Raw genomic sequence first — 144,179 nt, forward strand, 5'->3', positions numbered from 1 at the left:
GTAATTGATACTTAATAGGACTTTTAGATAAACTCTACAAACACCTTCATGATTCCTTTTTGAAAATTATTAAAAATATGCTCGATTAGATTACGAACATTTTCGCTTAACTATTATAACGGCGCCATTTAAAAGGCTATCTTTAGTTGTTAGATGGCGCCAAACGTACCACAATAAAATTACAAATATAATCTGACCAAACTTAACCTACGCTGGCTAACCTTGACCAGCGAGTGAAGGTTAAGTTTGCTTAGATTATATTTATAATTTTATTTTCTTATTTCAATTTAGCCTTGCGGTGGCGCCATCTAACTACAGATCGCCTTCCAACCATAGTGGCGCCGTAATAATACGCGAGCAGCATTTATTTTTATGAACATTCAGCAAATTCCCTATTAACCTTCTACCATATTACACTTAAATGCTTTTTTAAAATGTTTACCTATTTGATGCAATCAGTAGGGGATAGTAAGCAATATAATTTGATGGGGTAGGTTAATGTAAAATTGTAGTAATTTTTATATCATTATTTGGCTTATTAGTGTAGTATTAGTTTTTCCTTACTAATAAACTTAAGATGGTTAAACATAAGTATATGAATTTAATTTAACAAAATAAAAAGATTGAAAAGACATATATGAAAGTAAAAGAAAGGTGTAAATAATTTAGATTTTTTTTTTGCAGACTGCAATTCGGATGAATTTAATAAAGATCAGCAAAATTATGATAATTATGTAAGTACAAACTACAATATCTAACAAAATCAAATACTACAGAGTACAGAAATCCCTTGTTTTATGCAATTTAAATTATAGAACTGAATAAAAAGTCTTCAGGTAACCAAATTAAATAGAATTCTCAATCAAAGTTAAGTTATAATTATTTCCTTTTTTCTCTGAAGAAAGAATACTTATCAAGATGTATAATGTTCTAAACTGCTACTTTTAAATTTTGTTGTGAACCTTTGCTGATCTCTAACTTTTTTAGTTGTATAAATTTTGATTCAAGTAGAACTGTATTTGTTGCTTGGTTTTTTATGAATTACTTCCCATAAATATGTTTTATAACTTTTTGAGAGAAACAGAGTGAATTCAAAAAAAGTTAGATGCATAATGTTAAATAAATGAAAACATTTGTTTTCCATGAAATATTATAATATATATATGGACACACTGTTCTGGTACGCCATGTGGTTAAAAGACCTTTCTATTGTAACTGATTTTCTTTGCTGTCATCAGCATTATCTATTCATCCAACCTCCTTTTACAGTCTGTTCTCTTAAAGAGTATTGCTTTAACCACAAATGTTTTTCAGACATTTACATCTTCATAGCGTGCAAGTTTATACTTGATGAATTAGATAAAAAAAGCAATTTATCTAACAATATCATATGTAATGATATAAAAAGCACACTAATCAAATCAGCATCTGATTCTACTTATTTTGACAAAAGATTTAATCAAATTTGAAGTCTTGCAAGTTGTTTTATTTAATCATTAGATTAACATATAAAAAAAGAATGCTTTATGTATATTGAATTGCTATTTAGTGGAGTACATAAGTAGCTTACTTAACTTTTGGTTACCGACTGCTTTGGTCTCCTTTGACAAAAAAAGATTATGGTTTATTAAAAAAAAAGTTTTTCTGCCCATATAATATGGATTCTGCATAAAACGAGGGATACATGCTAAATTAATGTACTTTTTAAAAGTAATGTAAAATAAACTAAAGATATTTTTTTACAATTTATTTTTTTGTCGCATTGATTAGACTGAAAATAAAATTCCACTACTTTGTTTTTATTAGCAAATTGTGGGATCTGGATGTCAACAAAACAAGAATCCATAATAGATTTTAGTGTTTAATAGCTTCTGGATAGTCAGTGAAAAGTATAGTGACAAAAGATACAAATTTTTGATAGGTATTTTCAAAAGTGGCCATTTGAGACGTAATTTCTATTGTGTGCAGCAGTATATATTTTCAGAGCGAATAATTTTCATCAGGTTTCACTAGTCTGGTATTTTCCATGTAAGTGGCTTTGGTGGAAATAACAATCAATATTTTAGAAAATATATTTATCTCAAAATATTTTAGTATATTCTAAGCACTTGGAATTTATCCCTTTTTCAAAGATATTGTGCAATTTAAGGGGTGTAGTAGATGGCAATTTTGTGATAACTGCCTGAAGTGATAGGAAAATCCTTAATAGTAAATGTGTATATGATTATCCATACAGTAAATAGTATAGTATTTCAGATATAGCAAGCTTATTAAACTACAAAAACTCTTGGATAAATAGGTTGATATTAAACTCCATAGAAAAAGTTAACTGCACCTTCATTAGCTTAGGACAAAGAGAAACTGTGGCAAAATATTGATCAAAGCAACTTCACAAAGTACATAATTTATATTCATAAAAAAGTAGATGTGGATAACCAAGAATTAATATAATAGTAATTGTTTGAAATATATACATATGAAACATTAAGGTAAATATGCATGAAAAAAAATAATTTGCAAAAAAATTTGGTCTAATTTGCATAAAAATAGTTTACTGATCAATTTAATAAAAATATCATCACTAAATTGCATAAGGATGAAGAAACAAAGTACAAATTAATATATCCTATTCTAGTAACATGAAACCCTCAAGTAATCAGTACTGCCAACTCTTATACATATACTGTTACCATTGCTGTTATTTTGTTTAAATTTATTTTTATTTGTGAATATTATTTAATAATACTGAAAAGATAATTATCAGTAAGGAGACTCAGACTAATGTGCAAAAAAATGGAAGAGAAATGCTAGCACATGAATGTAGGAAAAATGTTATGAGTATTAGAAAAAATAAAGCTTTCTTAAAGAAAAGTATAAAAAGAATGTTCCCTACAAACAAAACTATACAAATTTAACAAAAATAATAAAGCGCAAGGCATTTTGTCATACAGAATTTCATATCTACATTGAAATGAATGCTCCGTAGAAAGCTCTAGGAAAGGAATGCTTGAAGATACTTCTAAGTTGTTAAACTGGGGATTTATTATAGGTGGATGGATAATAAATCCAAAAAAGGATTGAGTACATTTTTTTTACCAGTACTTCTCAATCTTCTGTTGTGATCATGGATAAAGTCCCATATCCATTTTAAATAAATTAATAAATGACGAACAAAATACTTTGCCAAAGAATGGATAATCTTCGCTATTAAGAAAAGGAATATAGAATGTACCTCTCTTTAAGAAAGGTAGTCTTTTTTTTTTGCTGGGTAAGAAAATGAAATTTGTAGTTATAAGATTAAACCCAATCCAGCTGTCATTGACAAAAATTAAGCAGTTTGACAGAGCATATGAAAGGGGCTACTGTCACAATTAATATGAAAAGTGATTTCAGTTATAACTACTAATGACTGAGACTAATGAAGATTCAAGAATTGGGGATATAGTTAGTAACAGCCAACAATAATTAACAATCCAATAATAAAGTAATCTTCCATAATAGTAGAGTATTCATTTATATCTTCACTATATTGTTTAAATGCTAAACAATAGTGGTGTACTTGGCAAATATGGTGAGTACCTCTTATACTTTACCTTATCAGAACACTATAAAAATTGTGTAATACAAGAAATAAACCACATAAAACTTGCAATGACTTTGTGTAATTTCATTTTAGAGTTACCATTTCCTAGGCGGCCAAGCCACTTAATTTGGAAGAAATTTGTTCTTACTTTTTTGCTACTTCAATTATGTATACATTTATAAGTACATGGCTTTTAGAAAATAAGATAAATTTAAACTGCTCGATCAGAGCAGCATCTCAAAAATTAATTAAAAAAGAAATTGTCCATATTAATTAAAAAACTGTAAAAAATTGATTTACCATTTGAACTGAAAAAATAGAATTATTGAATAAATAATTTTGATGGTTTTAACTGAAAAATGAGTAAATGTTTTAAATAAGTATGCAAAACACAAACTTAAATTAGTATTTAAAAATTAGTAGATTAATATTGTTTTTTTAAGAATTAGAAATTCTGAAATTTAAAACTAATATTGGGCTCTCTTAATTCATTTTTACTGACACCAGTAAAGGTGTGTGACTATATTAGACATTTAGGAATTCCAAGTGATGAAAATTTTAGCTGCATCATCAGTCTTCATTAAGCATTTGGTCATTATAATAATTCATGACTTTTTAAATGTTGCTTAAAGGGGGTAGGTTGAATAAGTTAGTATTAGCCAATAAGTTGTCTTGCCAAATCCTGTGTAACCTTGTAAGTTATCAGTATGAGACTTTTGTAGTTGATGTTTGAGGCACACTTGTTTTACCCATGGATTCCTCAGTGATATTTGGTATTGCTACAATATATCTTTGATTTGTAAATGATTAAGTATGATTAAAGGTTTCAATCAGCATACAGAACTGGGGCATTGTTTTAGGGGATATGGTTGAAATTGCTTCTTAAGACTTCTGAATGAATAAATTCAAATTATTGTTTTATTGTTGTGTAAACACTACTCCTACCACATACATTTCTTTCTTCCCCTCCCTTTTTGTTCAAAAGGGAACTTTTTGTTCAAAAGTTTTCTCTTGTTTAAAAATATTGGTACTCTTCAAATTGTACTATTTATACTGATAAATTATTGTACTCTTATTTATTGTACTATATACTGGTAACTATTGTTGGATGGACATTTGTCCCCAGTGTTCATGGTGGTAGATTAAAAGTTTTATTCTTACGGATTGGGAGTTTTATTTTGTACGACTGGTTATGTAAGTAATAATAAGTAAGGAATCTATTTCTTAATTATGAAATTTGATATAATTCCTTTTTTCTTTAAAAAAAGGGCAGAAGGATTTTTTATACCTTGGAATGGCTGAGTTTTAAAGCAGCTTTCATCATAGCCAATAAATCTTTCTTCATTTAATGGAATTTTCAAAAAAAAAAAATGGTTCTATATGTAGAATACATATAGTAAATTTAGAAAAAATTAATTTAACATGCTCATCTGCAAAGTTGAGGAAGAGGAAAATTCTAATTTTATTAAATTTAGAATATTTAAATTTGTATAAGTTTGTTTGTTTAATATATTTCTATTTATAATTAAAATTTATTTGTAGTTTTACTTTTATTGGATGTATCAAACAGGTGGTTTACTTCTAATAGTTTTATCTAACTGATTGGAGAATACCTTATAAATTTGTAAGATTAATAAAATTTTTGAATTAACCAAATATCATTGAAATATGTGAATGATTCTAGCTAATCTATTTCTAACATGGGATTTTTTTTTATATATTGTGATTGAAAATGAGTCCATTCTGATGAAATATAAATTTATGAAAGCTAGAAATTCAGTAATTGCTTAGTTTTATGAACTAAATATCAGATTTTCACTTTGAACAATCTCTAAAGAGATTAAGGTAAGCATGACCACCCTATGCCTGTAATGTTAATTTATATATCCCTGAAATTTTAAAACTGAATCTATATAGTTTTAAACAAAATCCCTACAAAATTTACTAAATTTGGAGGAATAAAATTTTTAAGTTCTATGAAAATTTTAAATGAAAAGATATATTCATGAATTGGGTACCAGACAAGTAAAATGGCTTTCTTTTGGTGTTAAAGGCTCCATCATTGAAGATTTAGCTTAGTGCTGCATCTAGACTCCGTAGCATTGAAATGACATTTTTTTCACTAATTTCAATTTTTAATTTTTGTAGAACTTTTAGTTGACCACAAAATCAATCATTAAAAATCATCACTGGATCATAAACCCCTATTTTAAAAGTATCTAACCTAAAAAAATAGTTTTGGAATTTTTGACCTGACTATATAATTTTAAAAGCTCATTCAGATTTTGTGGGCAGGGGTGTAAGTATTTCTTTAGCAATTCAGGTTTTGGCAGGTAACCAGAATTTTTTTGGCAGGCTTAATTTTTTCATAATAGCCATACTGAGTGGTGTTCATGCTTATATCTGAAGCAACTGCTTTGTTATACTTGCATCATGAGTTGGCATTGTTGGGATATAAGAAATGTGGTTCTGTCATGTCATCTTGTGGAAGTCATATTTCTCTCATTTTCTCAATGGTGTCACTCTACCTGACAGCTTCACCATAGTATGATTCAACCTATTTTGGGAAAGGTAAGCCTGTTCTTCTTACTGCCAATGGATTTTCAAATTGCCAGATGCTGCCCTTTCATGTATTTTATTTTAATCTGTGCAGCCTGAAGCCCATACGCTTCTGTATGTGCCATACATTCAAGTTTTTCTATGATTACATCATTCCCATAGGTGTTATCCTCTACCACTTTTTGGAAACCCTTACTGCCCTGTCTCCCAGACACTCTACATTAGTTTCTAATGTAGAGTATTCCTTCTAAAAACTTCAATGGCCTCAGACAACCACCATACCTTAACTTGTCCCTTTATAATTTCTGTTGCAGTTATGTTGTGCATTCTGAATTAACACATTCCTAACAATATTTGCTCAATACACAACATCCAGAATTTTATTAGTATCAAAACTAGTTACTCACAAATCCATTGATTGAAGTGTGACTTCTCTTCTGAATGACACTTAACAGCATCCCAATCAATGAAGTAAGGGTAAGTCCATAAAGGAACAAAATATCTTAACTAGGATTTGGCCCCTTGCCAATAGTTCTCATAGCACACAATGCAAGTTTGTATCACTACTGCTTTGTTTTTTCTGAAATCATAAATTCAACTGATTTATTATCAAAAAATATTAAAATTCTTTTGGCCAAATCAAGAAATTATCAGATTAAGTTACACAGTCATTTTTACAATACTTAACAACTAGCAATTGCTTTTTAAAAAACTTTCAATAAATTAATCAAATATGCAGGATCAATCAATCACTTGACACTCTAAATTCAGTTTTTTTTACCAACTACCAGGCCTACTTACATCTGGTGGTGGTTGATTGGGTTTAACAGAAAGATCTTTTTTTGAGGTACTACTGGTTTTCTCTAAATTTAACTGTTTTTTTTGTAAGCTTCACAGATCTGCATTTTGATTACAAACTTGCCACATAAATAACATAATTTTATATAATACTAATAATTTTTATATAATACAACACAATCTTTTCGGAATAGCAATGTAGAAGTAAATCAACAAACAGCAATAATGTCCTGTATTCTTTTCTAAGTTATACAAAACTGTAGTATAAAAAAATAAATATGGTACTAAATGTCTTGAGTTTGAAGCAATGGATTTTTCAGTTTATACACTTATAAAAAAATACCAATTTTTTATAAGCTATTATTTAACTTTCTTTAGTTATAATCAAATCTTGCAACTGCTATATCTTTTGATCTATGGTATGAAAATCAATGAAATTTGATACACGTATGTAACTTTGATGTGTAAAAATAAATATTTTCTTTTTTTCTTAATAAACAAACAAACTTGAACAAACATTAATACTCAGATATAAATATTATAAATATTATTTGGATGTAAAAAGTTTTTATTGTTCATTAAGACTAAAAAGTAAAAAATAGAAAATAATTCAAAAAATATATTTGATTACATACAAAAAATTATTTAAAAAACTTAACTAATATTAATATTAACATTAATAAAAAAGGAAACAAATTAGAAAAACCCTCTAAAAAAGTAAAAAATAAGAATTAAATCAATTTGAGAATTTTAAACAAAATATAATTTTAACAAATATAAAAATGCACAGAAAAGTAAAAGGTAAATTATAAATATCTAATAAATAACCAATAAATAAAAATAAATAAATGTAATAATTATTAAATTTTAAAATTAAAAGTAATGAAAATATTTAGTTAAATAAAAGCGTAACTTATAGTTTGTGCTATTAGTACCAATTGCATTGGTACCAATTGCATTGGTACATTTGTTAAATTGATTACCAACACTGATCTCTATATAACTGGATAGGGGACCCATATATTGAAATTTGAAGCATACACTAGCACTTCTAAATGAGTGGTAGAACTAATTAAAATGAAAACAGTTTTAAACCGATGCAGTAGAAGTGTGTTTGACTGTTCTTCTACAAAACCGGTGCTGTAGAACATTTATGTCTATATAACTGTATATCTGATCTCTATATAAATATTCTGCAACTGTCTTTTCTGCTTGTGATGTGTGAAAATGACTGTTCTTTTGGTTCTAACTTTAATAAAATAACATCCTACCATCACAATTAGTCGCATAAGCATACAATGGTTTTACTTAGTTTGCAGTATCTCATTCTGTGACATTGGAGTATGCATCAATATTGTATTTTATTAATTGCATTTACTAACACTAATTGTTGTATTTTACACCCTAAGTCCCCTATTCAGATACATGTAGATCAGTGATGTTTGTTTTGCATTTGGAGGTTATAATTTTGTTTGTTATATTTTATGTAGGTTTTGTTTTGTTTTACTGTAAAAATGCCTAGCTTTAGCAAGAGTTTTTAAAAAGAGTAAACTACAGGAAGAAGAACTGTGATAGCGACATAAAACATTGCAAATATTGCCAATGTAGAAGCGACTACATGTGCAAAGCAACAATCTAGTTCTTCAAAAAGTCCCACAGTTTAAGCACTCATATACAAATAACAAAATAGTAAACTAAGTGCATTATTACAGTATTCTATGAAAAAACTGTACATCAAAGCTTGAGTGTGTATGCACGTACAGAAGTGAATGGATGTCAACTACATAAATTTAAAAAAAATATTAAAGGCCAAAAACTTTCTTAAAATTTTCTCCTAGGTGGCAAGAATAGACAGATGGGGTAGTAGATCAGTTGCCAACTTACTATGGGTTAGCTATAAGAAGCAATGTAAATGCCATGAAGAAAGCTGTTTTCATAAACTGTTGAAGAAAAACTCATGGTTGGTGCCCTCCTGGTGCAAATATAAGAAAGCACTCGTATCTGTTGAATACAAGCATAAAAATAGTATTCCTGGAACAGTCATGGAAGTAATAAAGCCCATATTTAGAGACCTTGCAGATGATTTGTTCCATGTCAAAGAAAGTGTGAACAATGTATGTTACATGGACAAGAGATCCTAAAAACAATATGATGTAATAGCAACATTTCATGATTGTAACAATTAAATGTAGTGTTGTTGCAATGTGGCTTGATATGTGGAAATAGGATGCTATGAAATAACTGGATCTTAAGAGTGAAATTCAGAGATTGTTTCACAATTTGAAAAAGTGCCAGACAGCAAATAAGATTTCAGAGTGAGAACCACCATTATGATGAAGGAATGTACAGAAGTAATGACAATTTTTTTAAATTTAATATTTTCTCAAGAACTGGATAGATTTTAATTTTTTTTTAATTAACTCAGTTTAGCGAGTTACATGCTGAAATATTCTTCCTTAAATAGTGTTCCTTAAAAATACCAAAATTCAAAAATCCATAAATGGGAAAAAATGTTTCTAAATAAAATGCATTTTAGGTGTACAAGGTTTGGAAACTAGTGTAAAAGTTTCATCGTTTGATTCATTCATGAGAAAATGCACATTAGTTAATAGTAATTACATAGAGATTCTGGGTTCCCTCAACTCAACATAGTTACTATGTTCCTTCTAAACTGTTAATACCCTATTTGTATTAATCAATTTTAAATACCAACAGAACTTCAAAAAATTATCAATTTTTTTTCTATATTTTTACTTTACTATATTATCTTTACATAGTGTTACTCCACATAAATATCAAACATTTCTAATTCTTTGATTTATGTTTAAAAAAAGCAGACCTTTTTTGTGTGAAAGGTCATTTGTAATTGTTTTATTACCAAAATATGGATAGCGAAATTCCATAACTGATGAATATTCAATATTTATCTAAAATTAATTCCTTGCTATTCTTTGTCAAATTGTATAACCTTTATTTTATTAGTCTCTAACAATAAATCCATGCTATTCAAAATTTTTCCTAATCCATTTTGGTTTATGATCTTTCAGTTCCTGAATTGCTTCTTTTTATAAATGTTGAAAAACCAAGCTATTACATCCTTAATTCCCCAATCTATACTAAAGTCAATCATCTCATTTACAACCTGGTTGTTCAGCAGATAGTATACATCCTTTCTTTCCCTATATTTCAATTCCATTGTGCTTAACCCTAGAATAGTACCTATACACAACAATAGTGAATGGTACCTATACGTCTTATAGACGTACAGCCCTGAAAAGTGCCAAAAAATGGTATAATAAATATTTTAAATTCTGTAAATGTCAATAAATGTTAAATCTTCTTCTATTTGCATACTTACTACATATCATAGAATGAAAAACTGCTCTTAGAATTAAAATATTAAACAAAACTGCAAGTAAGAAAACATCATTATAGAAAATAAATTTGAATTCGATTCCCAGGAATTTTTTCAAGCAGGTAAAAATGTTTAAATGAAAGGATGAGGTATATAAAAAACACTTTAATGAGATTTAAACAAAAATTGGTCATAAATTTATTATTTTTTACAAACTTGGCAAATATTGAAACAATGTTCGCCACACACTGGCTTTCTGCAGTTGCAGCAGGTCATTTTACTCATTCTTTTCTTCTTATAAGAACAGTACGTACAATACTGCCTTTTTTCAGATTTTGATGCCGCTTTTATTTCAACAGGTGCATCCGTCACACCGAGACAATCTTTTATGATGCTTCGTAGGTTGTGAGGCATGTGTGACTGTTTCAGTCTCTCCATCATCCACGGAATTGACAGTTGATCGGCCAATTTCATGAGGAAGTGAAATCTTGACAAAGGCTTCTTGTCACCATTATTTTTCATAAAAAAATTGTGCAAATAAATAATGTAAGCATTATAGCTTGCTATATTTAGCAAAAAAAAAATACATCAAGAATAGTACCAACACGCCTGAGAGGCGTGGTAGGATTTGTTAGAAAAAATGCACTGACCTTGATGTGAACACTTCTGAGGTTTGAAGTACACTAATCCTCCAATGGAGAGTCAGGTGTAGTATATCTAGAAGGCAGGGGTATTATTCTCCTCCAAAACAAAATGGCGGCTGTTCAACTACTGAACTACATCTAATAGGCGTATACGTACCATTCTAGGGTTAAACTTAACTTCTGCACTACATTTTTTTTTGTTCCACACTACATTACCAAAAGTTTTTCCAGATCAAAAATCTTATTTTTGTCATGTTTTCTAAGATTAGTGGGGAGATTGATCGACGACCTCCTTCATATTCTACACTCATTTACTGCAAAGTAGTAATGCCCTTCATGTAGTTACATCTTTCACTTTTTATTCACCTGTAATTACCCTTTTATAAATGACAATTTATCTGATCCACTTACTTAGTAAAGTTAGTTGCCTTTCTTTTTAAATCTTAAGTGAATTTGTCCACTCTCCAACTCTATATATTAAGCTGCATGATCTCTGTTGGTTGTTCACAGACAATACGAATGATAGTATATCATCTATTCTTATTTCTTTATTTTTCTTTGTAAAACCATGATTTCAAAATAGAGGTATCTCCAACTTTGTCTTGTTTTCACTGAGGAAATTATGAAACATTTCAGATTTCTCCAACATTTTCTGTTTTCTCTACATTTCATCCTGTTTTTTAGTAATTATATTTTTCTCTATCTCTGCATCATCTAATCTTTTAATTCAAGCATCAAATTGTAAAGAATTCTGTGCAGTTTTTCATCTTTGAAAATTTTCATTCATTGAAATTCTTCAGTCAGTTCAAATTTGTTATATACAATTATCTACCTGACACCTTAATTGTGCTTCTGATTTTTCCTGTCTTATTTCCTTTTCTAAATTATTCATTTAATTAAATCCACTTTATTTTTCAGACCAAATACTATTTTCTTCTCTAATACATTTGGTGCTTGAATGGTTAACATCTTCTTATACCTAAATTGTAGTTAAAATCAACATAAATTACAGAAAAATTTTTTTCAGTCTGTCTTATTATGGTGTTCCAATTTTCCCGAATTAACTTTTTCTTGTTTGGATAATATCCTTATATTCTGCTGAAATGTTGACCAGTTAAATTATTGATGTAGGCTCTGGTTTTGAATTCTAATGTCTATTTTCACTTCTGTTGTATAGTTTCCTGAGTGTACAACCAAATTATTCATATTACTTTATTATTTAAAACCATTTATTGACAACTAATCATAGTAATAGTTGGTATGTCATTTTGCACCCTGGGAATGCACCCTGTCCCTACAAATACGTTCTGAATCAAGAGGGCAGAGAAATTTTTAATATTTTGTTGACGATATGCTTAACAAAAAGAAAAATAACTGTTTATACTCTGATCTCTGTTGTAAGCCATACTGACTTGTATTCAAGTCAGATATTCATTCCTTTTTTCTTGTAAAATAAGAATACAATGAATTGATATAGATACAATGTTAGGATTGTAGATAACTATTCCTAAAATCAAAAACCATTCAAAAACCTTTTGACTGATTACAGAAAGTATCTACTTTGAAATGTGATTTGTTACATTGGCCTCCTCCGTAGGTAACCTTTGATTATAATTTCTAATAATTGAAAGAAATTTGCCATCATTATATTGTTAGTGACATTGTCAGAACCACAACTGTTAAACCATTTTTTTTTTTTAAATAATTAGAATTGTTACATTTTATACACAGTACATTTTAGACAAGGGAAAATGCATTCTTGATATTTATAAGGAATGATAATAGTTTGTTTATTTAAAGGGTTAGGAGTTTGGGTATTTCTCTATAATATAGCTATATATTTATAAGCCATGCCATTACATAGTAGGGAAGATCGCCTCTTGACTTTGCTTTAAGAAAAGCTGCACTGAAATGTGCATTTACCTCTTGCTCCATATGCCAGAACCAAATTTAATCTCTAAATTATACCTATGTACAGCAATTATCTCTAAAATAATATATTAAGCCCTTTTTGAGACTATTGGATTGTGATCAGTCTGCAATATAATTTTCTACCACTAATTTATTTTTAACTTATTCCTAAGCAGTTTTTAAACATTCATCATCAATTTTCTCACTGTAGCAAAAGGTTTCAGATGTATACACAACTGGCATTCCCTCTTGAATTATATGCATAAGTTAGAAGTTTAAAAAGGTTGGTAGGCTAGAAAATTTAAAAAGGGAAATGGATAGGATAAATGTGGATGTAGTAGGAATTAGTGAGGTTCGGTGGGAAGAGGAAGGTGACTTTTGGTCAGGAATTTTAGAATAATTAACTCTGTTTCAAATAATGGACAGGCAGGAGTAGGTTTTATAATGAACAAGAAGATAGGTAAGAGAGTAGAGTATTTCAAAACTCAGTGATGCTAAAGTCAAAACAGAGATTGCTAAAGTCTATATGCCTACAAGCGCCCATGATGATGATGAGGTAGGTTGTGTATACTAAGAGATTGATGAAGCGATTAAAAACATAAAAGGAGATGAAAATTTAATAATAGTTGGAAATTGGAATGCAAGCATTCAAAGGAAGGAAATATAGTGGGTGAATACGGGCTGGGCAAAAGGAATGAAAGAGGGGACACAGACTTAGAGTTTTGCATGAAGTATAATTTAGTAATTGCCAACACCCAATTTAAAAATCATAATAGAAGAATATACACTTGGAAAAAGCCAAGCAATACTGCAAGGTATGAGATAGATTATATCATGGTGAAGCGAAGATTTAGAAATCAACTCGTTGACTGCAAAACTTACCCTGGAGCAGACATTGATAGTGACGATAATTTGGTGATAATGAAATGTAGATTGGAGTTTACAACCTGAAGAAATAGTGTTAGATGCATCGGTGGAAGTTAGAGAAGCTTGATAGCTTGAAAGCTATTCCAGGAGCCTTAGAAAGGCTCCTGGAATAGATGGAATACCTGTAGAATTATTGCGTAGTGCAGGTGAGGAAGTGATTGATAGATTATACAAACTGGTGTGTAATATTTATGAAAAAGGGGAAGTTCCGTCAGACTTCCAAAAAGTGTCATGATACCAAAGAAAGCAGGAGCAGATAAACGTGAAGAATCCAGAACTAGTCAAAAATCTTAACTAGAATTCTATACAGAAGAATTGAGAGGAGAGTGGAAGAAGTGTTAGAAGACCAATTTGGTTTCAGGAAAAGCATAGGGACAAGGGAAGCAATTTTAGGCCTCAGATTAATAGAAGGAAGATTAAAGAAAAACAAACCAACATACTTGGCGTTTATAGACCTAGAAAAGGAATTCGATAATGTAGACTGGAATAAAATGTTCAGCATTTTAAAAAAATTAGGGTTCAAATACAGATAATAATTTCAAAGAGTAATAATGAAGAACATAAGAAAGAAGCCGTAATAAGAGAGGGAGTCTGACAAGGATGTTTCCTATCCCCATTACTTTTTAATCTTTATATGGAACTGGCAGTTAATGATGTTAAAGAACAATTTTGATTCAGAGTAACAGTAGAAGGTGAAAAGATAAAGATGCTACGGTTTGCTGATGATATAGTAATTCTAGCAGAGAGTAAAAAGGATTTAGAAGAAAAAATGAATGGCATAGATGAAGTCCTACGCAAGAACTATCGCATGAAAATATACAAGAACAAAACAAATGTAATGAAATGTATTAGAAGTAACAAAGATGGACCACTGAATGTGAAAGTAGGAGAAAAGATTATGGAGGTAGAAGAATTTTGTTATTTGGAAAGTAGAATTACTAAAGATGGACGAAGCAGGAGCGATATAAAATGCTGAATAGCACAAGCAAAACAAGCCTTCAGTCAGAAACATAATTTGTTTACATCATAAATTAATTTAAATTTCAGGAAAAAATTTTTGAAAGTGAAGCTTGGACAATCGGAGTATCTGAGAAGAAAAGATTAGAAGCTTTTGAAATGTGGTGCTATAGGAGAATGTTAAAAATCAGATGGGTGGATAAAGTGACAAATGAAGAGGTATTGCGGCAAATAGATGAAGAATGAAGCATTTGGAAAAATATAGTTAAAGAAGAGACAGACTTATAGGCCACATACTAAGGCATCCTGGAATAGTCGCTTTAATATTGGAAGGACAGGTAGAAGGAAAAAACTGTGTAGGCAGGCCACGTTTGGAATATGTAAAACAAATTGTTAGGGATGTAGGATATATAGAGGGTATACTGAGATGAAACGACTAACACTAGATAAGGAATCTTGGAGAGCTGCATCAAACCAGTCAAATGACTGATGACAAAAAAAAAATATTTCTAGTATTTAAATTTTTCTATTGAAAAAGAAAATTGCTGTAGTTTTGATATAGCGGGAATCTGACATTTCAAATCTACTACTAAATGTAGTGGATGGAACTATTACTTTGAAGATTCTTCATCCTAACAATTTAGTGAGTGCCTTCTCTTTTACATGTACTAAGAAAAAGATATCTTTCAACATAAATATCTTTCAAAATATTTTGAGACTGGTTCTGGAAGTTATGCACTATAAATTGGTAGAGTATTGTAGATCCTCCTGGCTTAGTAGTATCAGTCTGAAGTTTGCACAATAACTCAGTCTACAGAGTTTCCATTTTACTTGGGTAAGATAACTTTATAAACTTACCTGCTACAAGAATTTATAAATTACCCTATTTGAGGTTTAATATGGATGGCCAAGAATACAAGATCTTCAAATATGCAAACTATGTTAAACTTACATAGTAAGTTTAAACATTTTGTTTAAACTTAATAAAATGTTTAAATTTTCAAAATTAGTAATATTAAACAACTCCAGGGTACTGGATTTGAATTTTCATGACATAATTACTTATTTTGCCTTTATACTTCTCTTATTTCCCTTCTTTGATTTCCATCTCTGCTTAGTTGTATTACAATTAAATTTTGTTGAATTTCATCACTGAAAGTTTTAATTTTTTTTTCCTTTTAAAAAATCTAGATTATAACATTAATAAGTGCCTGATCATTTTGAATTCCTCTGTGTTTATATATTTAATTTTAGCCAATCCGTAATTGGGACATGGTTTGCTGAGAATTGAAAAAGACAAAGCACAAAAAATCTTAAGTATACAGATAAAACTCTTAACAGTTAGGAAATAAGATGGCTGGAGGAGAGTTGTAGTAAAACAGAAAAAAGTAAAACGTGTAGTAATAGAAGAAAATATTTGTGAAAGGAAACAAAATGCATTGTATGGATGAGAATAAAAAAAAAAACTTCACAGGAGGAAAAAATAACTGATCATACAAACACTGTTTTGAGATAAAAATGATAAAATTAAAAAAATTATTTGCCCTTGGATGTTGAAAAATGTATACCTGAAGAAACCAGCTGTATAGCTAGGGCAATTAGAAATTATAACCTTTTAACAGCCTTGAAGAATTTTTCCCAAGATGTAAACATGTATTGTCCAAACTGTGAGTTTGGACAATAATCATGAGCACCCAGTTGTTAATAAGGCATGTGGCTGTTAGTAAAGGGCCTTTGTGCTGTTTTCTTATTACTTAGATTCGGTTAAATAAATGCCAAAGGTGCTTAAGTAGTCAAAGTTGAGTAAAGTGAGGTTGTAGAGTGACGGAGCCTCAATGTTGTCCTTCCGCAGCACCCATATGTAATTACGGATGATCTACCTGGCTTGCACAGCTAGAAAAATGTTTTGTGTATGGCATACCTGTATGTCTGCTATTCTGTGCTGGAAGTCGCTGAACTGCATAATGTTGAGGTCAGACTTGCCATTCGCGGACAGAACCTTACAGTTGTTAGCTCATATTTCCAATGCAGGGATCCCACTGAGAAAACCTAGCCAGATGGGATAAGGATTCTTCGTATTGTGGGCAATGGTTGAATCCTTATTTGTGCCAATGTTAATGCGAAGTCGCTTTTCTGGCACAGTGGGATCACGGATGATGGCGGTGTCCTAATTGCCAGTTTCATCGCGGAGGTCTTAATTTACAGACCAGTTGGCCACTTACGTCGGTACCATTAACCGACGTAATTGACTAATATTGGTAGGGACATCCCAGGCAGAGTTCTTGAACTAGTCTGTGGTCGAAGACTGTTCTAGCGACTATCCGTTCATACTTTTTGAAATAGCGGATGAGATGTGCGATGGCCATGAGGGACATTTTCCTGTTTGCTGGGGGCGCTTTCTGCATAGGAAGACGAACTGGCCAAATTTTTTCTAGAGACCTTGACGACCTGCCATTAGATGTGGCAGCGGCTGAAGCCGCCATTCCTAGAGGCACCGGCCGGGAATGTATGTCTCGGAATCTGACAGCAATGAAGCAGTCTGTGGACCCACCAGCAATGAAGCAGTCTGTGAACCCACACAGAAGAGCTGCGCCACGAGAGGGTGATCCCGATCGGCATGCGGCCCTAACTGCAGATTACCACAGAGCGAGGACTAGGTACTTTCATAGCATTAGGTCCTCCAAGCGTAATTCCTGTCGCTCCTTCGTTCAGGAGTAAGGAAATAAGACCCTTGGGGCGTTGTGTATAGAGCCCTTGAACATAAGCGCAGGAAATATGTCTTCCTGTCAGCTTTGTCAACACGCTAGGGTTTGGTAATTGATAAGGACCGTATCCTTAATTTAATGTCTGACCTAAATCAGATCAGATTGGACAGGTCTCCCCCAATCTGCATATCACACAGTTTCTTTCCGGGCATGGTGCCTTTCGGGTGAGTTTGGCTAGGTTTCGTTTGGTGGATTCGAGTCAATGCTCGGATTGTGGGACAGATGATACAGTGGATCACGTCCGTGATTCATCAGCCGACTGAGGCCTGGCTGATTGAAAGATGTAATCAGTTAGATGGTCTAAAGACGACCTCCAGTAAAGCGCCTAAGGGGTTGGTGTGTACGCATGGTATGGTAATTCAACCCCCAATCGGAATGATTGAGTCTTACGGATTCTATAAAGATCAGCGTCCTTTTCTGCTACATACTATAGATTTTCCTTGGAACCGAAAATTCTCATAAAGGATAACTCCCAGCTATGGGCCGTAACCTACCGAATGCGGAGACCAGCCATCCGAACCCGGATTCATCGGGAAGAAGCCAATCAGCCTTTAAGGAACATCGTTGTGGTTTTTCTCTGGGCTGAAAATCATCTTATGTTGGAGAGTCCGCAGTCTGTCTCACAAGCATAAGCACCTTGGAACTCTACCTCATTACGCGAATCCCCTGCAATCAGAACCAGAGCGTCGTCAGCATAAGCGACTACACGACAACCTTAAACGCAGCAGGGAATCGAAATTCCAAAATCCAAAGAAGGAGGACTCAGAACACTGCTCTGAGGGCATCCTTTTAGTTAAGGTCTTAACGAATCTCTGTGCTGCCATCACGCAGGGAAACTGATGGCTGAAATAACTTGAGCAATTCTAATTTATTTCGAGTACAGGGCAGAGGGCCACCATAAGTTGTTACATGTACCGAATATATCCAGAAAAATCCCTAATACATATTTACAAGACTAGAGGAAGCTATATCTATCACCTTTAGTATGGCATCCTCAGTGCTCTTGCCCGGCTGGAATCGATACTGGTTGTCCAGTAGCAAATTATCAGTGGCAAATCTAACATTATTACAAAAGTATAGGACCTTCTCAAAAACCTTGCCAATCACATGCAAAAGAGTGTTTGTGGACGGTAAGAAGAACGAAAAGTAGTATCTTTGTTGCCACATTTGAACAACACCGTCTCCACGCTTCCAACATGCCAGCGAAGAGCAACCTATTATATATTGTAGTTATTGGACCAAGGACTGCTGGAAGCGCTCGAACGTGGAAGCTCAACTGTGATACAATCATATCCGGGGGCCTTGTGCCGTGCCATAGTACAGATCACCTGGCGCACCTCTGCCTCAGTGATCTCAGAAGATTGCAAGTCGATCTCGAAATTCCCCACTTCCCGCCATAGTATCGTCTGGGAGCAAATCATTCAAGATATTAAGGACATGGTACTTATCAATTACTACACCCTCGCGGGTTGACAAAGCTGACAAGAGAACATCTTTCTTGCGCTTATGTTCAAGGTCTCTATACACAACTCCTCAAGGGTCTCTATTCCCTTGCTCCTGAATAAAGTACCGCCAGGAATGGAGGAACTAATGCTATGAAAATATCTAGCCTTCCTTCTGCGGTAATGAGCAGTTAGGGCCGCACGCCGACAGGATCACCCTCTCGTTGAGCAGCCTTTTGAATAAATTCACGAGATTCCGAGACAACCAACCAGATATACGTCACCGGCCAGTGCCTCTCGGTATGGTGGCTTCAGCCACCGCCACCACCGCAGAAGTGAAATTTTTTACCCGGACCTCTAATGGCAGGCCGTCAAGGCCTCTAGCAAAAATCTCCAGTTTGGACTGCAACAGAGAGAATTTTGGCCAGTTCACCTTCCTATACTGGAAGCGTCCCCGGTAAACAGGAAAGTGTCCCTCATAACCATTGTTCTCATCCACTTTTTCAAAAAGTATCAACCAATGGTCGCTAGAACAATCGTCGACCACAGACCAGTCAAGTATCCTGCCAGGGATGTACACCTACCAACGGTGATATCAATATTTGTATCTGAAAATGCCCTTCGTCCGTTAATCGTACAGACGTCAGTAGTCTGCAACAGACTCAAAATTGTACTGTACTATAAAACTGTAAATTAAGCCACCGTTATGATCCAGAAAAACGACTTCGCATTAACATATCGGTACCAATAAGGATTGGACCATTACCCACAATACGAAGGATCCCATCCCATCTCGCTAGATGTTCCCAGTGGGATCCCTGCATTGGAAATATGAGCTAACAGCTGTAAGGTTCTGTCCGCGAATGGCAAGTCTGACCACATTATGCGAGTCAGACTATCAGTTATCAAGCGACTTCCTGCGCAGAGTAGCAGACATACAGATTTTCCCTACCCAAAACATTTTTCCAGCTTTGAAAGCCTGGCAGATTGATTGAAAGCCTGCACATGATTCATGTGCAACCTCTTACAGTTAGCACAGGCCGGATCCTTGGACCTATGCCAATAATCATCACTCTTGTGGCCCTCCTCACCACAATGGGCACACATCAAGGTAAGCTTAACAAAATTTAGCCCTGTGACCATATCTGCAACACTTGATTCATCTTTGGACAACCACGTACTCTTTTTTTTCGGCAGGACCCTAAATCGATAAATAGTCTGCCTGCAGACGTAAATTTTTAAATGAGACCAGAACTTACCTCAAAGACTCCGTGATATTTCTAGATATCACGCCTACCAGTTTTAAAGACCAACCAGCAGTTCCGCCGGAAGGCGGCATTATCCAAATCAGTGTTCTGCTTCCTTAATGAGAGACAAGAAATCTTCATCGGTAAGGTTACGGTCATATCATATACCATAATACGAGGCCTATGCGTTCTCTTAGGGTATATTAATTAAATCGCTTAACCGCCGAGGAATATCTAATTGGCTGAATGGTCTATGTATCATTCGCTACCACAACTAATCCCTTGCCGATCTCTTTGATGTTCCTGTTTTTAAGACCTTTCGGGTCACCCCGAAGGGCAACCTGGAGGTATTTCTTGCTGGCTGGACTCAGTCAACCCCTCCGCTCTGCTGACAAACGCAAAGGTTTCTTGGATTGACTTGTTTCACGTCAGTCCCTAACCATCTCAGCATACCTACGCGACTGCATTGGGACCGGGGCCGGTTTATGGACTGCATTTACTTACCTTCTGAGGCAAGATTTTCAAAACCGTTGAGAGCCGTGAAAGCCGCTCGGAAGAATTCGAGTCGAGGCAATAATCACTTATTGGTAACTGTACTACTAGCTTCTTCTAGAGTTTCAAGTTTCTATCAAAACCCCAAGTATCATACTTGCGGTTTTTCTTCTAGAAACTCTAGAAGAAAAATAGAAAATCTAGTTCTGCCAAAACATCATGGGCCAATGGGGCAGAGCTGCCAGTCTTGCAAAAACTCATGCGTGGGTTCATACCCTCCCTTGTGGTCACCCCTATATCTACTTCTGAACCATCATTGTCAGAACCACTGTTCGCCGAGGTGGAAGGGAAAAGCTTCGGACTCCTCTGGCTAGCCTTCTTACCTACCTCCCTAACATCGGTCATGGTTGGAGATTCCCTGACTAGACAATATGCAAACAAAATGCTGATAAAGCCCACAAGCGTGAAGACTACCCACAGCGACCCACGGGCAGCTTGAGACCTTCTGTATTCTGTCACTCTTTGTACCATTTACTGCATCAAAAGCATGAAATCAAAGATCAACACACAGTTACAGATTACGGCCCCTGCTCTGAAAGAGCATGAGCAGGACTAAGGGTAAAGTCCTCTTTGCTCATAACAGGGAATTACGATCAGGAGTCGTTGCTACTATTTTCTCCCCTATGCTTTTATCCCTGATCGTTGCAAACACCAGATTACAATTCTCAGTTAGTTGTATCTTATCCAAGCCCTGCAATAGGCAATCAGCTATCTGAGGACAGTCTCCCCCAACAATAAGAACATATCACCCGTATACGAAAGCTTGTATTCTCCAATCTCTATAGCAGATATTTCTCTTTGCCGCACCAGAGCCAAGTGCATCCTGTTTAAGCTTCATCCTACTTCCAGGTAACACCTTACACATGTCGCAAAATGGCTGGTTCTGTCACATCTTGAATGCAGTATATATACACGAACAAACTACTCTAAAGTAGCTCGCTCAAATATTAGATTGGGCCACCGATTTGGCAAAACCTCTGCAATGTCCTCAAAGGTCCCTGTCTTGAAGATTCCCTGCAGGATTGTAAAGTCCGTTCTAGCAGTATGAGTGTATTTATCTATCATTTCCCTTTGTCCTGTAATTCTCCCAGGACCTCGGAGACATACTCCACTGGGTAAAAAACCCTATTAATACCTTCTGTAATTGTCCACTCAGTTGAGGGGGTAGCCTTATATAACTAATGCAGCGCTTAAAACCTCTTGTCATCATGGAATCACTCGGGAATTTTTTCCCTTACTTTCATTCACATCCATCAGTAGTACTAGTAGATAGCGTAGTCACCAGGGATCTTGCAAATTTTGTGGTCTTCCAAAATGCAGCCTCTATTAACATTCAGTCTGGACCCTCAGACATCCTAGCAAGATATTACTACTTGCGTAATGAGGGCCAAAATTCATTGACTTTTTGACTCCACTGGATAGATTTTGGGGGGTCCCTTGGTGGAGGGTTTGGGGAGGATGAAAAAAAACGAATAATTTTTTGGGGCTAAGAAAAATTAATTCCCCAAAAAATTAATTTTAGGGGAACTGTCACTATAATTAAAGTTGTTCGTAATACGCAATCATATATTTCATAATACACAATCCATATTCGTAAATAATCCATCTAATTTTGTTGTGTGCAAATTGTAAAATTCACCAAAAAACCCAGTCAGAAGTGAAAAAAAAAAAAAACAGCATCAACTCAGTTTATTTGTTCTTTTAATCTAAATTTTTTTAATTCTTTCCCCAGCACAAATAAAACTTAATTTTTCATAGTCAATTTAATTAGTAAACTAAATATACCGTAATTACAGTTAAATTGTGTAAATAATATACTTTGAACATGAAATTATATTTCATATTAAATAATATAATAAAACTTGAACAAAGCAGAAAACTTGTAATTACCTGGATCAATAACCATACACTGGAGGGTTCTCATACCTTGTTAAATCCAGATTGCTTAAACGTTTCAAGTTATTTGTAGTGAATGCTAGGTGATTGAGTTGACTGAGATTTTTTTTTTTAGCTTGAAGAAAACCTTCCCCATGAGATGTATCAGGACTATCAGGGTGATGAAAATTTTCAGCAGTTTCCTGTAAATAATGAACCTCAGTATTGTGGAAATGGTGAGCTTTTTATATTTAAAATTTTTCATATTTTTACTACTCCACATATTATATAGTTAACATTGTCAAGATGTTTGGAGATTTTTGTTAAAATTTATTAAGGATGTCAATATTGAAACAAGATTTTTGTTGTTTGACATATAAATACTTACACTGTTGCCCATTTAAGGGATGTAAAGTACACAAAATATTTTTCACAATTTTCTGAATGTTCAGAATTTGGTAGCATATAGCTGTTTGATTTTTGTTAAGACATAGATATGCCAATATCCTGGATGGCCAATTATAAAAAATTATAGAATTAAAAATTTGTTTTTGTTCTGTTGATTTAATCTGAAGTGCTAATGTAAAAGAATTGCATAGTAATTATTATGCAATATTGCTATTATGATTTGCTATTAAAATTGAAACAATTTTTTTATGATTATCCAAATTTACAGTATTATGCAAATTAATCTGAACACAGGAAACAAACTAGTTTCTTTTCAACTCAAAGGAAATGCAAATATAGTCACTTGTAAATGAAAAACTACTTCAACCAAGGATCTGTTACTACTGAGAAAGTACTTGATCCAAAATTATCTGAAAGAATTAGCAGCCAATGGAACACATTTTTACCAACTAGGTGCTGACTTGACTCCTTACAGCTGAACAGAAAGAAAGCTGGCCAGCTAGCTTTCTTTATAGCTTTTAAAATATAGCTTTTAACTTCAGCAATGTGCAAAAAAAGGAAGGATTGACCCAAATAAGATGATATTGGGCCATAGAAGACTGACAGAAAAAAATTTTGTTTTCAGTTAACATTTTTATGTTCAGGGTCAAAGGATTCTAAACATTAGAAAAGCATTATGTGCCCAGACATAAAATCCAGTTGAAAATCTTTGGGCAGCAGTCAAAAAAGGAACTCAGGATGAATTCTACTACAAAAATTGACCTCATTAAAGCAATAAAAATATAGTTTCTTGGAAGAAATAAAAAAAATGTTAGTACACTTGTTAAATTGATGCCAAATACATGAATTGATAATTGTGTACGTGAAGTAATTAAGAATAAAGGACATATTCACAAATTGATCAGATGTAATTTTTTTTTCTAAAGTTAACATTTTATTAAATGTGTGTTTGGATTAATATGCATGGAATACTGCATTACAAAACATTTTTAATTCGTATTACTTTCAATTTACTGACTTAAAGAAGTGACTAAAATGTACTGTTAAAAATCTTCGTATAAAAATATTTGCTGTTATTAAAAATTAGTTATATAAGCTTTTAAAATGCATGATTTTTATATGATGCTATGTTGTGTTGCTGTTCAGGAATACAATTTTTTATTATTTGGTACCAAATAATTTCTTTTTTGTGGTCAATATTCTTTCTCTTAAAATCTTCACGCTATGACAGTGGTTCCCACTGTCATATATATATATATATATATTCTATTAAAAGCAGTATATTCCCCACACCTAACAAGTACTCTTAGCTGATTTTTTAGGTGTAAAAAATTATGATGAATCATCAGTTTTTTCTGATCATATTAAAATTCATCACCATTTATTTTATTATACATACTTGTATAGATTTTATTACAATTTACTACCTACATTCAAGTAATCCTTTTCATAATGGCTGTAACAATGCTCTTGGGTAATTAGTGATCAGAATTTGTGTAAAAATTTGTGTTGATTGAATTTTGAAAATGTCATTATTCAGAGTTGGTAAGTGAAGTGATAATGTTAATTGCATTTGCTTATCCAATATGATTGTGATTAACACTGTTTTAACTTAAAGATAGGACTAAAAAGGAATGAATAAAAAGTGAGGTGTGGAGAGGTAATTGATGGAGCATCAATTACAACAGAGACAGCTGGAGCAGCTGTCTCTGGTCAGTTGCATCATGTTAGAGCAAGAAACTACATCAATAGTTGTGCAAAATATTAAGTTTCTCACAAATAAGGGTCAACAAATATCTGTAAAATATTGACTTGAGTGTGCAATTATTGACTTGAGTGTGAATGTATCATACATCCAAGATGGGCCAGGAAATTTAAACAAGTGCGTGAAACTGTGAAGGACAAACATGACAGATGTTTGATCAATCTGTGACCTCAATGAAGACAATTGGCATCTTAAAAAGTTGAAGTTGTTTTGGAACTGTATATCAGTAATTTTTAAACAAAGTACCTTGGGAACCTCTGTATGCTATGGATTCAAATACTATTGACCTGAAATCAAAAACAGGCCTCAAAAGAAACTTGCTGAAAGTTACTGAATCCATTACAAGTAAATAATTTGTATCATAGTTGCAAATCCATGAGACATTTAAACCAATATTGGTGAGTGACATGAGATAAGAGCTTTGCCCTGTAAATGTGGAAACATATCAGTCAGCTAGAAAAATCCTCTATCTCCGGGTACTACTGCAGAGGATGAATGAGGGAGGATATATTTGAACGTAAATGAACTACAGTCTTGCAGGTTGACACATTCCTCAGATGTGAGGTTAATTGAAACCCAACCACCAAAGAATAGTGGCATCCCACGATCTGGTATTCAAATCCATAAAAAGTAACTGCCTTTACTAGGATATGAACCTTAGAACTCTACTTCAAAATTAACAGATTTGCAATGACATGTTAACAATTAGACTAGCCTGTAGGCTACCATCTTTGGTACTGGTAACCTCACAGTGTGAATTCTGTGTTGACTGTGAGCTCTTGAACAAAGTTGAAGTTGCCTTCAGGAACAAAGGTTCAGTCAGCCAGTACAATGACAAAATACTTTACCTCAAACAGCCATTTGCATATGAAGATAAACTGGACAAAATTACTGGGAAACCTTAGAGCATCCTTAATACACTACAAATTTATCCTGTGATTTCTTTTTGTTGGGTATTTTAAGGAGCCATTGGCAGAACATAGATTCCATAGCATGAATGAAGTGACATGTCCTGAAACTTATTCTGTATTAGTCTGGTTTATACTGACTGACCTAGTTTAGTTACATGACCTAGTTAACATGTCGGTAACAAATAAAAAAATACAGCCATATTATTTTATAAGTAAAGCTTATAAAAATTGTTTTTTAAGTAAAGCTTAGAAATTAAAATTGTTAATAAAATTTGTAAATAGAATTGCAGTCCTAAGAAATCAATTTTCTTCCCTGGTTTGCTATAAATATTTGCTACAAGGGGCAGCTGAAATGTAATGCACACTAGAACATAGAGGAAAAAATGTACAAAGTAACTTGTGCTTCCATCTTTTAGATGATTCCTCTACATAGATTCCAAAACTCATTGACCTACACCCCTAACAATTGGTCACCAACTGCTATGGAGTCAAGAAAGCCTAAAAGAGCATTGATTGAATTTTTAATGATAGGAAAAGTAAAAACACTAGGGACATTGATTGTTGCTTAAAAGTTGTTTATGATGATGAAACTTTTGATCTGACTAATGTGAGTAGGCGGGCAAAATAGTACTTTGTGCATCAGAAGCCAGTAAAGCAAATAGAGGATGAATCTCTGGTCGACCAGTTTTGACAGGAAAAGCCCCAAAAGCAGGTGAAAATGTCTCCTCTTATTCATACTTGATAGTTCCCCTGTGATTTTTACTTATGCATTTAAAGAGAGTCAAGTGTTATTGACTTAGAAAGTGTGATGAACTGAGAACACAGTGATTACTTCAAGGAATGACAGCCAACAAGGATCAAGGAAAGATCAAGGCTCAAGGAAAGACAGCCAACATTCATCACTGATGGAATGAGAAGATTGGTTTACCACTGAGAGAAATATAGCTGTAATTGATTTCCAGATTTTGTAGTAAAGAGAAGTTTAATTTGACTCATAACATTTCACAATTATGAGTGACTGTTACATTTCAGCCACCCCGTGTAGCGTTTCATTGCCAGTGAATAGATTAACCCCAAGGACTTACTATCTATTAAGTGTTTATTAAATATAAAAATAAATTGTTTTTAAGATGGAGTATCTTTGGGAGGAAGAAATGTTCCACAGCAAATGTGTTATAATCAAAATATCAACCAACAAGGGAGGACTACTGTTACACAATATTCTGATTTTAATAATGCTGAGCATCAGCCTTCATCACCACCTCAAACGCCAAACAGTAATCCACCCTTAAATGTGGTTGTCAAGTTGCAGCGTTCAGGAACACCACCACCTGTAAGTATATAATCCCTACTACTATAATAATTACATGTTCATTATAAATGTTGTTCTGAGAATTATGCAGACAGCATTTCTTTTCAGGATGTAAAGAAAAGGATATTTCTGTTTATGAACTTGTTTTGCTGTGATGCAGTCAGCTTAAGCTGCATTTAAAAACTTCATTCATTTACTCAGCATTGCTAACAAAGTACGACTTTGTTTGCATCTGCCCTTGCTTTAGATGTTTAATTTTCTGAAACGCATTATATTTTTTTTGAAACACAAATTTTCATAATGCATTCTGTAGCTTGTTCTGCAATATTAAAATGAGTAGAAAACTTACCACTCTGAGGTAGCTTAAATTAAAATCTCTCTAAATTTAATGGAGAAGAAATTAAATTATTCAACATTCTGATTGATTCAAAGAATATTAAACTAACCACACTGACTTCAGTACAGCTCCACAAGCAGGGTCCAGTACATTTGTTTTCTTGTAGATATCTTGACCTGAACTCTCTTGTAGTATGGCAAACTTATTTTCAGGATGTAAATTTAATAATGTTCTTAAATATTTAAAACAATTCTAGGTTTAATTTAGGTGAGAATGAATTTACATGAATGCCATAATGACAAAATGCAAATGTCTAATATAATTACAAATACAAAAAATAAATATTTATTCTCTGCCAATCAATTAAAATTGTAGGGTGTCTGTAACTATAGTCTGTCAATGATTGTTTCTTTGGTAATAATGACTCATTATGACACCCATGTGAAAAAATTAACAAATTTAAGAAATTATTTTTTTCTGTTACTGTCATAGCACAAAGTCAACATTCTGTTGACATTCTATTGCCAATTACTATTGGCAATAAGTGGATGAGATGCAAGGGTATGTAGAAAATTATCCTACTGTCGTGTTGTGTGGTAATGGAATGCAGAGGGGGCTTGTATTGTTTTTAGTATAAAATTTTGTGTATCATTATCGTAGATAGCCATGAATAACATAGTTACAACTTCTGTACTACTGAATAACTTGTGAACTACTTATGAAGATTGCAAACACCAAATGAAAATTATAGGGACTTTAATCACAGTGTGGCAAATCCAAGCATAAGACTACAGTAGTTAATCTGTTAAAAATACTGTAGTATTGTTGCCATTATGAAGATAGAGATATATACTGATGTGTGTTTGTGGCTTGATCAGGTTATTGAGGAATTGACAATTTACAATGTTTATATATTTACGATTTACTGGTTTAAAAACAAAAAAAGACATTGATAATCAATTTCTCAAGCATGGTTACAACTAATATATTTAATAAACTATTAAATATCAAAAAGGTGGAATCCACCTTACCAGCAAATTGTTTCCTTAGACTTTTCAGTCCTTAAGACTGTCAGGAGAATAATATAAAATATTTATAAGTTAAGATTATTAAGCAGTTATGACTGTTATACAGATATACAGTGTTTAAACAATTTATCATCTATAAAAAATCTTTGGTCATTTATTATTATCAGCTTTTTATTATTATTGTAAATGTGATATTTTTTTTTAATTAGATGTATTATAATAATTCTAAGAATGTCTAAAATTTTCATAAATGTATTTGTATGTATGATGATTATCTAATATATATATATATATAGTAAAGTAGAATTTTGTGGTTTGTTTTTTATACTTAACCATGTGTTAAGTACAGAGAATTTACAATTGGTCATACAGAGATGTCACAATCTTCACAAGTCAAGCTGTATACTCCTTGTTTATAAAAATTAGAGCATTATTAAATGATAATATCTTATTATTATTATTATTCATATATTTAAATTATTTGTTGTATATGCAGGAATTAATTTTTTGACTAAATGGAATATATTCATTTTTTTATATTTTTTTGTTTTTATCTAGTGATAAAATTCACCCTTTCACAAACATTTTTTAAGTAAATTTTTGGACAATATGTAATGATATTTGTATCATTAAAAAACAATAAAAATTTATACAGTATATAAATGAATTGATAGGATACAATTGTGTTGTTTACAAACATACATTATAAATTTTATAATTCTATTTATAACATAAAATGTTACCTTTGGTTTAGTGATGAGTGAACCCTTATCGGCAATTATGGCAGAAATATACCTTCAATATAACTTAATGATATACTTTTAATTTTCAATATACCTTCACATATAATGAAAATAATCAAAAGTGATTCAGTTACAATATTAAATAATACACATAAAAATTTACAATGGAAATAGAAAATGACATTTGTAAGTATAAAAATTAACAATAAAATTACAAAATACATCATCTGTATTCATTTCATCTATGGTCCCAAAAGATGGCCGTTTTTAACGTACTCTTTTATATAGAGCCATAAATTACCTTAATGCCATACGTTACCGTAAACAAAGAAATAGAAATAATTAGATATTTACTAATGGTTATAATATTACTATAAATAAATACCGTGGAATAAATAATAAAATTAATAAATTTATATATCATATATTATAAGATATCATAATAATGGTGCTAATTTTGATAAACCAGGTCATGGTTTTTGAAGATATCGTAAATTTTCTATACGTGCAAAAGAACACATGGATGGTAGATTATAACGTTGCTAAATTTATATTGACCACTGTGTATGACCATTAAACTGTCATACACGCAATCCAAAAATACTTTTATGGAAAATTTTAGACATTAATTATAATTAACACATTAAATTTAGAAAAATATCACTTATAATCATAAAAAGCTAATTGAGGTCCCCCGTTAATTTCATTTTATTCCACCAGATAACACTTTACATTTCAATTCAGTATAGTGATTGAAAGTTAACTGATTTTGCTGGTAAGGTGGATTTTCACTTTTTTGACAATTTAAAAAAAAAAAAACAATGGACACTGGTAATAATTAATGAAAAATAAATATTAATCATAGTAAATCACAACCACAATAAGAATAATATCAGATAACAAAAAAAGCTCTCAGTAGTAATTAAAATGACAATAACGCCAATAGTAAACAATAAAAAAGTCGACAATCAAATGTCAATAATAAGAGATTAAATACAAAGAGAATTTAAAATAATCATCAGGATTTATGTACAGGTAACTGAAAAGCAGAATCCACAACGATTGAGATTGTCTTGTATTAACAAACAATAGTAAAATAATAAAGGCAAGTACAGTTTTCAGTGCAAATACCTTTGCTGGAACAAATAATACTTTATGAATGAAATTTTATTAAATTATCTCTTTCACTTGTCATATAATGGTTTGGAGGGTTATTGTTTTATATGGTTAGTTATTATTACCTTATTCGCGCCGACTTAGTTATCTTTGAAATTAGGTCTCTGACCTAATTTCACTCGAATCACGCAGACCTGATTTTTAACTGGTGTTCCCTGGAGTATTTACACTTAATTCATCTGCCGGACCGGACTCAACTTGAAGCATGAAGAACGGTCGACTGACCCCTCTCGTTCCCATGCATTCCTTAACCTGGTCAGATAACTCTTTCTCACGGAAGAAAATCTATTTGTGTGTCAGCGGGCAGTATTACAAAAGACTATTGTTAAACCGACCTATTAATTTTCAATTTCTCCCATTATATTTTCTACTACTTTCTTCTAAATTGGTAGGAATCAGTTACTCAGGTCCGCTATACCGGTCTTGTTTCAATATAAGTAAGAAAAGAGGAACAGAATAAGAAGTAATCTTGCTAGACAAGGAATTTTGGTGATTATCAAAGATATTCTGCACTGGAACATCACTGTGCTTGTACTTAATTGTTCTGTGTGTTGCTAGAAATTTAATACTTGCAATCAATTGTAATATTTTTATTTTTATTTTATCTAAGATGCAGGCTACTATTGCATGGAGTTCCACTTCCCAGTATGGTGAAAAGTGCAGTGATACACAGGTACAGTTAATTAATTTGTCATTCAATGGTATATAACTATACAGTCTTACAAAATACTGTATATTTGATTTGATTTCTTATAAAATCAAATAGAACCAAAATTTAAATTAAAATGTGCTGTAAGACGGCTAGAACAAACAATTTAAATTGTAAGGAAATTTGTTAACCAGCATTGGTCTGACTCAGAATAATTATTGCTCCAATTTTATACTAATGTGTTATTTGGATCAGTTTGACCTGATGTGATTTTTATATTACAGTTCTATCCACTGTGGATGAGATGGGTTGGGTGGGGACATGTGGTTGTAGGTGAACAGTAAAATGTTTGCTTGTATGCATGTATAAATGATTGATAAAAAATGAAAATGAATATATATATATATATATATATATATATATATATATATATATATATATATATATATATATATATATATATATATATATATATATATATTCATACTATGTCCCTTGAAATATTTTTATTATCTTTAAGTTTTGATGATACACATCATCAAAAGTGTACAGATAAATTACCTCCAGTCTGTGAAATCTGTTAGCAGCTCAAAATAATTTATATTATTCTGATGATTAACTATTATTTAGTCGGTTTTTATGGTGGTCGCCCTTTCAAATATTATATTCTCAGCAAAATTGCAAAGTATGTTACAAAGATATGGATTATGTTGATAGTAATACTTGCACGCCGAAGCTCCATGTCTCCATGTTTATACCAGAAAAATACAGGTGGCCAGCCAGAGAAGAATCAGGGAACAAGCGTTGACTAGTGACCTAAGCGTTGACTAGGAGTTGACTAGTAGTGACCTCAAGACTTGACCCATGATCCCTTTTACAGGGCCTTGAGGTCATGCCAAGCTTGGTCATGCCATTCCTGACATCACCTCCCAGAGGCTGGGGCTTTATTTTTTTTTTAAGCACCTGCCTCTAATCCAGGGTGTCCCCCTTACAGTGGTCCCCAGACCGGGTCTTGGTCTTTAGTTTTTTGCTCACCTCAGGACCCCAGAAGACCTTGTTCAATCATGAAAGTGAGACACTAGAGCATTCCCACCTGTTCTGAATAGGGCTGTCCTCCCTGCCCTAACGGTAACAACTTATTGCCCATCTACCATGTCTGCCAGCGTCTTTGTCAGATGATACTCCCTATTACCACTGACTATTGTCCTGTCGTTCCGCTCACCATGGAGCATTACATCCTACTGTCTTCCTTCCACCACTGGGCAATGGAAGACAGTATGTTATGTGGTGTCTCGCTCCCCACAATACTGACAGTTCTCAAACTACAGTCTCCTCCTGCTGCATAGGTAACTGTTAAAGCTACCATGCCCAGATAGAATCTACCAGTTAGGATTAGGAAGGTGTCACACCCGTGTCATCCTCCAGCCTATTCAGGAACTCCCTACACTTCCTGTACAGTCTTCTTTTTTCAGCCAGTTCCCTTCTGCATGATAGAATGTCATGATGCTCCCTTCTCCTGGCTCGCTGTAGCTGTCTCCTGGCCCTAATACTGCACAGTCTTGCCTCTGCCACCTCAGCAGTCTACCAATATACACTCGGCCTATGCAGACTTCTATGAGCCAGCCACTCTTCTGTTGACTTTGCTACTACATAAGTTTGTAAGTGTGCCTACCTTACTTGCCAGTGAGCTGTATTTTACATCAACATTGAGCTCCTGAATTTTCTTTACTGCTCTGTGTAAATCATCTGAAACTATCCTCTCGGGCCTTAGTTACTACCACAGTGTACACCTTATCCTGGATATCTTTTTCAATATCTAAGCCAGTCATAAACTGTAACAACTGTTTATTCATAAACTGTAAACAACACCCCATGGGTTTTTGTTTCCCTGCTCTTGTACAAAAGAGCGCCAGAAATCACGCTTAGAAGACCTAACCTTGTGAAAATACTTGGTCCTCTTCCAACAATAATCCACAATTAGAACTGCACGCCGATCAGGATCACCCTCGCATTGTGCGACTCTCCTGAGCCGGCCCACAGTCCAATTCATTGCGGTCAAATCACGAGTCCACCATCCAGCCACGTTCTCTCGACCCATGCCTCCGGGAATAGATTTTCAGCGGCTTCCAACTACCACAGAAGAAAAATTCTTTGCCAAATTATCTAACAAGCCCTCGTCCAGACGTCGAGCAAAAACTCGCAGCCTGGCCGCAAGAATGTTGATGATCGCTCTCGCAATCATCTACTACAGATAAGTTTAGAATCCTACCAGGGATATCCGTAAACAAACTGCACCAGCACACATTAACTACAAAAATGATGCTGCGCATTGAAACCTTCGATTAATTCGCCGCCATCATCTGTGATTACACTGTGCTAAAGAGACGATTTGGCATTCACATCAATTCCTATAAGAACAAGACGACCCGCTATTAATCTAACAATACTATCCCATCTTTCCAAATGCTGTGCAGTGGTATCCCTGTATTGAAAGTACGAACTAATGAAAACCAGGTCCAGACCATCCACGGCAATCTTGACAACGACGTGATGTGTGTGTCAGAGCCTGCCGTATGAAGATGCTATCTAAAGACTTCCTGCACAGTACAGCGGATTTTCTGTCACCAACGAAAAACTTCTTCCAACCTGTAAAACCTGGCAGATCACCCCTGACCACGTCCGGGTGTTGCAGAAAAACATTGAGGCTCTCTCTCAACAACTTCACCTAACTCAACTTGGACTGCATAGGCACCCTATTATTTAGGTGACCAAACCTAACCATCGGGGGAGTTGAAATAAATCTCAACTGCCGTTTTGTAACAACCACACTCTTGCTATTCACGGAATGCCAATTACTCTTACGCAACCTCTTACAATTGAAAAAGTCGAAGGTTCTCTTTACTGCGCACAATCGTCACGCTTGTGCCCTCTTCACAATGCGCACAGACCTACGCATACTTACAAAATGTGGCCCTATGGCCGTAGCGACAACATTTGAAACAACGCTGCACGTCAAGGTATTCCTTGACGCGATAAGATGCGAAATCCAGGAAAATTCTACTCTCAGACAACAATTTCTGGAGAGACTATCCCAACCCCGTAGGGGGAACACCTCCACCTTGTGACGTTACCGGTCACCACACCACCTCATCCGTTCCAAGCCCTGAGGAGCTTTACCGGAGGTCGTCTTTAGACCCTCTGATTACATCTCAATTATCGTCCAGGTCTCGGTAGGGATGCCACCAATCTAAATGCCTCGGCAGACATTTGCACCTGTAAAATACATATCAAATTTCGTCTTCACGTAGGCTTCAAACGGACGTCTTCACATCCAACGTAACATAACCGACCGAAACCGCGGTTGCGCAAACCCCACGCCTAGTTCAGATTAGACAGCACCGTTCGTGACTGTGAATGCCTCAGAAAACGAACGAGTTAAAAGTTAATCAGTGCTACACTCATACCAATGTGAATTATGTTTACAAAAATTGTTTGTTACACCCAAATAAGTTGACCAGTTTAGGTCACCAAACAAGGGGAACGCAACATTATTCCGGTCCGCGCAGGAGCCGGGGACAGACCCCGCATTACCACCCGGTCCCATCATGGTGTCTCGCATGTCATTACAAAGTTACGATCGGGACCGCCACCGGCGGAGGGAATCGTCTCTTTAGCACCATGCCCCCTGTCGCACGAGCTACCATAACCCGCCAGCGCAGCCACCCCCATCAGCGGGAGAGCCCCAAATCTAATCACAAACCATACCAATATAACCGTGGCACGATGCCAATGCGTCTACCTCCAACCAATCCAAGGCCGAAGCTGGAACCCTAGCCACCCGGTATCCTACTACGATCGAGTACCTCGATTAAACTCTCTCTGTAGACCTACACACCGCAAGAGCGTGAAGAAAACCAACCACTTTAGACCAATCCTCTCGGATCATTCTGGAAGAGACCAGCGCCTAAAGAAACCGGACCTGGACAGTCTGGTTTTTTATATCCCTAATATGCAGGCCCTTGCAGGACCTAGACCCTTGCTGGTTTTTATATCACTAATATGCAGGCCCTTGCGGCAGTCACAAAGCAGCCTGGAAGTCCTTTTTAGGTCAAAACTTTAGTTGATCCCTACGTCTTGTTGAACAAAACGTCCGGTTTTTGGGCTGGCTGGCCTCTTTGGCCGCGAACTACCACAGCATAGCCTGGGCTTTGCTGGAGCAGAAGCTGGAGCAGAAGCTGGTTTCTGAATGACTTTGACTTCCTTGATCTTGGAGTTCGAAGTCTCACAGCCCGCCACAGCGGAGAAGACCTCTTGAATTTTTAGCAAACGAGGAAGAATTGTCTTCCTCGCACCTGAGCTGACACTCCCGGATAAAACCAAGAAATCAATGAGGTAGTCCAGGACGCCCTGAACTGCCTTGGCCAGCGGGACAGAACTGCCAGGTCCGCTCAACCGCTTAAATTTCTATACGGTAGGGTTTGAGACTTACCTCGGGCAGGTGTCCCTGTATCCATTTCCGAAACCTCATCCTCCGACGAGGTCGTAGGAACGGGCTCCGGCTTTCTCTTCCGCACGAAGTTGCTGACTTAGCCGGAGATTCCCTAGCCCGTTCTGAAATCGAGACGCTCGCTGTATTCCTCCTACTTGAAAAGTAGGGCAAACCCACTCGCTTGACTATCCGCAGTTAGCTACGGGCAGCTGGGTATCTTCTGTATTCCCCTGTCACTCTTTGTACCACTTAGCCGCTACTGGATCGATTCAAAAACCAGATTATGGCCCTCGTTCTGAAAAGAACACAAGTAGGACTAAGGGAGTATTCCCTTGCTTGTTGCAGGGACTTAGACCAGGAGTCGTTGCTACCTTTCAGCCGCGATGAAGCGGATACGCGTCGATAAATCAGCACCTTGATACCTCCGCAAAAAGTGGAAATGACCAGTCTTAAGATCATTGAATGCTAACTGTGATAACAGCCTAGGTTCAAAATATGCCTGACATGCTGGAGCGTATTCACACAACCATAGAGCCTGAAAGTAGATGAAACTAGACAGCTTAGAGACCTCTGGAAGCATTCAAGGAGACCAAAGGTTGTAGGGAAAAGACACCCACGTTGTGACGTTACTGGTCGCCACACCATCCCCTCCGTTCAGAGTCCTGAGGGGCTTTACCGGAGGTCGTCTTTGGACCCTCTGATTACACCTCTTGTCATCAGGCAGACCTTGGTCGGGATGCCACTGATGTAAATGCCTCGACACACATTGCATCAGTAAAATACAAATCAAATTTTGCCTTCACGTAGGCCTCAAACGGACATCTTCACATAAGTCGTTGAACCAACCTGCTCACAGGATTTAGAGTGGTTTAAATGAACTGCAACTTTAGGTTATATAGCACAATAGTACATAACAAAAAACAAAACTGTCACACTTATTTGTTGGTAGTATAAGAAAAAATAAGAAAGAATCGCTAGTGCAAATGACAAACATTCACAGCTCATCTTTCTTTTTTGCTTAATAACAGTAGTGAATTATGTTCCATAAAACAGTATTGTTGCACATGGTACTTTTGCTACTAAAGGTGCTGTAGACACGCTTGACCAACTCGTTGCCATGTAACATTTGCAAAAACAAAACTAAATGGTGGCCAGTGATACTTTGCTTGACATATCTGCATAAAATTGTTCGTCAATCCAAACTGGAATAAAAATTCACTATTTGAAAGAGGATTTTATTTACAAGAATTGGGAAAAATCACTTTTACACCATTCATAAAATCAAAAAAAAATATGCTTGGAACATTGAAACATTTGCTCTACACATTATGAAAGTTAAACTTGTTAAATTTTGCATCTCCCAGGAACTTCTGATGAGGTTAGTGATAACTTGCTCACAGTGAAAGTTTTATCTCTCAAAAATGTCAATAAAATGCGCATTACATTGTTCTAAATGTAGCAAAAATTTATGCAAGTAACATGACTACAATGTGTAACTGTAAAGAAAAATATTTTTGTTAAGTTTGCATCATCTTTACGTACTAGAGTAATTTAAAGTGAAATTTTCATTACATTTAGTTTATTTTATTTTTTAAATTTAAATTCTTTAAGTAGGCAGTTCAAATAAATGTATCTGTATTGTTGATTTCATTATCCAATTTATTGATACTATGTTTCCATAAATATATTTTATTTTAACCAATATATTTTTAGGTATTAAAGTTTTTTACTGGTAAGCAAGAAGTGCAAATTAAACTATCAGTGATAGAACTAATCCATCTAATATCCTAAAACTTCTCTATGAACACAAACTATAAACACAAAAAATAACAATTAGATTCTTTTTGCATACTCAGTGTTATATATCGCATATACTCATACATAAAACATATCAAATCTGGTATGAATTATGTTGCATCATGTGCTGTAAACTGGAGTAAAATCATATGGATCATTTTTGGCCATACAAACTTGTGTATAATGTTAATGAACAAGATTTTAACTAATATTGACAAGTTTGTTAAAGCTACATTAATTGACACTATAAATGGAATTATACATTTTTTCATTGTATTATATTGTGTGATACTATCAGATGTTACAATCTTATTTTTCTAAAAAACCAACATACCAACATCAAAGCTGCAATCCACTACAGTAATTTTTCTCTTGTGATTTACAAATTTTGAAATAACATGTTCTGTTTATCAATAAATCATGAACATAGATTTAAGATTGGAAAATTCTTATGTATTACATGTGCATCTATGTTGATTGTAAAATTAATTTGTAAAAGTGAGTTTCTTAATACTACAAAACTGTTTTAAATCAATAGATTTGTATGAATTATTTGATGACAATGGATAAAATTACTAAAAGAATAAACTGTACATACAATTATTTTTAAGATGAATTTTTATGGTACTATTATACTAATATTTTAACTGGTAACTCTTCTCATTTAAAAACTTCTAAAACACGGTCTTGTTTTTCATACCATCCCATATTAACTCAAAATTTGTACATTAGTTTTTAAAACAACAAATCATTCACACTATACAGACAAAACTGTGAATGATTTGTTGTTTTAGTATCCAATTTTTCATTTTATTATATTTTTTAGGAATGGGGGAGGAGGGGTCAATGCACAGTCGATAAACTTTTATAAATTTATATCGGTGAACATCCACTGATCACCACCATTCATCTCTGTAACTACCATCTGACAAATCCTATCTTTAAAAAAACTTGATAGCCATTAAAACTAATTCCTTAAATATTATTTTCTATTTAAATATTTTTTTCTAATTATTTGTACACATTGTAAATTGTAAGAGAATGTTTACTTGGAATAATGTTGCAGGCTATTGACAACTGGAATGGAGAGCAGAAATTTTCTGTTGGATCACCATGCTGTAGTACACCTAACACTCCGGTAATGTCTGAATTTAGTGAATATTTTTGTTTTGTACTTGTCTTTGTTTGCATGTAATTCTTATATTCTAATGAGGTGTACAAAAATAAATTTTATGGTTATCATTGTTGAGATGTAGTGTTGATCAAACCTAAAAAGTACAGTGTTAGGGTACATGGCTTGACCTTTAGTCAAGATTCTAACAGGTACTTGTGAACAGAAAGCCTTCTGTGTTTTGAAGTTTACTAAATGTGAATCTGTAGTTAATGTGTGTTCAATTCAATGTGTGTTCTGTTGACAATCTGAATACTTGATATTTTCCTTTGGGATTTTATAAAGAATTTTATATATATATATATATATATATATATATGCCTCTGTCAGCTACTGATTTACACAAGTTGAGATACAAAATTGAAAAAGTTGTTACTTCAATGATTCCAGACATAGTTTAAAGTAACACTTAATGAAAGTTGCTATTATTAAATACTTGTAGAGGAAAACTGTAAATTACTTTCATTTTATTTGTGATTCATTATTTCAGTCAAAGTTAGAGGTATTAAAACAGCTTTAAAATCCCAATATTTTTGTGTACTCTTTATTGCAATAACATTAACATTGGATTATGCTGTAGTTTAGAAGGCCAGTTTAGAGGGCCAATCTGCTTTATATTAATGTGTACCACTTCTTTAAGTTGCTGTATTATTTATTCTATTTAAGCATAATTTTGGCGTTTTATGCATATATTTTTTTACCCATACATCCCAACCTTGTAGGGGGAGACACACCCACTTTGTGGCAATTCCAGTGGCCACACCACCCCGTCCTTTCCATCTTCACTCTTCTCCTACAGTATCACCCTCTGAACTAGCTGGCAGAGTCTATGGAAGCGTGAACCTCATGCCTAATCCAATTTTAATACAAAGGCTTATGACAGTAAATGCCTCAACCGTTAAGTAACAAATCAATACAATGCTTAACTCATACCTTTTCAAGATGTTATATGTAACAATGAAATTGACTACATCCAATCACCCACTATAAACATCACACCTGAAGACTGCCTTCAGCAAGACAGTGCCACACCTCATGGACAACTATGGCCTCAGTAGTGCAGTCCCCCTTGCTGACAAGAACTCCACCACTATATTTAAAAATTCACTGATTTTGAATGCCTACCCCCAGCTAATCAGATGTCTCTGTTGAAACCCCAGCAACATGGAATCCTACTGGTTTACTCACCTTCAGCCGATATATGTAATTCAATGAAACTGAGGAAACCAGCTCACTATTAACCATTCCCCACACACCTTCCAATTAACTTTGAGATCCAGAGAGTTCATTCTCTCAAGTTCTCTAACTACACTCTACATTCAGCCTCGTACTGGTGACAACCAACCCTGCAATCTGGGCATAGAACTGAATCTAATAAACAAAATCTAATCTCTTCTGAAAAGCTCCATGCTCTGAAAGGAATTGCTTAATATACAGATTAGGGATATCCACCTAACCACATGTAAATCAGACACAATTGGAAATATGCCATAGATGTATAACACCAACAGGGGAGTCATCTCATCTGGCCTGCCAAGATGTAAAACCCCCTGGTCTTCAATCTCCTGATATGTTCTGAAGTAAGAAGACCATTTTGTTTGGAAATACAACTTGCCTTTGTTCTATGGAAAGAATATGTATGTTAGGTTTCAAATGTTGTAACTGTGATGGCTGTAAGTGACTTAACATCACAAGTTACTCTCAAAAGTAATATAGTCATTCTTAAGAATACCAAGCCTTGATGGCTGTAAGTGACTTAACATCACAAGTTACTCTCAAAAGTAATATAGTCATTCTTAAGAATACCAAGCCTAACATGCAAAACGGCAGAGAAATTTAGTGTAGTAGTTTCCCTCTACTGGAAAATCACTCTTATATTCTTGTACAAAGGAAATGTAAGGCATTGTCAAACATTCCTATCAACAAATTACACCAATTTTCATTTTGCACATTAGGACACTTACTTTCTTGACCTTGCTTAACCCAAAGTAGATAACAAATGTACAGAATTCCATAACTTACCAACTTATTTGTGATATGTTTAACCACTCTGCACAGCTAAATCATACAGCTAACAAATTTTCATTAGTCATTACTATATACTGCACACATTGAACTTGATAGAAAAAACAGAAAGAGGTCACATACCCATCCTTGTAGACATGAAAATTGCCAAAACTTTCAAAATAAATATGATCATAAGAGACACCCTTATCTATAGTTTTTTTGTAGTGATTTCAAAATATCTCTTCACTGTAGAGACTAGCAGTATATTTTCTCAAGAGTACAAAGCAGGCACAGTGGAATAAAACTTGATTTAATCCCTTCTTAAAAACAGATCATACAACATCATATAACCAAAGAATTAAACAAATCTTTGTTTAACACAGACCACAACACATCTGAACAGAATGAAAAATACAGAGATTTGATAAAAACTAATAAATCAGAAATCACAATGTATACCAAAGTAACTTAGTCCATAATATATAGAGGACTATTACAATAAGAAGTTTCTGTAGTGAATAAATGCAATTGTGTGCAGAGACTATTGCACTCTGCAGTTGTCAAAATGCAGCCACAATATTAAGACATACATCCTTCATTGGTCACAATCTTATATCACATCCTTATTGGTCACCAATGCCACAAACTCTGTGGTATTCAAATCAGTCATCTTTTAAAGATAAACAATAAACAAATGATAAAAGATAAACAATTGAGTGGATCACATATTTAAAAAATTGCCAAACATCAAGAACAATGAATGGTCTGGCAAGGTTCTCACCAACCATCAGTTGAAAAAGTCAGTTGAAGAAATTGTTAAAATATACATGCCAACAAAGCTGACACAGATTTTATGAAAAAAATTATAACCGAAGATGAAGCTGAGTATACAGTTGTGATCCTGAAATGTATTCATCTCTATAGAAGACAAGCCTCAGTTTCTCCAGCTGAAGATGTCATGAAGCAGTGTGAAAGTCATTTTGACTGTATTCTACAATCATCAGGGCATAATTCATAATGAGTGATAGTTGAGCATACTAATAATTTCCTAATGATCACATGAGCATACTAGAGAGAAATGGTTATAATTATAATTCTCCAGCCTACAGATCACATTGAGATTTTATAGTAAAATACAGTACACCTCTTAACAACTTGTATTTTTATTGAAGATGCCAGAGGTTAAAAAATTTTCATCCTGTCTGAGGAGTTTCCTTGTCTGTTGACAGGTTGTTTTTCCAAAAATATTTGTAACAGCTATTTTTAAGTGATTTATAATCTTTAGGTTTGAAAATGTCAATTTTTGAATGGCCGTTTTTTTAGTACTAGAGAATGTTTATTAGTTATTGTTTGTAGTTATTATGTTTATTAGTTATTCTTTTTACAGAAATCAAGTGGATCTGAACAGAGTGATGTTCCAAGCAAACTTCAGTTTATGCAAAATGCAAGCAAGGAAAACAAAAATTTTTCAGTTATCCCTCCAGAATCAGCGATGCTAGCTCCTTCAAGATGTATGAAACACCATTAATTTGTTTGTATAATCTTAACACAAAAACATAATAATTTTAACTTATCGTGGGAATAAATATTTTAAAAGTACATGTTTGTAGTTGAAATTAGTGTGTATTCAATTTATTGAAGAAAAGAGGAAAATTAATTTACTATTCTTTGGTTTTTTAGCTTTTTATTTTAATCTTATACGAAGTAGAGCTATAATTTGAATCGCTTACTTTAAAATGCAGAGTCTGTTGTACAGAGAATGGTTTGATCAAAACTGTATTCAAGTTACCATAGTTCTAAATTTCTATAAATAAGTTAGCTTGGAATGTACTTTTCTAATAAATCTGGCAAATTAAGAAACAGGAGATTGTAAATTGCACTTAATGTTAGTTTTTCAATGCTGCAGTTAGAACAGTGTGCAAATAGTTAGATTGGTTTAATGAAATAGATAACTATTTTACTTTCTTTTTTTTTTTTTAACATATTAGTTACAATCCTTCATGTACGTTACTGCTAATAAAAAGTTGTTTCAAATATGTAGCTCATCAGTTCATCTATGAGGTTTCTTCTACATTTTTATCCATTAACAAAATATTAAACTAAACCTGTATATCTTTAATATACTCTAAATTTCTGGAAAAAACTCTTTAGTAAGGATTTACTTTTCTTAGATTTTAGTTTTAGATTTTCTTACTTTCATAATCAAAACCTAATTTTTTTACATGTTTGGTAACTAATTTATAATGATTCATTGTTGGTATTTCTCGGTTAAACTATTCACTTAACCTGCCGTACAATGTTAGATAAAAATTAGAACAAAATATCCTAAAAACTATATCTTTTTTCTAATTTGTTTTTCATATACTAGATTTGTCTGCATTAAAAAGCTCTGGTTTTTGTCAAAGTATTCCATACTTCATTCATCTTACACGTAACAACATAAATAAATTCTTAATATTCGCTTACCTTGGCATTAATATTCAATCATACATATCTTTTGTTTTAAAATTAATTTCAAATTAAATATTTCTGATTTAAAGAATTGATCCTTTAATATATATTAGACTCATTTTGACAAGTCATTCAAAATGTTTTTAGTTTTATTTTTCTTCTGCCTTGAGTAAAATCATTTCCTTCAGATTTTTTATTTTGTACTTAACTGTTTTTTTTATATTGACAAATATATTCATATAATTGACATTGGCAAATGTCAGTACCACTTTGTTTGTAGTTTTTTCTTTATAATTTTCATTACAGTAATCATTATCACTGGCTGTACCCATACATTCCCTATTATTAAATTTCTCTGCTTTGTGGTTTATGTAAATTAGAATTTTGTAACTGCATAGTATTTTTAAAAAAAATAGTATTTAACCCTTAGTTAAAGTGCAATTAGAATTCTTCTGACTGATTGTAACAGAATACTTCTGACAGGATGTCACCAGATCCCAATGATGCCACTGTCTGTACTGGCCCCAATTTCCTCTGCATAGATTGCAATATTTTGTCTGGAGAAAGATATGGAAGATTGTGGTGAAGTGAGTTTGTGTGATGAGTAAACATCAATGGAATTGATTGAAAAGATGGAATTCTCGGAGTGAACAAAGTCTTTCTTAGGAAAGATTATCTCTGTTCAAATTCTGATTCACTCATGATTATCTTTCAGAAATTGCAAAACTCATAAATACCAATTTTTTTATTAATATTGTACACTCCCAGTGATGTTGTGAATTTCTATTATAGTATTTTTCTATTAGTATTGCTAATACTAATAGCAATACTAGACATACTCAGGATGTGGATTGAGAGTATTCTACAAAAATAAATTTGAACTGAAGTGGTTCTTGTGTAAGGCTCTCTCCTAATCAAATAAAAAAATTGCAAAATTGGAACCCTATCCAGATTGATAGCTCGATCCTGCAGCCTTCTTATTCAAAATTCCTTTGGAGATCAGAATATTTTTACCCAGGATAGTAGCAGCTAATGCATGAATTTTTTTTGCATGCAACAGGTAAATTGTGCTGTAAGAAACTGTAAAAGAATCCTGCACATTTTTCACTTTATCACACAAACTCCTACAAATATGAATATCTATTTCTCACAATCTTTAGTTTATTTTATGGATATAACACTTACTCAAAAAAATGTCACCTTATTTGAATTGAAGGAAGAGAAAAGAATAAGGTAAACATTTCATTGAATTCATGGTTTTCACCCATGTATAAGTATAGCACAGGAAAAACGCTGGTTCTTTAATGTTCATTTTACAGTGTTTTTTATAGTATCTTAGCTAATCATGGGCATATCTTATACCTTCAACTGTTGAGAGACCACTTCATTTGTCAACCATAATTTATTTTGGTCTCCTTAACATTTTAAAAACATTTTTATTAAATACAAAATCTGAGCGGAAAATTTTGTAGGTGTGTATTTGTGTACACGTAAATTTATCCATTTGTATTACAAGGCACTTGAAATTGCAAGTGCCTTGTGTTTGTGTATATAATTATATAAAATACATGTATGCAAATTTTCAATCTTGTTTTTTAATTTTTATTAGTTGTTAACTGATGAATTATACCTACCTTGGTTTAATTCTTTGTTTGTGAAGCCTTTTTGTTTTGATAACTTGCTTTAAAAAATGTTAACTTTTGATCATTTTAATGAAAGAAAAATAATTAATACATTTCAATGAAGAAATTTTAATCAATGACTTTCTTCTAAAAAATTGCATTGAATTAATTCTTTTAATTGCATGTGTTAGTATCATGTTGATGGTAGAATTTGGGCAATAATGACACAATATGGTTTATTTCATAAAAAAATATGAACATCATAAGGGAAAAGGCAGATAGCCACTTTAGTATTTTATCAGATTATTCAAAGTTGCTTTGACTGTAGTGAACTTCAAAAAAAAAATTTGTTGGAAATTTGAACTCCAAAATTGACTTCTGACTAAGCAATGAAAATAACTAATTAGCATATACACAATGTCTTCTTGATCTGTAAGTTCCTATATGCTGCCTGTTTAATAGTGATAAAAAGAAACATCTGAATAAAAAAAAAGATGAGCACAGATGTTAAAACATAGAATGACAATGGCCTAGACCTGGCGTTGATATCTTCTCTTTAAAAAAGTGTTTTGGTGGTGGTGGTTTGTGGTGAAAGTGGCTTAATTTAGGTTATGGCTGGGTAAAGTAATTTAAATATTTGATACATGCGTAATAAATTCTTTACAAAGTCTGTAAGTCAATTTTGGAATTGTCATTGTATTTGTTTCTGTGGAATCCTGAAGGAGAAAAATGTAAATAGTTTTAATATAATCTTAATCTAATATGTTATCTAATTTGGGTACTTGTCAGCATGTTTGCAAGAGATGTTCATTAAACTGTTAGCAAATATTTTTTTTTAGCCAGCCATTTTATGTACACATCTGAACAGTCATTGTAATTACAGGTACCTAATCTTTTACATTACTTAGAATAATTCCAATTAATTCAAAATGACTGTACATGGAAAACTTGTTATATTGGATCTAAGTGAGAGAACCAAGCGTGACTGACAAATGTAGCTAATAAGGTGGCTGCTGAAGAATTGATTCATTTAATAACCAGAAAGGTTTTAAGCATAATCTTTTCCTATTCCTTTATAGCTTCAAGAGATTTTATGGATTAACACAAGCCTATATGACATTTTTATTAGTTTTATTTTGATATTCATTTTTCATTTACTGATACTGTTTTTCCTTAAGCATTCCCGACTGTGTGAAAATCCTGGTTCTTTTTACTCAACTTAAGCAAGTTAGAATTTCTTTTTTAATTTGATCTTGCAGTTCATATAGAATTATACAGTTAATATGCATTAGGATTTGCTTTCTCATTTGGAATGAAATATATTTTCTCAGATATTGTACTAGTAAATATGAATTGTTTGTAAGTATGACAATCATAATTCATATTTTCATTCAAAAGGTGAATCTTGCTGAGAAGTTTTGTTTACATGTGCATGTACTATTGATTTCTAATTAATTGAGCATATAATGATTTCAGAGATGTCATTTTCTGGAATGTAGAGATCTGTTGCAATGATAATATTATCAAAATAATTTTATCTGTTATTTCTGTTAATGCTTCAGAATTATATTTTTAACATCTAGAACATTAAACTTTTGCTGTATTTCAAGACTATTTATTGGTTAATATAATAAAAAATTGTTAGTCTAAAAATTGAAAATTTCACTTATTTCCTCATTTTCTACCAACAAATAAGTAAAAGCATATCATGGCCATAAAGTCATTAATTAAAATTTTTTTAAATACATTTATTTTATAAACGTTCTTTCTTGAATATTAATTATCTTGAAATTTTTAACAAATTTTTTTCTAAAGTAAAAGTTTTGCTTTTATAAAAAGCAAAAACTTTTCAAAATTTATCACAGGATCTGTAAATGTTTGATGCTTTTGATCCACATCTCTTTAGATAAAGTAATTATCTAACCATAAAATAACACTAAAAATCTTTTTACAATGAAGATATGTCTTTGACAATTTTGAATAAGTAATATGTATTTAGTATTTTACAATAAGCTTTTTGACATCAAATAATCTTAGATAGGACAGTTTGCTGGATGTTGTCATTAATTTGCATACATGTTCTGCTCAATATGTCTTATCGAAGTTCTATTTTGTTAAATTGTGTTTATAAATTCTTGTTTATAAATCTTGCTTCAACATACACAGTTATTCTCTTTTGAATAATTGAGGTTTCATTCACCATAACTTTTCTATACAGTTCTAGGTGTTCTTGAACTCCAGCTGGGTGAAAACTTTTATGTATTAGAAAAATTATTGTAACTCCACCTAAAAATGAGTATTTTAGCATTCTACATAAGCCTAACTCAAATGTAAATCATTCATATTTCATACCTTCAAAGGCCTCAACTAATTCAATGATTAAACTTTTTCAGAGTGGCAAAATTGCTTCATTTTTAGTTGTTAATCTTATACAAAACTATGGGTGTAGTCCATCTTTTCTCAAAACTAATTGAACCTCTTATGAAGCTAACAGCTTGTTAATAGCTGAAATATTTTAATAACTACAAATAAGCTCTCAGAGCAGTTTTCTTCTGAAGGGGTAGCCTTGTTGCTACTAGTAACACTTAAAACTGGTTACCACTGACAATAGTGGATATCATTACTCAGGTAGACTATGATTTTGAAGACAATTTCTATAATTTTTTTATTTATAGGCTTTACAATGTTAAATTTAAGTTCTCATTGTTTCATGGTGTTTTTAACTAAAAATACTGATTTCATTTAAAACACAATTAACTTGGGGTAAATGTATTACAAAAACATGAATAGATTTTTCAGAATGATGGTTCATAGCAAATATATATTTTTAATTTATCTTGAAACTGTAATAAAAATGAATTTTTTCTTTAATTGCAGTTCGAGGTGGTGGTGGAGGGAACACATGTTGCAGTGTTACTGCTAAAAAGACACCAGAATGTACTTCAGGCTGTCAACCTAGTACTGTAAGGGTTATTTTATTATTATGCTTCCTTCCAGTTCTTATTCATTACTTAATTTACCTCTGAGTAATTACTTCACCTATATTGAAATCAATCCAATTTTACTTTTGAATTACATACATTGATCTTATAGTTTAAATTATTAGCTGATTGCAAATGGTCATTATTTAGTTAGTGTGTTAATAATAGTTAATAAACCTGCAGTAATTAGCTAACAGATATCTAGTCCTTAGGCCTAGTGTTTTAACAAATGATGCAACCTGATGTGATGTGCTTGTTAAATACTAACCTCTCCACTATCATTTATGTAAATTGTTATCCTTATTAATTTGTATCTTACTAAAAAAAAGTGATACATTTCAAAATCTGTTAATAAAAGATATCAATGAAGCTGCAAATCCTACTTATTTGCAGTACATGTTAACCAGTACTACTGCCCCTTATCTCAAATGATTGTTGCATGATAATGTTAAAAAGAAAGTGTCATGTTTAGAGACAGTGTCATGTTTATATATATGTGTGTATATATATGTGTATATGTGTATATGTGTATATATATGTGTATGTGTATATATGTGTATATATATGTGTATGTGTATATGTGTGTATATATGTGTATATATATGTATATGTGTATATATTGTACTTTAACTTCATATTTAAAATTCAAGAAAGAATGATTTCAAATTGATATACTCCACTTATGCAAAACATCAGATATATTTGTTGCTATATAGGTTTTTATAAATATTTATTTTAACTATACTGCCTAAGTTATCCATTAATCATGCCATTTATCCATTTTAACTCAACAAGCCTAATTTTACTTGCATTTTTTTCATTGTTTATTATTAAAAAATTCTATAAAGATCAAAAATTTACTTTTACCTGGAAATAGGTTGATCACATTTTACCAACATTACTTTAGTCAACATAATGTTGACTAAATCAATGTCTAGTGGCAGCAGATTTGTCAGATTTAAAAACTGGAATGAGTATCTGGATTACCAATTAATAATTAGAAAAAGGATGAAAGTATTCTTTCAAATAAATGAAAAAGTGAAATTGCATCTGTTAAAGAACATGTAAATTTTAAAAAAAATTTAGAAAGATTATGACTTCAGACATTTCTAAGATGCAGAAGTAGGTTGTATGCTGGTATGCCTTCTTTAGAATTATAAAATTTAAACCTGTTTACTAAATCTCATCTGTTTAAGAATTTTTAAGTAGAATTTTAGTAACTAAATATAATAATGGAAAACAAGACTATACAATTTACTTAATTTTTTGAAGAGTATTATGCAGTTTTCAAGTTCTAAAACTGTTACTAATTTATTTATTAACTATGCCTGTCACATTACACCAAAAAAAATATAAAAGCATATAAAAAAAATAAAAGCATAAATTACAAAAAAAAGTAATTACAGTTCATATTTAAAATATAAACAAATTTAGTAAAGGAAATACTTGTACACATTGAAGATTAACAAATTGTTATACTGTTTTGTTAAATGTTTCTGTAAAAGGATTCAATTTCACAATTAATATTAAATTTGTTATTGAAATTGTTGTTCTTGAAGGAATAACACTACCTTTATTCTTAGAAACAGCTAACATTAAATAGTTATATAAATAATAATAGTTATAAACCTGATCTTAATGAATCCCCACAGGAAAAAATCTTGTAGGGGGAGCAAGGTCCCCATAATTGAACCTTCATGATCAATCCACCAACCTGCATAACCTTATAGGTGGTAGTGTGGTAGTGCCCAGTCTTGGTAGTAATTGTGTCCCGTTTTGTTCATTATTTAACTGAGGAGTTAGAAAATTTTGTGATGTCCAGATAAACAATACCACCATATATGGTTGCCTCCTAGAAGAACAGGCCATACAGTCTTTGTTTGCTTAGGGCACAAAAAACATTGACATTATGATTATGATCATGAGTGGTCCAAAGTTTAATGAGTCTTTTTGCTAACCCACCTTGCCACTGATGTGGAATGAAATGTAATGTTCACTTAACGCTAAAAATTACATTGTCTAAAAATGTATAGTTAACAACTGCAGCCAAACAACTTTTGTCATCAGTAATGTGTTGAACCTTGTTAGTTTGTCAAGTGCAATAGTTTACGCAATATGTCTAAACAGTTGTTAGTGGATGTGGAATATGACACTCACGGCACCCCTACCATACTCTCTATGAAATCATATTAAACTGCAGTTGCTGACTAGATATCATGAAACTAAAACACAGAGTAAGCACGTTACACACCAGTACATGTACAGATTAATATAATTAGTAAAAATCACTATCTCCGGAGGAGCATTATCACACTGTAATTGATACCAGTTTTGTGATGAGGCAGTTTCTCTACAAGATTTGCCCTGTAGTACCTGTCACTATTTGTACTTAACCTCATTCTGATGCTACACATCTTGCTTTTCATTTTGTGAGATTGTTTGCCAGTGACAGTTTCATCCACAAGGATTGTGATTTTTCTCCTATTATCCATACATAAATGGCTTACGACATGTCTGTTCTTACCATTCTATTCCAGTGAAGCTTGATTTTTTTTCATTTTATCAGCTCTGCCTTATATACTTACGACTTCAATTTGTTATCCCATTATTGTACAATAGTTGTTGATGAAAATCACTCCTGTGATGCAGTTGTGTGCCTCCTTGTATATTTACTTGAGTCTAGTGAGGGACATGCACTTACTATGTGGTGTAAATTTTCCATGAATTGCTTGCACACCAGCAATTATCTGAAGCCAGTTCAGCTTCTTTCTATTCAGCCATGTATAACACTTGTCCTTAGTTAGAAACTGTCTATGGAGTTCTTTCCCAGGCTGTGATTCTGGTATTTTTTCTGGGACTATTTTTGTACATTGATCCATACTGTGCATTTTTCAGATTCAGGGGCATATTAGCTTGATGCAGGTGAGAATATCTTCTGTTTTTTGTAAAAGAAATCTCTCACAACTTGCAAAGTTCATGTGATCTCCCATTTTCTGCAATAGGTAAAATTTCTAATGGAGCTCCTAGGATGGTGTACCCTGAATTGATGCAAATGGTCCTAAGCATAATATTATTCAATGCATCCATTTGAGATTTGATCCAGGCTAAAATTCCTAGATTATATATCACAGGCACAGAGTAAGTATTGAATGCTTTTGATCTTATTACAGGCATGGAGCTTGAATGTTTTTTACTCCAGACTCTCCTCTTAACTCTAAGACTCTTAGTTCTGGAACTTAGTTGTAATTTACTCCTTTAACTTGAATTGCTGTATTTCAGTAGAAATTACATGTTTTATGGAAACAAATGTAAAAAATTTAAACTCTGGTAAGACATTCACGCTATCTTACAAGAATTGTAAGATAGCAAGCATCACATAAATTTATCCTCTGGATAGATTGTAACCATCCAACTTAAAATAAGAGTAAAACTATTGCATTGCACTTTCCAGGTAGAGGTAATTGTTGATCATGTGAATAGAATTTCCATTAATGAAAAAGTTTATTGCCCACAAAGTGAAATTTCTCTGGGTGCTTCATTAGATAAGTTCTCATGAGATGATCGTTCAAAAGTGATCATAGTTCAAGTGATAAAGATTCAAAAATCAGCTGACATATCATTATTTGGGGCTAATAAATTTTAATAGTGAAGCAGTATATTAGATAAGTGTTGCATTATCCTTGTTTATATTTTTGAATGTCCAGGCAATAGAACTGTTTTCATAAAACATAATTCTTCAGTTAATAACTGTTTTATTATGCTACCATTGCCATATTTAATAAACTGCAAAATCATGTGAAAAATCTTCTCACCAATTTACCTAAAAAAAATTCATCTTTTGTAGAAATGTTAATGAATTTAAAATATCCATCCTATTGTACAAATGTTCAAAACAATTTTCATTATAGCAGCATTTCATTATATAAATGGTAAGAAAAAATCTATTAATCATGTAATTTAAAAATCTTTGAAATTAAACATCAACTAATGCCAGCCAAACATGAAATGACTAGTTGAATGTGCTAAATAAAATTTTCTTTTAATGTGTAGATTAATGCAGATAGTCAGTATATAGGGAGTTGTTGGGTCCAGTTTATGGCTAAATACCCCTTAGATTTTTGTTAATTAAATTTTTCATCAGATTAACAATGATAGCGCACAAATTCCTTGAAGTTGACATAAAAAATATCAAATATTTATATTTTTTTAATACATAATATTTAAATTAAAATCTAAACTACAGGGTTACATACTATTCTCTATTAGTTTCTACTATGAACGTATCTTTTAAACTTTTAACATATTTTACATTTTACATTTCCTTATATTACCAAATGAGCTAGTTGTGTTGTATTTAAAATACAGCACAGGTCTGTTCACCTAGTGAACAATAAGAAACCCCTCATCAGCCCAATGAGATGTGTGACATGACATGTTAATGAAGTGTAGTCTTGTACAGACGCAGGCCAACACATTCCTGAGATGTGTGTAAAACTCCAAAGGACACACTGATGTATGTATCTGATGTCTAGTATTTAAATCTATATAAAAGCAGCAAAAGTTTACTAGCTTTGACTTGGCAAATCTGTTAAAGAAGTGATTTTTGATCAGCCCATTGGCTGACAACATTCAGCCACAAATTTCTGTCTTGTGATCTTGAATTCTATTAACCTAGTTTAATTTTATCAAATTAATTTTTTCCTTAATTTTTTTTTATCTATTTTCCTAAGTTTTGTTACACCAATGTAATGTTATTCATTCAAGATATCAAATTCTTAAATCCATAGATATTTTAACACAAGTTTTCTATACTAGCTCAGTTTCTACCTCGTATCTTTCTGTAACAATGCTTAGTACCTAAACACAAAAATTCTATAACTTATATATATCATGTTAACGATAATTATAATATTTATTATCTTTTCCACAAAATGAAACCTTCTCTTCTCTAAAAATTTTATCTCCTCCCAAAATAAACAACACATTTGTGAGTTTTATCTTTATCTGCTGGTATGGTAATTCCACTCCCTAATTTCGGCTAATTTCTGAATTCCTTTCTTTTTTTGTGTAAAAATTGTGTAATTGCTTAGTCTGTATGAAAGTGAAAGGTTGTCTGTGGGAAAAGGCTGTCTGTGGGAAAAGGCTGTCTGTGGGGAAAGTAAGTCTGGGGTTTGAGTAAGTTAGTTCACTAAGGGAACTAGGACTAAATTTTGTTGTTGCAATCAAACTTTTTGGTGGCAAGTAGTGTTCATTGCCTCTAAATATGAGACATTCATGAAATTAGCTCATAAGCTTCCGCAAGCTTGGTTAGCTAGTTCAGAGGGATATGATATAACATTCATGATGTCCGGATGAGGCCTACAGTGAAGGCAAAAGCTGAGTTCAATAAATCACAGATGCAAATGTCTAGAGGCATTTACATCGGTGGCATCCCAATGAGACCAGGCTTATTACTATGAGATGTAAAAAGTCAGAGGGCGATTAAACGCCCATTAAAGCCCAACAAGGCTAGCAACGGGTGGGGGGCAACCAGAACGTCACTAGGCTGGTGTCTTCCCCTACGGGGTTGGGATGTCTGTGGAGAAAGTCTCTCTCTATCCTTGCTTCAATCCCTTCTGAATCATAGGTTGCTCTGTTGTAATTTTTACTATAGCTCTCTGTTTTTACTATAGTTTTATTATCACATTAAACAGTATGATCACATCATATGTCATAATATCCGATCCTGAATGTTGCATAATATATGAATGTCTATAATATGATTTTAAAATTCAAAGACTGTTTGATTTACAGTTCTATTCCTATTACTATGATTTGGTCAGAATTTTTTAATTTCATTTTTTTTCAAATTATGTGTCTACTAGATCGTTGCATTCCCATAACTGTCAGTGCTTTGTGTAATACACTTATCAGCAGCAAGAACATGATTTTCCATTACGCATGGCTCCATGATCCTGTGCAGCTCCATGTCTCAACAAATCTGCATGGCAAATCTGGTTTTTATATAGGGAGAATTAACTAATTAAATTTACTAATTTAACTAATTTGAAATTTTGAATAAAAAGTGCTAGCGAAGCAAAAATGTTTATTAACATGGAACAAAGAAAAACAGAAAAAGTGCTCAACCGGAATATAAGGATGATTAGGAAGAAAATCTAGACAATGCAGAATATGGTGCTGGGATGAATTAATCTGCACTAAATGATGTTATATCATTTAGACAGTTATGTCATGAACCACTTAAAAATAGGAAAATGAAATTTTTACAGTGTTTGTGTATGCAAGAGTGTTTTCATTTGTGTAGTAAAAGTATAAAAAACTTAGTTACTTAGCTAACTGTCCAAAATTTCCCTGCTGAATTTCTGTGTTTTGAGATAATTGGTCTTAAGGTAGATAAAATAACATTACTGAGATACAAGGTACTGGGTGCTCTTAAGAAATGTCATACCAGAAAAACTGCTGGGTTTTGGTTTTGCATATTTATCGTATAATTGAAAATGCAATAATTTTCCTTTAAAAATGTTATAATGTTATATAATTTTCTACCAGGCCGATAACCCACTACTGGGTTATCGACTGAAGTTGAGACTTCAAATCCTAATAAAGGCAGTTACGTTTATAGGGATTTGAATACTAGATTGTGGGTACATGTTCTTTGGTGGTGGTCAATCATGCACCTTAGGAATGGTCAAGAGACTGTACAAGGCTACACTTTATTTACATTCATACATATCATCCTCATTCATCCTCTGAAGTGTAATACCTTAATGGTGGTCTAGAGGCTAAACAGAAAAAGCAAAAAAGGCAGATAAAAAATTTGTTTCAGTTTATATATTATTGTTCCTAAAAATATTGTGCTTCACAATTTAATTTTTACATGGTTTACTTTTCTTTTTCAAATAACTTGGATAATTTTTCAGTATTTTTTTGGTTTGACTGCTAGAAGGTGAACTGAAGATTTCTGTTGCTTTTTGTTTCATTTTGACAATTTAAATTACTGGTTTATACATCCCCTTGTCATAATCCAACAACATCGTAATATATTTACATTAGTACACATCTTGTCTTGTCAACTGATTTGTTTGCAGCTCAATAATGTTAGTGAAGTTGGCAATCTTTTATAAATTGATTACCTGTTAAATTGCTGAAAATCATATTTAATATCTAATTGTTCAACTTTTATTTCTAGCCAACTTCTAATCAACTACCATGCCCAAGCCCATCTCAACAGACACAACAGCCAAGCCAACCTCAACCAATGCAGTTTTCAGGGCAACCTCAGTCGATGCAATTCTCAGGGCAGCCTCAACAGATGTCATTTTCAGGGCAGCCTCAACAGATGTCGTTTTCAGGGCAGCCTCAGCCGATGTCGTTTTCAGGGCAGCCTCAGCCGATGTCGTTTTCAGGGCAGCCTCAACAGGTACAATTTTCCGGGCAGCTTCCAACAATGCAAAGTCTAAGTCAGCCCCAACAAATGCCATGTCTAGGCCAGCTGCCACAAATGTCACCTGCAGCTTTCTCACAAGTTATGCAAACAATGCCTGGCCAATCAATGCCTGGCCAATCAATGCAAATGTCATTCCAACCACCTCAGACTCTTGGAAGTGGAAATTTTGCCAATTTTGGAGCTCTTACTCAACAGGTATGTAAATGCATTAGTACATTGTTATATAAGTGAAAGTGAACTTTTTCACTACTACTTGAATACATAATTTGTTTTTTTCCTGTTAACTACATTTCTTCCAGGATATGTTTAAAAACTTCCCAATAGTTACTGTAATTGTTCACATCTCAATTTCTGTGAAAGAATTAATTTAATTGGTATGGTAGAATTTTTTAAATAATTCACATACTTTCCCTTTAACACTGGTGGTGATATGTTAAATATCACCACCAATGTTGTTATAAGAGAATAGTGTGAACTATGGATTCTTTACTTTGATTCACCTTACAATGTATTTGAGAAAACATTATATGAAATAAGTCTTGAAATGTTTCCATATTTCATAGTCATAAATACTGTTTCTGGATCTTTTCTCTTTGCACCAGTTTGGCTTGCAGATGAGAAAAATAGTGCATTATTCAGAGTATATTATCAATGTACATTAACATATTTTGAACACATTCGCTGTGAATTTGTCTAGAAACCATTGAATTTTTAAGTTAACTGGGCAATGGAGTGTCAGTACTTTTGGAACTGTTACCATTTTTCTTGGTAGTGAAAATTCAAAGTGTTAGGTTTTAATTCTGCAAACCTCTTTGTAATGATTAATCACAAAAAGATATTCAGGTTACAGACATCAAAAGTGTTGAGGTGAAAGAAGCCACAATTGGAGTTCTCACAGCTATCAGATATGTCTTACAGCTTTCAAGAAGTGATATAACGTTTTGAAATACATACTACTTTTAAATTTGTAAAAAAATTTGTATGAAAAAATTTATATACTAATTTAAATAAATTGCATGCTTTTTAATTTTAGCTGAAATATTTATTTTCTTGAAACTATCAAAGTAATCACTCTGTATTTGCTTAATTAGATTAAAAAGCATGTACTCCTACTTCCTCTGTTTTATATATATAATTAATGTGGATTCAGCTATATTTGATGTTTTGGAACAGAAATTTATTTTAGGCCACAGAGAATTTTGTTAGAGAATATTCTTGTCATTCTATTAAATTTTCTTTAAAAGGACAATCACTATTTTCTTCATTGGTAGTAAATCATTGTTTACTGCCATACTTTGATGTGCAGGAAACATAGTAAGCATTAAGACCCTGTAATTCTGCAATTCTACAATTTTATTAAATAACTAAAGAATAGTAAACATCTAATAAAAAAACTGTGAGGATATGCACTTAAATCTTTAGGAATAGGAACTCATCACTGATTTCCCAGCACAGCTTGTACAGGAAAACTAATATTATTCTGATAACTAACCTAAAAAGGGTTGGAAAGGTGAATACTCTGACAGGGTATGAAAATGATTAATTTGTTTTCTGATTATTTCAAAATTTGTGTGTTGTATGAAGGGCCGTCAATAAAAACTAAAATTGACCCAACTAATGTTATGTCTACTCATGAGGCCCTACCAAAAAAAATACTGAACAAATATTTGTCAATTGCATACCTGTGGAGCCAGATCATGTATTTTAAAAATGAAACATGTTGGGTAAATCAGAACTCCTCCAAAAACCAATCTCTTTGATGTTCTTTGTTCCATGCAAAGAGAGACTACTTTGATAAAAAACTTCCTTATTGTGAAGTACCATCAAATATGTGTGGAAGAAATATTTTAATAAAAAATATCAACCTGGAGTGAATCATGATCCTAACAGTTATTACAACTACTCAAGTGTTTCTGACCTGAATCCTTTTGGTTGAGCTTCACCCAACATTTGGTTTGACCTGCAATGCCCAGGGGCTGTAGCAAGATAACAACCACAGGCATCAGATTCCTAGAAGAAACTCGCCTACGTGATTCTCCCAATGATTGTCATTGTTTTGTCAAGTTAAGGTACATCTACTCTCTTGTAAAAAAGACAGATTTTTCAGAGTATTTTAAATCTGGTGGAAAGTGAATGTGTTCATGGAACATAGATAAATCACTGTTTATCTGTACCACTGTTGATTCAAGAAAACATGTTGACTGTGTCTTAGCAATTCTCATTTACAATACAGGTTGCCCTCACATTCATGGACCAAGGGGGACCCTAGTGACCAAGGGACTAAGGAGTTGTTAAAACATTTCTGAATTGTCTGACATTTTCAATGAATATATGGTGTCAAGCTCAATGAAGAGGCAAGAAGACATTCAAATAAGGAGTGGGGACAGTATTAGGTAGTATAGAGTTCCTGATGTATACACTTCTCAGATATCATGGTGACTCTGCTGATTGAAGAAACAGTTCCCACTGAATTTGTGCTAGTAAGAAACAATGCTTTGCAACATCTCATAAGTGGAGTAATGTAGTGCAACTTTTTTTTTTTTAGATTGTAACTTGAGAATGAGTGCATGATTACTCATAAGAGGTTGAATCACTTTTGAACAGTCAAAAACTCATGGGTGAAATGTTAGTCCTGCTGGTTGGGTTCATAAAAAAATTTTGCTCTAAGGAATGCATAATGAGGTGAAAGCCTGTTTAAAAATTTGGTCTAAATAAATCTTGGGTCTAAATTAGCATTTTCAATAAAAATCAATATGCTAGTGTATATCTAGTGTGTATCTTAAAGGAGATACACTAACTGTTTGGCTGATTTATCTAATCTGCTTTTGCTCATTGGAAACAGGTTAGACAAGGACGAGGGGAAAATAAGTCCAGAGAATTTCTGCGTAGTGGTTAAAAATTGATGAATTTGAGTGTCTGTGTTTTCTGAATGAAATCTTGATTTAAGATGGGACTAATTACTAATTAGTAATTAAGTCCATGAATTACTAATTACTTTAACCACTACGCAGAAATTCTCTGGAATTATTTTCCCCTTCCCATTGGCAAACTTATGAAAAAACAGATCAGCTGAACCAGCCAAGCAATCTTTTCTAGAGGAGATAAGTTTGACAAGGACAAGGAGAAAATTAATTGTAACAGGTGCTACCAAACTGGTTGCAAATCAATTTGTAAAATGTTTATTCATTTTGTTGGTGTCGATTATTGTTGGTGTATATACCACTGCCAGTTATGGAATAATTTATAGTTAACTGGTCTTAGTTTTCGAGTAAAATATTATTATTAACCTTTGTTCAGAATCTACTTCTGAATGCACAATGAAGTTTGTTGATAGAAACAAATATTCTATTGTTTGTTGATTCTATGGGATAAATATTTAATTTCAGGATCCAAATGCTGGTACAGTAAGTGGGGTTAGTAGTGCTGCTGCAAGTGCGATTAGTGGAGGAGGTATGTCTATCCGTTTTGCAGATCAAGTAAATCAGGTAAGCTGTTTTCTCTTAATTTATGTTTATTCATAATAAATAATTATTCATAATTCTCTTAAATCTTATCTTCATAATTCTCTATTGCATAAATCTTATGCAATAACTGAATGTGCTGCATCTGCATAGCAAAAATAAAGAATAGAAAACTGCATGAAAAAATCTATTACAAAAAGCTTATTTTATACAGTATAGTTAAAAAAGTCAAACTACATTTAAAAATCACAAGTGTTCATAGTAAAATAAATAAGATAAGAATTAGGACTCTGCAAAAATTAGTGATGAATTTATTATTAATAATAAAATTGCCTTTTTACATCTTTTACTTATTATATTCTGGATAAATTAAAAAAATGAATTCAATTAAGATGAGGAGAGTATATAGAAAAAACATAGGTATGTACAGTGTATGATATTTTGGAATTGCTTTATTACAAAAAGTATAAATTTTCTAAGAGGAAGACAAGAAACTGAAAAAAAGTTATCTTTATAGTCATGTGGAATGAAGTAATATGTTATCTAATCTTCCACTATTTAGGAAGTAAAATTAATGGATTGATGAAAAAAGGTCTAAAAACTGACTGCCACTAGCAAAGAGAATGTGTGTATATAGGCAATTAAGTCTGTTAGTTTTATATAGATCATAAAAATATTCATCAAAAAGAACTAGAAGAATAGAGAATTGAATTTTGCTTGATTAAAATTAGAAAGGTTGATAAAATACAAATTGAAGTTGTTTTAAGAGTTGTCCAGAGTAAAAAGTTCTATCTTAGAAAGAAATGAGTTGGTTATATAAATCGCGACAGAAAAAATCCATTGTGTAGACATTCTTTTAAATAAGGTATTTTTATCAACTTAATGTATGGAGTGGGTGGAGGAAGGTTCCTTTAAGCAAGTTTGAACAGAACACAAAGATATGAGTTATTTTCCCTGTTTTCTCCCTACAAATTGCATAACCTGGACAAATGCTCTTGCTTCTGTGTCTTTCTATTTTATCTGGTTGGTTATTTGTTTAGTGGCGGTTAATAGATTTTATTTGTTTTAATTTATTTATGAACAGGATTTGGTATTTGTGTTCTGGTCATTAGATCAATGAAATATAATTAAATGGGGTTGATAGTGATTTATGTGCTTGGTACTTCTGGCGATTTTCCCTTCAGGCCATCCTCTGAAGTCCTTTCGGTGCTAGAGCCTTGTGGTCTAACAGGAATTTGGCTTCTGTGGGGACCCTAGTGTCTGGAGGAAGCTTCCAGATACATGTGTGTTCGGGAAGGAATTGAGGGATTGTGTGGCCAGTCATTGTGCTGGTCCACCTGAAACAGACATAAAAAAGAAGACATGTTATATAACACAAGAAAGCTATAACAGATCTTCTCAAGGACAATGTGACAAACCTCTGATGTTTCAACTTTCCAACATATTACATTTTTATAAAATAGATATTTTTTTTGAAGCGCGGTAAAATCGGTCTAATGTTCCAGATCTCTAGCGCGCAAAAAATTCTAATGTTGAAAAATATTAAGTTAGTATGGGTTTAAAATCAGATGTTTTAAATAAAAGTTGAAAGTTAACAATTTATTTTATTTTTGAATAATTAAGTGGTCTACTAGTAAGCAGGTAACGCTGATCGGGTAAGATATATATCCATTAGTAATAGTGAATATTAAATTAGGATGGGATCAACATAATACCCAGTCAGTGGATTTTGAATAAAAGTTGTATAGATATTTATTTTAATGAACTAAAGACTTCCACTAACTTGACTGTAGACAATAAAAAGGGTCTGCCCATAGAGCAGCGTCTTATCTATTTCCTGTTGAGATAACTTTTAATGACCTTTTTTTAAAGGCCCACAACCATTTCTGGGAGTTACCCGTTCTCTCACCCGATGTAGAGGCTCCTGGCCTGGTTTATCATACACAAACCTCTCGTCCTCCTTTCACTGTGGTTGATCTAACACGGCGTAAGGTCGTGTTACATCTTGCGGTGTAGGGTCATCTCAGCAGATCTCCGTGAGATGCCTGTGCTACGCCCACTTCCGACACTGTTTTTATGTCTGCGTCGTAACGAAGTGTGGCGTTTGACAAACCATGGCGCTCCGAATATCGTCCGCAGCGTCACGTTTTGGACGGCCTCCAGCTTTTTCTGGAATGTGGAGCACAACTAACCACCACATACCGAGTAGCACCACATACCGAGTAGGAGTATGCCAGGATTTGCAAGACGTAATCTTATGAGTCTTATATGAGTACCTTAGTGGCCAGCGGAATTGGGCTGCCTCGATTAAGCACTGGATATAAGGAAGCCCTGGCGGCCTTTGCCCTCTGGGTCACATATTTCGCATGTCTCAAAAGGGTTTTTTCTCTTGAGATTACCAGCTGTCTGGCCGGAGCGCGGCGCTTGCATATGATTAGCACGTCCACGGAATTTTCTCCGTCGATACTGATTCTCCACATATTAAGACACGGCTCCACTAAACCCAGCTGCCGTATGTGTCTCGACCGCGTAATCCATATTTCGGGATGTGTAGCAGTAATATGCAGTCTCATTTGCGCATAAAACGGTGTTGACGCCTTCCGACAACGGCATATCGTTTGCATATGCAGTCTACAGTATCGGCGAAAGGACTGCCTCCCGGAGAACCCCGGCGGTTATCGCCCAGGTAATGAAGGATCCCCAACGCGTACTACAGTCTACCCAGCAAGTAAGACCTTATTAGCTTGACATGGCGATCAGGGACCGTCGTGTGAACGAGTTTATATAGTAGGCCGTCATGCTAAACTTTGAGGGCTTTAGCCACATCCTGCGTGACACGAATTCCGTCAGCGTAAAACATGCTGTCCAGCGTTCAAGTGCCATACGGCACTTAGGTTTCCCTACCGTTCCTTGTGGTCAGTTTTTTAACTGACCCACGTCATAGCCTAGTGAGGGAGCTCCTCTCCCGCTTCTTCACAGGTGGCCCCAAAGGGTATACACCGGATCACGGCTTCCTCTTCTTAGGGAGCTGGTAAGTGTGGAAGACGATACCCTTCGAGTGCCGAAAACTCTGCACTTAGGTGCAGAGCCGAAAATTGCCTTGGGCGCTAATGCTTCGCCTTACTGAGAGCCTGGTGTTATTTGCGACCAGGCGTCTGCGGACTATAGCGAGATACGGCGGATATAGCGAGAGCCATATCCGCCGTATCGCCGTAAATAGAATTACTTTGTCATAAGCCTAAACGAAGTATGTACATACTTCGTTAAAGTAAAATAAAAGTAAACTGTGCTAAAACTAATCCAGTTAGATTGGAAAGTAAAACAAAAGATACAACGCTATTGTTGGCTAAATTTGGCGTCCTAATGGTATGTCGTGACGGCACTGGAACTGTTATTCATACACACACACGCGCACACACATGCGCGCATGCGCACACGCACACGCACATTCACACAACCCATAGGAGGAAGACCACCCCACCACCTTGACATTACTGGTCGCCACATCACCCCCTCTGTTCCAAGCCATGAAGGGCTTTAACCGGAGGTCGTCTTTAGACCCTCTTAACTGATTACATCTCACAGTAATCAGCCACGCCTTGGTCGGGATGCCACTGATATTAAATGCCTCAGCAGACATTTGCATCAGTAAAATACAAATCAAATTTCGCCTTCACGTAGGTCCGCTTCACATCCAACCTAACATGATTCCCTCAAATTGACCGAAACCGGGGAAGCACGAACCCTGCGCCTAGTAAAGATTTGATAACACCGTTTGTGTCTGTGAATGCTTCAGAGAACGAACGAGTTGAAAGTTAAATCAGTGCTACACTCATAACAATCAAAATTGTTTTACATAACATAGAAAATCAATCACCTAACAAGGGGAACGCCAACCTCATTCCAGTCCGCGCAGAAGCCGGGGGACAAATCCCGCACCCCTTCCCGGTCCCATCATGTCTCGCGTGGCATTGCCAAGCATAGCCAGAGCACTAGTAACTTCACAACCATTGCTAAACAGAAACTTTTATGCAAGTTCTAAAATTATTAGGATAGACGCAGCTTACCTATGACTTAGTTCAAAGTGCAGGCTGTATCTGCCTCCATGTCCAGTTGTTCATCTGCAACAGCATTATCAGGAGTGATCATTTCAAATGCTGACCGAACAGCGTAGCGGGATCCCTGGAGCTACTCATTGTTGGTGTATCTGGGTATCTACTTTTTTGGATCTATACTTCTACAAAACCCTCAGAGTGCATTATCAGGTGTGGTGAAGGTCAGGGCTTCTTGCTGGCACAGACTCCACAGTCTTGCTTTGATTCTTCTGCTCCATGTCTGATAACAGCAGATTCTAATGGTCTGTGTGGGACCACTGTGTTGCTGAAACATATTGTCAGAAATTCCTTTTCCGTTAATTCTGAAAGCAACCACTTGTCGATAATTTTCAGAACACAATTTTTATTAAATGCATCATTGAAAAAATAAGAACAAAGGAAAGATTCACCTAAGCCCAAATCTTAACTTGAGGAAGATGTTTGATTTCCTTTGTTTGAGAACTTTGATAAATGTCACACTCATCTGAGAACATGATGTTCTTTTTATAGATTGTTCTCGGAAAGCAATAACTGACATGCACAAATCAATCAAGGTCAGTGTTACTCCAACTTTTACCTGTCCCTACGTTAAACAAAACAATAAATACTTGGTAATTCCTAACCCTTTACTAAAGTAAGTGTCATTTTGAGATACGATAAACAAGTCTGGATTTATTTATACTGTTCACTATCATGATAGTGGAATCTTTAGTCTGGTAAATTCTTGACCAACTTATTTTTGAACCTATTGTTCATAAAAATAATCAATAAGCCACTTTAATTTTTGTAATTGCTTAAATTATGCTTAATAGGGTATTGATGTAACTCAAACTGGAGCATCCTCTGCAGCATCACTGAAAGAACAGGATCAAGCTAAATCTAAATCTCAAGAGTCACAATCTCCAGCTCCATCTACACCTCGCAAGCCTTCATCAAGATATGAGTTTACTTCTCCTGTAAGTATAAATTTTATCATACTATTAAAATTTTAAATAATTAATTTATATCCATGAACATATTTGCATCCTTAACCTTATAATACTATAATATTCAGAGTTAATTTAGTAATAGTTTTCTTTGATTGGTTACAGTATGAGTCGACATAACTGGTGAGTTAACATATGGGTATTGCCTTTTTTAAGAATATTCCAGCTAGCATTATTAATGTAATTGAAGATTAATTAGATGTAGTAATTTTTTTAAAAACATACTTGAAACTGATAATCTATTTGCTGTTCACAAAGCTGAATTTTCTGCATCTTTTTATTTATGAACATTTGAAGAGTACTTGGTGAAAAAAATTTTTTTTGTTTCAAAGGATACTTTGCGATCGAAATTACAAGAGTATATTACTAATAGGCCGTACCCTGGTCCAGGTTACACAGGAAAAATTAAACCATTCCGTGGACCACGTGAAGATGCAATGAGCTGTAAAACTTGTTATTCTCCTGCAGACCTGAAAATTTCACCAGCAGCGTGTCAGCCATGTAATAGACTGGAAATGACAGTATGTATGATTTTTATTAAAGAAATTTTTTTGTTTAAATGTAAAATATTAGCAATCTACAATATTATTAACTAATGTAGAATATATTAACTTGTAACTGCAAAATTTTTCAGGAAACAAATTTCTCTACCATTCCTCCTACTCATTCAAAACTTAGAATAGATTCAGTAAATTTTAATTTAATCGTAAACCTAAAACTACTTCTTGTGATTGTTAAAGGAAACTGAGTCTTCAATAAAATAAACATTTGTATACCACAAGTATACAACCAGTGATATTACTGGGATATCTGAAGAAATGTTGACACTGCAAACAGATGTCATAGGTAACAAGAAACCAACCAAACTGGGTTGGTCTAGTGGTGATGCGTCTTCCCAAATCAGCTGATTTGGAAGTTTAGAGTTCCAGCGTTCAAGTCCTAGTAAAGCCAGATATTTTTACATGGATTTGAATACTAGATCGTGGATACCGGTGTTCTTTGGTGTAACTTTTGACTTCCAAATCAGCTGATTTTTGGGAAGACGTGTTAACCACTAGACCAACCCGATGGGTTATGGGGATTGACCTGCACTGCATCTTCTGTGTCAAATTCTTGACATCCCACAAGCCTAGGTTTGGAGGGTCAAAGAAGGGAGTAAGGGTAGTTTGATAGTTGAATAAAGAAGCTCATACCAAGAGGTTGTTTGTCTGCGCTCTGCATTCTAGTGGGTTATTTTGACAGTTTTTTGTGGATTTTAAATAGGAAAAGTAGTGTAGTTTATTGAGATAACGTTTAATAAAAGTTTCATGTTTTTTGTATTACGGATTGTACCATAATTTCGATTTTTCTGTGTGCATTAGTTTTTCACATATAACCAGTGTGTAAGTTATGGAGGTTAGAGAAAAAATATTCTAAGTCGAATAGACAGGGAAATAAGTCGTGATGTCACTGCTAACAGCAGTAAAAACAAGGACTTGTTAAAAAGTTTTTCAACAATTTTCACTGAGGTAAGCAAAAATAATTTTTGCTTACCTTTTCTGCTATCTCTCTGCTCCTATCCTTCCGATGGTAAACCCCACCTGGATTTTTCCGTCGCAGGTCCTTCCCGACCCTGCGATTTTTTGGGATGACTTGTTTTAATTATTAAATTGTTATATTGTAGGCAGAAGACTTTGAGAGAGAAGCATTGTATTATGAAAAGTTGGCTAATGACAAATATGAAGCAGAAGAAAATGAAAAGGCTAGAGCAGAGGTAAGTAGATTCAAACCTACAGTAGCATTTTACAACATATGCAGTAGCATATTGCATAGTGTATTACATTTATTTCTCTTTAGAGGTTGGATGAAATGAATTTATTTTATTTTTATTTTGTATTAATTTTCTTTATTTTATTTCTCATAATTTATTTTTAACAAAAAATTGTTATTTTTGAAATGACTGCCTGGCTAATTTTCTTTTTTTTATTATATCTTATCATGCCAGATTTGCCAACCTCTGTTGTAGAATTGTAATATTTTTCTTTCATTCAGAGGTTTCTTGGGTATAATTCCTATTGGAGATTTGTTAGAATCTCAAAATTGACTTCAGAACCTGCATTAATGGTCTATCTAGCTAAGAACATATTTCTCAGTTCAAATTTGTAATACTCTCCCATTAGTACATACTAACTGGCCATCCTTCTAAACAACTGCAATCAAAATTTCTTGAAAGGTATTAAAATTTGTTGTATGTATTTATGTATGTCTTAGAAATTAAATTTTTAAATTGAATGCTAATGTTTTATACAATTATAATGTTGGAATGTAAGGAACTGCATTTTCATATAGATTGTATCTTAGCAAGTGTGACAGTTAATTTTTATTCTACTTTTTGGGAATTTTGCTAATGAAAGTTTGTGTGAAAACATAATTCAAAATAAATGGTAGTAAACTTAGTGATATTGTGGAAAGGGTACAGACAGAGAGGATGGTGCTGGGAATGGCGAGTGGTATATTGGTGAATATAATGCTGATGTTGGATTAAATTTTGAAGTATTAATTTTTGTTTGTGAAGAATTAAAAAGTGAGTGAAAAAATTGTGTTTGTACATTAAAGTGTTGTTTTTGTGTGTATTTGAGATTTTCATGTATGACTTTGTGATGCTGCTGTGTACCTGATCTACTGGGCAAGTTCTGTTTTATTTATATGGAGTAGCATATACTACCCATTCTGAAGTTATTTATCAACTGGTTTTTTTTTATTCATTAACTTATTGTTACTATATGCCACAATTTTCAGGCAAACATGGATTGAGTTAAGATTTGGTGTTTTTACATGTTCTATGTATCATGAACTTATTAAATTTGTAGACCCTAGATAAATTTGAATTGTTTTTATCAAACTATATGTATTTTTTACATGGTTTTGCAAGCTACATTTGCTATTTAGCTTGCGCTGCAGTGTTTTTAGGCAGTATTTTTGGTGTGGTTATTAATGATTTGGGTTTATTCTGTTTGTTAAAAAATTTGTGCAAGTGGGTTTGTGTTATCCACTGCAGCTAAAATACTTTATTCCTTCTAGTTAATCTTGGTAGGCTTTTAATGAAAGTAAAATGTCTATGAATGTTAACAATGTTGCATGGGACAACCAGAAGACTTGTGAATGTATCTGTAGTTATAAATTTATACTTCTCATTTGTGAAGGGATGTTTTTTCAGTGATTTAATTGCATGAAGAGCTATTTAAACATATTTAATATTCCCATTAAAGAGCAAAAGACTAGAAAAAACTGAGCAGCTCAGTATTATAAATACAGATATGAAAATAATTCTATGAAAAATTTAAATCTCACATACCCTCACAGCACAAAGTTAACGATTTGAAACAAAAGTGCTGTACTTAAAAGCACAATTACTTATTGGCTTGCTTCCAATGCCAGTTTAAGATACTTGAGAACTATAATTAACTATAATTAATAATATAGCTGATTATAAGTGCCAATTATTATATTAAGTTTTTTTTAATCAATGCTTAATAGCAGATTTTACCTAATATCATCTATGTATTTTCACATAAAAATACAAAAAACTAGTTGGAAGATAAAAAGTAATCATGTATTATCAAAATTCCAAAGAATTTCTCATGTTTGATAGCACTTTCTTAATTACATTTCTCTAAATTCAATTTTTATTTTTTTTATTTTATTTTATTTTTATTTTTACATGGGTTTCTTAACTCGGTGTGCATTTCTGAAATGGATATTTTTCATATGGAAACATTGAAGTTGAAGTTAGCACAAAATTTGTTTTTTGTTGGTTTTATTATTAATTTGGTACCAACTTTCAAAATAAAAATTAAAAATTTAAGTGGTTGTTGGGGATTGACCCTGAAACAAACATTCATAAAATGTTTGGTGGATGGATAATTTTACAATTTCTCTAAGTTGTAAAAGACTAACCGTAGTTATTAAAATACATTTTAAATATATATCCCTCATATTACATATGAGGGATATATTTATCATGTTTATCCTTCATATATGTATCCCATGTTATGAGGAATACAGATCTCATTACATGTGAAGGATATTAAGGTGGAGAATTAAAGGATACTCATTAAAGAATATTATTCAGGAGATTTGAGTTACAAAATTCATTACATCTCATTTATTCTTCAATAAAGTTCCTGTGGACTTAGTTTCCAATATTAGAAGTCTCTCCTGCTTGTTCTCCTAATCATATTGTAATCATACGTTATGAGGAAAGAACAATCAACCAGATCTTCTTTTACATCTTTCTTGGACATGTTCTCCATGCATAGGCAAGGGAGTTGCCCCATTGAAAGTATTTATTTTTTTCATTTGAAAAAAAAAAATTTGAACAAAAAGTAAAGGTTAAGAAATAGTTAGTTTTATGAATTATAATACTCATATAATGGGAACGATATAAGTTATTCTAGGATAATATTTTTCAAAAAAAAAAAAGCGACCAGACATTGTTAGTTTGATATATTAATCATTGTAAAATTCAAAATCCCTTTACTGTTTTTTATAGGTCGAGTGCTATAAAGGTAAAATGCCTCCAGATTTTACATCTGAAGAACAAATCCAATTCTTGAAGTGTTTGGGTGCTACTGAAAGAGCAGTAAATATGTTTAAAGAACTACAGTCACAAGAGGGTCAAAGTAAGTAAAGATTTAAGAAATTCAGTTCTATTGTATAATTAGTGTTATTGCAATAATATTGTTTGTGAGGAATGATATAAAAAGTTACAGCTGAAAAAAAATTAGGACTGTTTTGTATTAAAAATATGTGAAATTACTAGTATATAAAATAGAATATATTAAATTTTCAACATTAAAAAATTGTTTTATTATCCTTTAATTGCAGTAATATATAGTCTGTGAGCAATAATTAGCTTGAAATATTCTTCTAGGGATATTTTGTATTATTTGAAATAATTGGGTGAATTAGTTATGTAAACTTAAAATTGTTTTTTCTTTGCATTTATATTATGAAAATTCCAAGATTATAAAATACCCTGTGGTTTTTCAGTCCCCTTAAACCACACCACACTGAACTGGCAATAATTTTAAATTTGTTTAAATTGGCTGTTCATTATAATCAATACTGAAACCACTTCTATCATTCCTTTCATTACTAACCAACTAAATGTCATCAGTTTATCATCTTTATTATGCTAAAAGAAAACTCTTGTTTTTAGTCTTGTTTTTTTTCAATTTAGATGTTAGAAGTCTTCCAAAAACAAGATTTTTTTCTTGTTCCAAGATTTCTTCTACTATTAAAATGTACGGTACTTACACCATAAAAAAATTCATCAAAAATTGTTTAAATTATGTAAACAAAAAAAAGTGATCAGTTTTAAATGTATTTTCAAAAAGTGTAATTAACATTGTAATTACATAAATATGATTTGAAGGTAATTGTTAAAATAAACATTCTTATTTGTGAATTACATTATTGTCCACTTAATATCCTGTGGATGTTCTGTGAAGTATAATGTCATTTTGTAAATGATATCAAAAAAATAAACTTCTGCTTACAGTTCATTACATTCTGCTTCACAGTTCCTTAAATAACTCTCACAATACTCTCTCCTCTGTTAACAATGACATTCTGGGCAATTTACTAGTCCTGCAATTATAAGTTACTGGAAGCTCAATGATGTGATTTTTGAAATTGGTATAGCAATTTCCAAAAATAAGCTTATCCATTCCAAGCTTGCTTTTTCCTTTTTAAAAGACCAAATATTGCTTCACATCAGCAAGCCAACCCCACCAACTGTGAAAACAGTAATATGCACACATTCATTCTGTTCAGCACAGGAACTAAGTATAAGTATCAATGTTCTCTTTGGAGAGAAATTCTGACTAGTTCTTTAATGGTATTTGAATGCTTTAGATCCATCACAGCTTAAAGAAAGTCTGGGTTAATATTAAACATCAAATTAATGTAATGTGTAATGTAAATGATCCTATGAAAAATGTCCATTGTCGTCTGTTGACTTGATACTTATTAATCATCTGTATAATTGAGATTGAGGTGGTGTTAAAATATATATTCCTGCAACACTGAAGTAAACAACTGTCAAGTAAATGTAAACATTACTTCCTTAGCCTGTTCGATTGATGTTAAAATAAAAACCAAAATTCATACTATGCTAAACAGAATTATGAACATTATAATACTGCATAAGGATATTTAACAGTCTTGTTTATAAGTCTTAAAGTAACTGTTAGATTACATTAAAAATTGCCACAATTAATGAAAATAAATTTTAAAATGCATGACAAAGCAAAATAAATGACTTAGAATTCAAAATATAAATATTTCAGTTTTATTTTGTCAATGCCTTGAACAATTTTTTCATGATACTTTCATATCTTTAATATTTCTTTTCATATTACAAAATTTTTTTGTTGGGGGGCTAGGTTATCTTTACAAAACTATTCAGCCAAATATTTACAATGTCATTTGAAGTAAAAACAACTGAGCTAGAGTACAGACTGAATTTGTGAGTATATATTACTTTTTATTCCAGCTATTTAAGCTGAAATAAAAAGTAATATTAACCTGATGCAGTAACATTAGATGAGATTGAATGAATTGTAAAATGTATTCATAGAATAAAAGGGATATCCTGCTGTATATTATAAATCATTTTTATCACTTCAACCAAAGTAACCATGGGATGCATATTAAATGGATGTTTATTTACTAAATTTAAAGTCTGTGTACTCATTTGCATTGCATTCATAAACATGAAATTCTGTATTATATATTTTGAAATTATTGGGATGGATAGAACCAGTACGACAGAAAAATAAAGATTTTCTTTTATTCTGGAAAAATATATGAAACAATTATGAAATCACTTTGAGTTCAGTACTTTATTTACTTATGTTTGGCTTCGCCTCCCCTAACTGTGAACACAGCAATATGCACACAGTAGTAATATGATTAGGGTGTGTGATACTACACAGCTTATATTATCCAGTCACATTCACTATTACTGACAGCATTACAATGTTCTTTTTTCAGTTTCAGTATATTTTTTTGTAATATTTTGGTCAAGGTTTTTTTTACGTATAATGTTTAAGCCCTCATACATTTTTTTATTTGGTTTAAAATAAGGATAGGTTATTTACGCTGAAATCTTTATACATTCACAGTACCTAATTTAAAGTAAGTGTCCTTAAAAATAAGAATAAAAAATAAAAAATAATGATGCCCTGCACAAAAAGCAATCCTGAGATTAAACACATCTGGGGCTGGCAACAAGTACATCAGTACTTTTCACTTCAGCCTATGAGGCAATAATTTTGCTCAGTCAGGAAAACCAGCTCTGTAGCTAATGTGGTCGGAAGAAACTGAAAAGTCAACCAATTAAAGAAACCAATGTAAATCTCAAAATTGAGCAATAGCCCAGAGGAAGCCTGATCCAAAAGAATTTGTATTAAACTTTAGATCACCATACAGGGAATTAAGAAGGAAAAGAGTGAAGATATAAAGTGTTGGATAAGAAACAAACAATTGAACCACTGAAAGCAATGGAGCCTCTCTAAAAGAGAGAGGGGGTGTGAACATTTCAGCCACCCCACATAACCTTAATGGGAATTGCATCAAACTTACTCTTGATGCATGATGCATGCTTACTGCACCATTTATTTCTGCATTATCTGATACTGGCAGCACAATATCATTCATGATTACAGAGGATCTGAAGATTCCATCTTTGAAGCCACAGACAACCTGCAAACAGAAGTGGAGGCCATCAGGAGCATGAAGGAAGGAAACGAAAGAAAAGGAAGGAAGAAATGATGGTTTTAAAGGTAAACCAAGGCAACTGGTAATACAAATGTAGTCAGTTTTGCAGGTTTTTGACACATTTTCATTAAGATTAAGAATTGCAGATTATTACACACCTCTTTTGACAGATATATATTTCTTGCCAGACGGATCATTGAGAAATAATCTGTCTGGTAAGACTAGTCTTCTGACAAGGTAACTAGTTATTTTATTAGGGAGGGAAAGATTTTTTTTTTTTAAGTGGTAATGACCACTTTAGATGCTCAGTAAAACCCCATCCCCATCCCCCCAAAAAAATAATAAAAATAAAATTATGAAAATAAAAGAAATAATAAAATGGTTTTACTGATGCTATTGTACAAAAAATGAGGGCAAAACTGTCTTCTATCAATTCTTTTCTTGTAGAATATAATGTACTATGTATAAGTTACTACAAATTTCTCTTAGGATACAATCTTTTATAAATTTCTTTAGATGAAATTATAAATTTTTGTTAATACAATAAAAAAATCTAAACTATAAAAAAATTCTTGACTCTCCCTCGAAAGTAGGTAAACTTTGTCAATTAAATAAATTTTGCAAAAAGATTTGCAAACCTGTCATTGTGAATTGTCTTCTTAATGATAGGATTGTAGTAAAAATGTTACTTCAATAGAGAACAGGTTTAGAGAATTAGTGTTATATAAATGTTTTAGACTGAGAGAAATGTCTTTAGTAACATGGTTAATTAACATGTCTTTAATTAACATGGTTAATAGTAACATGGTTTTTAGGAAAAAGGAAATCTACTTTTAACATACACCACTCTTAAGAAAAAAAATACTGAAGATGTAATAAATTTTCTCTTTTTTATGTAAAATTATAAAATTACATTATTTTTTGTTTTTAATAGTGTTAATTATTTCAGGTAATTCTTTAATCTCAAGACATTGAAAAGTAAACTCTAGTAATCAGTACAATATACTTCAGAACTACAGTACTTCTTAGTGTATCATCCAGTATTGAGGTCCCAGTCCTAGTATTAAAATGAAAAGGGGTTTTGTTTTGATTGAGTACAGATAAATTACATTAAAAAATAAGTTTGTAAAATACACTTCTCTGAATCTGAGGGTAGCTTGTATTTTGAGGGAATTTTTATTTGGTCAAATACATTAACAGTTATTCAAAATTAAAAAAATTAAAACAATATAACATTTTTTTAAAATGTTAAACATCTAACTTGTATTGAAAATAATGTATACTGGATATAGAAATAAAAATTTTTTAAATGAAGCATTTATAATTATTAACTAAATTTCTTAAAATATATTTTTTGAATGATTTACTTTCATCTAAAATTATTTTAAATAATTTGTGATATCTCTAAATATAGCTTGCAAAGCTATTCCTTAGAAAGATGTAAGCAGAAAACAAGAGGGCCATACTTAATGCATTTGTTAATGTGATTGTGTTGCAAAGTAAATGCAAATATTACTGATAATAAGTTTTCAATGCAAGTAAAATGATTTTTATAAATTGTTACAGATTTGAGTGTTGAAAAATTAACAAATTACATTTACTGTAGTCCTTAGATAATTTAGTTAGCACTGTGTGTGATTACCTGTTAATATTTAATCATAAAGCAATGTTTGCAAATTTCTGTAGGAAAATTGTTGTAGGAAAAAATTGCTGTTTTCTAAACATTGACTGCAACATGTGACTTCATCTACAAAAGAAAAAAAATGTGGAACAAAAGTGTATGAAACTGGTAGAAAAAAGAACAATTTACTCAGAGGAGCATCTAACATGAGATATACAACCCATACATATTTATGGATATACATACATACTCGTGTGCGCGTAAACACATGTGTTTTCCTTCATTGATTCTACAACAAATGTTCAAAAGTAACAGTGACAGATTATAATACATCCTTGAATCATCTTCTCTATTCTTTACTTCCGGTACAGATATTAAAATTTATATTCATATTATTATTACTCACACTATTATTTTTTCTAGACTTAACAAATTCCATATATAGGTGGTTTTGTTATTCTTAACCCTGCCTCATCTGGGTTAATTCTTTTTAAGGTCTGAACCCAGAATGTTCTCCCATTTAAAAATTTTCCTTAAACTTTATGTAGTAGGTATCTAATACACTTCCATTACAGATTATATTATAATCCTAGCAAGTATTTTCAGCATATGAGATTCATTTCTACACAGCTCTACATGCTAATTTATAATTTATTCGGTTCTACTAATAAAAAAGACAATAGTTGTGAAGATATGATGTTATCTATACTACTTTATTTCTGTTTTTTGAGAACTTGCTGGTCAATTTTTCATATCTGAATATAATATCCTCTACTGTCACCCATGATTTAATTCCCCTATTCCAAAATCTTACCTGAAATGTTTTCCTTCTGTAAAATTGAAGATTCCTGCCACCAGTTCCTGCATAACATAGTAAACATGTTTTTTTAAAAATTAACTTTATCTTTTCTTTGTTTACACTTCCTATCAATTTTAGTTGATAGAACCATACAATTCCCACCATTATTCATATTTTCGTATTTTGTGTGCTAATTTATAAATTCTAATAATTCTCACAATTTGTAATAAGTTTTGTTTGCTGGTTTTCTAATATTTGTGCATGGTTTTTTTAATTGGTTTACAAAAAAATTAATGACCAATGAAAATTGTTTTCAGAAAAAATCAAAAGTATTAAATATTTTTAAAAAACTTAGTGACCCAATCTAATTTAATCATTCAGATTATATAGATTTATTCAGATTCAGATCTTTATAGTTCTGAATCTGACTGTTACAATGGTATAAACAATTCCAACAAACGTATATATATAAATAAAAATTGTAAATTTATTTTAAAAAGTTTACTGTTCCACCTTAAAACCATAAATTCAACTTGAAATTTATTAACTCTAATATGGTGTTATTAGGATGAGATTACTTTTAAAAATCAAATTAGTGAAACTACTCCAGGATAACTGAATGATAAATTACTTGGAGGATAGTTTTTTCTAAACAAATTATTTAGGTTCTCTTGGTAATTGTTTTAAAACTTTTCTTGATAATTTTTAAAAGGTTTGTTTTAAAATTTAAGCTGGATCAAAATGAGAATAGAATATGAAACTAGAAATTTAAATTTAAAAACATTCTAGTTTAATTAATTATTCATTATAAAAGTTTTCTTTTCTTTCAGTAAAAAGTTCAATATTGTAAATAAATACAAAAATATTGAAGATTGTAAAATTATTTTGTAAAACTTAACAGATAACAAAAGCATTTTTTTTTACAATTTTGTTTAGCAAATCTAAAAGAAGAAACATTTAAAAAAGTTTATTTTTCATTGATTTTAACAATTATTTAGAGGTTGAAATATACAATGCAGAAAATTTTCACTGAAATTTTGAGAGCTCTTAATTATGTTGTTCCTCAAATTTGACCCTTCATAATCTTGATTACAGGGGCTTCAGCTCAGACTCTAGTCATGCTGAGGATTCCTTGAACAACAGAACTTGTGCACATTTGATCTAGTCTGGCAAGGGAGGAACTGGCTGGACTGTATCCTGTAAAACAGCAACACATAAATTGTTTACAGCAGCAAAAGTCTCAATTTACAGTTGAGATATATTTTCCTGAAATACAAATTAAAAATTCAAATGTTGAAAGACAAATTGCATTCTTATCATGAAGTTTGATTTAACATAAAATCAAATAATGAAAATATAGTACAGGAATTGTAATAAAGACAGGATATATTTAAATTCTAAGCTAACTTTAGTATTATAAATTTCAAATAAGAGATGAGAACTAGGGGATGATGATTACAGTAATAGTAATGGATACTTTAGTTGCTGAACAAGAAATTGAAGAAAGCTAAAATAGTTGGGAAGTATGGATTCAGAATTTTGTAGAAAAGATATGAACTAATAACAAACGTACGAGTTGTAATCAAGAAGTACAAACTTATTTTTAATTGCAGTAACAAGTTGCAGTATGGGAGAGACCACCATTTTGTTACAGTTCAAAATCACTATTGGTTGATCAAAGAATCTGTAATTCAACTTGTAAACTGTAATTCTACTACTTTGTAATACCCAAGTAGAGAGACAATAAAGAAGATTAGAAGACTAAAATTAGATTGGTATTGCCATTCCCATAATGGCCAAATGTCTGTTGAAAGTGATAACACTCTGGTATACCTCCAACAGCAAAAATTGGGAAAAAATTCATAAAGTTTGACAGATTGTGATGAATGATCATCGAATAATAATGAAAACGAGCTTGAAGTGAAATTTCATGGCTCGATGCAGTCAATTTTAGCAGATCTTGATGCAGTGCTTAGCAGCAAAATTGTTTTTTTACAAACTTCAAGTTTTGCAAGACATTGTAAGGTGTTAGTGATTTTTATTTTATGAAATAAGCGGTGATGAGATGGTTATGACCCTCAGACAAAGGCACAGTCATCCCAATGGAAAAAAACAAGTTTTGTGCGGCAAAAGAAGCCAAGCAAACATGAAGCAAATGAGTCATGCTGTCTTTTTTTATTATCACCTTTTGATTATTAAAGCATGTTTGTAAGGTAAGAGATGCTGTTTGACGCAAGAGACCACAATTTTGGGAAAATGGGATTGAAAAATCCAACACAACATACTTCAGCCCCATGCATCACAATAGGAAAGAGTTTGCAGATTATGTAAAGAGTTTGCAAGAATATGTAAAAGTAGTAAGAAGAGGAAAAAACCAAATATGTCTTGAGAAGGAATGCAATTTACTCAGGTTCCACTCTGTTCAAAGATTTGAATTTCGTATAAAACTCTTAATGATTGGATATAATTTGCTTATAGACTTTTAATTTTATTTTAATCGCTATGCTGTTTAGATAAACAATTGATTGGGATTGATTAGGATATGTAAATAGAAACAAATTATTCTAATCACAAAGTTATGAATAGGTTTCCAATTGTAAAATTGGGAAATGATATTTCTTTTAGTATTATCAATTTTTTTAAATTTTTAATGTATGAATTTTCCCTGCTGAAAAGCAATTTAATTATATAATGCATTTTTAAGCATTATATAATAATAACGAAAAGAGTATTTGCTCCAATCTTTCATGTAAAGCACCTAAGGTGCTTAAAAGCATCTCATTCTAAGATTAATGAAGTTCACTGAATCGTCAATCCCTGTGGTGAACAAAGTGAAATGGTCACTGTAAGAGTGAAATATCTTATTTCAGTGGGTGTTAAAAGTGTTCATATTTGCAGTTCATATTTGTCTTATTGATGAAGTTAATACTTTATTCTTTACTTTTCCCAGTAACCTTGCAAAAGGATTTTCTTCTTCTTGAGTGAGTGTTTTTGTCATTTCTAAAAATCATTATCTTTACTTCACTTCACTAGGCTTGTGTTCAAATTTTTTATCCTAATAACTAAAGTGAGTTATCAAAGTATTATCCAAAGCAAGTTGATTATGAAAAGCAAATATCATTGATGAATAATAGTGATAAGGAATCTGTAACTGAGTGCCTTTGTGAATTCTTATTTAAACAGCAGAAACCTCATGCAGTGAAGCAATTAAAAATATTTTAATACATATTAAAATACTTTAATATTGTAAAATATTTTACAATGTAAAGTATTGTTATACTGGAAAAAATTAATATGTATTTTTAATGAGATAAAATCCTCATTGGTCTGAGTGATTGGTCAATCACTAAAAACCAGGAAAAAAATTAAAAAATCAATAATTTTTTTAATTAAAAATCATTCAGTATTCAATAAAAACTGAATTTTAACTGTAGTATTATAATATATTTTTAATTAAAAGAGAAAATTATCAGTTATAATTTCTAAAATTGATATCTACTGCAAACTTTTTTAACATGTTCAAAACTTATTCTTTTTTTGTTCATTTTCTACAGCTGCATTATTATAGATCTTTTTAATTGCTTTGATTTTATGATGGTTGGTAAAAAAATTTCTTAATATTTCCTAAAATGACTTGCCAAACAAAGAAAAAAATTATTAGTATTAATTTGCCTCAAAAAGTTATGGCCTTATCTTCAGCGACTGGTGCAGTTGTTCTCAACCTGGTATCAGCTGTTAGTGTGTAATTTATTTTAAATTATGCTTTTTAAACTGTTCTCTAAATTTAGGTATACTATTGTTAATGCATTGCTCAAGCTGTAAGCAAAATCATATAGCAGTGTCACATGACAATGCAAATGCAAATGACATTGCAGTGTCTTTGTATGCATTAATTGCATTCTTTTTTATTGATTTTTGTTCTCTTGGGTGTTAACCAAAAGATACATCAATGTAGAGTTACCTCTATAATTATATCTATCTATGTAGTGTCTTTTATGTCTAGAGTTATGTGAGAGTTATTGACCAAATCACAAAACCTTTTACACTGACAACAATTATAAATATTCTATACATAAATAAAAATGACCTACATTTTATGACCCATTTATTGTAAAAACTATTTTCTTGAAATTAGATGTAATGGAAAGTGCTAAAAATGTTATAAAAATTACTAAAAAAAATTAATATTAATGTGAAAGGCAATTATTGCATGGGTATTTAATCTGAAGAACTGATAATTATTCAGATTTATACATGTTTTAAAATATATAAATATATTCTGCTGACAGGATGAATTTTGTTTATTTCACTATTTAATAAAAGCTGAATTGTCAAAGTATTATTTTACACAGAACTGAACTGTAGCTTTCCAAATTGTTAATACATGTTGCTTTATTTTAATAATTCATTAATATGACACTAACATCCATGGAAGAGTGTAGCACATCTGCCTCTTCAACATTCTGGTGTTCAAATCGCAGTCAATCTCAGGATATGCATGTGCTCATTCTTGAGGTACAATTTTGTGTTATTACTCTTCTGCAGGGGCCATAGAAAAATTTGCCTTCATAAAATTTTTATCTGAAGCTTTGTAAATTGACTTCTGAGACTTCAGAATAATTTGTGAAGCTTTTTAAGAAGATATGTTTGGTCAACCACAAGGATTTGCGTCTATTATCTGGAGATAAAACAAGTCATTGCCAGTAGAAGAGCTCTAGTCATAGAGACCAAAGAAGGTGTGACAAATCAAATGTCAATAAAATGAATAATGGTTGTTGTTCTTCAGTCACCTGCTGGTGTTATAGTGAATTCTGACTTTATTGTGATTTATTAGGCTTGAGGAAAGAAGTATGGTGAAAAACAGGAGAATTTTACAGGAAAAACAAGAGAATTTTACAGGAAAAACAAGATTGGCTGTTACTCCATTACCATGCATCCATGCACATTTCCCTTAAAATGTAGTTCAAACAACATATGGTAATCATCTTGCATCCTTCATACTATCTGGATCTGGCATTCTGAAACTTTCCTTTATTTGCACAATGCAGTAGAAATAATAAAAAAAGTTGCAGGAAAACATGAAAGGAAATGAAATCTATGTACACTGTATGTATGCTCCTGAGTAAATGGAAGATGGGAATGGAGATAGACTTTATTGGGGATGGTGGGTATTTGTAAAAAAAAAGGTAAGCAAAATTAATTTTTTTGATTCTTATATTTACAACAGTATTAAATGATAATAATACTTGGTACTGGTAAATGAAAGTACAAGCATATTTTGTTAAAATATCATCTAAAAATATCAATGTTCTATGATTTTATTTAAGTCTCAATTGATAGTGGTTTTTGTCACTCGCTGGATAAAGTGAAAATATAGAAATGAAAAACATTTATCTATATACTACATTGAAAATATCTTATTACTAAAACCTTGGTAAACTTTTTTTTGTTCAATTATGTAATTAAAAATGAGTTTTTCTATTGCATATTTTTTGCATACATCCATAGTTATTATAAAATGTAAACCACAAGAAATCAGTTGTGCAGCTCACTGTTGCAATTCTGTGAGCCTTGCCTGACTGCTTTCTTGTATTCTCCACACTGTCATTTTGGAACTTTTGGAACTTATTTCAGGTTTATTTTCAGCATTTTTTTTTGGATTGAAATAGTCTCATTCTCTATACATGTAGGCATTTTATAGAAAATATGTTTCATTTTGCTGGCTTACTTTTCATGTAAACTCAAACTTTTTAATAGAAACAGCATCTTGTCAGTTAAGGTATTCTCCACAGGAAAAGTTTCAATTTACTAATGTACAGAAATAAATCTACAATTTACTACTCCACAGAATCAGATTTAGAGTTTACTAAAGGTCAGATACAGTGAAAGTGGGTCATCTTTCAGTTTTTCCATAAAAGTTTTCCCATTGTCAAAACAAAGTGCTCAAAGTAAGAATAGAACTGTTTTTAGTGTCTTGGTACATCGAAAAACTCCCTTCCAGTTCCATTTGTTGCAAATAGATTCAACAACTTCATAAGTTGATAAATACGCCAATAAAATATGGAAGGCCTAAAAGCGCTTAAATTTCCACTATCTGTGTTCAACAAAATTTAACAGACCATAGCAGTTTGACCATGAGTAATTAAATCAGTAACTTTTCATTTGTGTTCACGAATATCTTAAGTTTATCAGTGATAAGCCACTAAGCTTCATACTGCTGTAGAAGTTTATTATTCTTTGTATTAAAAGTACTAAACAAAAATGAATATGAAGTAATATAACTGATAAATTTTGATTATAAAATCTATACGTACAATAAATGATTACAAATTACAAAAAAACTGTATGGATCCAAACATATACCACTAATACAGAAATTAAAACAAAAATTGAAACTTCCAGTTACTAACTAACCTGATATTGGGGAAGGAATAGAAGATGACAATGCTGAAGTAGTTGGCTTGTTGAGAAAAATAACCATACCAGTTAGTGGTTAAGAATTCATCCATGAAACAGAAAATATTCAAATGATGTAAATAACTTTTATATTATTGTATTACAGGTGAACCGGATAATCCATGTCCTACATCTGCAAAACAACCTGAATGTGGTCCATGTAGTGGTACACCTGGAAAATCTTTGGTAATTTTAAACTCATTTTTCTTTTTTTATATTTACAATTGTTTTTCATTTAATCATAAAGAAATGTGTTGTTACTTTTAGGATAAATTAAATCAACAAAATCTCCCTTTTTAAATATTTACAAATATCACAAACAGGAAAAAATTTGTATAATTTTGTGATTTGTAATATTATTTACACTACTTGGAAGTGAGCATAATCTGTGTAGCAACTAGTGCTGTTATATCTTGAGGCTAGTGTTGAGCTTTATTACTGGTGGTCACTTTCACTTTGGATCTTCCACTAATCATTTGTTGGGTGAAGGTGATTGTTGGGTGGTTGAAAATTTGATAAAAAATATTGTCCAAAAAATAGTAATAATATACTTAAAAGAAAAAAAAAATGAAATTAAGTTTTACTTAAAAATAATTACAATTTTGAGGCAAATAATTTTAGTGAGTGATTATACACCTGATTATTGTACAATATTTCCACCTAAAGACTCCTAAAAACTAATTTATAGAAAGTGTGCACTATTTTGAACCTTAAGGGAAATGTTTCTTTTTGGCCTGTATGTTGAAAAAAAATTAAACTGAAATTAGTAATTTTCTGATAATCGCTGAACTTAAGATTAAATCCTTGCAATTTCTATTTAATCGTTTTTAATTGTGAGTACACTGTAACTACAGCAGTATTCTCATAACATGCTGATTTCTTCTGTATTTGAATTAAGATTAGGATCATTTTATTACTTTTAATATTAACAGTAATTTATAACTTGTAATTAATACATTAAGTGAAGTTAATAATAATCTGTAAAGCATAATGACCAGAGTTAAATATATAGAGGCACAATATAAGGGTAAATTAATTCATTTCCCATATTAAAATTGGGACAAAGAAAATAATTTTTTTATGGTGATGTAAAAGTGTGAAAACATACATATTTAATTTGTTCCCCTCTTGACTGTCACCCCCACAGACTGTCCTTTAAATTTGGATAGCTTGACATGATATTTTAAAAGATCTACATTAAAATTAAAAGATACATTTAAAAAGATCTACACCCCTAAAGGGTCTAAGAAAGACAAAAAACCCCATCCAAAAGAATGCCCCACTGTTTTGTAGTTGGCAACAGAACATACATGTTTAGCCTTCCCAGCACCACCAGTATTTTCATTGCAGAGCAGTTTGCCATTAATAAGACCTTTAATTGCCATTAATTCCAAAAGAATGAAATATAGTTTGACAGCTATGCAGCATTCCCCAGCATTATCTTAAAGAATCAATATGCTGGAAGTCAAAATCCCAATTCTTTTACTTCTGGATTGATTGTTATATTATAATAGATTGTTTGACTATAAAGTCAGTTATTTTTTATCAAGGCATGAACTCTGTTTATATTTGCTATATTAAATATGCTAATTCTTATTGAGTTGGTTATTGAACTTTCTAGATTTTGGAGGTGTCATTCCACCATAATGTTATTTCATCCTAATTTCCTTGTTCTTCTAAATACCTGATTCCATCTCCTATCATATCATTCATTATACATTATGTATTTTCAGTATACACTTTGATTTCACTATACAGTAAATTTCTAATATTCAAAAATACATTACAGATTCTACAATAAGACATTTCAATTAAGTTGTATATACACTATTGAGGTGTACTATTTATTCTACAATAGAATTTTTAACTTTTTAAACAACCATTATATATATTGCATTTAAATTGCTTTGAAACTGAAAACAAGTTCAGGGGCTTCCTTAAAATAAAATGTTGCTCATTCCTCGAATTGTGTAGTCCAACTAACAAACTTGTAAGATGACAAAAAGTATATGAATAAATAAAGTACATGGTATAAATTGTGATTTCTGTAACGACTGAAAGTTCAAAGTGTATAAAAGTGATTCCAATGAAATCCATTTTCAGTATGATATACCACTGAAAAGCATACATACATACAATGGCAGTAATTGGCCCTCGCTGAGAGATTTTTAACGATATATCATATTGAATAAAAATTTCAGTAGAATCATATTCTACTGAAATGCATTACCAAGAATCATGACTCACACAAAAATAGTTTGTGTGTGTGTGTGTGTGTGTGTGTGTGTGTGTTGCTAATAAAAATTAATAAAAAACTTGCTAGTGAAATAATGCAATTTTCTGCAATAAAAAGAAAATTTCTCATCCTTGTGATCAACCACTTCAGAAATGGCTCAATTTGTTTCATAAATTCCAGTATTTTGTTTATTCAGTAAATTTTGCCAATCAACATATGCTGATTCTCCTTGACTTTTACTTGAACACGTTAACGCAATCTCATGCGCAAAAGCCTCAATTTTTATACTACCTATTACGTGATGTGATATTTTTCTCTGGCAATCAGTTGTACAGACAACTAATCAGCCTTTTGAACATATATCAGCTGCAGCATATTCATCCTAGGTCTCCTTTAAGTAGCTCTTGATACCTCTGTGACCAAATAGATTTTCTGGATGCTGCATTTGTGACATTAACACTGTTCACTAGGTCATATTTACTCCATCAGATTTTATTTACTTCCAACAGCCCTTCCATGAATAATTGCATTTAACTCTGAGTAACATGCCTGATTGTCATAAACACTTCTGTCTCTCATTTTTGTAAGTTTCTGATATATCATTCCAATAAACCAGCAGTTACCTTATTTCTGCTTTCTCTTTCTGGTTGTTAGTCCCTTATATCTGCTTCCTCTTCTGCCTGAGGAATCTTCTGAACCTCCCCACTGAATATTGAAGTTAAGAAACAGAGGCATCCTTTTCCTTGTCTCATTCCCTGACTTATTATTTTGTCTCTTTCAACATATGCCAATTTTTCCTGACTAATTGAAAAAAAATAGTAATTTTAATTATTTATTTTGACAGTACCTGATAGTAAAGAAGTTTTCCTTTATAGTATAAAAGTTTTCAGGCACAAAAATGTGCTTTCTTATTTCTATTTCTGCACTGCGTAATTTTTGTTTGAAAAATTATTTAATGATATTTTTATTTTTTATATTTAAAAATATTTTTTAATTTAATTTTTTCTATTATTGTTTCAGTCATCACAGTCATCACTGGGAAAAACGCTGACAGGTTGGGTTTTTTAGTACCTTTTAATTAGTGTTTATGTTAGAATAAGAATAATTTTTTCTTTATTACTAGGAAGGGCCTTCATGCATGTAGCTTATACTCACTGTGGATCTAAGCTAAGTATGTGATTGGAAATTTGTGGCGTACAGGCTATAATTATAATATAGTCATAATGTATGGCAATATTAATAGCAACCTATTAAAATGTCTCTGTAATTTATATCAGCAATCGATCTAATTCCAATCCATTTTTCATACAGTGGCAAAAAAATTAATCCAGAGTATTTTCAACAAACTTTTATTTAAAAAAAGTTTTATTTAAAAATAGTTTTTGTGCTACAATTCACTTCCCCAAGTCTTCTTGTTAGTATGGCCCATAAAATTTTCCATAGAATTCAAGTAGGGAAGTTCTCTTGTCCATGAGACCACTTAAAATTTTTGGTTTTTGAAGAACTCTAGACTTGCTTTCTTTGACACGTGACAATGATAGAAGGTCCTAGTTGCAAAATGAGTTCTGGGTTCTTCTGCATAAGTGGGACTATTTTTCTTCGGCATACGTTAATGTTTTGGTCTGAACTCATCATCCCATCTACAAGCATAAGTGCTCCTGGCCCTTCATTTGTAAAACATCCCCAAAACATCTTTCTGGCTGGTGTGCAGGTGTGCTTGCATAGTCTTCTCATCTCCTAACTTAGAAAGAAATAAGACATTTGAAAAAATAACTTTTATCCATATCTCAATAGTCCATTCTTTATGTTCCTTTGTTGAAGTCTTTTTGTCTTCATAACTTGTCAGTAACTGCTTTTTTTTAGGTTTCCAAACAATCCTTCCCACTGCCAACAATCATCTACGGACTGTTGCAGAAACATTAGTCCCACTGCCTCTCAAGTTCCATCCTGTGTAGGCATGGTTATCATTTTCCATTAACATTTTCCTTTTCTCTTTGGAGAAACAGAACCTGTTTCCCTAAACCTTTTCACTGGTTTCATTTACAGTATCTAACCCCCACACTACTCACTGTCAATCTGCCTTTATTTGTGTATGTTGGGACAGAGCAACAATTTTTGATGGCTTTCATGAGGTATAATGTATAACAAACTTATAACAGAAACTCACAAGGACACCAAAAACTAATTGAAAATGAATTATAAAAGTACAAAAACCACTAATTTTGTATGTATATGAACAACCTGAAACACAAAACAGCAAGCAGTTTGCCACAAAATGAAATTTCCTACAACAGAATAAAATTAACTTTGTTCTGATTAATTTGTTTGCTACTGTAGTTTTAATTATATGAGCTTTCTCTTGGTCAAATAGATGAAATAGTGTTTACTTATAATCAAAGCACACTTGATATATTGCATTAATTTCAGCAGCATTTTATGAAAAGAGCTACTCTTTCTGTTGACTTATTGCATCCCTGTTATTTATGCAACAGTGTATACAACATTGTTCGTAAAGCACTGTTATGTTTAAAATTTTATATTTTTCTGAATGAAAGTAAATATAGGAGAATTTTTAAGCAATACTAAAATTACTAAAGTAAAAAAAATTCAGATTTTTCAATAAATTCAAAAATTTTTCTAACTTAATCATCTTTTCTGATACCACTATTATGTAATGAAAAAAAAAATGAAAATGCCATGCAATGAAGTGAATTATCTCTATGGAAATTGCTTTAGCTTATAAAATTCAATTTTTTTTTAAAATTTGGTAAATTTTGATGAATTCTGATGAAAATTGTGAAGTTTAATATAATGTGTGAGTATATAATTACACTGTAATGCTTCAGTATATTTTATATGGAATGAAAGTCATGTAAAAATCACATAATAGTAAAATTAAGAATATGGGTAGCATTCAAAATATTAAATATTTTGCAAAAAGCATGAAAATATAATAAATTTATTATAAAATTAAAATCATTCGCTTTAAAATTAAGATGCAAATTGTTTTTCAGAGGACCTTTTAGAACTAGCTGGGAATCTCTTTCTAAAAAGTAAAATTTTGTTCATGGGACATTTGTGCTGTGTAAAATTTGCCAGCACATCCCCTTTTGACCAAAACAAGCATTAACACAATATAATTAAAGTAATCTTAGGGATGTAAGGAAATGAACAATAAACAATGCCACTGGTAAACTCCACTCCAGAAGTTTTTATAATTAGCTTCAAAAGCCCTTTGAAAAACACTTTATTGTTCTAAAAACACAAGTGAATTGTTCAAAATTTGTAAATTTCTTTTTGAAAAACTAATGTGTTAGTTTATGTGACTGGTTATGTGTGTTATTTTGTTACTGATTATGTGTACATAATCAGGCAAACATTTATTATGTACAAACAAAATTCAGCCTTCAGTTATGACAGCTGTTTCAAATTACATGTTTGTATCATCCATTTTGTCTGCTGTGACATCATCCATCAATCATGTGTGTTTAGCCAGTTGCTCTGTTAAGTGTCATCTAGCATCTTTTTATTCCTTCAGTTTCAAAATGTCATTCCTGATGATGCATTTTTAGACAATACCTGGAAAATATAGTGACTTACAGAATTTTACTGCTTATTACAGTTCTTTCAGAGACATCTGCTTGAAAAGACATCTGTCTTTCTTTTCTCAAAAGACAGTTAACTGGTGTCATTACATTAGCGCTGCCACCCTTGTTTCCCCCTCTACATTTTATCTTCTATTATAGTGAAATCCAAAAAAGTTTTAAATTTTAAATCATTTTGATTCTTCTTAGAATCATCTTCTAATAATGTTTTAAACACATAAATATATTAAAAATATATATCACACACATACATATGCTTGTGTATATATATATATATATATATATATATATATATATATTAATATTAGGATTTGTTTTGAACAGATTCGCAATCAGTACAGCAACCATGCAATCAGGCTAGTATGAACATGTCACCAAAAGAAGAATTTCTAGAGAAATTGAACAGTGTTCAAGGAACACCACTTCCTGACCCTAACTTCAGGAAACAAGTTTTATCCCGTCAAGTAATGCCTCCATCTCAGCGCCGTTGGTCTGGTGGGGGATTGTGTGGAACTCAGAATAGTAGTAATGTGATAACACCAATCAAAGAAGAGAGTGAAATTGCATCAGTTAAAACAACTTGTTCAGGAAAAAATGATATTTCTGAACTACTTCGGCAGTGTCGAGAGGAATTATCAGCATTTAAAAAAGGAGGTACACCTACCTCGTCATGTTTAGGGATCCAAAATTCCCTACAACAGAAAATAGTAGAAGAGGATGCCCATTTATTTCAAATGATGGCCGACTCTCAGCAGGAGTGTCATGCAAAGCCATGCCAGCAGCAACAGCAAGTGCCTCTCCAGATACCAAGATTAATGAGTCCAGCTGAACTGTCAGTAGACACTGTCCCGGTAAGTTGTATTAATTCTTCAATAACTAGTTATTTAACGTGTTTTCTAAATACTTATCTTATCTTATCAATCTTTTCACTGTAAATTTTTCATGTCATTTCTGGCACAAAAGCAATACTCACTATTATAGTTATAATATTTGTAAACGTTGTACCTCATCTCTCTGCCCCTTACTATTCTGATTACTGAATCAAGTGTCAATAATAAACTTTCATTAAAATCATAAAAATTCCTATTTCTAATTAAAAATATATATCCTCCGTTCTTAGGAGGAAGGGAAAATTTGGCATAAATTTTTATTTGCCATAAGTGTTTTAAAAACACAAACACTTGGGTTTACTTTTTAAGGGTTTATTTTTGGTTAATGACAATATGAATATTGTGGCTAGTGACAGATACAAATTTTATATTTCTAAATATTGCAGTTCTGAGAGAGGAAATAATTTCCATTTTTTGAAATTTAGTTTTACTACAGCTGACAGAACAATAAAATTTTCTTAAAAATATTTTATATTCCTAAATAATATTTTTAAAAAATTACTACATAACTCACCTGCAGCATAGCATTTTGTTATATATTTATATATATATATAAGCAGATTTAGTCGCTTGTTTGTTTTTAGCTAATTTTTAGAGAAATACTCTACTTTAATAGAAGTATATTTAAAAAACAGCAGTTTTTACAGTAATATAGTGATTTGATGAGGATATTAGGAGGTTGACAATTTAGAATGTTTTAAATTTATTGATTTAAAATGTTCATTACAACCAGACAAATTAACAACGCCGATACAATAACAATAAGTGACAATTTATGAATTCAATATTAATATATTAATTACAACCACAATAATAATCAGGATAATAGTAAACAACAATAATGTTACATGTTAATGTAATGACAAACAAATCTATTTATACATAACAAAATACATGCCACAATACATAACTAATCAGAACAGTAAACATAATGTAAAAACAGAGCATAATACATAGTTCATGTAATCAACAAAGAATAAGAATCATATTACACAACAAATAATGATAAATATAAATAGTAAATAATAAATACAGATTACACAAGTTTAAAAATTAATAATCATTAGGAATTTATTCCCAGTAGATAATAGAAAACTAGAATTCAAGACCATTAACAAAAGAAACCACTAGCTGTAACCCTTTTTAACCACTAGTCTTATATTAACTAACAATCGTATAAAGTTCACTTGGGAATACTTTTGCTGTCTACCCTAACAGTTTATGAATGAAATTTATTGCATTATTTCTTTCACTTTTACTGTAACTTGCCGATAGTGTTTCTTGTTTACTGGAATTGCTCATGGCATCATCTTAATCGACGCCATGAGTATACAGTTCAATACTCTTTATCGAACTGTACACTCTCCACGCTGGACTAATGTCTCGCAGGCTCACACTTGTGTCTCCTCGCTAGACCAATGTCGTAACGTCTCTTAGACAGGTTCTAATAGTACTGATTCTTAGCTGGTCTTACTGGGTTATTTATACTGCTAGCATCTTTACTTGCTGGACCCGAACCCAAGTGAAAGCGTGCGAGAACAGTTGACTGAGGCTTCTGTTACCATGAATTCCAAACCTCTGGTCTCTTCTCACTGTACGACAGGTGTTCAGTGTGTGACAGCGTTCAGTATAACAAGACAATTGTAAAACGGACCTATTCTTTACAACAAAAATGGTTCTCCTTTTTGTCCCTTTCTGGATTGCTCCAATTATTATTCTTTCTATTACTTTCGTAATTGGTAGTACTTGTCTTATCTTATATTACTTTTCAAGCTTGTAAAATAATTGCTTGTAAAATAAGATTTTCTTCTCCATTGCTTTTCCAGTTCACTTCTATTCCTAAATTTGGGTCCTGTAGTTTCTATTAATGTAATGTATCTCTTTGTCTGTTTCCACCTCAACTTTAGTGGATGTGACCCATCTTATAGCTTAGCCTCTTCATTCTATTCAAGCATTATTTTTATGTACAAAGGTATGTGAATGTATTGGATTCAATATTGCTTATAAATGTTCTAAAGATTGTTTTCTTCAAATTTTCAAAATTTTTATAGTTAAGACACGTAAAAATTATTCCATTACTTGTAGTAGTGCCTACCAAGCACAAACTTTGTACCCACCACGCGCCGACTTTGTTGTACCCACCACGCACACTTTGTTGTACCCACCACGCACACTTTGTTGTACCCACCACACACACTTTGTTGTACCCACCACGCACAGACTTTACGGAAGCTGAGCTCATAATAAATGATTTGATGGGCAGAAATCATGACTGATGTTCAAAGAAGAAGCTACCTCATCAGTGGTAACTCGCTTATCCGCTAGAATAATCTCTCGAGCTTGCTGACTGGCATTCTGCTCCCTCTTCATGCGTCACACTCGTCCAGTCATTTTTAAATTTATAAATAAATAAATCTATTGTGATAATCTAGAATCTAGAATTTTCAGCTCTTTTATACCCTCCTACCGGAGAAATCAAACGCTGCTTGTTGTTTCTCTTTGGATCAAACTGCTAGCGGAGCGGTCATGTTTACACAGTAATAGCCGGAAAGCAAATGACGCGATCTTGATCAAAGTTTGTAAGACTGCAAAATAATAAGTACACACGTGTTGAAGGCAGTATAACAACCTTATAGCAGAAGTTAGATCATTTTTGAATCGTCCTTGTATAACAATATATTCCCTGTTATTTCTAACAGGGAATGAAATTTTACAAAAAAATTTACGTAAATTTACAAAACCAGTTTACGTAAAATATGCTAATAAAGGGTGGAGCAAAGGAAACTAATGTTTTTCATTACTGAATAACTTCGGTTTTCTGAACAAATCGTAATTAGGTTTGGAAAAGGTCAGTAAAATGTCGTCCTTCTTGTCAGACGCAAATTCGGAGCCTATTCTCAAAGCTCTGGCACGGCTTTCTCCAACATTTCATTCGACACAGCTTCGATTTCTTGAACAGAACTTTTTGGTCTTCGATTATGTGTGGCTTGTTCAAGTACACTATTCAAGGTAGTCTCACAAGTCACAAATCGATGAAAAGGAAGAACATCGCAAAATCGTGAAATGACATGTCCAAGGAACATTTGTCGATCAACGTAAATCGATGCTCTCGCTGTGAGAGCTGTGGCACCATCCTGTTGGAACCACATTTCTCATGTTCACCCGATGCCTTTCTAGTTCTGGACGCAGGAAGTTGAACATGTCGATGTAAATGCATTGATGTCACTGTAACTGCCGTGTTCCCTCTTCTTCAAAAAAGTAAAGACCAATAATCCCTGTCTTTGAAACACCGCACCACACTGTTACTTTTGATCTGTGGAGAGGTTTTTGCTGTAGTTCGACGCCAAGTACAAAGAGTTCAGACAGTTAATCTTCCGTAAGAATGGTGTTCATTACTCCACAAAATCCCTTTCACTTAGCTGCTGGACGATCATTATTTTGTGTGGGTGAAATTTTAGATCACGTAAGATGCGAGAAGCGAACGACGTACATACCCAGTGCTTACAGCCTGTCGTCTAGCGGATTGTTTCGGACTAGCAATAACTGCCCTTCTCACTCTGTCCACGTTTTCTGCCGATCAGACTGAAAGGGGAAGGAGAGAGGTGGTTTATACGCCTAATCCCATGTATACAATGTATACGATGTTTTGATCTGGAAGTGCACCTTGATGTTAGACATCAAAATTTTGACGGTTAGGGCATCGAACCGTGGCCACAGCATCATTTGTTCCTAAAAAAAACTGCTCGAAAGTAAACGCACAATCTTTTACACTCCATAGCGATTGAAACTGCGTAATCTTTGCTGTCGGCAAGAAGTTGCCGAAGGTTAATACTCCTCTTACCACCGAGTACTAGCGATTTAAAAATCATGCGTTTCCTCTGTTTTTTTACCCGTATATCAAACATTTGTTGTTAGCTGTATGTAAAGTTTTTAGCTGTCACTAATGTTGTTGGTCATGTGTGAATAAATATAAAAGTATTAAACCTGTATATTGCAAATTGTATTCTACTGCACCATGTGGATTTAACAGAATTCTATTGATACGAGGGTAAGTCAAATATTATCCGCATTGCAATAAATAGGAAACTTACATGTACATCATTTTTCATTATAATTATTCCCCTTGCATTTCAACGCACTTGGTCCATCGTTGCACAAGCACCTTGATGCCCTCTTAAAAGAAGGTTTTAGGTTGAGCTGCGAGCTAGGAATGCACCGCTTCTTTCACTATTTCGTCCGAGGTGAATCGACGGTCTCTTAATGCCTGTTGAGTGGACCAAACAAGTGGTAGTCAGGGCAAATCAGGACTATACGGAAGATGAGCCAGTACTTCAAATTTGAGAAGTTGTTGGAGAGGATTTTAAAAATTAGTATTTTTTGAAATATAATTACATTATAATTTATTTGTTTATTTATTTTTCAGTTTTTTGTTGAAAAATAAAAAAAATAAAATCAGTGTAGATATAATGCAAATTAAAGTAAATGTAATTAATTAAGTTAATATAATTAATTAAAGTAAATGTAAACTCTTTGGCAATTATTACATATTGCACCCAGTACTCAACTGATTTTATTTTTATCTAGTTACCTTGAATTTCAATGACTTCTACATTTGAAATTACTAAACATAAAAAAGTATTACTTTTTTCTTCTAAAAGACCTGTTACCTATGACACTGTCATAGGTAACAGTAGCATTAAAGTCCTGTTACAAGTAGCTCCATTAAAAGATGTTTCTTACTACTTGCCTCTAAAAGGTTCTTTGAAAGAATTCACAATATTTTTAGAGTTCACATTTTTGTATAGTGTTAATAAGTTGTTTGTGCTGTTTTACATACTAAGGAATATTTTAGAAGATCAGTTCACAGTAAAATTCAGTGACCTGAGTTAAGGTAAGAAAAATTAAGGTAAGTTTTTCAATCTCTTAGTGCTACTTTCTGTAAGTATATCTCCCTCCCTGCAAATCTTTTGACAAATCACACTCTGTAGATTAGGTGTGACTTCATTTTTTCACTAAGTTATAGTACTTTTATTTTATATCCTATTTTCTATTTGGTTTTTATTTTTAACTAAGTGATTTTTTATTTTTTATTATTTAGCATAAAACATATCATAATTTAGCATAAAATGTTTGAATCGTCAGGAGACCACTAGATGTGATAAAAAAAGGTTGATTCTGTAGAAAATGGACTGTAATAATGTATAGTTATCTACTTTAATAGACAGAAGAAAGGAGTCTTGTAGGAATATAACAATCTTTAGAAAATCATTTTCCACACTGGAGGAAGGCGAACATATATTTCTTAACTGATATTGTTTTGAGTATAAACAAAAATGAATAAATGAATAATGTTTGCCACTTGAAAGTATTACATTAAACATGTAATGCCTAATACAGATTGATGCATATTTTGTGGTATATTCTGTTTATGGTAAGGAGATTCTGAATCTAATAAATAGATAATTAATCTAAGCTGTAAGATGAGTAGCTGGACAGTTTAAAGAACCATGTGAAGTTTTATATCATGAAGAGGAGAAAAATAACAGATTCAGGAAATTCTGAGCAAAGATTTTTTTTTTAGGCTTGTTTCAAAAGAAAAAGAATTTCAATGTGTGATTCCTGCACATCATAACTCAGGAAGGGAGCAGTGGTATTTGGTAAATAAATATGTGAAATATCCAATTTCTTTTATGTCGGCATCAAAAAAAGACACTTTGGCTCAGTAATAAATTTTTGATATAAATTATCCATCCTTAGTCAATGTTTGATAGTACTAGAAAAAGTTTCATAGAAAATTAAAAAAGGCATGTTTTAAAAATGTTTGATTATAAATTTAATTATAATAAATTTGGAGCTTGAATGTTCCAGATACTTAAAATTTAGAATATTTATAGCTCAATATGAGGAGTGCATTAAGAGTTACACGAAAGCCTGGAAAAAATTCTGGAGAGAGATAGTAATAAAGAGGTATATTGCTAATATTTCATGGATTAAAAACTTCTGCAACCAAACCTTATTTTGCACTACTTCTTTGAAAGCATTTCCTGGTTAATATCTTCACCATTTATGTTTAATAATCTCTATCTGAGAAAATGGTTGTAATATTATGAGGGTATGTCATATCCAGGTAAAATAGTTAAGATAAAAATTGTTATTCATGTCACCAAAATTTTCAATTAACATAATTGAATTTGACATTCAAAATGCTTAATAGAACAAATCTCTTTTCTTGTTTCAGAAGTTCAGTTATTTGTCAACTTCACCATTTATTACTCAAAAATCAAAGATCCAATCTATTCAACCTCAGCTAAGTGCAGAAAGACATGCCAGTAACAGAAAGAATAGCAAAGTTGGTAACAGAAAGAGTGGCAATAGCAAAGTCGGTAACAGAAAGAGTGGCAATAACAAAGTCAGTAAGAGTGGCAGTCGTAGTAAAGACAGAAACAGAAAGAGTGGCAATAGAAAAATTCAAAGCTACAGTAATATGAAGGTATCATTTTTTCTAATCTTATTCTAAAGAAGCTAAAAATTGCAGCTTAAAAAGATTAGAAGAGGTCTTGAATGAAGATATTCTTTTCAGAGGGCCAAATTCTTGCATTTGTTAAAAATTATTTTTAAATGCTGGGAAATAACATGTTTTTTTAAGTAATTTTTTTTAACTTTTGCAGCTGTACTTTTATTTTCTTGTGATTTCTAGGCAAGAAGTCAGCTTTAGCTGTAAATACTTGTGCTGTACTTGTAAATACTAATGAGTTTGAAGAAGGTACATTAAATTTTCTTTCCAATCTGGGAAAGTAATATCTCAGCTTGTTAATATCTTCAGGCCATAAAGAGAAGAATAATGTTAATGAAATTAAGCTACTTCTGACTTGGCTCATTTTTAATACATTGCTTCAGGATTTAATACTTTGAGAAGTGTAACCACAGGTGATTGGTAAAGTTCTTCTGCATCTGATTAAGCATATGTGGAACTACTGTTCTTGAATGAATTGATATAATCAATGGAAATTATTCTTGAATAAAATCTCAAACTTGGCAAGTGTGCATTTCTATGACATAATAAATCTATAAAAGATTGTTATCTGTGCATAGCTGAACCATCTTTTCTTGGATATTAACTATTTATGTCTTCTCAAAAGCATCTCAGAAGTACTTTAACCAAGGAATGGAGTTATTGTTATTATGCCATATAGAAGAGATGTTAAACCTTGCTGCCATGTGCAATATTTTATTAAAAAAGAACCAATTTCATAAATTAGAAAAACTGGTATCTGCTACTTTCATAATAAAATATAAAGGAGTGAAACTGATGATAATCATACTGGAATGTTTATGAACATATTTCATAAATATTAACATTTTAATATTATAACATATTAACTTATCTATTGCAAAAGATAATTTCTGTTTCCATAAGACTATTAATTGCTTGGAAAGAAATGTATTATGAATTTTTTTTGAAATTAAATGAATTTTTGTTAAAAACCAAAAACTCCTTCCACCACTACATCGAATGTTGTTATATCTACTGTAATTGAAAATTTTCTAAATTTTTTCCTTAGAAGTGTCAGAATGTGTACTTTATTCTACGAACTGTGTATCAGCCAACAACTCAATGTTCTTTTGTTATTAATTTTAAATAAATTTTTATCAAAATCTATTGCATAGTTAACATTATTCTATAACAGTTTTTTCTAATTTTTTATTCAGGTTTTATCATTTCTTGGACATTCTTCTTGGCTTTTCATTTCAGAAATTTAGTTTTGTATTTATTTTTCACATTTTACCCAAAGATTCTGAAATTGATTAAAGCTCTTTTTTGTGAATAATTTTTATAAAATTTGTTTTCATAAAAAAATGCAATGTTTACACTTTACAGATAATTAAAGATAAAATTATTTTAATCTTTTTTTGAAAATTTTAATCAAAATTGCTAAACCTATTTATGCATAGGCTATGTTTATCATCATTTCTTAATTATCAGATAAAAACAATATTTAATCTAAATCACTGATTCATTACACTACACTACATTTATTACATCACTGATTTACTACCTAATAGGACAACAACAATCATTGTACTTATTTATGCAGATATTAATTTATGCACTATACATTCAAGCATTGCATGTATAGCATTATACATAATTACACTAAATAAAATGTACAGTTCTTTGTTTAATATTTAGAATTATTTTTACGTTTCTTATTTAAAACTTTTTGAAAGTTTATTCAGCTTTTTTATGTTCACAATATGGTTTCCAATCATCTTTATTCATTTCCTTCATTTTTTTCTGCTAATAATTTTAAATGTCACACCATCTCAACCAGATTAAAATCAGGATGGTAAGGTGGAAATCGCAGAATCTTGATGCTTGTTTTTTTTAATTATTACTTTATGGCTTTTCTATTTTTTCTTTTATGGCTGTGGTATGGCTCATTATCATTAATCACTGATTGGGGGTAAGATCAGAAATTAATTTTTCAGATGCCAACATCATGAAATAGTTGATGCTGTCTATAATATCATTGCATTTTGAACTAGTTTTTAAAGCTAACTTTGCATTTGGAACATGCGTTATGATTCACCAATCACTTTATTAATCTGCACTTTTACCCCTGCTCTACTGTCATCCGACCATGATTTTTTTGTTGAATGGGATGTTAAAAATATAAGATTCAATCAAACCATGGAAGAATTTTATTCTATCCTCTTCCACTGGATGTCTTATTTTTCAATAATAATTTCCTAATATTATTAATTTTACATCACTTAAAAGCTCTTTCAGGTGCTAGTGTATAGTTTTTGTAATTTCACATAATTTACTTAATGTATGTAATTGAAAGCAACTCATTCAACACACCAAATCTACTTTCAAAATCAGTTAAGAGAATTAGACAGCCTTGATCAAGGCACTATAAGAAGAACAGTTTCACGTAAAACACAATGAACTGCTGTGAAACTGTTACAACACCTTGATCAAGACTCACTGATTAAGTAGTTTTAGGTGTGCTGAATGACTGATTTCGATTAAGAAGATCCTGCTGTTCTTCAGATTTTTTGAACTGTGATGTTGAAATCCCACAAGCCTGCAGCATTCTTTAATTCATAATAAATGTTTGTCATCTAATTTTCCTAAATTTATAGCTTCTCTCCATAAATCATACTGGTGTCATTTTATTAGTCACTTGGGAGTGTAATATATACAAAAGAAATTTTCTCAAATTAAATATTAATTTTGATAAAAATGTTTGCTATTTATGAAAATAGTTACTCTGTATTTCAGAATACTCTGGTTTCTGAATGAGCCTAATTTTATGAGAAAAGTTATATAATGCCTTACCAGCAATTATCTGCCTTGTACAAGCAAGTAGGAGTTACATTCATCAAGATACTATACATACTTGTACTCTGTAGTATGTGCAGCAGTTAAATATGGAAGAGTATATCAGTGAGGCAAAAACTTCTTCATATAAAGTATTGAAGAATGAAATATTTTTCCACAATTCGTGGAAACTTACGTCTAATACTGATTCATTGTTCTGCTTCCTGAAACCAGTGACAAGCTTGGTTTAAGCTTTGTGATTGTGGTTTTCAAATGCATTGACTTTTAATATTATAAGATCTAGTTTCAAGTAATGGTTAATTTGGAGTTGAAATTTCAAAGTAATTTGAAATTTAAAGTAATTTCAGCATGTGAAAAAAGAAAATTTGCCACAACTTTCGTTTTGCTTTAGTGTGAAAACCTCTAGGATAATCTTGCAAAACCTTCACATAAATATTGCAAAAATCTTTATCAATGTATGTTTCAAAAGTTATTTGGACTCTGCATCTGCAGTCTTTTTTTGTAGAAAATTAGCAGATCATTCTATACATTCTTTCCACATTTTCTTGACCTTGTAACCTTAGAAATTTTGTTCTTTGTATTTTACATATGCTATTTCATATGTGCCTTGGTATTTATGTCATCATATTTTAACAAACGAAACTGATATTTCTTCAAACTTATTAATTTCAACTCCATTTAAGTATCAGAAACTTTGTCATTGTTTACTACTGGCAACAATGGGCATACATATAACATGAAGGTAAATCTTACCAGTCAGTTTCTTAGAGCGGAAAAAATACTCATAATTGGTCAATCACACTTGCACTTAATTTCTGCACAAAAAATCCACGTTTGAAAAAACATTTGTAGGATTATTTTGTAAATAATCCAAGTTTTTCTTTTATATTTTGAGTATTGTGATTATTTGGGTGTTCAAAGAGAACTATTTATCAGTTCTAAATATTATCAGTTTTAAATATTTTGCTGTTTTGTTTTAGCAAAGCGAAGCCCCTGATGGTGAGTATGATCCTGAAGAAGAGGAGCCTTGTGAGAGTGAAACAGATGATGAAGAATTAATTAGAAGATACCCAGCATTTGGACCACCAAAACAAGAAGTTATACGAAGTTTAAAAGATACTTTTCGGTTATATAAAGCTCACCTTGCTAATCTGAGAAGACGTTATTTTGGTGATGTTGTTAAATCTGTGAGTAAATTTTCTATAATTTAATGAAAATTTTTTTACATAGTATATACTCTATTGTTAACATTATTATATCTCATACTTTGTGATATTTGATCACAAAAATTGAGATACATTAGAAAAACAAAAAAAAATTATAAATTTATAATTTTATAAATATTATATGTAATAGCTTATGTTTTTGAGAAAAATGTTTTTGATATTTAAAAAAAAAATTGAAAATTTAGGAAGAAAAGAAGTTATTTTATATTAAATTCAGTTAATTTTTAAAAAGTATCTCTAGTGTTCAGGGTTGGCAATGAGTATCCTAGCAGTTAGATGATATTATGTGAAGTAAATTTGCAATATGGTACAGGATGACTAGTGTATTCTTTGAATCTGATATTTATATTCTTAGTACCTAATCTGGGATTTGACAGGATATCCCTAGTACATTCTCAGACCACAACATTTGTTCTCCACAGGCCATCCATTCAACATCATAGTGACATTGCTATGAAGTATGTATAGGTTACAGTTGTATAACGTTCCTGAGCAGTACTTGTAAAAATAGTGTATGTGAAAAATCTGTATACTGTTTGGTATTTTATTTTTAAACTGCTGATTGTAGAATATTTTAATACTGATCAAGAACGTTAACATACTGAATATTTAAATAAATGTAGAACTAGAAAATACACATTGTTTGTGGCAGTAGTTTTTGATGCAGTCCTATGTTCAATAACCATCCCATGTTCCCAAACAAAAAATAGTCCAATTTCATTAGTCAGCACTTCAATAACTGTCTACCAGATAACTTAAGACTGTGAACTGTGACTTATTTAAAATTACTTTTCTGGTAATATCAAGCTTGAATTGTCTATTTTCACAGAAGATGCAGTTTCACCGCCAAATTATTCATTATTTCTGGTAGTAATCCAAGAAATTAAAAAGCTTTGTACTTGCAGTAGGTTCAATATACTACCACAACATTTCTTTATCCACACTACAGTTGGGTATGAATAATATGGGCCATACATTTTAAAATAAATAGCTAACCATAAATTTTTCAGCTCATTTTAGGGGGTAAATAAAAAATGAAGAAAGTAATGTTGCACAAGTTGACTTTTTCAAACATAAGTGTAATTATTACAATACTGCATGATCTTGAATGAACATGCTAGTGCAATGTAGTGACAGGGGATCAGTTGAGCAATGGCTACTGTGCAGGAGAAAGCAATGTGGGTGTACTATGGCTTCATGAAAGTGGGTCTGTTGATACTAATCATAGAGGTTTTTGTTTAGTATGGCAGTGATCCTTTTAACAAAGGCTCTATTAAATATTGGAATTGTAGTATACAAAAAAGATGCTGGCAGCCCTCCTGGGGACATTACAAAAGAGATTTTTTACAGAACCCTGGGTAAATCAATGTGTGAATTTAGAACTGGAAATACTGCAATCAACAATTGTGAAGTTTTCCACAAAGGCGCCTAAAAATTCTGCATACAAAATTCAGTAGGTGAATGCCACAAACAGCAAAACTGCCAGGTTATATAATAAATCTTGCAGTTATAATTTTGTCATGACATTCTTGATAAAAGTAAATGTATTAAATTATTAGAAAAGTAATCTTCTCTGATGACCAGAGAACTATCATCATTTACTTCCAACAAGATGTAAACCTTGTGTGGTGGTGTACCATGTTAGGGGGCCTACTTACATGATATTTCCTCAACATTGGATTGGCTGTGATTAATTCCTTAGCCACCTTGATCCCCTGATGATAAAGCACTTGATTTCTGTCTTGGGGGGGGTGTGTCACAACAAAAGGTCCTAATTAATGTACTACTAACATTTGTATTTATTTTTGGTCCTACGCTGATTTGTTGAAGTGAGTTTTTTAAAAATTAAATTTAAAGATTTCATTGAGAATAAATTTTGCATTGTTATGATGTACTGCTTAACAGTTAATTTCATTTCAAATTTCTAGCATAGAGTTGAAGAACATTTTCAATCAAGTAATACACATATTTCATGAAGCACATCTGATATTTGCTAATGAATTTCATCCAGTTTCATACTTTGAAAATTAATTGTGATTAGGGTTTTATGAGAGTTGATTGCCTACAGATTTTTTAGATGTGATGAATTAGTGGAAGAGCACCTTGTATTGTTAATTCAGAATCTTTATTACTGTATTCCATTTATACTGGCTTTCTTTCAGATTTTCACTATGTTAAAAATGACATACTGAAAATTTACATCCTTATTTTCTGTAGTCTTTTAATATTATTCTATTTGATTGTTAGTAAAATTACCTATTTATTTTCCTAATTAATAGATGGATACTGTTGAAGATATCACACCAGATATTGCTGCTGCTATGGTGTATTCTCAAGAAGAAGGAAAAGACTTAAAAGGTGCACCTCTGACAATGTATGAATATCTGTATCCAGAAAGTCCAAGTCAACCTCTAGTGTCTATTGCTGATGTGACATCTAATCTTCCAACAGGATATGATGTAAGGATTTATGATGAATAAATTTTTTAAATAAATTTTAAATTGTATTTATTGTAAAGTAAGTCGTTAAGTTTCTTATTTCTGTTAATAAGAAACAGAATTCTAATAATAATCTAATAATTATCATATAATTATTAGAGATTCTAATAATCTCTAACGATTACAAATTCTGCTGCAATTGGTTTTGATACAACCATAATAATTGTAGACTACTTGAAATAAAACACCATTTGCTCATGATTGTGGCACAGATATTCATAAGTATATAAAGCATCTCATGGCTGACTTGCTAAGGAATTTGTGCGTTTTCCTTTGCTATGACTCAGATGTTACTGTTAACAGGTAGGCAACTGCTTTTTTATTAATGCTTATTACAGGCAGACCTCTTTTTGTGCCTATGGGAACTTTCCAAGGCTTGAACTTATTCATGTATTGGAAATAAATCCAGTACTATATCCACTACTCACTCATAATATATACTTTTAATTATGATCCCTAAATCAATAATTATTTATTACAGTGTTCTTCAGTTCATTCTAATTGCTATTGTTCAGAATATTCTTCAAAATACTTTTACTATTGCTTGTAATATGTTATTATAAATATTTGTACATGCTTCTTCTCTTACTTATCAAATAAGCAAAATAATTTCATGTATTTAGCTTAGTATTTGCTATTTTATGCATGGAATAAACTAAATAAATGTTAGTTGATTTCCCAGTGCTAATTGTTGGATATCGAATGAATTTTTTAGTATCAGCTAGAAACAGAACCACTGATACCAAGATTCCATTATATTACTACTCTTATCTACATTATACTGTAATTTTACTTTGTTTTTTTTTTTTTTTGATAGGATATTGTAGTACCATTGGTACCCCCAATGTTTCTACACGCAGCAGATTTTCCAGGTTTGGAAGATCCATCAATGTTGGATTCTCCTAGGGTTATCCAGATTGGTCCCAGTCCAAACTTGGCTGAGGAGCCTGGAAGTAAGTTCAAGTTGTATTTTAATGGAATTAGTGATTTAGCCATAATGGTAGATTGTTTTCGTCCCCATTTATACATGACAGTTAATGTAACTAATTAATAATTTTAATAATGTCATTAGCTTTTCTATTTCATAATTTTAGAGAATCATTACGAATTTTGTCAGCCACTTACTTGATATGAACAGCTTTATTGATATTTCCATGACTTATTTCTACAAAAAACATTTAAGTTGAAGGAAACAAATAAAAATGCTGTGTGGTGATGCTCAATTTCTAACCAGCTTTTTGTAACTGTACTAGAGTTGTAAGTACTGATGAGTGTTATAAAAAATAAATTAAAGCACTTTGCAAAAGGGAAACTAATTATTATTGTATGATGGAGCCAGTTGAAGTGTTTCTTAGTTTGCCTAAGAATCTACTGTTCTTCCACTTCAAATAAAAAAAAATCAGTAATATTCCCAGAAAATATGAATAATCAATGCTCAGAATTTGTTTGATTTTCATATTTTCATAAGTTTTGAAGTTGTAATAGATGAAAGTCAAACATTTTATTATGATTGCCACCTTCTCATTTATATTGATCTCACAGCCAATTCCATTCACTTTTTTCTTCAGACAGTAATCGAGGAACCAATTAGACAAGCATTTATTTGTGCTGTCAACATATTTTCTATTGTGACATTAAAATTTGAGAAAATGTATTATGATAATCTACTTAGTGAATAAAATCTTGTCATAGTTTCTTTGGTTGCACCCAAGGCTACCCAAAAAAATTTTATCACATAACCCTATCATTTTCCTTCATTGAACAATAATGCTCCATTCTGAAACCTAAATTTATTGTACAATTACTGCTGTGCACCTGCCTTTTCCCCATAAATTTTTATTAACAAAAATGGCAAACAACATACTAAACCTGAAGATTTTTATCATAGAATAAGAAAATAAACAATACGATTTAACAATAGAATTTAATATTGTTCAAAAAATATAAAAATCTCAAATTACTTCTGGCTACTCAAGTTCTTTGTTGAATCTATCACTTTCTTAGTTAATTTTGCTCACAACGGCCAAATCAGTGCACAAAGAAACTAGATCACCTTTCTTCTTAGTTATATTTGTGGAGGTGACTGCTGATGCTGGTACAACACTAACATCAGCTGCTGGTTATTGAGGGCATCTAGTTTTTCTTTCATTTTAATTTCACAGAATTCTTTATCAATGCATTTATAAAATATTGATTGTGGATGCAATTTATTAAATTTAAATACCTTTATTTAATTCCAGTTAAACTTTTCTCCACTGGTGTTTACAGAATATTTACCCATCGATGTGCATAATTTTTTTAAATCATAAACTTATCCAATCTGGGCCTCAACAACTGAATATGGCTTGTTCTTTTTCTTCACTAGTGTGATGAATGGAACCCATTGAGTTAGAACATATTGAATGTATCCAGCTGTCAGATATTTTTGGAAAATTGTTTTTAATCTATAACTCATTAACCGCATATAAGTACACAGACGTACACATTTATTTTTATTTTGTCCACAGCATTATCAGAATAAAATGTAGCTGTTTCTTTTTCCAGACACTGTTCTTTCAAATAAATGAATACAAAACTATTCATCCATTTCATTCTCTTGTAGCTTGTTTATTAGTGATATTATACACTGTAAAATTGAAGTATTAAGCTTGCTTTTGAAATAGAATGCCAAAGCTTTTCATAAAGGTGTAGCAATAGTCTTGTGTGGATTTTTTGTGATTATTTATTTTTCAATTCTTGACCCCGTTCCTTTTAATGACTTTTGTACTCTTCATATATCAGGATTATTCAGATACAGTTTTTAAATTTCTGGCATAAATTACATTGATCTCTTTTTGGTTTAAGTAGACTAATGTTGTATTCAAAATGTTTGCAAAATAGTCTCTTTGGTGTAAGGATTTTTCTTTGTGTAATCTCTATAATGAAGCCAAATTAAGGTTTCCATCAATGTATTCAAAGAAGTTCTTCACTTAAATAATGAGATTCAGTTCTTTGAATAAACTCAATTTGTTGGTGAATACCATTTTTATTTTGTTTCTGATTGATTTTTGATGCCAGTGTTTACCTAGAGTACCAACAAAAACCTGTTTGCATTCTCCAATTTGATATCCATTAACAACAAAGACACATAATTTTCTTGATCTATAACTTCCTTTTTTTGTATTCATATTTTGTTATAATTTCACTCATATTATTTACAATAAAATCCCTCTTCCTGGTAAAATCCTTTAAATTGTAAAAATTTTTAAATCTTTTTGTCATAATTAATCCTTTTATGATAATAAATTCTTTTATGAGATGTCTTCGTAAGGTCGTGAGACATTTTGATCCTTTGATCAGCTAAATTATTTCAATAATCTAAACACTATATTTTGGTGAATAGTGTCATCAGGTTTCAGTGATGCATTGAATTTTTTCAGTTTGACTAGTAGAATCAATATCAAATTTATTTACAGTCTGGATCTTTATCACACAGCATCACATGTGATAAGATAAAGTAATAGTCATTAATGACTATTAAGTAGTATACACTTCAGGACTACTGCTGTGTCATTAACATTGTTACTTCAGAATTACATGTCATATTGTCATGAGCAACAGGTAAAACTTGTGTTGCTGGTTCAGTGTGTGGAAAAGGAATACTAGATTCAGTAACAAATACAATAATATTCTTTTTCTCTTAACAAAAATAACAAACTGTATTGAAAGGTATACATTATGAGAATACATTATGTAACAACTTCTAAGGGTTTTCCCTAACTACAATAACTCAAAAAATAGAAGCATGTAAAGAATTATTAATTGGATTGTAAATCTTTAAATAGTTTAATTCTGCACATACATCATCTCAAGTATGAAGAGATCTTCATACTTCTATCTTAACCTTCATCTAGCATGAAGGTTAAGATACAAATGCGATTAAAAAATTAATCTTGCAATGCTCCCATTGTTAGCATCATGCAAAAATTCTGAAGTGTAAAATAAGATAAGAAAAACTACATTAAAAGGTATTTTTTGAAAAACAATTTTGATTATATAATTTTAGACTTTTAAAGCTGAAAACTACCTATTTTACAAGGAAAGTCTACACCTAAAACCTAAATTATTTCAATTATCAATTAAAATTTGCTGGGCATCTAACAGCAATTATAGTTAACAATTTAATAACTACAGTACTTATTAGGTTCATAACTGAAATATATTAACAAAAATTTATTGGTTGTCAACAAATTCATAAAACTAGAAGCAATAAAGTTACTTAACTTTGACCCTCTTGAGAAATATTTCTTAAGATATATTCTATCTAAGAATATATATATATATATATATTACATTAATCTAGATAATAAAATATCTAAGAAATATTTATTAGATAGATGCAACTGTTGTTTCTAAGAAACAAAATGCACCAGCATCTGCTAAAAAGCATAACCTCACTTATTTAATCAAAATTATAACGGAAGTGTTATGCAAAACTATCCTATTTGGAGTTGTGTTAGTTAAGAACTTGTTGCTGCCATATGCTTTGTTGAATGTAATACTATTACTACTTAAAAGGAATAATATTGCACTAACAATTCAATACTAAATTTACATAAATTACTGTTTTTATTGCATTTTGAGTTAAGTCACTCTTGCAAAAGTTAAAAACAAACAATTGCCTTAGATGTATCAAAATATTGGAATTTTTAAGTTGATATTCTTGCATTGATGGATGTGCACTTGTCTTTTGCCTATAAACTTTTATAGAGCAAAGGTTTCTGGTTATTACTTATATGAATACAATAAATAAATTTAATTTCACCATGAAAGCTATCCTAACACTTCTTCCTAAATGCATAAAAAGCCAAAAGTAACAAATTACACCACCTCAAATCACTCAACCTTGTTTGTTAATTTCTATATACCCACTGATACAGACAGTTGCGTATATCTTAATATTTTGTGATTAGTGTGGAACTATACTAATGGACTAACTAATTATTTCAGTAACTGAGACAAAGGCACCGACAGATATTGCAGAACTTGTAACAGGCTTAGCTGAATCTGGATCACCTGCATACGATTTAGATGAAGATGAAGAAGAAGAACCTGAAGATGTATTTAATGTTCACCTTCAACAGACAATGCCACCTCATTACAGTCGGATGCAAATGAGAGGATCAGCTGCGCCAAACTGGTTTCCTGGTAATATTTTTTCAGTCTGTATTAAAACTGAAATAGTCCTTGGGAGAATAATGAACTTTCTTCCCTACTTCCATTCCTACCATTAATTGGATATTATAAACCTACAGAAATACACATTGAAACCATAATGATATCTGATGGCAATTAGGTAAAATCGTATGCTCTTCTCTGACCGGCAATGATTTTCTGTTATATCACAATTTGTTCTTCTCTGAAATAAATGTACAAAGAAAAAAAATATTTGTAATAAACTCCTTCCAGTTTACAATTTCTTTTCCTGAAACAATCTCTATACTTCTTTTTTTACTAATCTTGTTGTAACCTTGCTCCTTCTGTAAATTTCATTCCTTCACTGTTTTCTTTTATATCAATATCCTCTTCGTCGATTTTTCTTTATAAAAGGCATATTGCCTTTCCTTGTACCACATTTACTATATAAACCACACAAAAGATAATAGTGTGTGTGTGTGTGTGTGTGTGTGTGTGTGTGTGTGTGTGTGTGTGTGTGTGTGTGTGTGTGTGTGTGTGTGTGTGTGTGTGTGTGTGTGTGTGTGTGTGTGTGTGTGTGTGTGTGTGTGTGTGTGTGTGTGTGTGTGTGTGTGTGTGTTTATATACTATTTCACCATTTTAAATCATAATCATAATTCCAATATCATTAGTGTCAGGAAGTATATAATAGCTCCAATTTTTATATGTATTTGTTTGATAATGTAGACATTCTTTCAGAACATGCAGTTTATTCAGTATTAATAGCAGTAGGTGAATGACTCCACATTAAGCATTCTTTGAGTATATTATGGACTGTGATCATTTGCTTACTGCAGAAAAGAGATTTTTTTGCATTCTTGTGAGACAGGAAAGAAAATAACTCAACACTAGTGGTTCTTGAAAGAAAATAACTACACTTATGGTTCTCATTACCATAATTATACTAGTCTGAGCAAATTTTTACATTACACTGATATTACAGTATTGCTGAAAGATACTTTCATCAAATGTACTAATGATCCATAATGAACTAAATTTAGTTAACTATCAGAATTGAAGCAAGGTAGTTCCCACAGACAAATTTATAATAATTACAAAAAATTTTAATTTTTTTCAGTAGCTCAAAAAATTGACTTTTGAAAACTTTGTTGTCAAGTATTATAAAAGAAGTTATAGTCTTGAGAATTTTGATAGCTTCAATATTAAGAATTAATGAATGAGAAATATGCTCAACCAAAAAAAAAAACTTCTAATACTTTAACAGCATTATTGCCTTAACTGGGAAATAAAAAAAATAAACTATAAAAATTAACTGAGCAAAATTTATGATTTTAAAAGACAGTATCTGTTTGTTATAGCCATTTTTAATATGTTGTTAATATATTTAATATATACCTATATTAATTAAGCTCACTCTGAGGAACTAACCAATCTATCAGCTTTCTGTTCACACTGAGATTATATATGTTTAATTATATATAAAAGAAAAGTAGATTAATTTTAAGATTAACATACAAGGTGTGAGATAAACGTAATGAGATTGGAAACACTGTGAGTGATCTGCCAACGCTGTGTCTACTCGTCTATGCTAGACCGGTTTGTTATTCCCTTCTACAGTATGAGTTTCAACTCCATTCAGTCAACACATTATTTTTGGCAGTGCCATCAGTGAAGTTGTGTTTTTGTTGTGATGCTCCAAAAATGGAGCATCTGAATTTAGAGCAACATTGAATTTAGTGCAATCAAGTTTTGTGTTAAACTTGGGGAATCCGTGAGTGTGATCTTTGAATAGTTGAAACAGGCCTATGTGGAACATTGCTTATCAAGAGCAATTCTTCAGTCGTGTAATCACAGGTGATGAATCCTGGATATTTGGGTACAATCCTGAAACAAAGTGGCAAAGTGAAGAGTGGCACACTCTATAATCTCCTCGACCGAAAAAATGTCAAATGAGCAAATCACACCACATAGACCACACAGATTTGCTTTTTTGACAGTAATCATGCAGAAAGAATTTGTTCCTCCAGCACAAACTGTCAACCAAGTGTTTTACAAAGGTGTCCTTCAAAGGCTCAGGAAAAGTGATTCGCATGAGACCAGACATTGCAGACAAGTGGATGCTTAGTGGTGGATGCTTCATTATGACAATGCCCTGTGTCACACGGCCATTTCCATCAAAAAATTTGTTACCTCAAAACGCATTTCTACGGTTCCTCAAACCCCCCCCCCCTATTCACCTGATTTGAGTCCTTGTGACGTTTTCCTTTTCCTGAAATTGAAAAATGTCTTAAAAGGATGTCATTTTACAACTCTGGGGAACATTCAAAAGACTGATCGACCAGTTAAAAGCCTTACCAGTTAAAGCCTTCCAGCGCTGCTACCAGGAGTGGGAATGATTCTGCCATGTATAGCTCCCCAAGGGAACTACTTTGAAGGGGATAATATTATTTGAAAAAAATAAAAACTTTGGTAAGTAAAAAGTCAGTCCCATTACTTTTCTCTCACACCTTGTAGATTCATGTATGTATTATATATTGGAATTCTAGTTCGAAAAAGTAAGCTGCTGCTATTTAGCAACCTTCATGGTAAAAGTATTCACGTCTACACAGTCCTTTAAATCCTATTCAGACTGCATTTTTCACATATAAAAATTTCTCTTCCACTTCCTTCAGTAGTTGGGCTAGATGTACATCTGGGGAAAAAACCAGACAATAGTTTATTTATACAATTTACGTGTTTAGTATTTTTAGTTAATTCCATTTCTACGTTTACTGATATTTGAACCAGTCAAGGTTTTTAAAATTAGAAGAATAATTGATAATTCAATATTTTTTCTAAAACAAACAGTTGCTTTACTTGTTGTTTTAGGTTACTACTTAGCATTTCAAAGCAGACCTGGTGTCCTTTGTCATCGAACTCATGGTACAGTGTTAGAACAAATATGGCAAGATGTACAACCAGATGCTGTTAGACCAGGTGGTGGTGCAGTTATTATTGGGGAATGAAGATTGTTAATGGTGATTAAATTATTTGCACTATTAGCACTAAATTTTAAGGATAATATCAGAAATTCATTGTATAGTGTTAACAAGTTATTTAAGGAGTCAAGAATTATATATCAACAAATTAACAACAATTAACTATATATTTTTTTTACAATAAAATCATTAGATATTCCAGATTTATGGTACCATTAGAGTGTGAGTAAGGGATACAGTTCATAGTTTAAGGTATAAAAATTTCCATTGATATTTTTCAACCATTTGACTGTGTTAGTTATGATTTATTACACAATATATTTCAACCAAAACTACTTAACTGAATGAAGCTTTCAAAGGTCCTGGAACATACAGGTGGGGTGGGGGGGGGACACAAGTTGGCATTCTTAACTGAAAAATGATAAACCATCAGGAGAACAGTAAACAGTAGATTCTGAAGTCTATAGCTGGAAACTAAAAAATAAATTTCTAAGGGTTTCACTCAGTCTGTAAACCAGAAATTTACAAAGTATCTTTAAAAAAAGACTAAGCATTTATCTCAATATGAATATATCTGCCTTCCAGAGCTTTTAGAAAGATTGATTGTTAGTTATTTCTTTTTTATATTTTGAGTGCAAGCTTTAGTATTCAAAGCAAAATATTTAAAAAAACCTGGAAAAATTTTAAAAATTCTTCCACCTGAATATTTAAAAAAAAAGTTGTGCTTCCTAGTTCAGAATTAATATTTTCATTTAATCTAATCACTTCATTTTTTTAATTTTTAAAAGGTTTTGTTGAAGTAATTCCCCACAGACTTTCTGCAGCTGGTAAGATGACTACTTGTTCGAGTAAAAGTTCTTCATGAAGTGTATAAAGAATAATGAAATTGCTTTCAAAAATTATTTTACAAAATATATTTCTTCCTCAAAATATATCTTCTCTCAAAGAAATGTTACCCTACAACTTTCTCATGTCAAATCAAAAATTGCCAATTTATTTTCTGGCTTTCATTTTTTTCAACTTCCTTTAGAACTCTTATACCTTAATATGCTGATAATAATTTTTTTTTAAGTTTTAAGTGGCACCTGTAAATTTTTGTCTAGAATTTCATTTCTTATAATCTGATAATGACCATCAACTCTTTAAAATGATATATAAATTTGTCATGAAATTTTTTAATTTTGAATTATCAATATCAATAGATATAATGTTAATTATAAAATATTGATAGCAGTACAGTAATTCAATTAGTATTAGTAAACTCCATTTACCTTATATTAATTTAATCTTTTATTTACCTCGACCTTAGTGGTAAATTATATATTCGTATTTTCCAAAATTTATAAATTTTAATTTATTTATATTCTCACAACACATTATTTAAATATTACAAGCACAAAATACAAAAATTAAATATAATATAAACTGAAAAATAAAATCTAAATTTAACAATGGTTAAATTTAGATTAGACTTCTAATTAGAACTAGCTATTGAAGCAGTGGATTAATTTAAATAAATTTTAATAATGCTGTTATCTTTTTTTTATTTTGCAGTTTTTATTTATCAGTTGTCCAATCTATATATTTATGTTCTGTCTGTTTTAAGAATAATTGTGTCTGTATAAAAAGTACAATATATTTTGAAGGTAAGTTTCATAATATGAATTCATTTAAATTGCTTTAAATTTCATATTTTATTTAATATTATGATAAAATATCTTGTGCATTTAATTAATATTAATGTGCATTTAATATTAATCAATTCAGTAATGTATTGAAGAAAATTGTGGAAACTTTTTCCATGAATAATGAATGATATATGTATTAAAATATCATGAATAATAAATTATACAAAATATATATCTTAATTTTTTGTAAAAAAAAAAATCAATCTCTCTGATGAGATGAGTGGTTTGTTATTTTCAGTTAATATTTGTCTGTAGCTGACAATTAAATTACTGCTTTTCATCATTGTTTGAATTACAACCAACATTAACATTGTCTTTATTTTGGGGAATTGCTATTAATTCTTTGCTGGTAACTTTATTCTAGAACTTTAATCTGCAATGCAAAATAAAATTGTTTAAAAATGTGATTATTTTGCCTGTTGGCAGGTCCTTCACTACCTTCACTACCCTTTGTCATTCATTAACTCCAGCCTCTTGTTCCTCTTCTTTTTTCACTTTCAAGGGCCTTCAAGAACTGTGTATTCTTTTTTTCTTCTAATATGCCCGTTCAGCTTCCTTTCCTAATTCTGATAGTCACCAACATCTGATAGTCACCAGTCTGATAGGTTCTATTTTCATTTATTCTTTCTTAATACTTCATTATTTACTTGTTCTGTCTACCCATTTTATCATCATCCTCCATATCTACACCTCAAAAGCCTTGATCTTAATATTTTTCCCCAGCATCACATATTTCACTTCTATACAAAACTACAAACATAGCATTTTACTACCAGTTTATTCCTCAGGTTCAGGTCCATGCTGCTGCAGAGTAAGTTTTTATTTAAAAAAAATGCTTCCATTGTCATTTCAATACCTTAATTCCAATGATTTTATCATTCCAGGTAATGTCTGAGTGTCCTTAGCTACAATCTGCTGATCATTATGAAATCTGACAAAATTTATAAATCTTAGCTTATTTATTTTAACCTATGCTTATTCCTTTTTGGCTATCCAGTATTTCTTTCAGCACCTCAAAACACGTGTTTGTGATTAGCAATAGCCTTGCCTCACTCCTCTACCAAATTCTGACCAATTTGTGTGAGATTCTCATTTATTTTCACAGCTGATTTTTGCTTCATTTATTATAATTCTCTGATCAGTTTACTATTCTTCCAATCAGCTCTTTTCTTTCAGAATCTCAAATAACTTTTCTCTTTACTTTTTACTGTACTCAACATTTTTCCAATCATTCAAATCAGACCTGTAGCTTCTTGTTCTTTTCCTTTTCTAAATAAAAATTATTCTTCCCTGGCACTCTTCTCCATTTTTGTGATTAATCTCATGACTGTTAGCATTATTTTTGCAAAATGTGGTAATCCTTTATCTCCTTAACCCTTCTATTGGAGTTCTATTGGAACTTCTATTGCAAGTTCTACTTCTGCTGCTAACCTGTTCATATCTAATAGTGTAATTCATTGTCTTTTTCACCATTCTTACAAACTTTTACTCTTATGCTGTCTAGCAGCTGCTCTATATACCATTTCTTCACCTTCATTGTAGTTCAATTCTTTTTAATCATATTTTCATTTCCATTATTAACAGAAAATTATCACTTCCTATGTCAGATCCTGGTGCCTTTATAACAGTACTTGTATTTTCAGCCAAAAAATCATCTGTTGGTCTTGTCAAAAAATATCTTTGTTTTGTTCATTACATAAAAATGTATTTGTAATGAACAAAATCTTCTTTGGCAATACTCAACCAGCCTGTCTTTCAAAACAATCCAAACTTTGTTTACAATCCAAACTGGCTCATTGTCATTTCCATCTCTACCTTCTAATTTCTAATCAATGTTAATTGTTCATACTTTAATATCTTCATCCTTAAAATACTCTGATGTTAGCTCGTACACCTGAATTATTCTTTTGGCAGCATTCCAATCCTTAAAAGCTCATATCTTATCATCCAGATAAGATAGCTTCACCACTTGTAAACTCTTTCCTTTATATCCCTTTCCTCTACTATATTTTCATACACTATAAAATTAATTTATTATATGCAACCATAGTTGCACTTCAGTCTTTTGTTACAGGAATAAGTAACCATAGATTGATTCAACTGACAATTCTGACAAAAGTATGAGTAATATTTGTTATAACTTTAAAAATTGAAAATGAGACAGAAGTCTTATTTCAAAAATACTGAATATATATTAGCGTGTAATATTTCTAGCATTTTTGGTTGTAAAAGTCAAATGAGACTACTAGGTAAATGAATTTAGAGACCATTTTATTTTATTTTATGTGTGATTTATATCAATTTTATTTTTAATGGATATAGTAGTATTGAGCGAGTAATTTATGCATTTTCTACTGTTCCATCTAAAGTGGAAGATGCTACTCATGGAAATTGTTAACTAAATTTGAATAAACCCTTATTTTTCTTTGTTTTGTTTTAGGATCAGTAGCAGCAACTTTCTCAAATGAAAATTGTCATTTTTGCAAAATATTTGTTTATTATGTATTGTTCATTATATTAAGTTTTGGTCATTGAGTATCTAAAAAAAAAACCTGCATACATATTGTAGTATCTATAGAGCTTTAGGTAATACTAATGTTAAACAGTAATAGGATCTGTATGTAAAAAAATTCTGATAAAAAAATTGTTTGGTCCAGTACATCTTGGAAAATAAATGTTTTTTTATATATACATTTATGTCAGTTTATTTTTTATTTATATCAAACAACAAGGTGCGACAATAAAGTAATGAGACTGATTTTTCTTTGCAAGATGTGGCAACCCTGCAGGTTGTATAGGCACACCATCTTTGACCTTGGTCTATAAGCTAATTCTAGTCGAAGCGGCACTTTGATGCAACTGCTCAGTCGTGAGTTGTGCTGTTTATAAGTGAACGCGTGTTTGTGTCTCTCTCGTCGCAGAAATGAAACCGCAAAATATTGCGCAACGGTATGCCACTTCTTGCGCAATGGTATGCCACTTCTTTTTGCGTGGTATGCCACTTCTTTTTGCGTTAAATTGGGTGAAAACGCGACGAGCTCTTGAAATAACCTCATAAGTTGTCATAAGTTTTTCGGTGGCATACAATTTTTAGTGAAGGCAGAACGAATGTTGAAGATGAAGACCGCAATGGACGACCATCAACCTCACGGAAAAGATGTCAACTTGACCAGGGTGCGTGAAATAGTACGATCTGATCGAAGATTATCCGTGAAAATTATTGCAGAAAAACTCTACACCAATCGAGAAATTCGTCTAATATTAACTAAAAGATCTTTGTATGAGAGAGAAATAAACAGTGAGAAATACGGAAAAATGTAACAAATCAAAACAGATTTGTTGAGCAGTGTTATATCACTGATATTTGGTTATTTTTTTCAATACGATCCACGCCATAGTTCGCAATGGTGCTCACCCAGACCAAAAAAAGTGAAATGCATGTTTGTGTGCTTCGATTCCAAGGGAATAAAGAGTGGGCGTCTTCTGAACAAACAGTTCGTGTCTGTGCCAATTGGAATCTGCATCACGATAATGCGTCTTCCCCCCACACACCCTTCCCACACTACTGTCAGTACAGAAATTTTTAATCTCAAAACAAATTTCAGTCCTACCACAGCCACCTTATTCACCAGATATCGCTCCGTGCAACTTTTTGCTATTTCCAAGAGTCACAAAATGTTCAAAAAGCTGTGACGAGGGTCTTGGAGGATATTACAGAAGAGGGGAACTACTTTGTTGCACCTCGTATATATAATTTGTCAATTGTATTATAAATAATAAATCAGAACATCAAAATTTCTATACAATAATGTTTTCAATTTTTTTTCATTATTGTACAAAAACATTTTAGTGGTAAAAAAAAAAAAAAAAAATTTACTGGTAGTCCTTCACTCACTTGCCTGGTTAGCAGTTTATCAAAACATTTTGGTCATGGGGTTCTTACTGTGTGATATTGCATTTTGCATTTCAAAAAGCAATTATGAATGTGTGACATGTTGTGCTCCAAAAGAATGAGAATCTGTTCACTACACTTAATCAAAGTGGAAGCTCAAACATAAATAACTACTGGTTTATCAGAATGTCTATCTGTCCATCTTCTTTGAGTCCTTTCACTATTGCACACCTTTAAAAAAAGTTTTTAGTCAGCCTAACTTAAATCCTGGACTGTTGTAGAACTGCTGCTACCTAGATGTCAGGCATCATTTCATACACTAGAAATTTCATACAATAGAAATTTCCACCAGACTAATAATGATCATAGCTGTTGATGCCTGCTCTTTCATAATAAAATAATGAAACAGCAGTTTGAGCATTGTTTCCCATACATAAATTAAAAGCTGGTAGATAAATGTATATGTGCCTATAACAGTTTCCAGGGTTTGTCATTGCCCAGGATGCTGCCCTGGTGGTGGAGAGCAATGAGATAATGGGGTGCTTTGCCAAGTGTCAACACTCATTGGGTAGTGGCCAAGAGAAGCAGAAGTAGGCAGGTGGATGGACAAGATCCCTCATCCCAGAAATCAAGGCCTGGATAGGGAGGAAGTTTCTGAGTGGCCACAGTTGCTTAGGATGCAGCTACATAGAGCATATATGTATAAGGGCAATTTTTTAACAGGCCCTGGAGTGTCACGACATGATAGAGTAGAGCTCATTTTTAATTAAAATTTTTTTACAATTACAATTCTTTTGTAACACAATAAGATATCTGTAGTACTTACTTGTCTAGCCATCTTGCCAGGTTTTCTGTTGGATTCCACTCTGGGACCCCTATTGTGGAATATAGTATTGTGTTGTTTCTGCGTGTACTCTAGTGTCAGTGATTGTCAAGCGATATTCATGTGAGATTTGTGGGTGGATTCAAGGGTATGATGTACTGCAGTAATAGGCCCTCTTGAAGCTGGCAATATTTTATATAAAAATTTTATGTATATATAAAATTTTTCTATATTTACCTTGAAATATGAAATGAAATTTCATATTTCAACAATTGCCACTTTGATTCTTAATTAAATTTTGTAATATCTGAGAATTTCCGTTAAAATATTGTCTAAATCCTGAATTCAAATTCAGCTTCATATTTTACAAACTTTACAAACTGTAAATGAAACAAATATCTTAGGAATTACAGTGGATTGTAGACGTTAATTATTTCTAAATTAAATGTAGCATTTCTTAAATGCTAACAGTTAATGAATAATTAATTAAAAATATAAATGTTAACGAATTTTAAAAATAAATTGCATTCAAAATGCAATATTGAAAATTATTTGAGCACTTGTCACCAGCTAGCAAAACTCCAATTACGAACATTCGGGCAGAGGCTTCAATGTCGAATATGCATTGGCGGTCGCAGCATTTGGCGAACACGTGATTCTGCTCCAAATTGATCACTACTTTGGTTAAAAAGCCCACGTACTATTAACTTCCCGTTGTCTATACCTTGGAAATTACATTGTTCCATTTAGCCATTTAAGTGCCTTTTTTATATGACCATTGACGCAAATAGAATTCTCCACCTATCGGTCTAAATCGGATCGGAAACTTCTGGGTATGGTTTTTGAAATTCGCATTTGTGTGTGTTAGGTGTGCGGATAACAAACATTGCTCTTTAATATAGCATAATTACAAATTGTGTAATTAAAGAACGTTCGGTTAACAATTTTGAATTGTCAAAATCTTTTAAATTTATTTAAACAATTGTATCTTTATAGTCTACCTCCCGGTAACGTAAAGATTATAACGCGGGTTCTTAATCGCATCAGCTGTTGAGCTGAGCTATATTGGTTTTAATAAACATACATACATATGTCCTGCAATACATTACTCCTTTTTATGCAGTTTTGTAAAAAGGAAATTATTTTCAGGCAAATATTGTTGACAAAATGGTTAGATTACAGATACTATTTTATAACACTGAATCCAACTGGAAATAACTGAATCTATTGAACTGTATAACCTTAAAGATGTAATGAAATTTAATACTGTGAAAGTAATTTAAATGCTTTTATGGGTAAATTATTTTTCAAAAATTAACTATGAATATACAGTTCATTTCTTTTTTTTAAATACCCAATTTTCTGTAACAGTATCACTAAATATACTACAAATAATCAATTGCCAGTGTACTAAACTAATTTTTTTTTGTTACTTTTATTAAAATAACATTAAAAAGGAATATTTTAATGAATTTATAAATACCCCTTGATATTATAGTTCTCACTAGTTATTTAAATAGTTCTCCTTCAATTTAGTTTCTTGTTTTTATTTAAAATAAGCTTTTAACTGTTCCTAGTTTTACTGAAGATATTTTTATTTTTCCTTGTGAAGTTTTTGTTTTAGATTTTTATTTATTGTATATTTAAAATTTTTTTACAATTTCTGTCTTAGGATTATATCTTAATTGGCAAAGTAGCTTATCTATGTTTTGTTACCTCAAAAAGATTAACTCTGAAGAAAAAATTAAAATATGTGCCAAAAGACCCAATAGAAATGTTTTTCAAATATCAGAGTGGTGCTGTGTTTAAAAAAAAATTGTTTGAAATTTTCTTAGTTATATATATGTCAAAAATATAAAAACTTAACCGTGAAATTTTCTTCCCTTCTCATTTACACTCCTTACAGTAGTTTAAGATATTTTGTTTTTTGTTGATTATCTTTTTTTAGGCAAATTCTCATGTAATATTGATTTAATATAATTCTGCACTAATATTTCAATCTCAACACATACATATAATAAATAAATTAAGACACACACACACACATTAAGACATTGTCATTTACACTTATCACAATTTCTATATCTGCCTTTCTCTGCTGTATACTCTGTAAACTTATTTTCTACTTCTAAGTATTTCCTTGCACTTCTCCCAGCATTTTTTTTCTTTACTGTTCATAGGTTGCTATTACATAGCAACAAATTATTTTGGTTTAAGAATAACCAGTCATTGTGTATTTTGCTATGCAATGTCTGCATTATTGTTAAATGAGACTCTTTGTTGTCTATTGAACTGATGAACAGCACAAATATTAAGACAATATGAGCTCAGTCTTGGAGTGACTGTCACATACTTTTTTTTTTGAGGTAATGACTTCCCCATCTCTGCCAAGATAGTGCTCAACTTTTTTACATCATAATTGTACACTTACGTCTCACCATCTGTTATGATATTTAAATCAAAGTTTATATTTCACTTCTACCTATCAAAATCTCACTTCTCACTATCAAAAATTTGTTAACGAGCAACAGTGTGCAATGTCTTTTGTACTTTGGTTAGCAGTTGTGGCACAAATTTTGCCATACATGTTCAGTTTTTAGGTAAACAACAGAATTTAAAAAATTTCCACTTCTGACATTAACAGAGAGGTGGCAGATAATTTTTCCAAATAGTAGCAAATATGTTTTCAATCATTATTGTTAACACTTTGCAATAAAAAACAGTCACATGCGTATATGAATACGTGACTCTTATTAATTTACTGATGCATTAATAATTTAAACTAATCATTAAAAAATATCTTAGCATGACCATTTATCTTACCATACCACATACATTAAGTTAATTTTTTACTGTACCTGTATCATGTGACCAACAAAATGAAATGATTTGTATAAGACCACTTGTCATAATTTTTACCACTGGTCTATTACAAAGTTGACTGCTAAATTTCCAATCATATTTTACATATACTTAAATACAATGAAATAACCATTCAAAATTATATAACTTAATAAAATAACTCTATACGTCCAATCTGGCTAATCAGTTTAAAATTATCATTTTAAACAAATCTATAAGACAATCACAAGTATAATTACAATCAAAAACTTTACATAAATACTTCTGAATTTATGAATATTTATATTCTGTTTAAAATGAAATGAAAAACTAAGACAAAAATAATGTTCTTGGATGACATGGTGAAATGAGCATTATTGCAGAGGTCTAACTTACAGCTGTGACAGAAGGCAAAATCAAATAATGAATCACACAAAGATCTAAACTGATCAGGTGCAGAACATCCTCTATTTAATCGTCCATGTGAATAGGTTTTTGTTTTATAACAAACCCAGTCATGTCTGCAAGTTATTATATCATGTAGCTCAGAAGTTTGTTGTTTAAAAGGATCTAAACAGGCTTGAGTTGTTTCAGATGAACAACTATAACAACGGAGACAATTTGATGGTAACATTTTTTCTAACAATAAAATAATAAAGAGCCATATTTTCATTGTACACAATAATTAAATGTAATTTTCATAAATTACTTTGCATGAAAAAAAAAGAAACTGATAAAAACTGTTCATTCTGTATAAATACTAATTTAACAAATCACTTTTTAAATAATGCAATATATTGTCACTAAATGAAACACCCGAGGTAACCTTTCTTTTATAAAAAGAACATATCTACTTCCTTAAATATTAAATATCACATTACTGACCATAACAAAAAATCACTTTCACAGAAAATCTAAAAAAAATAATAATTGTAATAAAAAATGTGTAATAAAAATATTTTTGAAACTGATTTCTAAAATCTATTTCAGTAATTTATAAAATAAAAGTTGCTTTCTTTTTTTAGCAAAAAAATTAAGCCAACAGAATTACTCTGCCTATTCAATTAATTTGACTTTAGGTTATTTTTAACATAAGGTTGTGCTACTTATATTATTCAGTTAACAGCTGCTAAAATATTTTCCAGTCTAGATAAAAAAAAAAAGAAAGTTAATGTAGGAAGTGAAATGGGTTTTTTGTTCTATTCTTTTTTTATTAATATGTAAAGTAAATATACCTTCTTATGCATTTAAGAAAAAGTTATATTTTCAGAAATGTGTTTTTACTTTTATTATCTGTCCCTGTAAAACAAGATGTCCTGACTGACTGATAATCAATGCCCTGCAAAAACTACTGAATTGATAATTTGAAAACTACTAATAAATTGATGAAAATTTGTATACCTGTTTTTCTTAAAGAGTAAATACACAATAGGAAAGGATTTTTCAAAATTATGAGTTTAAATGGTTAAAATGAGGCAACATTAAATTTTATTTATTTATTTTTTTTTTTAATTCTTTGTAACAAGTGTAGATAACAACTTGATTTTTGGTATGTGTAATCTGAATTTGAATATTTAAAACCTGTTTCAAATTTTTCAAAATTTGACCTTGAAAGGGGAAAGAAAGGTAAAAAATTCTTATCAATGATTGTAAATTTTCCCTATTTCTCGCTGTAATAAATGAGACATTCATAACATTTTATCTTGCAAATACTATTCAAATAACTATCTAAAAACCATTTCCAGGTGTTTTTGGAATTTTGAAGGGGTAACAAATGTAAGTTTTTTTTTTACATTTTTGCCATTTTATGCTATCACTGCTGAATCAATCTTCAATTTAATATTTGGTAACATATTTTTAAGTAATATTAGTTGGTGGTAATTTCAAGACAATCTCTTTTTCACGTTGATATCTTACGTAGAAGTTGAATAATTAAGAAAAATAAAAATTATTCTTATATTTTTCCATAGGCAAATAAAACCTACAACCCATCGTAATAGAGGATTATGGGCCATCTGATTTATCACAGTATTTTTTTTTTTTTTTTTTTTCCTACTCTCCCCGACCGGATATCCAATTAAGTATACTCAGTCGGGGAGAGTGTCCTTTTACTCTCAAAGGAGGCGTCCCCCACCCGCCGGCTATACGTCCGGCACGGCAGGTTGGCCTCCCCGGTCTCGGATCTTTTGTTTTACATTGCCTGCCTCTAATCCCCCGCTTTAGAGCCAAGGTCCGGCTATGCCGTCCCCCAGCGCCTCAGCAGGAAACCGGGACTCGGTCTTTACGCCTTTGGCCTCTAATCGACAGCGCCGACCCCACAAAGAGCCTAGGCTCCCGCAGGGACGACCCCGCCGACCGGGACTTGGTCTTTTATTTTAACCCAAACTCAAACTCCCCTGGAGTTCACCCCCTTCTCAGGTACCCGCACACCAAGGCGTACAGGCCCTCCATGGAGTGACTGTCCGCCCTACCCTACTGTTTATACTCCCATTCTTCTGTCTTCATCCTCTTTGGCCCGCAGGACCTCCCCGGCGAACCTGCGGAACCATTCCCAGTTCTCATTGTTGTACCCCAACCAGTTTATGAGATTTTCTGGTGTAAGACCATTAATTACTATTTGACCTCTGTTAACGGCCCATCTTGGACATATGAACAACGTATGTTTGGCATCGTCGTTCTCTGGACAATAGATGCACTGCGGGGTGGCTCTCTTCCCGATCCTATACAGATACTGACCGAAAGAGCCGTGCCCCGACAGTAATTGTTTCATGTAAAAATTGACATCTCCGAGTCTATTGTTATTCCAGGTTTTAATATTAGGGATTAGGCGTCTGGTCCATTCTCCCACTCTGGACCCTGCCCACTCTTCTTGCCATTCTTGTTCTATAATCCCTTCCATCTCTTCTTTCGACATACCGCTGTGTCTGAGGGTTCTGGCTTTTATCTGAAGGTCTATGGGTAGGACCCCGGTCAGTACGCACAGCGCGTAATACGATACCGTACAGTAACTAGCAGCTACACGCAGCAATGCCAGTCTATGGACACTTCTCAACTTTTGTCCAGAAGTACCCCCAAGTATTTTGTTTCTTTTACTTCATCAATTCTCTGTCCTCTGATATTTAGATTCACACTTCTTAATGGTCTTCTACCCGAGAGGACCAGGCAACAGGATTTATTAGGAGCTATTTGTAATTTGTTATCCTCCATCCATTCATCTATTGTTCTAAGCGCTTGGTTTGCCTTGTTCTCCAGTTCATTAATATCTCTGTCTTCTACTAATATTGCGATATCATCCGCGTATCCTACTATCGATACCCCTTCGGGGTAGTTCAGCCTGAAGATTTTATCATAGAAAACATTCCATAAGGTTGGGCCAAGGACAGATCCCTGCAGCACTCCTCCGAATACCTGAAATATATCACAGTATTTATATTTAGATAAGCAAACAATATAAGCTGTCTAGGTAGGGAATGGGAATCTGCTTAGTACTACATACTAGATTTAGATAATGCACCTCTCCACATGTTCTTTAAAAATATAATAATCATGCCCACAAGGATCAAGTTGTCAAACATAATTACTCATACTCATGTTAAATTCCATACCAATTATCCAAACCCTTTAGCACACATGATTTTTCAATATTGTCTGTATTTCTAAATGTTTTCAATAATATTCAATATTGCCACTTCAGTTAGTACCTCTAAGTTGATAGCACATTTCTCAATCAGTTTGTTAAGTGTGAGTGTTAATTTTAATACTACATATACAAAAGCATTTCATATTTTTACTTTTTCATGCGTACACATTTATGCATGTACTTTAATCTGTATTATTTACATAACTTCATATGCCTGCCTATTCACACGCATACATACATATACATTGTACAAATATATTGACATATCGATGGTCGCAAACTATACTATCTAGGAACTTGTCCTGATGAGTTGCAGCATGGATCAAGTTATCATATTATTTTTGGCCTTTCCTATACATAATTCATTTGAGAAAAAACATCAGAGTTCATTTGATAGGTGACATTTTTGGTGCTCAAATATGCTTATATTATTAAGATATAGTGGGAGTTCAAGTTCTTTAGATAGCAGGAGATGGACAGAATCCTGAATCTGCTGGAAAGATCTCGATTCCTGATAGTTTACGAGGTGTGTGAGAAAATTAATGAGATTGGTAACACTGCGAGCAATCTGGCAAAGCTGTGTCTACCGGTCTGTGCTAGACCGGTTTGTTCATCCTTTCCACATGCTCAGTATGAGTTTCAACTTCGTTCAGCCAACAAATTATTTTGACAGCGCCATCAGTGAAGTTGTGTTTCTGTTGTGTTATGAAAATGGAGCATCGGAATTTAGAGCAACATTGTGCAATCAAGTTTTATGTTAAACCTGGGGAATCCGCAAGTGTGACCTTTGAAAAGTTGAAACAGGCCTATGCAGAACATTGCTTATCAAGAGCACAAGTTTTCCGCTAGCACAAATCATTTTTGGAAGGTCGAGAACACGTTGAAGATCAACCTTGCTCAGGGAGACATTCAACTTCAAAATCTGACAAAAATGTTGAGCATTTGAGGGTTCTTGTGAGATCAGACTGTCGTTTAACAATAAGGATGATGAATAAACAGTTAAATTTAAACACTTTCACCGTACATCAAATTTTAACAGACGATTTAGACATGCAAAAGGTTTGTGCGAAATTGGTGCTGAAAAACCTCACAACGGAACAGAAGGACAATTGAAGAAACGTGTGGGTTGATCTTCTTGAGAGGATTGACAATGACGAAGAATTCTTCAATCGTGTGATCACAGGTAATGAACCCTGGATATTTGAGTACAACCCTGAAACAAAGCGGCAAAGTGAAGAGTGGTACACTCCGTCATCTCCTCGACTGAAACAATGTCAAATGAGCAAATCAAAGATCAAAACCATGCTGATTTCCTTTTTTTGACAGTAGAGGTATCATGCATAAATTGGTGTGATCCAATTTGACATACTATTTACCATTAATAAGCATCACATGTGCTACCTGTTTTGAAACTAAAACAGGTAGCACATGGACAAATTATAAGTTAAATTCATTAACAAGATTGTTCAATACATAGATTCTTCCATGAAAAGTTTTTAAACTTAATCAGCTTTACATTGTTCAAAATGAACAATGTTCAAGATGAATTCTTAACTATATACATGTATGTATTTAGTTCAGAAGTAGATGTTTGAGTAGATAGAAATTTTTTATTTGGATTACTTACTATTAAGTAATGAGAATACAGTCAAAAATAAGGTTATGTACTTTTTAATATGTGACAAAAAAGTTATCAAAATACATATTTTGATAACCTGCCAATTTTTATAAGGCCTATTTAACTGTTGAACCCTTTTGTCTTGTTCAGGAATTTATTCACTCCCGACTTAGCAGACTGATGAAAAGGTTCATTTGCAAACTACAATTTGCGCAACATTTAATGTCACATTGTACTTACAATGTGACATTAAATGTTTCATCACATACTTTGTGATGAAACTTTGTGTTTACTAGCACCCATTCTATTTGGTTTTATTACCATAATATTGACTTAAAAAAAATAGCATTTTCCACACTTTCATCAAATTCTTTGAAAATTCTTTTTTTATGCCTAATATTAATCCTTTCAGAGCAATTCAAGTGATCCTTTTCACTAAACAAGCTTCCTTCAACACACTTGTTAGAAATTAATTTTCCTTTCAAGACACATATCTTTACCACTTTCTAGTGCTTTGGCAGCAAATTTTTCAAAGATTTTTTTCATTGTTATTTTCTATAAAAATTTTTGTTTGTTTTTCAGAAACTGAAATGTATTACTATCATGAATATTAATATTTATACTACTAACTTCTATAACATGCAAATCACCTATTACTTGAGTTGAGGCAGGATCTGTGTAAATGAACTTTACTTTCCATCAAAGTCTTATTCATTTATCACATTAGAAACTTTTTTATTTACAATAGACTCATCCACAGAATTAGAATCTTCATCACTGCTGTTGCATTCATTGTAAATTAGGTTCACACTCATCATAAAATGACTAAAATTGTGATCTATCTGAAAAGGAAATCAATTAAAGAATTAATATATTGTCAGCACCTACTGTCACACAAAATATAATGACTTGTCAAGTTGAGCGAGTCCTCATTTTGTTTTATTTGGTTTTTGCCACAACAAAAACCACATTTGTCAGTGCTTCTATTTTGGCCTGTGCTCTCATGCTTTGGTGCAGTAAATAAAATTTAAATTTATTAATTATTACATGTAAAATTGTTTCTGTTTTGTTCTGGTTAATACTCACTTAAATCATGAAATAATGAGGATTTAATTTCATGATAAAAATGTAAAAACTTTTCAAGTAAAATCAAACACCTTTAATGTAGAGGTAAGAATCCTGCAAATGTTACCAATAAACCGACTGATTATCGTTTATTTTGAATATTAGATCATTTTGTATGACTATTCCATCACAATTCTGTTAAATGATCTGATTTTTTATTTTAAAATATGAGATTTCACTTTAAGAGAATTTAAAGCCCAAAGCATAATGTGTGTGTGTACGCGCACGCGTGCGTATATGCACATCCACACACAAATTTTCATATATATTTTCTTATATATATATATATATATATATATATATAAAGAAAAATTGTCATTTATTACAATTTGGTTTTTGAATTTAATTGATGTTAAAGCAGATAATTAAATTGTCAATACTTAGTGAATTATTATTATTACAAATGGTTGTCAAGAGGATTCATGCAGAAGCATGAATAATTCATCACACACACACACACACACACACACACACACACACACACACACACACACACACACACACCACCACCACCACCACCACCACCACCATCACACACACACATATATATCTATATATAATATATATATATATATTATATATATATATATATATATATATGTGTGTGTGTGTGTATGTGTGTGTAATAACATAAATATATATATAACGTACATATAATACATTTATTACATATGATACAGGAGATTGCTCAAATACCAAAAGCAGTGGGTAGGCATCATTCGGTGTATTGGTGGACCGAAAATATTGCTCAATTTAGGAGAAACCTACAGCGGTTGCAACGCATAAAGCAGCGGTTGAGAGTGGCTGTTGGTGAAGAATATGAAGAGGGTGTCAGGAGTTATATCAATGCGAGACGCATTCTGAACTACGAGATTAAAAAGTCAAAAGAGATGAAATGGCGAGAGTTACGTGGTGAACTTGACGCAGATCCGTGGGGACGAGCCTATCGGATTGCAATGAAGCGGTTTGGCAGTCGATTACCCGTCCTCACGGAAGAGTCTGCTTCTAGACAGATATCTAAACTCTTCAATAGGGAGGAGAGTGGTTTAACCGAAATTGTAGGATGTGATCGTAAGAGATTCATGCAGGAGGTAGTAGTCAAAGCGATTCATCTGCTACGTGATCGCAAGAGCCACAGACCTGATGGGCTGCGGTCTTAAAAGGTCTAGCAAGTAAAGTGTCCAGGGAGCTGACATACAATGCTAATTTCGGTCTTGAGACCAAAAGATTTCCCAAGAAGTGTTGGAAGGATTGAAAGTTGGTTTTCTTCCAAAATCTGCTGAATACTTGTTTAATGTTTATTATAGACCACTACGTTTAATTAACAACATGGTAAAGGCCGTGGAAAGGATGCTAGCATCTAGTACGACTGAGGAGGTTAATGCGGGCGCGGCATTCATGCAAGTCAGTATGGCTTCTGGAAAGGACGTTCCACGGTGCAGGCTATTCAGAAAGTGGTTAGCTGGGCTGTTACGGAAAGAAGGGGCACTTCGAGGACCAGGAAAATACCCGCGATCAATATGCTGAATGTACGCAGTGCGTTCGGGTCTGTTATCTGGAATTCAATGATAGCGCTTGCGAGGAAGGGAATTAGTCCCCATCTAAGAAAACAAATAGAAGAGTACTTGACTGAGGGGTGGATTGAGGCCGACACATTGGGAGGTAAATTAAGATTCCAAGTCTTTGGCGGGGTGCCTCAGGGGTCAGTCCTGAGCCCCTTATGGTTATTGGTATACAGTGGGGTTCTTAACCTTCCCATGCCGAAAGATACTCAATTAGTGGCGTATGCCAACGATCTCAGAGTCCTGGTGAATGGCAGGACGGAAGGAGATATAAAGGAACGTGGCAATTTGGCATTAACTAGTATTAGTAACTGGATGGTTAATCAAGGGATTAACCATCCCTTTTTCTGTGGAGCTTGGTCCACAGAAATGTATGTTCACCACCCTAACGGGGAGAAGACGTATTGGCAGAATAGACCTGAGACTGGGTGACCAATCGTTGCAATTCAGTGAAAGCATTAAATATTTGGGTTTCAGGAATGATAAATCCTGTAAGTTTACGCAACACATTCTTGACTCTTATGTGAGATCTGAGAAGACTTTCAAGTCATTGAATATGCTGCTTTCTACTCAATCTGTTCCGAGAGCTTTCAAGAGAAGATTAATAGTGTCTACAGTTATGTCTTCTGTTCTGTATGCTGCACCGGTTTGGGGCGCCGCCGTAGATGTTAAAAGAAATTTAACTCGTCTTCAAAGTTTACATCGCCGTACGTTGTTGGCCGTGATATGTGGATATCACACCGTTTTATATTACGCAGCCTGTTTGCTAGCTTCAGCCCCACCAATTGAGCTGCAAGTGAAAGAACGAATGAAGAGATATGAAGATATGGGAAAAAGAGATGCGATGGCGCTACGAGAAATTCCTGGAAAATGAAATGGACGACAGGTGTAGGTTCTAATTAGATCAGGTGGCTAATTACAGACATAGATCTTTGGCTAAATAGGGGTCATGGCGAAATAAATTTCTTCATGACACAAATGTTATCAGGTCATGGAACTTTCGAGTATTATTTGCATAGGTTCGGCAGACGTAGTTCCCCCTGCTGTATGTATTGTAGTAGTGTGGATACTGTGGAATATACAATCTTCGAGTGTGAGGAATTGGCGCATTTTACTTGGGAAGAATGGCCTGGATGGCTTTCAGCCAGAGAATTTAATACGTTTTATTTTGACATCAGATGAAAATTGTAGACTTTTAATTCGTTTGCCGCTAGATGGGGAGACCCTCTTACAGTTGAAAGACACTCTCTTGTACTGAGCTTTACTTGATTGTATGTCCAGCCCAGGGGAGTAAGGAATAAAGAAAAAAAAAACTACGTATAACAGAGTATCACATAATAGAGCCTATGTGAACTGCGAGATGCAGGCTTTTAAGAAGTAAAATCAAATTTTAATTAGGCAAACAAACAATTTTTTATTTTATGATATGAAGTATTATGCTCAAAAACAATTTAAAATAATGCTCAGAAGTAATGAAAATTAATACTTAACAATTAAAATGGAATGAAACTGTTGATTTAAGCATACAACCTTATAGTAAAGAGTTGATCAATAAATATGATAATGGTAGTACAAAAACAAGAAACCAGTGAAAATTCAAAAAGAAATATGTAAAGATAAATCTTGAATATAAACATATCAATGTACACAATGGCAGACAATAAAAAATTAAATGACATATACAGATCAATTAATATATCATTTACATTTTGACAGTTGAAATAAATATCATAACTGATATTAAAATAAAAAAATAAAAATTATAATACTAAAATATTAAAATAAAATAAAAAATTATAAAATCACTGTTGATGTATAAAAATTATGAATTCTGATAGGTATATCACCTATTATATTATATTCCTTTCACTGAAAAAAAAAACAAACTTTAAATGGTTTATGAGCAAAATCCTGTTTTCCAATTTAATTTAATAACCATTCAGCACTGCTCTTTATTTATATTTATCTTCTTATATAATAGTAAAGATGTTTATAATTTGTTATTGTGTATGTAGTTACACTGCTAGTAATATATATATTTATTTTATAATTATAGTAAAGAGTAAAAAACATAATATATACAATTTTTATAATGACCTTTAAAGCCAATGAAAGTCAAGGGCATTCATTTGTTTTAATGGAGTTAATTTTGAAAAAAAATAACATTATTATGCAATGATATACACAATTTAAAAATTTCTATTAAAGTATTGTATATAATGTCTAATTTTGCAATACAGTTGAGTAAAATTTCTGGTTGTTGGTTATTAATTAATTAATATCTATAGAAAATTCAACTTGTGAACATACATGATTCATTTTCAAGTTATATTTATATTTAAAATTGTTAATTAAATTTAAATAAAACAAAAATTTAAGGTAAGAATATTTTTTGTTAAAGGTGAATTCATTGATTTGAATAATTTATGGATTAGCTCAAACCTAATCATTTATATACTAGGTACACTATAATACTGAAATAAAAACATCATTATATCATTAGAATAGATAATCTGAAGAGAATTGTACGTTAGTTGTATCTTAGTTGTTAGTTGTTGTTGTTAGTTGTATCTTAGTTGCTTATTCAGGTAAACCAATATACTCGTATTACTTACAAAAAATTCTTCTATTCCTGTTAGCTATGTACTGTTTTTTTGTGATTTAACCTGTCTATGGATCTCATTTAATTAGAGGCCTTGTAATAAAATTTAATGCACTGTAATATGATACAGTTCATGCACTTTTGACCATCTGTTTCGCCCTTTGTATATGACAAACTTGTTAATTCAGATGTTAATTATATGGTTTTAGATTCAAAAATAACTTTTAAGATGTTTGGTTTTAAAACTAAATGTATTTGTACAGCTGTAATGTATGCATTTTTTTAATTTATAGAAAAATTAAATCTATGTGATAATGCAATCTAAACTTCAGTTTGTTAGTTTGCCTATTATCAAGGGGTTAACATAGAAGACAATACCAACTTATTGCAGCAGTTACTGGAAATTGGTTGTGTAATTGAAACAAATTAGAATACTGTGGAAGCATCACTTAATAAAGTATATGAATTCACAGATTGCTGACTAGCCTGTAGCTAAAGATCAGATTTGAGTTATATGTGCTGAATTAATATATAATACATGTCGAAAGTAATTTCAGAAGTTGTACTGGAGCACTATGAGATGAGAAATATACCATTAAAATATTATTGTAATTATAATCATCATTAATTTATTGATGATCATTGTCAGTGTTATTATTTTTCTAATATATCATTGTAATTTTTATTGTATTGACAGTTAACATAATAAACAATTGAACAAGGTTTTTTCGGCCATCATCATGATGGAAAAAATAAAATTCAATAAAACGCCAAGCAATGATAAATAAATATTATATTATTGATGTAAATATATTTTGAACCTTTATTTTGTTTTAAGAAAACATCATTTCTAAGTTTTACTTTAATATTACCAAGTATTCTTATTTCTCTCAAGTGCTGAATGCTACAAAAGATTTGAGATGAAAATCATTTTCCATCCCAGAGATTAAGTAAATCTTATTTTAAATATCTTTTTGTAAAGGCCATCATCAATTTTTGAAAATCTTAAGCGTATAAAATAACTTACACAAAAAAAAAAAAATTAAGTACCAAGAAAAGAAAAAAAATCTGTGCTCAGAAGAAATGTTCCTGGCTTGTTACATTTTTTATAACTTTGATTTTTATATAATTAAAAAGTAAAATAAAGCAGCTTACTAATAAAAAAATTTGTACAGACCAGCCAATTATATTTTGAAATGAATTGGTTTCACTTTATCCAATATACATAAGTTATTGATCGGTCTTTCAGTAAACACCAATCAAGAACACACTTAAATTCTTTAGAAACACCCTCACCCACCTTCTTAGTTGTACAAATATGGAATTTTAATATAAACATTTCAGTTCACACACTCCTCTGTTTAATATTAGGACTATTTTTTTTTCTTTTTCTTATTTTTTTAGTTAATAATTTAACTGCATCTCATTACACTTAAAAATATAATACAGACCATATTAAATCATATAAGATATAGAAAATCTGCATATTAAAAAGAAGATAGAGAATTATTTGGAATTTGACTGATTATATTTTTGCAAAGGAATAAAATGAAAGGAATAATAATAATAATATTATTATATTATATTATAATATATAATAATAATAATATATTATTATTATTTTTAGTAGTAATTATTTTTTATTACTATTATAGAAAACTGAAAATGTGGCTTAAGTGTGGTCACATAAAAAAAAAAAATTGCTGGATTAAAGAACATAATTTTCTTTATTATGACATTTTAATTCAGTGTAATTAAATATTATTAAATTGGGTGTAAATGCTAATCTGTAAAATTTTATAACTATACCTGCCCACCAGTTATTTTCTTATGATCAATCTTGTCTTATGATTGTCATTTTAAGTATTAAAAAAACTAACCGTATTTATTTGTAAAAATTGTTTAATTTCTTAAAAAAAAATAATAAATGAGACAAATTCAAACCTTACTATGGAAATTAGACAAATATTAATAAGATACAATGATTTTTTATGTGTTAGAGTGCCACAGAGATTGCTACTGCTGTGCAGGAGGTAGACAGTCTGAGGCCTACCTGCATCAGTATATTTTCATGTTAATCTCGATATGGTTTTCCAGCCACCATTATGTTGGGTAATAATTATAAACATCCTGATATGGCAAACCAGAAAATAAGAGGCTTCTAAAAAAATAAAAGATTAGCTTTTTTTAATAATAATTTGAAAGTGGACTAACTTTAAATATATTTGTTTATGTAATATTAGTTAGCAAATAAATTTAAATAAATTATAACTAGTGTTTAAAAACCAGTATTTATATTTGATATCTAAATTAAAAAAATAATATCAAAGATTTAAAAATAAAAATTTCAATTCATAATTTGAAATATTCTGAAACATTTCAAAATATTATTTTCTTTTAAATTTCATTATACTGAAACATTTCTATCTTTCAGGTTTTAACGGGAATTATCATGAATTGTCTTTTCATAGAATTACTCCTCCTCAATGGACCGGCTATGGTTTGATTTTTATGATCTCTTGCAACTACAAGCAATAAAAAACCTATCTTACCTGACATATTTTACAAACTAATAGAAAAAGTACAGCTCTTTCAAGGTGTTATGGCCTATCTTATGGATCTTCATTCCAGTTTACTTAATATAATTGAAAATTTAAACTCACGAATCAAAACACAAACTGTCAACTCCTGCGATAGCTAATCATCAAGTTGCTTCAAAAATGCATTTATTCAACTTTTTAGCAAACCAACATTTTCCATTCAGTAATTAAGGTGTAGTAAAACTCAATTCTTCAAACCTTATATGAGATTATTTCATATAACTATGAAATAAACAATGGCATTATTGTTTATTGCTTATCTTCTATCTACTGATGCTAGATGTCTTCATTAAGAAGAAATAATAAAAAATGCAAGAATTGCAAGTGTAAAGGATTTGAAAAATTTAGTAATTTCATTTACATTATCCCTTAAAATTTATCTATTATCTTATTATTTTATCTATTTATCTTAATATTTAATAATTATTAAATATTTATTATTTATTTTTTTGTATGCTTAAAATCATTTCATAGTTTTTTAGTGTTAAATCAGTGGTTTTTCTGTTATTACAGATTTAAACAATTTTATGTTTTAACTCGTTTAATAGAATTGTTAATTCTAGAACATTTTTATTTGAAGAATAGTAGATTATTCTTGGGGAACGTTTTGCAGGAAAACAGGATTCAAGATTCATATTAAATGACCTTGAGATCAAAATGCAGTTTCTGTTTTGTTTGTTTAATTGTGTAGTAAAGTCTTTTTTTTTATATATACATTTTCTAACATTAGCTCTTATATTTTTTAATTAAAGTATAAACTAATATATGTAATCATTTTTTTATTATACTGATAAAATCAATTTTAAATCTATTTTCGTATATTTGTTTTACTATTTGTTGTAAATAACAGTTAAATAAATTCCAAGCATGTTATAATAATTAAATTGATTTCATATTATGAGTTTTAAATGTATTCATGTAATGAGTGTTTCTAAGAAGTTTAATAAACTGAAATTAAACTTACAAGTTGTGTTAACAATAGCAACAATTACTTTTTGCAGTTGTATTTATTACATTAATGTGTATGCAAATAAATTTTAAAGAATACTTGAAATAAATTCGAAAGAAATAACTAAAATAAATTGTAATATATATTATATGTTACATTAGTTTTTTTTGTGAGCAAATTACCAGAAAGGTTAATTATCCCCCAAAATACCTCACACAGCTAAATTCCTTACTACTGATAAATTGAAAAGAGATTGGTTTATTTTGAAAGAAATTCATAAAATCTACAAACAAAAACAGAGTTAGGAATTAACGATGTACAGAAATACAGAAAGAAATACAAAAAAGTTGCTTGAGATACAACAAATACAACTTGTATTTGTTGTATTTACAACAAATACAAGTTTGTTGTAAATACAGCTCACAGATTCACTGAATTCGTATTTGATTGAAGGTGGGTTTAGAAATTCATCACTCATAAAAATAAGCTACTAAAAAAAGCCGGTTATAAAGAAAATTAAGAATGAAAAAAAAAATATTTTAAATTAGTAAGAAATAATACAAAATTCTAGAATTGGAAGTGTAAAGGATTTGAAAAATTTACTAATTTCGTTCACATTATCCCATAAAATATTGCTAGTTTTAGGTGCTTAAAAATATTTCGTAGTTTTATGGAGTTAAAACATTTTTCTTCTAATGTGTTTTAACCAGTTTTATAAAAGTTAAAAATTCAGCTCTACTATATTTTCCATCGTATGTCAAAGCGTTTCCGGGAAGCAACATCGGAAAATTGCTATGTATTTGCTGCTGTTTGTTGCCTTGACTTTGAATCGAGAGCAGATTTGAACAATAGTCTCCTTCACGTACCCGTGAACAAGATGATTACTTTCATCAATTAGTATTTGTCACTAAGTGAGTGTCGTGTGCAAATTTTGCTTTATTGTCTTATTTTAAATTAAAACAAACAATAACTTAGTTTTAAACAATTACTCGAATATCGTATTAAAATTATGATGTTATTTTAACGTCAAGGGAATATTATTCTGATTGTAATATTACAAAATAATTATTGTACAATTTGTATATATTTATATATATGTATATACTAGCCTTCTTTCGCAGGTTCGTTCGCACTACATAGATACTTATGTTTCCCGTCGCGGTCAGGCAAGACAAGTGTGCCCTTCACCTCTATCCAGGCGGCTCTCCCTCCTGGACCACTCTGTGTTCATTAAACTCATGCTTGTGAGGATAATAATGATAAATGAGAATTAAAGCCTATTTAAAAAAAAACTATTAAAAAATCACTGAATTGTAATATTTTTAGAGGAACAGTTTGGTCTACAGGACTCAGTAATTAATTTTTAATTAATTACAGGACTCAATAATTGGTTTTTAGTCCATAACGGCGAATGTAAAACCAATTTTTGTTTTTATCCCTTAAAATATTAGAATTCAAAAACCCAAAAACGGTGTTTAGATATGTCTGAAAAGTATTTCCAAGCCTAAATCTAGTAATATTTCGTTTACTGCAGTTGGAAGTAGGGAAAATTTGCATTCATTATTCAACATTTTTTCCTTTCTTCATCCCTTTCAAAGCCGAATTTCAAAAAATCTATAAACTGCGTTTTAGATATTCACATGAAGATTACACACCAAAAATAAAATTGATATGCTTATTTGTTGCTGGGAAGTTAAAAACTTGTAAATTACATTGTTACTTCATTTTAACCCTTTAAACTCGGAATTTCGAAAAATCTTTTCTTAGTGTGCACTTGCACCGTGAGAAGAACGTGTATAACAACTTTCATCAATTTATCTTAAGCATTTGTGCTGAGAGTTGATTATAAATCACTCATGACATGTTTTTTTTTATAAATAAATATGCATATTAATTACGTATATTTATTTTAACGAAGCATGGTCTTTAAGACTGAAATCTGTTATGTTACATATAATTTAAACATCTGTTTGAATTAGCTGAAATACCCTCCTTTGCCTAGTTGGGATTCTGAAACCACTATAAATATAGTTTATTGTGACTAGACTTATTCCGAACGTATTCTTGCCAACTCACTAAATGAAAAACGTAAAGCGATAAAAAATCAATAGTAAATCACTTACAAATAATACCCACTGGATTCTATTAGAATCAGATAATTTTTTTTTGTCTTCAGTCATTTGATTGGTTTGATGCAGCTCTCCAAGATTCCCTATCTAGTACTAGTCGTTGCATTTCAGTATACCTTCTACATCCTACATCCCTAACAATTTGTTTTACATATTCCAAACGTGGCCTACCTACACAACTTTTTCCTTCTACCTGTCCTTCCAATATAAAAGCGACTATTCCAGGATGCCTTAGTATGTGGCCTATAAGTCTGTCTCTTCCTTTAACTATATTTTTCCAAATGCTTCTTTCTTCATCTATTTGCCGCAATACCTCTTCATTTGTCATTTTATCCACCCATCTGATTTTTAACATTCTCCTATAGCACCGCATTTCAAAAGCTTCTAATCTTTTCTTCTCAGATACTCCGATCGTTCAAGCTTCACTTCCATATAAAGCGACACTCCAAACATATACTTTCAAAAATTTTTTCCTGACATTTAAATGAATTTTTGATGTAAACAAATTATATTTCTGACTGAAGGCTCGTTTCGCTTGTGCTATTCGGCAATTTCGCTCCTGCTTCGTCCATCTTTAGTAATTCTACTTCCTAAATAACAAAATTCTTCTACCTCCATAATCTTTTCTCCTCCTATTTTCACATTCAGTGGTCCATCTTTGTTATTTCTACTACATTTCATTACTTTTGTTTTGTTCTTGTTTATTTTCATGCGATAGTTCTTGCGTAGGACTTCATCTATGCCGATCATTGTTTCTTTTAAATCCTTTTTACTCTCGGCTAGAATTACTATATCATCAGCAAATCGTAGCATCTTTACCTTTTCACCTTGTACTGTTACTCCGAATCTAATTTGTTCTTTAACATCATTAACTGCTAGTTCCATGTAAAGATTAAAAAGTAACGGAGATAGGGAACATCCTTGTCGGACTCCCTTTCTTATTACGGCTTCTTTCTTATGTTCTTCGATTATTACTGTTGCTGTTTGGTTCCTGTACATGTTAGCAATTGTTCTTCTATCTCTGTATTTGAACCCTAATTTTTTTAAAATGCTGAACATTTTATTCCAGTCTATAATCAGATAATAAGCAAGAAAATTATTTATCCACAATAATATTTTCTCATAAAACAGAATACATCTAAACTTTTATTCTAACGCATTAAAAGTAATCTTGCGCTATTGAGAAAACAGAGCGACATGTTCTACATCTGCCGTTCTTCCCAGAGTTAAGCGTCGTTGCAGTTTCTTTGAATAACAATGAAATATATATAGTTCGGTTATTACCATATACAGTAAAAAATCATATTTACGTGCGGTAGTTAATATTATATAAAAAAATTAGCCTTTAAAACATTACTGGGTATCCGAAAATAATTCACATTACTAAATACAATCTGTAATAATATCATTCTGTATCTAGATGCAGTTTGTATTAAGCTATGTTTGATGAAAATATTAGATACCCATCTTAATTTTAGGAGAAAATCTCTTAAAAAGGAGTAAAGTCCGTGGATTCTCTGCCACAGAAACGCCTTGCTTAATTTAATGTACATTGTGCACAAGGTATATTGAGATATAGATATCGTAAAGGATCCATCATCATTCATGAGAATTTTTAAAAAATTGATGTAAAAACAATCGCTGTCTGGTATTTCTCCAATCTCGTGTGGTCTTTTCATTGATAAATTATTTTCTTTTTTGAAAAAAATTTTTAAAGCACTTTGGAAGTAATAATCAGTCTGATTATAAATAAAGAAATAAAATCGCGTGGATGCGATTCCCATTGACGATAATGTTGGTATTTTTATTACAAAAAAATTAAAATTTCTCTGTGTGTTATTAGATGACAAACTATCGTGAGATAATCAAATCGATATCATTTGTAAAAAAGCAATCAATCCTGTTTTACTTTGAATATTTTACTTTTGAATGTTAAGTTTGTCAAAATTATTAAATATTTATAATGCCTACGTCTACTCCCTTCCAAATTATAATGCCATTTTGGGGCTTCTCAAAAAGTCAAAACGAATTTTTAATGTAGAAAAGTAGGCTGTCAGAATATTATCTGGTCCCAATAAGTACGAATCGTGTAAACCGATATTTAGAAAATTAAATATGATAACTTATCTTTTGTATTAATATTTATGAATTTGCAATCTTTGCTAAAAAGTATAGTCACTTAATCTTACAAAATAGTAATATCCACCCTTACCGAAACAGCCAAACGAACTGTTTTTGTGTAACTCGACACATACTTCGGCTTACGAGAGACAGCCTTATTAAGTTTGGTCAGAATTTTTAATAAATTATTTACCCAGCCATTTGAAAAAGGCTTTCCATGAATTTATTTAAAATACAATAAAAAATTTTCTTTTACGGAAACAATATTATCTGTCGATAAGTTAAAAAATAATTAAAAACCCTGAGTTTTCCGCATCCCTTTTAATATCTGTATATAAATATTTGCTAAAAATAATATTTAATAGACCCACTTGAATCGTGACTTATTTTGTTATAATTTTTTTTTTTTAATGTTTAAATATATTTACTTAATAATATAATATAATATACTACTTATAATATAATATATTTACTTAAAGTAATCATAAAAAATTGAATATTTACTTTAAAAAAGTTTTATTGGTACTGAAACACTTGTTAAATCAAAGCATTTGTTACTTACTCGTGAACGAAAAATTATGTCCGGCAAGTGATGTCCATTTTGGGCAATACATTGTTGTACCCTTTCACAGTAACTGGCCTCAATTCTTTGCAGCCTGTCTACATCAATCTGGGTGACGTGTGACGAATTGCGATCTTTAGGTCCTCCAATGAACGCGGTTTATTACCGTACACACGCGATTTCAGAAACCCCCACAGAAAAAATATCACAACTACTCAAGTCGGGGGACCGAGGGGGCCAAGAAATGTCGCCGAATCTGGAAACGATCCGTCCCGGAAACAAGTTACGGAGAACAGTTATCGTTGTGTGCGCTGTATCTCCATCCTGCTGGAATAACACATTTTGAAAATCGATTCCCCGGTTTCGTAACTCAGGGATGAAAAACGTATTCAACATCGCAATGTAACGATCAGCTGTTACAGTTACGGCAGCGTCATTTTCTTAAAAAAAATATGGTCCGATAACACCGATCTTTCCTATTGCACACCAGTCAGTCACCTTTGGACTATGAAGTGGTCTCTCGTGAAGCTGATGTGGGTTTCTTTCTGCCCGATACCGGAAATTATGTTTGTTGACGAAGCTATTCAGATGAAAATGGGCTTCGTCACTCATTAACAATAACAAATTTTCATTTTCTTCAAAAACGGTAAGCATTTGTCGACAAAATTGTAATCGCTGCGTGAAATATTGCTCGTTTAACTGCTGGATGACGGCTACCTTGTAAGGATGGAAATGAAGGTCTGTATGCAGAATTAGTCTTACCGTACTTGTGCTCATTTGAAGCGCTGCTGAATGCCTCTGAATAGAGCGGCGTGGGCTTCTGACAATGGCTTCCCTTACTCGTTCGATGTTCTCCAGAGTGGTAGCAGTTCGTCGTGGACCCGGTGGTTTTTTCTTCAATATTGAAGCGCTTGTTCGAAGGTTGTTTACCCGTCACAATATTGTGTTACGAGAAGGGACGCTTGCATTACGATGGATATTAAACTGACGGCGGAAATCTCGCTGAACAGCAGTTACGGATTCGTCATTTCGCACAAAACTGTCATACGCTACAGACTAATGACAGTTAGAGATGGAGCGTCCACGGCTCCATCTCAACGACTAAAATGTAAATGCTATGAACAAAGGAAACGTCAGACACCAGCCACCTGCCCCTCCCACCACGAACGCCCGAGTACAACCCACTTCAAAAACATCCGGTTCCCGTGAATGACTCTGTATTTACATATGCTTGTCTAATAATAAAAGAAGCGTGTTGCGTTGGTTTGTTTGTTGTATGTGCTCATATTTTTATTTTGAATGAAGCGCTTCTTGGGAAAATTCAACAAAGCAGCAAACTGCATTTGCGTGCTTATTTTTTTGGGGAAAATTTCTTTTTTGTGTTGAAAAAAATAAAATTTATTGCAATACTTTTCATTATTTTTGCATTGTTATCGTAATTTTTTTAAAATTATTGGAGCTTTTCGTTGTAAAATTTTTTGTTGTTGTCAGTATGCTAAATTCATGAACCTTATTTAGTTATAATTTTCAACAAAATCATGTGTAATGAAACATAAACCATGTAACATTTTTGCGGCGGCCCTAAGGCCCGCCTTTTTTTCTAGTATTTAAATAATTAAGTAGGACAATTTTTATCAAATTTTTATATTTATCTTATAATTTTTTGCGTTTATAATTTATCTTATAAAGCCATGATTTATTTAATGTAATATTATGTACCGATCAGAATAAAATATGTATTTATTTATAAGACAATAATAGAGATAAAATAAAATCAAGTAAATGGAATGTAAGGCAAATGCAAACAAAATAGAAAACAGATAGACACAAAAGATATAAAATAAATAACGCCAAAAAGTAAAAGCCCATTTTTAATTTTTTCCAGATTATTTTCAATTAATCTCTTTTCTTCACTATTTGGTTTAGTTCTAACTAAATTAGACACATCAAGAGGTCGTAATAAACGCTGACGGGTCATTTTGCAGTCGATATCTAATGAATACATTATTAATCAGCAGTTTAAAATAATCAATATGTGTTGATCAGATTTAATAATTTATAAAATTCAAAAAATTCTTTAAAAGAATTTAAATAAGCAATAAATTATTCATTTTGCGTACTTTGTTTTTGTCTACTGTTAATTTTCAAATAATATGTTTTTAATAGCTTCTATTTAAAAATTTTGGAATTAAGAAATGTCATCTCTTTTAAATTTTCTTCTAGAATGTTCGATGAAGCAGCCGATGCGAATGTGGACAAACCAGTTAAAAAACTTTAATTCGTGTTACGTAATGTGTTTTGTTTTTATAATTCTGTTAATGTATTCTGCTGTTTTAGTGTTTTTTGTGCGTTGATCTAAATAAGTTTTTTTATTTTGTTTTATATCGTACGTTATATTTTTTTTATTCTTATTTGATACATTCATATGCATACCCGTTGGTTTATTTTATTTGTTCATTTTTTATATGTAGCCGGAGAGTTAGGCAATATTTTTAGCATCAGTTTCTGGAATAGGTTTGCCTATTTTAGTCAAATTACTGAGAACCACATTTAACTACAATTACAGAAAATCAAATATGAATGAAATACTAGAATTTAAAAGTTCTGCTTAGAATCAAAATTTTAGAACGGTTTCAAATTTGAATTCCATTTATTATTTAATTTATAATTTTTCTAATATTAAACATTTTAATCGAATTAATAACAAAGGTTTATTAAAAATAAACTGTGTATTAAATAGACTGTTTATTACGCAGATATTTAAAACGTAGATAACATCTGTGCCTTTCAACCGAAAGGTTTCAGAATATATCTGGGTTCAGAATCAAGTTTGTTTAAAATTTCCATACTTTTTTGCAATTTAATTTATTGCAATAGATTACCCGAGGATTCATGTATAATAGACACCTAAAATGTCTTCAACAAAAATTGCTTTGTATTGCTTATTTTTAGTGTGGAAACGCTGCATTTTTTCTATAGTATAATTACTACGAGTAATTCTACTCGTAGCTATTATTTATTACCTTCTTTATTTGTTTTATTTTTTTGTGTGCGCTCCATCCCGTGTAGTCTTTACTAGACAGTAAATCTACATCATCAAATTGGATGATTTTTTAAATTCTTATTTCGAACTGAAGTCTGCGTTAGCTATTGAGTTGTTTTATAAATAAATAGTAAAATTTTAATTTAAACGAAAAAAAACACATCCATACAAAAACGACTTGAAACTACTTTTCTTTCTTTTCTACTTTGGCGAATGGGATTCCGACAAAGTATTTTTGTGTGAAAACAAAATAAAAACTTAATTTGAAAAATGTAACACATGAACACTGGATTTGGAAATAAACACGTAGATCAGATTGTATAAAACAGCACTTACGAGTTTCTAGCTACCGGCTTTTTTTTCATACAGACCGTATTTTAATTAGTGCTTCCTGTATTTTAAGTAGAAATGTAATAAAAATTTAAAATAATATGATCTTTAAAATATACATTAAAATTAATTTAAAAAATTCTTCTGAAAAATAAAAAACAATTTTTTAAAAATCTTTTTAAATTTTAACTTCAGAAGTCACGCTAAATAAAGGATGAAGGATTAAGTTACTAGTTATTTTTAGCTTGAAAGAAAACATACGACAAGAATTGAAAATTCTTGTCGTATGTTTTAATCCTTCGTTATTCATTCGATTAAAAGTTTAATTTTTGAAAAGAATATTAGCTTACTGAAACTTTCTGTACGTTTAAACCAATTTTCCTACATTATTATTATTATAACTTAATTTTTTTTATTTTTATGTTTAAAGCTTGTTTTAATGATCGGTATTAGTGTATGAATTATTGATTTTCTTCTTTACACTATGTACTTCACTGTTCAAGTGGCAAAATTCAGTAGCATTTTTAAATAAGTTAAGAATTTATATTTTTGTTTAAATAATTTTTAATTCATAATGAGGTTTAAAAAATTTAGTAAAAAATGATTTAAAATGGCTTAATATTATGTAAACCTGTGGAGATGTGAAAAGAAATATTTTATAACTTTTCTCTCATTAATTTTAGACAAGGAATGAAAATTATTTGTTTATAAAAAAAAGTTAAAAAATATTGAATTAACACTTTTTCTTACTACTTACCTAATAGTGTACTTTTCTTTTTAAAATCTCAATACAGAACGTAGCAACATTCTTATAAATCTGTAGAAATTTAATATTTTCTTGTACATTTATTTATCTTTCCTTTCAAGAGTCTAGTAAATAAAAAAAATTGTTGACCACATTCTATTTTCTTCTGATTCAGGCTCCTGATAATTCATTTCTCAGAAAGATAATTTTTCTACAAAGATATTTTCATACAATTGCTTTGTAACTTTTTTCTTATTAGCCTTTAAGGTAGATCGTTCTGGACATATTTCAAAGAATAATCCTTAACAATTTATGTACTTATCTACTAGTACTGTATAGTAATCTACAGTTTACTGAATCAACTCTATGAGGAAAACTCATTTAAGAAGTGAAAATCATATCGTTTTTCACAATTATACTACAGAAAAAAAATGCAGCGTATTTCCACACAAAAAATAAGCAATACAAAGCAATTTTTGTTGAAGAAATTTTAGGTGTCTATTATACATGAATCCTCGTGTAACCTATTGCAATAAATTAAATTGCAAAAAAGTATGGAAATTTTAAACAAACTTGATTCTGAACCCAGATATATTCTGAAACCTTTCGGTTGAAAGGCACAGATGTTATCTACGTATTAAATATCTGCGTATTAAACAGTCTATTTAATACACAGTTTATTTTTTGTATTTGAATTTGCTTTCCATTATCAGTATCACCACATAAATATAGTTCTTTCTTTTTATCCTACATTGCTTCGAATGGAAAATCTTAAGTTATTATCTTTATAAATCCCTTATGCACGGAATTTATTGATGAAGTAGTAAAGTTAAAATTTTTTAATCGTTATTAAATTGAAGTATATCGAAGCATTTAATAAAAAGGCACAAAACCTTTTTTTTTTTATTGGTTTGGGGTAATGTTAAGAACTGTTGAACTGATATGAAAAATTTCTCTTCTGTTCTAAAGTTTATTTTTCCCTATGTTAAATAGGTTTGTAGTAATTATGTTATTCCTTCCCCTCTTTTACCCCTGTAGTTTGCCCCCAATGTGATCCTTGTAATTATATAATTCCTGTCCCCCCCTTTTCTCCTGTAATTTTGGCTTATTTGAGATCCCAATAATAAGAGTAATAATATATACATAAAATATAGATTCTGGTTGTGATAAAAATCTTTATTACAATCACATCAAACAAGAAACTGATTCTTTAAATGGTGGTAGTACACGATCACTATCCGAGTGAAATCGGGTACTCTTGTTTAGAAGAGAAGAGAAGGTGATGTATTAGGGCCAGATGACAGCTACAACGAGCCAGGAGAAAGTGTTATTGTGAGGACATCCTCTCATACAGAAAGGAGCTGGCAGAAAAAAGGAGCACTTACAGGAGTGAAATACTAGACAGTAAGAAGAGGAAGTGGAGAGAGCTCCTGGACAGGTTGGAGGACGACATATGGAGTGACGCCTTCCAAATCATAACTGGTAGATTTGGTAGGGTATTATCCGTTCTTGCCCAGGAGGTTCTTTAACTGATGTTTTGTTCCCTATAGGTAACCCTCCCATCTATAGTGAGATAGCTGCACTGGATATCCCTGTATTCACAATGTGTGAAGGCTAAAAATTGTCTCAACTTCGACCGGGTTACTAACGAGGTTGTGGCTGCAGCAGTGGAAGTTGCTGCGGACCAAGTGCTGGCGGTCTTCAATCGAATACTCCTGGATGGTTGTTTGCCACCAGAATGGTAGGAGGCCAAGGTAGATATACTGAGGAAAGGTGGAGGAGAGGTAGGAGTCGGATATCGACCTCTTTGTTTGTTAAGTTGCCTAAGCAAACTCTTGGCTGTAGGCGGAGCGTCTTCGAGATGATGTAGAACGGAAGGGAGGCCTTAGTGAATGTCAATATGGAGTCAGGAGAGGACGGACAACGAAGGATGCCATAGCTAGGGTGATGAGGATTGTTGATCTCTTCTCTTCTTGTATATGTGTTTTTAATTCACAGGAATAAAAATTTTGAACGAAAACAATAACTGCACTGAAGTGAACAGAAGATAAAAAAGAATCAGTTGCATAAAACCAATTAAATAAATATATGTTAAATTAATTCTTTGTTATATAACTGTTTCTAAAATTAAAATAACACGCGCGCGCACACACACACACACACACACACACATTTATATACATAACTTTTTTTTAAGGTTAGGATCATCTGCTTAGGCTTACGTTGATGTAAACTAGTTTTATTAACGATTAAAATGATGTAATTGGTATTAAATTATATGTAAATCTAACCTGGTAACTAATAATTTTCAGAGCCCGTTCTTCTATTCGAATGGAAAATTTCCACTAAAATGAAATAATTAAAATTTCGGTTCCTGGATGATGTAATTAGTCCGTATACTCATATGCACATAATTAACATAACTACACATGATAAATACTACGGGTAACAACAATTTATTCATTTTTCTTTTTGTGATCACAATATGTAAAAGATAACATAATTTTATTTTTCCTTTATTAACATGTTTACTTAGGTTGAAATATTATTTATAAGAAAAATTATATTTTACGTAATTCTATTTAATAATAAAGACTAATATAGGCACGACTACATTGTTTTAATTGGTTTTGTATGAAACAAGTTGTATAAACATCACTCGTGATTTTCTTATGCAATAATATACGGTGGTAATCTTAGCTAACCTTGCCTTAAAACGATATTCTTGAACTTGACATGGTAAAGAAACATTTGTTACGTAACATCATTAATTTTATATGAAAATCCTTTCTTTTTAATTATATAATAATTTATACCACTTGAACTGTAATTTTGCGACGCTAAATATTTTAGTAGTATTAAAAAATTAAAAATCTGATGCGGACACCACATGACTTCCTTATACGCCTATTAAATTACATATACACATTTTTTTCTGCACTTCATTTAAACTTATTTCGTTTGAAAGTGAGATACGATTCTCCAATTCTTCAATAAAGTGGACAGATAGACAACTGCATTGTGGTGGACAGCACAATGCATCAAATTTTTTTGTGGTGTCCGTATCAGTATTTTATATTAGTTTATATATTAATTTTGTTTCATGTCGCTCAAGTGGTTATATGGTGTAACTGAGAACGTGTCAGATTCGTAACCATGCCCACATCGGTTCGAATCCGACTTCATATACATATATTTTTTAAATTTTTTTAAATTTAAATATATTGATTTATTAGTGATTATTAATCTATGTAAAAACTTTTGAATTAAAATGTAAAGTACATATAATCTTATTTCACTAATAACTTCTGATTTTTTTTATTGTTATATTTAAATATTATTTATTATATTTTTTTTTTTTTACAATTTGAGGTTAATAATAATTAATAAATCAATATTTTAAATTTTAAAAAAAAAGACAGTTGACAGGAGATGAAGTCGGATTTGAACCGATGTGCCTTCTTGGGTACCGGTAATACCCAAGAACCAAATATTTCATTACTTAAATTTTTGTTAGTTATAACACTAGAACCAATGAAAATAAGTACAACTTATGATATACTGTGGAAAAGCTTTCAATGAGGGCTTGTTACTGCAGTTAAGAAAAAGTGCAAAATCCAAATGTTTTGGATATTGGACTTTTTTGGTCCAGTCGATTGCAATCAAAAGGGAAGATGCACAACTAGATGATGCAACAATCCTAAATCCAAAATTTCAACATTCTTACGCCTAACCTTTTCTGAGTTATGCGAGATGCGTACATACAAACATACGTACAGTCATCACGCCGAAACTAGTCAAAATGGATTCAGGGATGGATATTTCCTTTGAAATCTGAAAAATGGAAATTTGTCCAGATCAC

General features: G+C 31.7%; 1 protein-coding gene across 3 annotated transcripts; it reads left to right on the forward strand.

The window, feature by feature from the left end:
• The first annotated feature begins 342 nt into the window (after positions 1 to 342).
• On the forward strand, positions 343 to 112,413 carry LOC142327756 (uncharacterized). 3 transcript variants are annotated; one of them, XR_012757086.1, is made up of 25 exons: positions 343 to 490; positions 685 to 734; positions 22,752 to 22,851; positions 26,830 to 27,032; positions 30,906 to 30,968; positions 38,297 to 38,368; positions 41,796 to 41,919; positions 47,359 to 47,444; positions 54,652 to 55,104; positions 58,296 to 58,394; positions 63,277 to 63,420; positions 63,783 to 63,971; positions 65,114 to 65,203; positions 67,982 to 68,111; positions 80,197 to 80,276; positions 83,347 to 83,380; positions 86,256 to 86,782; positions 93,060 to 93,311; positions 97,151 to 97,357; positions 99,676 to 99,855; positions 100,712 to 100,847; positions 104,884 to 105,081; positions 107,938 to 108,086; positions 109,602 to 109,693; positions 112,176 to 112,413. XR_012757086.1 is itself a non-coding variant. In XM_075371136.1 (24 exons), the coding sequence occupies exons 3-23, from the start codon at positions 22,776 to 22,778 to the stop codon at positions 108,072 to 108,074; spliced, it is 3,480 nt and encodes a 1,159-aa protein (XP_075227251.1). In that variant the 5' UTR covers positions 343 to 490; positions 685 to 734; positions 22,752 to 22,775; the 3' UTR covers positions 108,075 to 108,086; positions 112,176 to 112,413. The 3 variants fall into 3 exon arrangements, 1 of the variants encoding a protein (XP_075227251.1); XR_012757111.1 differs by lacking the exon at positions 93,060 to 93,311; XM_075371136.1 differs by lacking the exon at positions 109,602 to 109,693.
• Positions 112,414 to 144,179: the final 31,766 nt, after the last annotated feature.

This window comes from Lycorma delicatula, chromosome 1, assembly GCF_047948215.1.
Source record: "Lycorma delicatula isolate Av1 chromosome 1, ASM4794821v1, whole genome shotgun sequence".
In the NCBI taxonomy this organism is placed as follows: domain Eukaryota; kingdom Metazoa; phylum Arthropoda; class Insecta; order Hemiptera; family Fulgoridae; genus Lycorma; species Lycorma delicatula.

Coding starts and splice junctions, on each gene's coding strand:
- LOC142327756 (XM_075371136.1), top strand. CDS start 22,776: ATGTATCAGGACTATCAGGGTGATGAAAATTTTCAGCAGTTTCCTGTA. Junction 41,920..47,358: donor GATGCTAGCTCCTTCAAGAT/GTATGAAACACC, acceptor CTTTAATTGCAG/TTCGAGGTGGTGGTGGAGGG. Junction 80,277..83,346: donor GTACACCTGGAAAATCTTTG/GTAATTTTAAAC, acceptor TTATTGTTTCAG/TCATCACAGTCATCACTGGG.